Source organism: Nipponia nippon, unplaced genomic scaffold, assembly GCF_047370975.1.
Source record: "Nipponia nippon isolate SJK-2023a ecotype South Korea unplaced genomic scaffold, ASM4737097v1 scaffold_2, whole genome shotgun sequence".
Classification (NCBI taxonomy): domain Eukaryota; kingdom Metazoa; phylum Chordata; class Aves; order Pelecaniformes; family Threskiornithidae; genus Nipponia; species Nipponia nippon.
The window spans coordinates 32227637-32330167 of record NW_028262336.1 but is presented as its reverse complement, the minus strand read 5'-3'; the positions used below and the strand labels follow the sequence as shown (position 1 = coordinate 32330167).

Below are 102531 nucleotides of genomic sequence, written 5' to 3'. Positions count from 1 at the left end.
AAATTCCTAGAAGCTGAAGAAAGCAACAAAAATACCTCCCAAATTCCGCTACATGGCACAGTAATGATCCACACACACATCATCCGTTGGGAATATCTTAACCCCCATCACAGACCACTGCTACTTAAATTGCCTCAGAGGGATACAAGTTGTGGCCACGTGCCTGGGTCTCCCCTCAGAGGGAGTAAGCCCCGCGTTTTGCCCCAGGTGCCACAGGGGTAGTGGCTGTCAGCCCAGGCGCAGTGACCAGCGAGCTGTCCTCCCACCTCTGCTCTGCGGGCACCAGTATTCCCCTGAGAAGCCCCTTACCAACCCTTTTCCCTTTTCATTGCTTCTGCACCTTCACCCCGGAGTGTGGCTGGTGCAAAGAAAACACAGTTGTGACTTTGTGAAGGACCTCCTGTTGGCCAAAGGAAGCCTACAATTTTCAGTCTCACCATTTGTCCAAATTTGGAGTGGATTTTTCAAGTGGACAGAAGCAGCAGCCTCCTGACAATGAGAAGACTCACTGCCAAATTTCAAGCCTTTGCTCTCAAACTTGAACTGTTTAACTGATCTTGCTGAAATCTTCCAAAATGATTCAGTATGAGGTGGATACTCGGTAAAGAAAATTTGTAACTTGGATCAATCAAAAGAAATCAGTTCCTAGGAATGGTTCTAGTTAGGCCTGTAACTAGTAACATGACAGGAACAAATAATACAAGAGATGATAACTTGGTGACTCATGATCTTCCCCTCAAAGAGTTGGATTTGACTGCGATAAACTTCTTGTTTTATGTCTTAGGATAAAAGCGGTTAAAAGGTGAAGGGACGATCACAAGAAAGTAAGAGTAAAAATCAGTGTCAGATTTTGGCAAGCTGAATTGAAGAGATGAGCTTGGTATTTGGCTAGGGCATCTCTAATTGTTACAGCTAGTATCAGCTCGGTCCAGGCATTTAGAAACACTGATGGCCACATCTCTTTATTTTAGCCAACAGCCTCACTAGTCCACCAGAACATACATACCTCGCATCAGAGGTCACGGTCACGAAGGAGATACCCGACGCTGGCAAAAAGAGCTGCACTAAGAGTGTTGAACTGTCACTACAGAGACCATATTTGGACACCGCACGCACTGGGAGCCAGGGTGCTCCGGAGCGGTTTGTTTGTGATGATCTCTGTTGCTAGGCAGATGGGCAGCTACAGCTTGTACCAACGGGAGCTTTTTCTGGACATGAGACTTCAGTTCCTAGAAATGAGTAACTGAAGCACCTTTAAAAAAGTTTCCTAAGAATGATAAACACTTGATTGTGAAAGTGATGGCAGAAAAATCTACCTACGCGGAAGGCAACTATACTGTCTAGGCTAATATTTTTTTATTTCGAGTTCTCCCTTGTTGGGGTAAAAAATAAAAATGATAAAAATTCCCTCTTTACCTGCCCCACGGTAACTAATAACAGTAACTAGCTATATGAGGCATGGTGCTAATATTCAGTAATCAAAGTTAAATGCTCCCTTCTCTTTACACTGACCACTTTCATCCTCTCTTCTCTGAAACAAAGACTCTGCAGAATGTGGAATGACTTAGATGTCTCGCTTCTTTTCCCAAAACAAAAGATGCTCCCGATTATAGGAGCGCGCACTGTTTTTCGCCAAGCTTTCCGTAAGGACTTCAGCAGGAAGGGGGCACGGTGCTGCGGCGGTCTTCAGTACTGAAGTGTGAGGAGGAGTAGGACAGAACCATCTCCTCGGCTTCACGTAGCCGAGAGGACTGAATGCAGGCTGGGAGCGCTGCGGACCGCCTCAGGTAAGCTGCGAGGGCTTCCCTCCTGTCACTTCTGGAGCCCCTTCGTGCTGAGGAATGGTCCCTCTGCAACGCTGTCACTAGGGCATGGTACTCCCAGCGCTGATAGAGGCTGTATTTATTTTTTTTTAAACTATGTGAAGCTTAAGAAAATGTATCTTATATTTCTAAATACCAATCTTTAAAAAAGCAGTTATTTATACTACGCAATAAAATTAAAATACAGAGAACTTTAGAGTCCTTGGAAAGTTTATTAATTCTGTAATCTCTTCTAGACTCATTTCCGTTACCAGTTTTCACTGTGAACAGAAATAAAAATGCTAGGAGACCAGTCTTCAAGCTCCGGTCAAGAGAACCAGCTCTAGCAATCAGGCTTCAAAGATCCGTAATGCCACTAATGAACACCTCTCCCAGTGTCTGTCTTGGGCCACCAAAAGACTTCTTGGAAGACGGCACACTACAGACAGATTTGTCTTTACCCTTCAGCTCTGCGCTTTGTGCACATTTGTTACTGTAGAGCCAGCTGACAGCAGCTGCGTAGTCCATTTCCAGCTTTTCTTACTCAGGCTTTCAGTGGTTCTGTTGTTTTGATCGCTAGTACTCAAAAACCAGAAATCTGTCACAATCCCCTGCTCCCCCACCAAGCTATAGTTTAAGAGTGAATTAAAGAACTCCCGCTTTTTAAAATGAGGTAAGAATGGTGTTGCTACACTTTGAGGGTGGCCTGTGCTTCTAACATCTCCATGAAATGGCTGCCCTCACTTTTTAACACGGTAAGAATAATGACTTTGGAAAAGCATTAAAATTCCTAACTAGATTCATGCTTTATAGATTTCCTTTGGGACTTCAGGCAGCACTGATGGACAATTTCTGCTCCCACTGGAATCACAGGAATTATGTATCTGTGGTCCACATCTGCTAAGAGACTGAAGCATTTCTGAGTACTAAAACATGACCATTGCACATTAGTTGCTCATCCGCAACATTTTGTAGACCAGGTATTTCTTTGTTTCAGGTTTTTAAGACAGATTTTCTCACTGTACATTTTACAAGGCATTGCCTTCTTAAATTCACCAAACAAGTTGCAGACAACTTTGAGAACAGAGGCTGGAATGTATTTTGAAATTTAATATGCTGAATCATATGTGTAATTATAACAGAGACAAATTCAGTCCTCATAGATACAGGCTCTTGTGACTGTAAGGCGTACCTAAGAATAATCCCCTTCAATCTAGTCATAAGTACAAATGTAAAGACTGGGAAGCCTCTCCTTATCTCCCATTGTTACTGCACCAGGTTAGAACAAGGCTCCCAAGCGCTCTCACAGCAGAGGGGCGGAGAGGCCGCGCCCGCAGGGACCGAGAGCGAGGCGCCAGCCCGCAGGGCAGGGCGGGGCGGGCCGGAGGGGGCCGCAGCCGGACACGAACACCGCCGCCGTTACAGATACACCTGCCTAGGCCGCCCTCCCGCCGGCGGGGTGAGGCACCGGGCCCCCTCGCAGGGCCCCGAGAGGCGGACAGCCGCCCTCCGGCGGGCTCACCCGCCCCGCCCGCCAACGGACGGAGAGCGCGCGCCACTCCGCGCCAACGGCTACGCACGCGCAAGACCGTTTTCCCGCCCCGGGCTCGACCGTTACGGCTGAGCCGCCCTGCGCATGCTCCACCTACCAGTGGGCACCGCCTACAAGTCCCATCAGGCCATGCGGCGCCCCGCCCACGGCGGGCCCTGCCGGCCCTCAGGGCACGCCGGGAGCTGTAGTCCCCGGGGCGTGCGGCGTCACTAGCTCCGCGGCTCCACCCCCTCCGCCCCCGCGGCAGCGGAAAGGCGCGGACACGCCCGGCGGGAAGCTCCCCCCGCCCGTTGTTATGACTACCAGGAAGCGGGCGGAGCCGACCGGGAAGTGGAGTCACCGGCTGAGAAATGACGCCACCGCAGACCCGGATGTTCATGGAATAGAGCCTTCCCCCCCCCCCCCCCCCGCCCCGCCGCCGGCGGAAGCGGGTGGCGGGGGAAGGACGCCCCTCCCTGTGGGCCGGGTCACGTGACAGCGCGCCGCCACGTGACGGCGGGCGGCAACGGCGATGGCTACGGCGCTGGACATCAAGCTGAAGCGGGCCAACAAGGTGTACCGCTGCGGGGTGAGCGCGGCCCCCCGGGGCTCCCCCGCTCGGCCTGAGGCCGCGCCCTGCTCCCCGGCTTTCCGCCGGGGCTCCGCCGGCAGCCCGGGAACGGCCCGGCTGCTCTGCGGCAGCGGGCCGCTCCCCTGGAAGGCGGCGGGATAATTCGCCCCTTTCTGTCCCTCCCTCTGTAGCGGCGGCTCCCCGCTTCGCGCCGTGCTTTGCCGGGGCTGCGGCAGGGCCCGCGGGCGACCGCCGCCGTGGTGCCCGGGGAAGCTTTGCCTCTGCCCCGGCTCGGGGCTTTCCCTCCCCGCCCGCTCTGCCCTAGGCCCCTCCGGCGCGCCTTCGGGAGGAAGGCCTGCTTTCGGCCGCCTCTTGCCCCCCGCTGGCGCGGCGGTGCCGGGGGAGCGCCGGCAGCCAGTCTGTGGGGAGGGCGGCAGCGCTGAGGCGGGCAGGCAGGCAAGGGAGGGGGCCAGGCCCCGAGACCGGGCGGTTTGGGGTTCGCCTGGGGCAGGGTGTCGCTTCAGTTGTTTGTCCTTGCGTGTCACAGCGGGACTGACGCGTTGGTACAGCCCGCCGCTGCCGCCCGCTGCTCCTGCAGAGCCTCGTTCCCTTTCTGTGCTCTGCAAGAAACCCGAAGGTGTCTTAAGATGCTGCTTGTACCTGACAGAAAATCTCCTCTTAGATAAAGTACTTAAGCCGCAGCAGATCTAGTTGGGTCCGTCCCGTCGTCCCCGTCCCCCCCCACCCCCGGGCAGGAGTCTGATTTATCAACTTTTTTCACTGATGTAGCTGTTGATCGTGATAAAGTGATTGTGCGTATTTCAACTTTTGCAGCTACTTGAAAAAATGCTGTGCCTTTTGGCATTGTTGAAGATTTCAAGCACAGTTAGAGAAAAAAAAATAGAAATCACTTGGCTCATGTTTTTGAAATTTACTTTTACCACCCTTTTTCTAGAAATATTGTGTTGTTTAAGTAGAACTTTTCAGGTCTTTTTTTTCTTTGCTTTTTTTTTTTTTTGCTATCCAGCCACACACTTGTATTATAAAAATCCTTTTCACATACAGCTTTCCCATGTGTTAGTGGTTTGGCTGTTACAGTGTATCAGGCATGTTTCAATTTATTGAATGTTTTTAATGCTGAAAAACTGCTTTAAATGGATTTGAATGGAATGCAGCATCTGTTCTACAGTTGTCAAATCATGTAGAGAATGACTTTCATAAAGCGAAATTATCAGTTGGTGAACAACACATCCCTTTAGGTATGGCGTCATAGTGGTAAAGACTGCTTTCTGTATCTCACTTTCACATTGTTTTGCTAATGCATGTTGTTAGAAGGATCTTATTTATTTCAGTATCATAATGCCGTGCCCATTTTCAGTTTCTTCCCTTGGCTTGCTTTATATCACTTTAAATTGGACTTTTTTTTTAAATATAGGAAAGGGATATTTCTTCCACCTTTACACTGAAATTCAATAGTTAGTAAATCTGTCAGTATTGTTTGTTTAACTCCATGTGAAAACGTTTATAATTTTAGTTCATTAACTAGGCCTGAAATTTGGAGGTCTGAGCGATGTGAAAACACAGTGATGAAAGAGCTGTACACTAGCAGTACAACATGAATTTTTAATAGAAATTTTGTAGGGACAGAAAAGAATTACAAATCTCTCTTTAATTGAGCATGGAATGTATGCAGGTTTGGTGTTTGTGGTTTGTTTGGGTTTTTTTTAGAAATTTACTGATTGTTGTATACTTCAGTGACAGTAGCTATGCTAATAATAGCTTTGGTCTGTGGCAGCTTTCATCCCAAAATATGCTTGCATCAATGCTACTTGAAAATGAAGGGATTCCTTTACTAAAGATAATAGTTCATCCCAATGTATATGTCCAGCTGTTCATTTGAAGGTAATAGGGATACTGTAGCTAGACTTGATCTTTAGTTTTCTGAACTTATTTAAAGCTGCATTTGGATATGGAAGAAGGTCAAGTCTAAGTTATGCACTGGTATAATAGTCTTTTTGGTGTGCCTGTTACATCATAATAGCATACAAAATGGCTAAACATTACTGAGCTTTCTAAGTCATGATTTGCTCAAGACTGTGATTAATCCAACATAACTCCACAATGCCACTCGCCTCCCTAGCCATTTAATTTCTGCCACCTTTCATGTGCTGACAGTGTTGGCTATGCAGTAAACCAGTCGGGGAAAAGGATGGTATTTGATTGGCGCGGCACTCAAAAAAAGTAAGTAATAATAATTTTAAAATCCATCTGTTGAATCATGGACATCCTTTTTTGTTTTTCTTATGAATGTCTTCTCAAGTCGAGTAGAACAGAGAATGTTTAACAATCAGTATCAGAATGGTCTTGTGCTGGATGGCCTACAGAAGAGAGATCAGATATAGTGAAGTGGCTCCAACAGAGCAGGAAATTGGATGAACAAAATAAAGTGGCGTGGATGAAGAACAGTATGAAGGACCTCAGCCTGTGATTTTAGGTGATAATAAACCAAAGAATTGGTAATGGCAATGGCTGCTGATTCTTTCATTCAAGCTCTGGTTTTGTACCTCTTGGGAGTGCATAGTCCGGGTGCAATATTCAGGGATTCTTAGCAATCGGCATCTCTCAATCCATTGCGTATATGTCAACCAGCATCTTTACAGCTGTTGAATGTTTTTACTATACATCTTTATTCCCTCCAGGAGGGAAAGGATGAGGGGAAACAGGTATAGGAGAGACCCATATTTAACAAGTAACTGTTCTGAGAATCTCTTAATGGTAAATTCCATGCTGAATAAGGCCCTGAAGATGTGGGAGTTCTTAATACAAACTTCTAGGAAGAACTCTGAAAGTTAACAAACTTATCTTTAATTCTATTGCAGAACTGAATTTGAGTCTTGTTAGGGGAAAATATTGTTGAAAGCACATATGAGAAGGCTGGTGAGTGGAGAAGACGAGGGTGTGTCTAAAGCAAATAGCTGACCAGCAAAATTAAGGCTGAATAACTTCTTTTTTGTTTTTTTGTAAGGTCAGGGCGGTGCATCCGTTTCATTATGGGCTTTCCCCATCAGGCCAAGATCTTCAAAATTTCTCTTTGGTGCTGAAATATCATATAACAGAACCTTCAAATACTGTTCCCTGTTGTCTTGGGTTGGGTCAGACTACTTCTCATCCTGCTACGGTGACCTTGATTATACTAAATCCAGCTGAATTCAAGCATTTTTCATTGTTGCAAAGCAGCAACAGTGCTATGCCCAGTGGAAGTCACTTCACTTCCTAAAACTTTTTTTAGTTCTAGGTAGTTGAGTAGGCAACTATTTTGTTCTTTTTAGTTGTTCTTTGCTTCTGCATTGACTGTTCTTTTTTAAGTGGGAGAAATTAGACACAAAATTTGTAAAATAGTCGTGCATCATGCAAGCCTGATATTGTGCTCCTGCTTTTAAAGAGGAAGTTGGTTAAAATAGCATGCTGTGATAAACAGTAAGCAACTTCTGTATTCATTAGTTATAATCATCAGAAACTGGAGGAACTAAGCCAACAAAGACCTTTATTTTATCCAGACTTCAATTTGAGAAAAGCTGGCTTAAACAGATTACTTTAAATTGTGAGTAAAAAACATGTTTGCCACTTTGTGGACTAAAAGAGTAATAGCATTGTTTAAATCCCCTATCACTTTTTTTTTTTTAAAGAACAAAAAGACAATAAAATGGATCCTAATAGCATGTCCTATGATAGCAAAACAAGGTATATTGCAGCAAAACTGTGTTTAAGTTCCTAGGAACAGAAGATCTGTGTTCAGGAGACTTTCTTTTAATTGGATGGATAATTCTTGAGCCATTGAGGCTCATTTAATAAACTGGAATGCTAGAAGAATGAAGGGACAGGCACAACTAATGATGCATTTTATTTAGAAAACCTAAACAGAATCACTGGAGTAACTGTGGCAGTTAGTCTGAGATTGATAATTAAAAGAATTCTAGGCTGAAAGGCCTGAAAAATGCATTGTACAATGAAAGGTGCTGTAGTTAACATCAGCTGAGACTTTTAATGACAAGTGAGTCCAAAATATATTGGTCAGAATTTGCCCATAAGGAAGCCTTTTACTTTTTCTAAAAAAGCAAACTAATTAGTAAATCTAGGCATTGATTTTTAAAGCAGCTAATGACTAGTTAGTTGGGTCTAGCAGACTTTTTCTATTGAGTGTGGTCAGTTTCTTTCTAAGTAATCAGAAGAATATGTAGTTAAGGTTTGCAGGTGGCTTGCCTAGAGGAACAGAGGTGGAAGAAAATGATCAGGAATATTTACTAAACGTGACTTAGGTGAACTTAATGTGAATTTTTAAATTGCCAAATGTTTGCCCTTTGTCACCTTTTGTAAAGGCGAATGCATGTGATGTGGAAAGTGGAATCCAAAATCAATCTAAGGTCTCTTGTTGGTAACCAACTGACCATGGACTTCCATTCTACCAAAATAATGAAAAGCTTAATCCATACATGTGTAATGGATATCAAATGGAACTAGAGAAATGTTAGCCATTTCTGTATGGCATTAGGTATGATGTCCTCTGCTGTTGTCACCACCTCAAAAACTGTGACGACAGATTTCAAGTGGTCTTGAAAACCTGCCTTGTGGTTTGTTTGTTACTTTTTCAAAGCTATCTTGCATTTGGAAAAAAAAAAAAAAAAAGATTAGGCTGATTTTCTTATCAGGGATTATGTCAAGTGATTAGATACAATCTGAAAATACATACTATCTAGCTAAAATTATTTTTCTAGCTCCTCAGTGTAGCAAACAGACCTGACAGTGTAAACAGTCAGGTTGGAATTAGTATATATTTTAACATGAGAAGTAATTTTCCCAACAATTTATGGGACAGTATAGTGTCCACTTTGATCCTTCCAGCCTTTACATAAAGTTTATAGATACTGAATAGCTGTCTAGTTCAGTCAGAAGCCTAGATGTGACTGAGGACTCTCGAGATGAGATTCTGTGATGCGCGTTATGCACCGTTTCATGTCCTTGATTGAAGATCATTCCAAATTGTCCTCAGCCAGACTTGGGTAACTTTGCTCTGCCACAAGAGAAACAAGGGATTGTGCTGCTGGATCAGGTGAAGCAGGTGTTCGTCTTAGTCATGACCTTGAAAGTGACTGAAACTTTGGAAGTGTCAGTCTTCCTGGCAGTTTCATGTGCATATCTGAATGGTAAGGAACTGACAACAGAAAGCTAAAAAGCTTGCTTGGGATCATTGACGCAGGACAGTCTTCTCACGAGAATGTTTTGTTTGCAGTTTAGGATATCTGCCTCACTTCTCTGCTTCACATAACACACTAGCCTTCCTGTGGATGGATACTCTGTTTAGATGAATAATTCTGCGTAGAACCGTGTTAGCTTAGTTCCATCTTGCAAAGTTCTGTCATCACACGGTGAAGCCATGAGGAGTTCCTAGTAAGGGAGGAGGTGAAAAGTGTGTAAGAGCAACTGATTGTAAGTTACTATATTGTAGTACATGGGGATTAGTTCCAGTGGTGACTTTCTTTATGCCTTTAATTTTGTGATGTTAAAGGTAAATGAACCCTCTTTGATATGGACTGAAAACAGTACTTGTTTAGTGTTAAGTGATGCTACGTAACTTTTACAAATCGTACATGTTTGCAAATGTTTTGCAAAAGTAAAGTTTTCTCATAAATTGTGTGCTAACTCTAAGTATTTGAATGTCTTGGTAAGCTTATGTTTCTTGATTTCTACTTTTTGGAAGGACGAGTGTACTGACAGCTTTGTATTTACAGGGCACCCTGGTTTTACACAAAAAAGGACAAAGTGACTCTTTTCCAGAAAAGACATAGCTGACTTCCCCCCCACATCAAACAGAAATAAAAAGTGATTCCATATAAACAGTTTAAGTAAATATTACAGCATCTTTTTCATGATACTTCCCTCTCCCCCACACTAGTGACCTTTGAAAGGTTTTGTTAGAAAGTGGTTTTGAGGTGTTTTTTTCATTTCTTAAGAGACATTGAATGTTATAAGAAAAATTCATATTTAACTTCAAGTCATTCTTCTCCTTTCTGCCCCAAATACAGACACCCTTATCGTGTGAAAGTATGTAGGCAATAGCTCTGGAATACGTTGTTGCTGTGTGGTGCGCGACCGTTCTCATTTATTAAAGCAGTTTATATGTTTAGGACTGTCCTTGCTTCTTATAGTTCAGCTGTACTCGTTTTTCAAAGCAATAACCTAATTGCTTGTACTAATTAAAGCCTGTTAGTAAAGCGGTACAGTATTTAGGTCAGCTTTTCTTCACTGTCCTTTTGAGCTTGTGCCTCCTGTTCCTGGCATTTCCCAGTTGCTGCAGGTCCTCTTTTCAGACTTGCAGCGTATCAGCCTTCCTTGCGATGCTTGATGTTCTACTGCTGTCCTGTTCAGCTTTAAGCCGCCTGACCCATTTTCTATATTGTCATCCTATACCACTAGTAAAGGCTGGCAAAATTCAAATAGCGTCTGCCAGAGATGTACATAACTAGACTGGTTTTAACTGGTCGAGTGTAGAGTGGGCAGTCTGAATTATCCTTTGGTTGGAGTGATCTGTAGTTCGGTGTCTAGTTTGCAAGCCTGGTGAAGGTGCAGAGAGCATTACCATCGAGCAGAAGAGAAGGTTAGCCCCAAGAAACTTTCTTCAGGTTCTCAAATCACTTGCTGCTGTTTCCAGATGTGTATGAATGTTTGGCGTGGAACTCCAGATTGGAGTGGATTCTCTCGTAGGAGAGGGGAAGGATAAACTATGGGGTATGTAAAATGAACTGCGCGTTGCTCTCCTGCAGTTAATCTTTTTTTCAGTGTTAGAACTTCTAAGTTGATACTTCCAAGGTGCAGTGTTCTTGTGCAAATACAATTTTGTAGACGAAAAATTCTTAATGGGTTAAGTGACGCATCTCTTGAGTCATACAACTTGCGCCTTCAATTCAGGTACACTTTTAAACTATTTCCCATGTAGCATGGAATTTGCTTGTGTAGCAGAACAACTATTTATTTATTCATTTATTTATTTTAGAACTGTTCCGCTCCACTCTTGAGGTGAGTCTTATCCTCAGCTTGGCCATCACTTTTACAGTTATGCCTTCTCTTCCATCCCCCATGGCTGACCGTCCCATTCTTCATATAAAAATTCCTCCTGGGATTTCATTCTAACATGTAAAATGGAACTTGTCTGTTACCAGCGGACCTGATAGTTGATTATGAGGATATTTTTATCTTCCTGGAGAGGAAAATCTTGAAACTTTGAAAAGACATTGAAGCTCAGATTAGTACTTCTGCAAGGAGGAGGAAAATATTTCTAAAGAAAACAAACTAGAAGTACAGAGGTCTCTTCCTCACATTGCTTTCATTATCAGTATTTGTCTTTTCTGGCAAGGTTAGACTGTTCTCTGGGAACAGTTTTCTTGAGTTTGAAAATCAGTTAGCATGGTCTCTGAGTAACAGCTATAGAATAAATTTATTTAAACAATTTTTTCCATGTTGTCTTTCCTCCTGTTAGGAAGTTCTTTCTGGAGTCGTGGTCATAACAAGTAAGGACACAGTCCAGCACCAAGGTATCTCGTTAACAATGGAAGGATCAGTAAATCTGCAGCTTAGTGCCAAAAGTGTGGGTGTGTTCGAAGCTTTCTATAATTCTGTCAAGGTAAGACCTGTGCAGGTTAATATTTTTAGCACAAAACCTTTGTCTCTCTTCTCAAATCACATCTTTCCTTAATGGCTCTCAGGTAGTTATAGCGCTTCATGGTATGTAAATGATAGAAAGCAGAGAAATGCTCAGTATTATCTGGTGATATGTGATGACATTTTGGGGGAAGAACATGCACTGATTGGAGAGCTTTCTTTAGGGCTGAAATACAGTAACATAAATAGTATGGTTACTGAATGATGCATTGAAGGACCATGATTTAAAGAAAAATAATAAAGTGTGTGAATTTTTTTTTTTAAGTCACTGGGTTTAATTGGACTTTTGTGCCAGATCAGTCATTATGACAATGGTTTCTGCCGAGGCCATAGAGGTTGTGTGTTACTAGGCATGACACAGGACCTGCACAGATTCTTCTGTGGAATATGAGGCTGTGCACAGGCTGTTTGACTGTGGAGCTCCTGGAAGGCCTCTGCTGCTCTCCAGGTTTGGAAGTGTGGGGTTTGGAATCTAGCAGGGCAAGTTATCTCAGGGTCCACACAAACATGGCTGTACTGACTGAAGCAAGGCTGGCTCTTACTAGAGGCAGTATAGCTACATTTGCAAAACAGTTAAGTTAGGATAGCCTCGGTGCAGGGCCTTTTAGGGTCGTCTTTTGTATCATAGTTGATTTGTTTTCAGTATGAATAATCTGCCCATGAATGACTGAAAACCAGAAAAAACAGTAGAAGCAATAGATTTTCTTATTCCTATCTAGTAGAGGGAAAATAATAATAAAACTCCAGAGAGAAAAGAAGTGTAATCTTCAAGCAGGCTGGCCCAGTCAAATCATAGTTAACCATTATTCCAGTGAGAGACTAGCCCTAAATATAGATCTTCAAGGCGGGAAAGGGCCGGGGAGAAGGTAGGAGCGAATGGCTAACTGCTCAACTGGCACATGTACCTGTTGATTCCTGCTGCTGCTATTAAGGGTAATAATTTAGAAAATGGAACTCTGCTTTCCAAAGCACTTGAAAGTCTGCTGTTTAGCTCTCTAAATGTGTTTGGTCCTTAGTATGATACAACCATAAAATAGATCACAAATTGTTTTCTTGAGGAAAGCATTCATGATATTTCTTTTCATTGTAAGACTGGAGAGCTGTTTATCGTGAAGAAATACCCGAGTTTCTGGAAATTCAGGAAGTCTGTTAGAGTTTAGTGGATGTTGTTGGTTCTTGAAATGATGGGCCTGTCACTCTGCTTCAACCTAAACCTCTTAATATTTATCTTTGCAGCCTATTCAAATTATTAACAGCACTATTGACATGGTAAAACCAGGGAAACTTCCCAGTGGCAAGACAGAAATTCCATTTGAATTTCCATTGCATATGAAGGGGAACAAAGTTCTGTATGAGACGTATCATGGTGTCTTTGTTAATATTCAGGTAAGACATTCGTATCTGTAAAGAAAATCTGAACTTTCATCTGCGGAATGTATTCTAAAGCATCTCTTATGCCATGGAAGCAGAGGATAAAGTTTTGTGATAAAGTTTTCTTTTCTCAATTTGAAGAATGAGCAAAAAGTTAAAGATCCTTTGAAGTAAGTAGCTTTTAAGCTTCCCTTTATTAATATAGCATTATACTGGTGTGTACTGTATTTTCTACATATAACTTAAGATTAAAAATCAAGATACATGTTAGCCTTTTAAGTACTAGTTTGCAGGTAGTTTCTAGTTGCCTTTTTCAGTTCCAGTTTCTAGGAGTCAGCACTTTCCACAGGGAGTAACACTTCTTAAATGTGGCAAAGGAACCATCCTGAGATCTCAAAAATCCCATCAATATTATATTACTTTTAAAAAAATCGTTGTGATGTCTGTTCTCTTTTCTTTTCCAGCAAGTTTAAGCTTTTTGTTAGAAATAGTTGATGGTAATGAAACTGATCAGATGTAACATGGGATGTACAAGAGAGAATTAAAAGCATACTGGAAAGAGGGGCTTCGGTTTGGAAAAGGATAAAATGTATTTTCCACACTTGTTAAACCTTGTACAGTTCTCTTACAGGGTAGTGCTTTCATCTAGTTTTGATTTTATTGTGAAAGAAGTTGCATTTACCACTTTGTAGATAATCTATATAGTAGTACATACCCAGGTATGAGTGTGTGTACTGCTAACCTAGTACCAGTGAGACTTTGTTAGCACAGTAGGCAACCAATTACTGCTAATAATAATTAAATATTAAAAATGAAGTGTACTGACTTACCAGATCCATTTTAAGACACAGGGATAAATCCTACAGGAGCAAAGCTGTTCAGAGTCTGCTTTCCTGCATTCATTTGAGAGAAGCATCCTGTAACTAGAGGAAGTCTTTCTATCACTTATTGTTTCAGGCCTTCCATATGGAGTAAATCTTTAAAGAATGATGGCATAAACAGAACATTAACAAGATGTCTTGCCTGAAATACCTTGTCGGAACTACTGTAACATATATCTGATCCCTCCTGATGTTGTAGACAGCTACATCCATTCCTTTCATGAAAAAAGACTGCACCACATTGTCCGTTTGTTCGAAACAAATGTGGCTGTGTAATTTCATAATGAAGACTCAAACCAAAGTGTTGAGAGCTTGTAGTATCTTCAAAAACCACTAATTGTTTGCTTTCTTGTGGAGATGAGTAATAACATTTCCTGCCCAAATCTGTGTGTACTACGTGCTTGCAACAGAATCTTGTGGAAACACAATTTTGAAATCTGGCCTTTTTTGGTTAAAAATTGTCTCAGCATAGGTGGGTTTGTTTGTTTGGGGTTGTTTTTTTTGAGGGAAAGTCTTTCTTCAGCCATCTCTTGAATGTAAATATTGTGTTAGACAATGCTTTTTCTTACTGAGGAGTGTTTTTTTGGTTTTGGGTGTTTTTGGGGTTTTTTTCTGTCTTGAAGGAAGAAGTTGAAGGAGCCACTAAATGCAAAAATTTTCTGACTAGTGCTGATGAAGAATTACTGGGTTGTAAAATTTTTTTTCCCCCACTTGTAGCTCATTGATGAGAGTATTGGATTTGATGACAAAGTATAAAACTGTTAGCTATTTAGCTGAACAGGAAGTCTTATATGACAGTCTGGGATTTAAAAAAACCCAAACAAACCAAAAACCCACAAAAAAACCCCCACCTACTAGCCTATCAGAAGTAACTAAAAGAAAAATTCCCTTGTTTTTTGTCTACATTCAGATGTTTTTTTAAGTACTTCCCATATTTTTTTTTTTCAGTCTTGGCTTTCTTCCTAATGTAACATCTGTTGTTTGTGGTAGTATGTAAAAAATGGTGCAAAACTGGTTGAGTTGCTTTCCATAATCCAGATAACTTGCCTACGATCAATATCATTTGTTTTAAGGTATACTTTAATAGTGAATATTTGTTTTGTTTTGTCATTCCCTCTCTTACCCACATAGCTTCTCTTTACAAGCTGGGGATAAAATGTAATTAAAAGGTTAATCATTAGATTTCAGCCAACCTTTGAGAGTCCTGCTCTCCTGAAGAAGAAAATGTAGTCTCTCCCAGGGTTATTTAAGGTGCACTGATACCTGATAAAACAGATACATAGATATAAACTGGGGAGTGTTAAGTCTGTTCCTAGAAAGTCAGGCTTGAACCGCTTAAAAATACTTTGCTAGTTTTAAATAAATCAAAGGAAAGAGTTCATTTGCTTCTAACATGTTTATATTTGTTCTCTGTCCAAGTCAAGAAATGGAAAAGTAGACGACAAACAGCATACCATCTACTAATTTTTTCCTTTGAGCAGCTAAAGGCGCTGTTTAAGAAACACTTCCTAGACCTCTGTCCAAGTCCTGTGCAGTTTAAAAACAAGCCTCTATTTCTTGAACTAGGTATTAGTATGTTAGCTGGGGGTTCAGTATCAAGATTCAAGTCTCTCTTCTCATGCAGAGACCTTCTAATTAGACCCTGATGGGGAGGCTGTGGGCCAGATTGCAAGGCCTGCATGGTCCTGCTGTCTCATTGCACTGTGTTCCCTGGTCTGAGTGAAGTGTAGTACAGTAATAGAAGGTTTGATCAACAGTCATCAGCTTCAGTGGAAACCATAGTCTGTGATGGGGAGAGAGATATGCTCCCTGGTCTTATTCTTGCACGCATATTCAGGTTATGTGCAGAGAGACACCATCATCTAGAAGTTATGAAGCTGACTCCCTAGTCTTAGTGCACCTGTTTTTGCTGATTCCTCATCTGTAGAGAAGGAACTAAAAACAAAACAACAAAAAACCCACCCCAACAATTTCCCTATCTTGTAAGGACATTGAAAGACTATGTTATAGGTGCTGAAGTGTATGATTACTGTGATAACCAAGGTCATGCTATTTTTCAGTCATTGGTTTATGGCTCCCTTTTCAGGGGAGAAAGGGAAGGAAATGGCTCACGGCTTGGATAAGTGCGCTTACGCTGTGTTAAAATCTGGCTGGACAGCCGAGCCAAGAGAGTGGTGGTGAATGGAGTCAAATCCAGTTGGCAGCCAGTCACACGTGGTGTTCCCCAGGGCTCAGTACTGGGGCCGGTCTGTTCAATATCTCCATTGATGGTCTGGATGAGGGGATTGAGTGCACCCTCAGTAAGTTTGCAGACGACACCAAGTTGGGTGGAAGTGTCGATCTGCTGGAGGGCAGGAAGGCCCTACAGAGGGATCTGGACAGGCTGGATTGCTGGGCCGGGGCCAACTGTATGAGGTTCAACAAGGCCAAGTGCCGGGTCCTGCACTTCAGTCACAACAACCCCATGCAACACTACAGGCTGGGGGAGGAGTGGCTGGAGAGCTGCCTGGTGGAAAAGGACCTGGGGGTGTTGGTTGACAGCCAGCTGAACATGAGCCAGCAGTGTGCTTAGGTGGCCAAGAGGGCCAATAGCATCCTGGCTTGGATCAGGAATAGCATGGCCAGCAGGACCAGGGAGGTGATAGTGCCCCTGTATTCAGCACTGGTGAGGCCGCACCTTGAATACTGTGTTCAGTTTTGGGCCCCTCGCTACAAGAAGGACATCGAGGTGCTGGAGTGTGTCCAGAGAAGGGCAACAAAGCTGGTGAAGGGTCTAGAGCAGAAGTCTTATGAGGAGTGGCTGAGGGAGCTGGGGCTGTTTAGTTTGGAGAAGAGGAGGCTCAAGGGAGACCTTATTGCTCTCTACAACTACCTGAAAGGAGGTTGTAGCGAGGTGGGGGTCGGTCTCTTCTTCAAAGTAACAAGTGATAGGATGAGAGGAAATGGCCTGAAGCTGCGCCAGGGGAGGTTTAGATTGGATATTAGGAAAAACTTCTTCACCGAAAGGGTAGCCAGGCACTGGAACAGGCTGCCCAGGGAAGTGGTTGAGTCTCCATCCCTGAAGGTATTTAAAAGATAGATGGGTAGAGGTGGTGCTTGAGGACATGGTTTAGTGGTGGACTTGGCAGTGAAAGATTAACGGTTGGACTCGATGATCTTAAGGGTCTTTTCCAACCTTAACGATTCCATGATTCTATGAAATCAGCAGTAAGTTTTTGAACAGCGAACAGCAAAATTAACCTTGTTGCCTGACTTTACTGCACGAGGCTGCTTTTAAGTTCAGCTATATGGTTAAAGACAGTTCCCCATTAATTATGCATGCAACTGTTACCACTGTTGAATTCAGTCTTACAATAAATTTAAAATTAGAGGGGCTGTGAATATGTCTTATTGATAATCACTTATCCAAAGTATCATGAAAAGCAATACCGTAATCACTTCTAACTGAATGTAATTTGAGTGTGGAAGCCATACAAGAACACTACTATGTGTCAGTGAAGTAGTCCCTCAATCTCATAGGTTTTTACGTAACACAGAAGATAGGGAAAGCATTTGCAAATGGCGATGAGACTGTAAACACAAAGAAAAATCAGCTTTCATTTGGGAGCATCTAAAATCATTGTATACCTCTTATCTCCTTCCCCTCTCCTCATCACTGGTATGTATGTTGCCTACTTATCTGTTCTAAACAATGCCTTAAATATTAAAACCAGTAACGTTCTGCACATATGCAATAAAAAGATGAAAAGTTAAGAGAGGCAGAGGAAATCTTAACTAAGGCTCTCTTCTTTTTCTCTGCCATCCTCTTCTTGCCAGTATACCCTACGGTGTGATATGCGACGTTCTCTGCTGGCAAAAGACCTAACTAAGACTTGTGAATTCATTGTCCACTCACTGGTAAGTGTGGTTTGTATTAACTATCCAAAGTGAGATTTCCCCCACACACACACACTTTAAGTGAAGTTTGCCTGCAAGGTTAGAAAAGCAAGTAAAACCATGTAATTTGTAATAGCAACAGACGGGATATGTATGAGTAAAGAAAGCTAGCCTCAAAACAGAAACATACAGAAGAGCTAGTTGCTTCTGATTAGAATAACAGATCTCTCTCTTCATTTAAAGAAAATAGTACAAAGAGGATTTGGATTATAAGATGTTTTTATACTGCACTGAGTTTATTCTCTTATTCATCCCTTCAGTTCTGAAACAACGGTGTGGTTAGATAAATATTATGGTGTTCTTCTAAACAGTGTTTCAGGTTGGTTGAGCATTTCTTAGCCAAAGGTTCCAGGCACCCGCAATGCCTGTCCTAGAAATGGGAGTTTGTTGGTGAAGAGAAAATACCTGATTTCTGTTCTTTAGATGACTAATTATGATTTAGAGCCCTGACTCAAAGTATCAAAGCTGGGACTGCATCAAGTTGGAAATAAGAAGCTTGTCAGTTTAATCACCTTTGCTATTAAGTAAGCCCATGGATGGCAATATGCTAAGACAATTAGGTTAACAAATATCCACATCCTGTGGCTGGCAACATGGAGGCAGCCTTTCTCCTGTGGCAATATTGTGGGATGAGATTTGACTGTCTCACAAAAAATGCTTTGCTGCTTGTTATCTGAAGTTCCTGTATCAGACTGGGTTTTAGTTTATATTAACTGTACGCGTGTCCAGAGCATCTGATGTAAGTACAGACTGTGCAGACCTAATTAAGTATCTTATTTTCCACCCGCAACTTGCTAGAACGTACTGTTTGTATCAGTCCTTTGAACTCTAACAGGACAGTAAAGTATTAGACTCTTTTGTCTTACTTATGAATAATGGTGGAAATGTGTTATTTTAGTTCTATAGTACCTTTTTTAAAGATTTAGTACCTTTCTTAAAGATTTAGCTAGGTGCTAAAAGAAGTTTCCTGTTGGTAAGATTTCATTATTTTCTAAAATACGTTATGCTACATTTTATTGGTCCATTATTACATTATAAGTAAGCCACACTTGTCAAAATAGTGAACAAATTACATATTATGCAGTTTCCTGGTTTTCTTTCTTGTTCCCACTACAGCACTTCTTAGATCACAAGTCAGTAAATCATGAATCTCTCAGTCAGGGTGAATTAATGAGGTTTTACTGAACATATAATTCTCACTGTCAGTGCTCAATGTACCATTTCCCTTAACCTGATTCTTTGCCAGAATTTGTCATTTATGGGAAAATACAGTCAATCTTTTGCTAATATTTTCCGTCTTGCAACTGGGCAGCAGAAGCTATTTTGAATTCTTAAGTAGTGAGGGTAGATCCTAACTAAGAATTTAAGTTAAGCTCGGTGGTGTGCTCTGCCAACTCCCAGTTACATACAGTTGGGTCTCTCATAATTGATGCTGCGCTGGCCACTTATTCTAAATATGTAGGGAAAAGACAGTGCACCTCACTGAGATAAGGATGGAGAGGGAGGTTGGTGAATGGTAAGCGAAGCTTGCCTTCCTGATGCAGAGCACAGACTGCCATCTCGGCAGAGCTCAGGGCCCATTCAGCCACTTACGGAAGGACTTAACTTATTGGGTTTGTGATAAATGGTGTAAATAGATACTGAAGAACTATAATAATGTGCCCCCAGTATTGCTTCTCCAGTGTGGAAAGCTAACCTGGACCAAGTTTTGCTTATTTTACAGTTAAAGAAGCTGGAATGCTAAGGCCATTAAATCAGTGCTACGCTAGATTCCATCAGCTGAGGATCTCCTAGTAATATGACGAAGGCAGCAGAAAGAGTTCAAAATGCTCAGAGATAACAAGAGGGAGGGAGGGTTTATGAAACATGTTTGAAGCAATGGAGCAAGTTCATTTATAATCTCCCTTTCTTTCCCCTGCCCAAATTTACTAAATATTAAAAATGAAAGGAAATGTTGCAAGTGACACATATAATGTAATTATTTGTAAATACAGAAATGTGAAATTTAACTTTTTTTCTATAGCATACCATATGCTTCAGATAGGTAATATTTTTCTTCTTTTCCAGGTGGTTTAGAGCAGTCAACCACATGTTTTGGTTTTGTTTTCCTTTTTTTTCAGTGTAGCTAGAGCTTATGCCAAAAACTTGCAGATGGAAAGCTTGTTTACTGCAATGGCAAACACAAAGTAACCAACAATTGACACAGTTCTGTTTCTACAATTCAGATTTGTGATGCGTTGTGACTTGTATTTAGACAATATCATAATGTTATTTAATAACATAGTCAGGAAGTCTCAGGTTTTTTATTACATAGATGCATACTTTCAGTATGAAGACAATCCTGAAAACTAACATGTCCAACAGCTGCTTGACTTTATTGTCTTTTTCTAGTATTCTCTGTGTGTGTTTTGTAAATCATAGTTTACAGCTTAACTCTTTCATTACATGTAGTCACAGAAAGGGAAACTCATGCCAAGCCCAGTAGACTTCACAATTACTCCTGAAACTTTGCAAAATGTTAAAGAGGTAAGGGTTTTCTTATTTCATTTTAAATGTCATGCTTGTATGATTCTGTGTGAGAACAAGAGAGGAATTATTAAATACTGCCCTGCAGATAATCACGTTTTTTTTCTTCCTTTTCTCCTTTTTTACTTTTGTAAGCAATAAAGTGATCTCTTGTGATAGTGGTGACTAATATAAGGTGGAAATTTGTTTGGTAACGGTTAAACATTTTTATCATTTTTCTGAGCGAAAGATGGCAGTGAAGCAAGGGAAAACATTCTATACCACGTGTAGACAAAATCCTTTAAAAAGGTATATTTTGATTCTTGGTTATGCCTTTTTTTACAGCCCCATGTGGCTTTGGGAAGCCTGTATGAACAATAGTAGCTGTCTTGGTCATTTAGCTTTCTGAACACTCGTTTCGATTTGTCCACTGAAATCTGTTTTTCCAGATTTTCCTGTTGTGCTCCTTTTGTTTATAAGACTCCTTTCCTGCTTTAGGTCTCCCTTCTGCATCCCAAATTTGTCTTCCATTGCTCTTAGTCCCAGACTTCTGAATTTAGACCTCTTCTTCCACCTGTTTCTCAAAACAGACCTCTTAATCAGCTGTTTGGTTGTTTCATGCTATTGTCGACCTTATTCTACATATTCACAGAATTATTGTGGTTGGAAGGAGCCTCTGGAGGTTGGTTCATCCAGCCCCTGTGCTCAGAGCAGAGTCATCTAGAGCAGGTTGCTCAGGGCCATGTATAGTCAAGCCTTCAATATCTCAAAGGATGGAGACTTGCAACCACTTGACAATGTTACAGTGTTTGACCACCCTCACAGGATTAAGAAATGAATAAATAAAAAATTTAAAAGTTATTTCGTTTATTTTGATTTGTTCCCATAGCCTCTTGTCCTTTCACTACATACCACTGAGAGGAGTATGACTCCATCTTCTTTTCTCCCTCCCGTCATGTATTTATACGTATTGATAAGATCCCCCTGAGCCTTCTGTTCTGCAGGGTGAACAATCCCAGCTCTCAGCCTCCTCTTGTACGTCATGTGCTCTTAACCATCTTCATGGCCAAACCCAGCAAATGCTGACCTTGCTCCAGTAAGTCTGTGTCTCACGTACCGCGAAGTCCTGAATTGGAGAGACTGTCCCCAGTTTTGTCTCCCCAGTGCTGGAAAGGCGGGGAGAATCACCTCCCTCAGCCTGTTGGCAACACTTTCTAATGCAGCGCAGGATGCTGTGAGGCCATTTGTGCAGCCTGTTGAGGCCCCTGTGAAGGGTAGTGCAATGATCTGGTTCACCAGCCACTCCTTCCAGTCTTGTATTATCTGCAGACTTGCTGAGGACACACTCTGTCCCATCATCCAAGCCATCATCAAGATGTGAAGTAATACTGTCTCCAATGTTGACCCCAGACACTGGTGTACACCACTAGTGACTGGCTTTCCGCTGGACTTTGTGCTAGTGATCACAAACCTTTGAGTCCAGCAGTTCAGGCTGTTCTCAGTCCACCTTGGTGTCTAATCTGTACATCTGTTCTGTACTCCATCAGTTTGTCAGTGAGGTTCTTAGGAGAAACAGTATCAAAACCAGTGCTGAAACCAGCATAAACAGTATCCACTGCTCTCCGCTTGTCCACCAAGTTAGTAATTTCATCGTAGAAGGCTATCAGGTTGGTTAAGCATGATTTCATTTCCATAAATGCATGCTGACTGCTTCCAGTCACTTTCTTGTCCTTTGTATGTTTGGAAATGGCTTCTGGCGTTACTTGCTCCATTGCTTTCCCAGGGATTGAAGCAAGGCTGACGAGCCTATAGTTCCTTGGATCTTCCCAACTGAAGATAAGAGTGACGTTTACTGTTGTCCATTTCTCAGGAATGTTCTTTGTTCATGACAGCCTTTCAAAGATAATCAAGATGGGCCTCACAGTGACATGGGTCAGCTTCCTCAGCACTTGTGGGTGCGTCCTATCAGATCCCATAGACTTGTGTACATCCAGTCTGTTTAAATGTTCTGTAACCTGCTCCTGCTCTACCAAGGATAACTCTTCCTTGCTCCAGACTTTCCCTGTGGTTGCAGGGGCCTGGGATTCCTGAAGGCAAATCTTATCAGTAGAGTCCGAGGCAGAGAAGACATTAGTACCTCTGTCTTTTTCGTGTCTTTTGTCACTAGGTCATGTAGTAGCAGGCTGACATTTACCCTCATCTTCCTTTTGCAGCTGATAGACTGGTAGATGCCCCTTTCTGTTGCCCTTCATGTCTCTTGATTTAACTCCAGGTGGGCTTTGGCTTTCCTAAAACCATCCCTGCACACTTGGATAGTGTTTTTATGTTCCTCCTGGGTCACCTGACCCTACTTCCATCTTTTGTATACTTCCTGTTTATGATTTTATCAGTAGCATCTTGTTCATCCATGCAGGTCTCTTCCTACCTTTGCTTGACTTTCTGCAGGTTGGAGTAGACCATTCTTGAGCACGGAGGAGGTGATTCTAGAAAACCAACCAGCTGTCATGGCTGAACTCTAAATCCAGCTGAGTTAGAGGATGAGCAGGTTGTGTCCAGCAGCCTCTCATGTCTCTCGAGACTGCTGTACACTGAAAGCATATGTTTTGCCAAATATAAAGATATAATAACTGTTCTTGGTGGTAAAATTACTTTTGAAACTACTGCTAAATACTAAGCTCTCAGCAGTCTGCTACTCCTGTAAACCATGTTTCCGTATAAATTATTTTCTCTTTCTTCTTTCTCTTCTGTGTCTTGATACTCTAGTCATTGGCTTAGCAAAGACTCAGTGGTGTACGTCATGAGAAAGTCCTGTCCATTAAAAGCTCTTTAAATTTAATAGCAGACTCTGCGCCTTTCTCTTTCAAGTACATAACCACAAAAGTGGGTTGTAAAACTTCTGACATCTCTGATCCTGCGTATCTTGGTATTTAATTGTGGAGCTGTCTCAAGAATGGTATTGAATGTGTATGGTAGCACAAGCAGTGGCTTTTTTTTTTTTTTTTTTTAATATTCCTCTCCCTGTCTCAGAAAAATGTATGGGTCTGAAGGGACTACCTGGTGGACAGGTAGAAAAAGTCACTGTTTTGGTATATTTAAAATACTAAAATTTCAATTCTCTGCTTGTCTGGAGATTGTGATTGAACTATAATTTCTGGTAGACTACTAGAAAACTGATTAGGAGGTTTGCAGTAGCCAAGAAAAGCACAGAGAGGTTAGATGAAAAACCAGAATAGATTTGCTTGTATGTTCTTGATTCTTTTTTTTGGGAGATTATGAAATAGAGTGTAAATGATAGGTCCTATGAGAGTAGACGTAGCTAGGGTTAAAATATGGAGAGTACTGACAAGAGTAGTAAGGCTCTAGGGGAAATATACCTTTAAAAAAACACATCTCGTAGACTAGGATTGAGGAAAATGGCCTCGAGTTCTTGTTCCATAAGTTCTCTGTCTCTTAGACTCCTGATGACTATACTTAAGGGGAGATAGCTATGTGATGTCCCTGTGAAGCAGGGGAGCAACTCTGTGTTTCCTAATAGTGGTGATGAGAAGAACCTGCAAGGGATCATACAATAAAAAAAGCATTTTAATAATACCTTATTAGGACTCAGTATTTCATAGGGTGGTTTTGTCAGGGATGTAACTTCTGTTATTTAAGTTAGGAGAAAACACCCACGTGAGGTCATGTTTACTAAACACGTGAAAATTCCTCTCTCTTTATTTCCCCCAAAGATTTGTTTTGAGTGGAACAGCTAAATTCTGCAGAGGTGTTGGGTATCTGAGCGAAACAGTCTAAACAATAGCTGAGGAGAACTTTTCTGCCATTGCTACTGGCAGCCAGCACTAAGAAGCGAAACAAACAGATTGGGAGGAAAAAAAGTTTGCGACAAGAGAGTTGGTTTGGAAGAAGGGAAAATCAGTTACATGGGCAAGGAAATCCGACGCCACAAGCAAGCATGAGCAGATGATTGGAAGGTAGGGGCTAACATCAAAGATGTCAGTAACAAAAAATTAAGGAGGGAGAGAAGAAAAAGGCTTTTGAAGGAAGGGGAAGGTTAGAGCGGGATGCTCAAGGAGTTTGAAGAAAGCTGGATGATGAAGATAGGAGCTGAAGATATGGGTAAACTTAACTGTTTCAGTATGCCTCCTGCCAGAACTTGAAATGTAACTGGAGCTGCTGGCATATGAGTTTCTCTGCTGGCAGTGGGTATCCGTGATGCCGGCTGGCCTGAGAAAGGGGAGGGCAGGGGGAGCAAAACCCCTGCTCTGGTCTTTTATGGAAAGTGATTTATAGACTGTCCTCCTCGATCAGCTATTCTTACTGCTCCTCTTTTAAAAAGTAGGAAATGTGCTTGCTGTTAAGAAAGTTTTAAAAGTGTGATCCTGTATTCAAAGTAAGCTCTTCATTAATTGTCCTTAACTGGTGTCTTGGTACATAAGCAGTATGCTACATTTTGCATTAAATGAAGATTTTTAAATGCCTGTCTTCCCTCCCAATAGCGACCATGAGATGTAAAAAAGGTGGGAAAATCACTGATATGATAGGCTACATTGTAATCCATAACAAAATGGGACGAGAACACAGTTCTCTAGAGCACCGCCAGCTGATTTAACTGGACCATCCTGTTAGTTGCTGCCAGCCTGCCTCCTTCACCATGTGGTTCCTGACTTCTGGATTAATTGTAATAGCCGAGTTTGGCCAGTTCATCCCAGGAAAAGTGCTCCTGTGGATGGAATGAGGAGGGGGGAGGGTAGTAAAAGTTACCGTAATGCATCTGCGTAAGGATGCATATTTAGAGAGTTATATTATTTAAGTTACTTGAGGCATTTCTGACCTTTTGAGTTAACTTTGCAACTTTGGGGGATTTCCTATCTACTTTGAGAACTGTCTTTCTGTAAAGTATTTTTTTCTTAGTCTGCTCTTACAGTTGTGTCTTTTTGTTTGGGTTGTTTTTTTTTCCCCCCCTCCCATCCTTTCAGAGAGCTTCACTTCCAAAATTTCTCATCAGAGGTCATCTCAGTTCTACAAACTGTATCATTACACAGCCACTAACAGGGGAGCTGGTAGTGGAGAACGCAGAGGCTGCAGTCAAAAGCATTGAGCTGCAGTTAGTACGCGTGGAAACCTGTGGTAAGGTTCTCTGTAAATGGAATGCGTAGTAATTACCACTTGCACTCTTTCACCTTAAATATGGAAGACTGTCAAAAAGCCATACAATTAAAAAGACTTGCAAAAAATCGTTTTGCACTTTAGGTGGAACAATCTAAACATTAATTTAAATAATCTCTGCAATCCTTAACTCGGAGTCCTAATGTGAAAACTTGCAGGTCAAAGGGCAAAATATTTTGCCCACACATACGCCCCCCCCCCCCCCCCCCAGTTTGTTTCAAATTTTGGCTGCTGCTTTTTCTTCTCTCCTTCTTCTCTCCTTCTTCTCTCCTTCTTCTCTCCTTCTTCTCTCCTTCTTCTCTCCTTCTTCTCTCCTTCTTCTCTCCTTCTTCTCTCCTTCTTCTCTCCTTCTTCTCTCCTTCTTCTCTCCTTCTTCTCTCCTTCTTCTCTCCTTCTTCTCTCCTTCTTCTCTCCTTCTTCTCTCCTTCTTCTCTCCTTCTTCTCTCCTTCTTCTCTCCTTCTTCTCTCCTTCTTCTCTCCTTCTGAATTTTCTGCTTTCCCCAGGGTGTGCGGAAGGTTATGCCAGAGATGCCACAGAGGTACAGAATATTCAGATCGCTGATGGAGATGTCTGCCGGGGCCTACCGATTCCTATCTACATGGTGTTTCCCAGGTTGTTCACCTGCCCTACCCTGGAAACAACAAACTTCAAAGTTGGTAAGTGCGTAGGACTTTATGCTGTGTTGGCGCCTTTCATCCGAGATACGTTTCTAGTTTCACTTTAGCTTCTGGCAGGTAACGGGATAAATCACTGTTGGCACTGCAAGAAGAACCAAGGACGCACATCTGTTTCCCTGTAGAGGTTTCCTGAACAGGATTGCAGTCTGCTGTATTTCATGTAGATTGAGAGAATACAGCCCCAATACTTCTAACTAAAAACAGTTGTGCAACTATTAAGCTACTTCTGACTAATAGAATTATATGGTAAAGGGACAGGAGAAGCAGTGCCAAAAATTCTTCTGCCAAAAAAATTACATGTGATTAAACACTTGAGTAATAGCCCAAGAATAAAATGCCAAGATGACCCCTTCCTTCTTTTCGTCACCACCAAGAACCCCTCTTTCCATTCCCCCTCCTTCTTGTTTCCCCTTCTCCTGCTGCACAGACTCAGAAGCAGAAAAAGTCAGGTTTGGCTGTATGTGACTTTGCTTTTCTTCATCTACACCAGCTGCTTCTTCCTGCTTATTATTGCCAAAATCCAACATTATCATTCACAAACACCTGAAATTTAGGGTTTTCCTCACTTGTTCAAATAATTACTGCAAAAATGCTCTTTGCTAGCTTGTTTTTCTTCCCTTCATCTTGCTGGAATCTGTTGGTTGTTCTTTTTTTTATTGTATCAGATTGAAGCTACAAGTCCCAGCCTTTAGGATCCTTCCCAACTGAAGCCCTTCCTACTTTTCTGCTGTGTATCTGGGGCAAATGTGCACAACTGATTTTTCAGCTTTGCCTACCTGTTTATCTGTTCCCCCAAGAGCATTTTTGCACCTGATGTGTACAGCGATTTTCCCCAAAATAATATTCTTCTCTACTTTTTGCCATTTCTAGCTATTGAATAGTAATTTACAGTGACAAATGGCTACTGTTAGTATCTACTTTTATTTATGAGAACAGTCTTAATATAGTTACGAAGATTCTAAAAAAGGACAATTGTTTTCAGTTTATGTTGATCTCTGCTTCCCTCCATTTATTAACTGTACCCGACTTTGTAATCTGTCTTCGTTTAGGATTGATGATAGATCTGATACTGATTTTGGTTTTGAATGACACAATATAATATCGAAAGAGTAGATTTTTCTTTTGAAAAATGTTTTCCGTAGTTTGCGGGTGTATTGTATTTTGGTGTTTAACTTCCGAAGGCCACAGGTAATGGAGGATTCTAAGGCCGTGTCACGTGCCGACAGCAGGGCAGGAGTCTGTTCCCTGACTCTCCCACTTAGGTGCTTCCGAACACTGCGTATTGGTGTGAGGCGTCTTTCCCAAAACATTTTGATCTCTGATGTCTGAACTCTGCCTGTTGTCCAGAAGACTGCATGTTGTAGTTTTTCAGTGATAGGGAAATCAATCCAGAGGAATCCCAAAGATGAGAATAAGCCACGGTTCTCTAGGAATGGTCCAAGGTCTTGGGATGCCTGTGGTGAGGTTCTGCCTGGTTCTTCCCTGCCACAGGGAAACCCAGGGTATTGAGATGGCTGGGAAGAGCCCTGTGAAGTGCTGTGTCTGAGAGCAGGAACCGCCTCCCTCTCCAATTGCTACAATTCAGATTAATATGGAACTCCTTGGCTTGTTTTTTTTTTTTTCCAGAGTTTGAGGTTAACATTGTTGTCCTTCTGCAAGATGATCATCTCATCACAGAGAACTTCCCACTGAAGCTCTGCAGGATGTAAATAGTCAGAGGAGAATCACTTCAGGATTTACTGAAAAAGGACAAAATTCTTCAGAGGCAAAGAAGTGAGATTTTATCCATGTCTTACTTTGACTGAAAACACATCACTTCCTTCTCCCTGCTGGCAGTTCTTGTGCTTTCAGTTCTCTATAAATCTTGTTAAGACAGCCTGCGTGGATGTATCTCTCCAGGCAGCCTTGTCGGGTATCTTTCTGACTTCAGCAACCATCGTTTTTCCCCATTTTTTTCTCAGACAAATCCTGAAGGAATGATTCTGTATATTTCTACAAGTTTCTCTCCTTGTTAAATTTTGTAATACTTGTTCCCAAGTCAGTCCTTTAAAGACCTCTTAAATCGAGTAAGTCCTGTTATACATGCTGTGTAGATACTGGGGGAGGGGGGCATGGGACTTGTAATATAATACTGAATAGCATCTTTGAAGGTGTAATAAATGGTGCTACAACAATGCAAGGTGGTGGTGTGGGATGAATATCGCAAGATGGATGTGAAATAACACCAAGGGTATTCTGCTCAAATTGGGACTCTGAGGCTGTGTCGGAGGGCTGCTTAGAACTGAAGCTGTTGTTTTGCGTGTGGTTTTTCCCTGGGCTCTCCTCTGGGGTAGAAAAACAACGCCCTTACTTTTGTCTTTGCAATCTCTGTAAAATAGCACAGAAAAAAGATCAGGCAAAAGTTTTTAGTTTGAGAACGATTCTATGGTAATGCAAAGAATATATTAAGGTTGGAAAAAACCCTTAAGATCTTAACTAAGATAGTTAACGTAGCACTGCTAAGTCCACCACTACACCATGTCCCTAAGCACCACGTCTACCCGTCTTTTAAATACCTCCAGGGATGGAGACTCAACCACTTCCCTGGGCAGCCTGTTCCAGTGCCTGACTGCCCTTTTGGTGAAGAAATTGTTCCTAATATCCAACCTAAACCTGTCCTGGTGCCATCTTCCCTTTTCTAAGACTTCTACAGCTTGGTTTTGATGGGGAAAAAAGTGTGCTGTGACAAACAGCACCCCTGAATTGCTGCAGACCAGCCTGTGCTGAGGGTGGAAAAATTGCCATTAAAAACTTATACGCTGTGGCACCTTGTGCCGTTAGGAGATGACTTGTCATTATATGAATAACCGTGCCAAGGGAGACAGTCACTCTTTCTAATTAGGTGGGTTAATATTGTCACTTGTTCAACTTAAAGGATAACTGTAAATGCCAGGAATGGAATAAGTTAAGGTACATACATTAAAGGAACAATAGAGGAAAATGATTTCAGCAAGAAATAACCTTCCCAACACAAACAGGCTGTAGATTTTGATGTTGTTTTAAGTTAACAGACCAGCCACACTTTCATTCTAATTGTGAATTTTCCATACACTATTTTGTGGGGTAGAGGCAGGCTCAGTGTATAAGTAAGTGTAAAGACAACAACCTGAAAAGACAGAATTAAGAAAACTGCCAAAAATAACTATCTTTATCCAGCAGCGTTACCAAGCAGGAACATGTAATTCTAGGTTTGGTCCTGGTTCTGTACCATCTGGATGTTAGGAATAAACATTGAAATAAGAATATCCAATGTCTTACAAGGGTCTTGTGGGGAAATAAAAGCAGCTATTTACTAGAACTTAACACTTCCCTAAGATCAGGAACAGAGACAGGATGATTTTTTCAGAAAACAAAAGCCACTCTATCTGGTTTGCAGGATGTTATAGGAGTGCCACCTGCTGCTCAAAGTGGCACCGTCCCCTCCCACCTTCAAACCTTACTTCAAAAGTGCAGAACTGCCCCTCGCCCTGCACAGTAACAGGCCTGGGGCTGTCGCTCCAAGGCTTCCTTTTTAAAGGTGTGAATGAACTCCCTGGAAAGCACTAAAATCCTTCCAGCTTATGGGAGTCAGGGAAAAGAAAAGTAACCACCCCGCTTCTTTGGGAACCTGGGCTCCTGGCTGTGCTGTGGGTATAGGAAAGGTAAGATTGGCTGATACCACGCAAGCGTATGTAAATACCAGGTCAGTGCTCAGAGCACACGCTGTTTCCACAGCCAGCTTACCCTTGTCACCTCCAGGCACGCTGGCCCCTACAGCACGTGTGGGACTGCTTTGGTGCTGCTTAGCAGGTCAAGGATAGCCCTGTGCTGGAAAAGCGTCTGGAGGGGCAAGGACTTGTGCTGCTTTTGTGAAAAGCTCAGATGATGTAGATGTATCCCCCACCCCAAGAAAATAACGGAAGCTGAAAAGGATGCAAGTGCTGTAACGCTGAGCAGGGCAGTACCGGATTCTTCAGGCAGCAAGGTGCCTTGGCTCTCTAGCATATAGTAGATTATCACCAATAACTCAGAAAAAAGTATTACACAAAAACCCCACATCAGCTGCAGTAGTAACTTTATTTTTGATCCAAGTGCCAGTTATACTGATTAATCACAGAATAGTTTAAAGCTTTATCTGGAGGATACATACTTGGGGGAACAAATGATCCCTAGAATTAGCTAACTTGAATCTCATATAATCAATGTAATACTGCTTGTATCCAAACAACAGACATACTCTATTTTCGGAGTGGTTAAGCTGTACACTCTGTAGTCCTCAGCTTTTGGCTATTTGAGACAAATTATACAGTGGTGAAGGTACTCTGGCAAGCTCCAGCTTTTAAAGCAGTAGGATAACCAGTCTTTCAGCCGTTTGTATTCTGTACCTCGCACTGTTGATGAACATTGATGCACAGAATACCGATGCGGCGTTGCTTCATCAAAAGTACAAATCCTGTAATTCTGATTTAAACAAATCAGCTCTTCAATGATGAGGGAAATTCAAACCAGATTTCGAGATTAATGAATTGAGCCACAGTATCCAACTCAATGATACACAAACAGAAAGAATCGCATGAATACTTAAAAATTCTTGCTTCAAAATATTACTAAAAGACAGTGTTTAAATAATTTGGATTATTAGCTATGGATTTATGCAGAGAAAGGAGCTGCAATTATATGAACTCCATTCACAGTGATCACAAGCAGCCTGATTTGAATCCTGCAGTTACATTGTCATTGTTTATGCCAGAGGAAGGTAATGTCTTGGCTGTTCCAAATTCCGCTAGCCTGTCATTCAGGTCACCTGCTTGTTTGATATCAGAATTTATTTTCAGTGTGGTGTAAGCTCTGAAGGAAAGCCCCCTCTTTACAGCAATTATGCACCATCCTTTGAGAAAAGTAGATACAAGTAGTTTAAATATCCCTTAGCCAAAACAACTCTACTGGTCTTGTGTGCTGCTGGCCTCTGAGCTACATCGGCTTCACACATTTAGGCAGCAGACAGGAAAAGTGCCGGATCTTGGAGTGTGCTGACTTGATTCTGCAGGTGCCGTGGCAGTACCAGCACCTTACGGCTTAATGCTAAGTGTTAAATACTGAATCAGTCCGAGTTCTACTGCCATTTTCAATAAAACCAGGGTTCTGTCTCTTTCTAGGCATCACGTTTCTGTTGCTTATCACGGTGGTTATTCTGCAGCCACTTTGCATCTTCTTATAACTTTTTCAAATGAAAGAAGGTTTAGGTATATTTGTTCCGTGCAGGAAGCTCAGGAAAGTCTTCAGGTAAGAGAGCATGAACGCGGCAGATAGGGCAGGTACTTGAATGTTGCTTGAGCCATGTTCTAATGCACTGCAAGAATAGGAAGATGTTGAGGAAACAAAGTCCGCTATAAAGAGTTCAGCTTAAGTATGTTCGTAATTGTCACTAATAGGTAAGCACTTTTCCAGCACGTTCTATGTTACTAAAATTTGCAGTTAGAAAACTGTTCTTCAGTTCTGACGCTGTGCTGATCAATTTACATTTGCACCTCTTCTGCAGTAACAAATCGGCAGTAAACAAATAAGGTAATGGGGAAAAAGCCACAGACAGAAATATCAAGTGATTCTAACATAATCCTGACTTTCTTACTACATGAAGTTACACGTGCGACTGCTATCAGGTGGCAAATGCAGGGTTTATAATGATAGCCCATTCTGTAAGTATGCTGCAAACAAATCTGTGACTTGACTACCAAAGTTATTCTCTGAAGAATAAGCTTAAATTCACTCTGACTAATTACCATTGTAGTTAAAAATCTAAATCTGGAAACTTTCTGACACAGTAAGACCGTATATATAGCAAGTCTTGGTGTACAAAGTATGTAAAAGAAAATTGTGCACTCCTCTTCTTTAAGCACTGAAAGGGTGGGGAGGGAGGGCTGCTTTTGGGAAGTGGAACAACGGCGTAAGTGAACAAAAGTTCGTAAACATTTACATCTAAGTGATAAGAACAAAAATCCTTACTTCTCTGTGAAAATGATGCCCACATTCTAGTTCACACGAGTCTCTGCTTAGCTCATCGTGACATATTGTGCAAGGATCATCACTGGAGGCCTGTACATAAAATGTTAAGTTACTTGAAAGCTAGCAACAATTAATCAGCAAATTCTAATAAGTTAATGACGTTACTAGTTTTAACCAGGTATATTTAAGCTTTTGTACACAAAACTAACAAGTCAATTATTTTTTCCAGCAATACTTTGATTATTTCATGTCTTATAAGTAGTACATGGCAATCACTTCACATTCATCGAAACAGCGGAGAACTTACTGTATAGTTTAGTTTTTTCCATTTAGATTTAGGTGTGGCTCCAACATTTCCCCAGGGCTGGAGATTTGGCTGAGACGGATTTTTACTCGAGGCGTTTTTCTGCGCAGGTCTTGCCTTGGGTGGGCTGAGTACGTTTTCTTCTGCAGGTATTTCCCGACCCCGAGTTCCAGCCTGTGCTGGTGAAGCAGAGGATACCGACTTCACAGGTCTCCCTGTTGAAGCTGGTGCCTAGACAGGTAGTGGGAAAGAATTTGGAGCGAGTTCATATTTCAGAGCTTGACAACAAAGGCAAGTTTGCATTCTTGTCTGGACCGCGCTACACTGTTTCCTCGGTCAGAGACGCACAGTAGAAAAGGCAGCAACTACATACACCACAGTACCTTATTTTGCTGGTCCAGAATGAGTTCAGTCACTCTGCTTAGAATTTCATCGAAGCTCAAACCTGGCAACGTATTCCCATTTCTTCTTTGTACATCTTTTATGAAGCTAATAAAGTGTGACCTGAAGGGCCAAGAGAGACGTAATTACTGATTGGCAATACTGTGGCTGTCAGCAGCATAGTCACAGTATTACAGAACACTGTAGCTTCCACGTTTGGTTCGCAGCAGCAGAGCCTTTCAAAGATACTAACTTCTCAAACGAACTGTAGCAAGTACCTGCTTCCAATACCTCTCAATAACTAGGATCTACCTTAGTCATAAAAAACTCCAAACAGTAAAATACTAATACTTTTATTTGTTAGTGGTTCTAATTGGGGAAAAAAACAAAACACATAAGCCAACACCATAGGTCTGTTCCCTTAAGGAACGTCTCACTGAACGGGAGGGGAGGGAAGGGAACGACTAACATTACTGGTCTCGTGAAATAGAAGCCATCGACTAAGAAGTCAATTTTTCTTTTATCATTGGATGTTCAGAACTTCTGTTACTTAATATAACGTGACACTCAGTAAAACAAATACCTGCTATAGTTTGGGAATATACTCTGTAGATGCGCAATAATATTTTCAAATGCTTTTGGAAGCATTTTGTTGTTTGGAAGTCCAGAAGGCCTCACTTGTGTAGCTGAGTCATCCTGGTGGTTCTGGTTTGGCTGGACATTCTGAGTGTTGCTTCCAGACACCCGTGACAGGCAGGTTGCCGAAACTTTATCAGAATAGGATCCTTCCAGAGGTTTGGAGTATGTTTTCACTGATCCGCCACTTGCGGAACACGCCTTCGAATTTGCATATGCTGGCTTAACTCTGGCCTGTGCATTAAATGAGGCATGTGTTGGACCTTCATCTTCAGAACTTGAAAATACAGAACGTAAATTGGGATGTGCAGATGCAGAGGGACACACGACAATGACTGGATCACTGGCTGGAGGTCTGCCTTGTTTTGTCTAGGAAATAAACAGATTTCACAGGAAAAATAGCCATTAAAATAAACCGAGCAGAACTCTCGAGCGTTTGCAGCACGAACTATATCACATTTGGTCATGCTAAGGAACTGGAAGGTCACATCAATTTATCTTAACTTGCTTTACCTAGGTAAAAATATTGCACAAAGGTGCTCTTTGGTAGGTACTACATAGAGACAACCTGTCTGAAACAGGGTGGAATAGGACAGCACATATGCAAACTGTTCATTTAACTTATTCTTGCTTTGCTAGAGAATGCATGGCTGTTGGACAGCTGCAAGTTGTACAGAAGTATAGCTTGAAGGTGATGGTAGAAACAGAACTGCTTTACAGAGGTGCCATCAATTTGAAAATACAAAATTCACTGCTTTTCATGGATTACATAATCTATATATAATCCAGTGTAATTTTTTCTAACAGACACACATCGGCTACAGTCATCGTCTTGAAAATCTTGGAGCTGACACGATCCAGGAAGACTTCTTTTTGCACTAATGACTCTCTTCCATAAATGGAAAGAACTCCTTAAAATAAGTTTAGTTGTTTGACCCCGTGACTGATATCTGTTTCAGAACTTGACTGCTCTAGGAAGGTGGCTTTCTAACACACACAACTAAAATTCTACATTTCTTCACAGTCAAACCTGCTGGTTCTTGTTCTGTGTTCTTTAGTTTACTACCTTTCTGAAGCGATATTTTACCTTCTCTGTAAAGGTGTTTAGTTAACAGAATTAATTAAACAGGGAGAAAAAGGGTTTTCATCAAGTCTTTTTCATTCGGTATTTGCCTATTAAAAGTCCTCTCAAAGCTGAAAGAATTACAGATCTCTCTTCTAAAAGGTTAGACCTGTATTCCTGCAGTAAAAATAGATACCAAATGCAGAACAGGAGGCTCAAAAGTTGCTCTCTCCCAACCTGTGAATCGATGGTAACCTAAGGATGGTAACTAAGTTATCTACATATTCTTAAGAGTTCGGTGCCAATAAGTAGAAAGGAGATACCTAGAAATAAGTGGGGAAGAAAAGGTATGCAGGAGAGCATAAATGTAACTACTTCTTGTATAAGTTCAGAAAAACTGTCGTAACAATCAAACATACAGTCTTAGAACAGAGCCTTGAATCTAAATTATACCAAAAACAAACAAAAGAAAACAACATGACTTTCTGCAGAGAACATATATTAAAAAGTTGGATGACATCTTCGATGAATTCAGGGATTTCATATGTGCGTGCACTATGAATGCACGTTACGTATTGAGTCAATTATCTCCCCTATTTTGAGACATGACTGAACCGTTTTTTCCTTGGCTGTAACTATTTTATCACTGTCATGTGTCTCACCACCACCACGCTGATGATGATGTTCAAGGAGTACGGCCTTACACTGACTTGGTCCTTGCACCAGGAACAATCACAGCGTTCGGAAGTAACTGACGTGATTTGAGCAAAGCATTTGTGGAACCGTTGGCCCATGAGAAAATGTTTTTAAATAGTATGTATCTGGGGTGTAGTCATTACAGATGCACTTCCATAAATGGCTATACTCCATCTAGTTCGTAACAGACATGACTGGAAGTAGATTTTCGTATTCGTAATCAGTTACACATGTTGGTGTAACAGGCCTTGTCCCTATGGATTTTGGTGCTACAGGAAAGTCACGATATGCAAAAATATTAGTCCCAATTCAGACAGAACACGAAGCATTGTAAAGTTGACTTTAAACAGCTTAAGGCTCTCAAAGGACTTGAGACTGTGCTTCTCACTGGACTTCATAATGATAATCTGCAGTCACCTTTTCCTTTTGAACATTACCTGGAGGTATGGAAAGACAGATTACTTTGTACTCAAGGCTATATATTCAATTTCTTTACGTACATGTCCTATAACAGGTAGCCATGCCAATGGAAACTTAAAGAACTTCTTAACAAACCGCTATCAAATGTAAGATACATACTAAGATGCTGGGAGGAGAAGAAAGCTCCACAGTTTCCATTTTAGTGAGGCAGTTCCGTACACCATTTTTCACCATCTGCATTTTTTCTTCACACTCAGCCTGCAGAAGGAAAACAAATTATCCTCCACATTAGCATTAACTAAAGTTCGCTCTTTATTTACAGTGGCATTAACGCAACTACTTTTTTGCAAAACACCAAAGATACCGGGCCTTTCAAATGGAGACGTAAGGCTACTATTTGCTATAGTAACGTAAATTTGTATTTAAGTACTTGCATTGATGCTTGAGAGGGTTTGAGAAACCCTTTCTAGTTCTTAAAGCTCGGCCTAGACATTTTACATCTTACCTTTTCATAGAGAGTTTTCTGTTGCTTTTAAAGAAGTTGCATGAATTTCTAAAGTTCAAAAAATACAAAAGAACCCCAGACTTGTTAATGTGGGATCCAATTTTGAAGCAAGTGTATAAAGGACAGATTTTTGCCTTTATAAAATCGAACATATTCATTGTAACTTAGCTATACTTAAATAATCTGGACTTAAAACTGGATCCTTCTTTTGTAATTAAAAAAATGCAGTTCAGTATTTGGAGGACAAGCTACTGGTGTTTTAAAAAAGGAATGCAAAATTATTTAAGGTATTTCTTCTGTTTTCATTTCCAAAGTTCAACTTAAAGCTTGTTAAGAGAAATTAAGGCTTACCTCTACTTTTTCCAGTTGTTTCTTTACATTCGAAATAAATATTTCCCAAGAATCAATCTGTGACTTCAACTTAGGTGCTGCTGAAGCTGAGCTGCTGAAGTATTCAAGATTTTCAGTTAAACTCCAACATTACCATTATTTTTGTTTAAGACCAATGGTTTTAGTACAACAGTTTCTTCCCCTACCAACTAAATCACGGATAAAGACTTCAAGCAATTTTAAGTTAAAATCAGTTAAATTACCGGTACTTAGATCCTATTCAATCTTAGAAGTGGGCCCCTCAAATGTAAATTAGTATTTTGTGCCAACATAAAGACAGGGAAAGGGAACGTGGCATAAGTTTTAAAAAAGGTAACACCAAGGGCTAAATTAGTTCCTTGTAAGGAAGAAAACAATGTTGTTGCGCGCCCAGCAGTTTTGTTTGCACTCTTTTCTATTTACATTGCAGCCTTTTTGCAGTGATACTGTGCAGGAATAACTGGAATGTTCCCAGTAGCCTGATCTTCCGTGGCTAAGAAAGAATAACACAAGAAGCTTGCTCCTGCTTAAGTATCACACATCTTGGTAATTTAAGACAAAGAAGAAATTCAAATTCAGGAAAGCTGCATTTAACTATTACGTTTCTACGCACCTTTCAGGCCAGCATCCCTTTGTGAGCAAAACTGACTTGTCTAGTTAAATAATAGTGATTAAACATTCAGTAGTTACTTGTACTTAGCAACCAGGAGTACTGAAATTTCTGGTGTAAACTCTCCATACCTGCTGAAGGACTTCAACACCTTGAGATTTGCTTCTGCATTGGCAGCTATGCCATTTAGCTTGTATACTTCAGTTTCCTTCCAGTTCTTGAGTACTGATATCTGTAACAAAACATAACTGTGTAAAAAAAAAAAGACAGTGCAGTAAAAACACTGCTGTAACACAAGAATAAAACCTCAAAATAGATTTTAATAAGCATCTGAAACAATAGTCTGATGATACAGAGTACAACACACACACACAGTTCCTACGGTGACAAATTTCAAGTGGAATTAACAGCCCTGGCAGGCCTTTGGGAGGGTAAAAAGGCTACATTCACTGCAACTGATAGTAAAAAGCTTCCGTAAGTGTTCCATTTGTAACTTATCCTATATATATATATATATACACACACATGTAAATACACACACACATGTAAATACACACACACACACTTAAAGTGATTAAGGCAGCCTTTTAAATGCTGCATGGTTGAAGACTAATGTGGACCAACAATCTAATCTTTTCATAAAATCCTACTGCAGGTAAGACAGCCTTCAAGCCCTTCTTAAGAAGGAAGAATTGCTCATGATATTCAAAGCATTTCCAGTATAAAATATACTGTTTTAGAAAAAATCTTGATATTTATCAGTACTCTCCTCCTTTCAGTGAAACACAGAAGTTGGTTGTTGCATTCTGATTCTACCTAATAAAGAAGAAGCTATATGTTCACTAGCCAAGACTTACTTTTAACAAGGAATTTTTTATGTTCCTATGGTTAATTCTTACTAATGAAATCTATTCATAGCAAGGATAAGCACAAAGCTGAATTACTAGTTGAATTTTCTTTGGGGCAATACTATATGCCCCAAATTCTGTGCACTTTTAATACTGGTCAATAATAACGACGTGCATTGATGATCTGCAAAGTTTTGTAGGATAACACCACGAACAGCACTTATCAATATTTGATTAACACTGTTGATATACACTTAAGTTTTAGATGCTATTTGAAAAGTACATTGTTAGACAAGACTTCACCAGTTATCTTCCCCACCTACTATGAGCACAAATGATCCAAGCTCTAGCAAAAGTGTTTTAAGATTTTTTGTTTGTACCTCTGCTTTAACAGCTCTTTTCACACACTCTTGCCAGTCATCTTGACTCTTTTTTATAAGCTCTTCCAATTTTACTTTCTCATTAGCAAGTTTATTACTGTGAAATAAAAAGAAGTTAAATATTTGAGTAACATTTACAACAGAGTAGTATTTAAAATTTATGGCATTTTAGAGGTTTTCTACAGCTACTTCTCTCTTCTTCAGAACCACGCATCTCGATTTACATTGTACAGCTTGTGCTTTCAGGTACAGTATCATGCTTGTGTAGCCATACTGCTGGCTCCACGGACACAACTTTGGGATTTCTTAACCACATTTCACTGTGCAACCTAAAAAGCTTATAGGAGTTTGACTACTGCAGTCATGCAAGCATTATTGTTCCGAGCCTGATCACATATATGAAGAATGTATCTATAAATGAAACCTTGGCTTTATACTATGTGCAAATGAGTAACTTTTACAAAAAGTTTAGATAACCTTATATACATTTAGGACTATAAGTGTGTGAGGATCCAACGCTACATACAACAGTTGAGTACGTCTGTACCACGCCCTTCTAACGTGTGTTCTAGAACACAATATCATATAATCAAGGGAAATATACGAGAGTATTTTGAAAACCCAGACTTTTATTATTCTAAATATCTAAAAGAAAATAATATTTACTTATGATGGGTAAAGGTAAACTAACTGAGAATAAGAGATATAGGTTAAAGTGCTTATTTTTTCTAAGCCTTCATGCAGAGTGAAGCAGACAACTCCAATAACGACAAGTCAGTAGAAAAACGTAAATATTGCTGAAAGGTACAAGAGTTTTACCTGGTCTCAAGATATGTATTTAAATATACGTTATACTGCTTTTCCTTCTCATCAATGGTCTTCGAATACCTAGAGTAATCAAACATTTATTAAGCTTGTTCTGAAAAATGTTCACAAGCAAATACATGACCATAGCGACAATTACACAGCAGTGACAAGCTGTGTTTTATGTGCTGTTTAATACTATTATATTATATACTATTAAATAATATTATTTAATACTATGAGTGCATTTAAATGTACTCCTAATTAAGCAGTAACTAATATAAAAGAATTTTTCAAGATTTTTCAAGAGAGATTTGGTCCAAACTACTCAGACTAAAGATAATACAACAGCAGTCAAGGACTGAAGTCTTCTCAGGTCTGTAAACTGAGAGAGAACATTAAAAATACAGTAGGAATTGTCAAATCTGAAGAGCAAAATTATTGCTAAGTCAGTCAGTTTCATCAGTTATCTAGAAGCTATTTTAAATGTTTACCTGTAACTTGCAAAAAAAATGAAAATACAAAAGCAGACATACGTATTTCAGCCTATTACTGTGACAAAACATCTAGGTGGTTACACAGCCAATGATTAGGTTACTTAAAGATTTCTGAAGAGTTTAGAACGTTTGGGGAAAAGCTAATGATAATACTTCATCAAATAACACACGATTTAATTTTCAGCACGTCAGCGACGTGATCTCATGGATGCTTGTTGACTATGGCAGAAGTTAACTGAAGTTGATTCTTGTTCCTCTATAGCCAGGAGAGCTCATTGCCAGGGGAACAGCTGGGCTTGCTGCACACAGGGTCATGATGGGATTCATACATTGATATTATTGATTTAAGTTCGACGGAAAGCCCTGTAGATTTCTGGTTTAGGGTGAAGGATGGGTAAAAAATCCCCACGATAGATACATGCAGTTATGTGGTTCTTGCAGTTTTACTTGAATCTGAGAAATGAGTGACAGGACTAGAAAAGAAGGAAACATGCATCCTTGGATGACCCTCAGACAGGCTATATGGCAGAACAGACAAAAAGCGCATAAGAAAAATAGACGCGGACCAGAGTTCCGCTGGGTTGACTGCACAATAGAAGAAGGAAGAATGAAAATGGAAATTAAAATTTAAGGCGAATCATAATGCAGTAGAGGAGCACGCTGAGGAAGCAATGGTAAGTCATGAAGGAGAAAAGTGAAAAAGCAGTGCAGATCTAAAGGATTCTGGAAAGCGTGTGAAGATCTTAAATAGTGAAGGAGTGGAGTAGTATTTATTAATTAGGTTAAATAATGTTGTACATAGGTCCTATTAACAGCAGCTCTAATCCAAGAATTGCATTTAACTCCTTCAGAATGACATAATTAGGGCAACAAGTTTGAGTTTTCGCTCTGCATACATCATGGAATCAGTAGATACTGAAACTTATCATAGTCTATCAGAAATAACTATACTTACTGCTGCTTTAAAAAAAAAAAAGTCAAGCAAAGAGAAAGCAATGTTAATCTGTATATAAAATGAGTACCTATCATTGGTATCTGTATCCTTTTTAGCTGTGTTTCTTAGTGCTTTTAAGGTCTCTTGATTTTCTTTTTTCTCCTGTTGCCATTTTTTCACTTTTATTTCTAAGTCTTGATGAAGCCAATCCAGTTCATTCTTCGATACCTAAAAGCAGAAAATAAGAAAACATTGTTTCTGAAAATACTATTTTATTCAAATTTTATTTTTATTCAATAATTTATTCAAAGTTAGAGCAGAAGCTAAGCCAGTGAAAACTGCAGTAACAGAGTTGTGCTAGTGCTTCATTTACTGTTAGTTCAGGTGTTCAGTGTGGGCAACATACTCATAAATGCTTTCCTGCAATGATCTGTACACCTCATTTACATGGCTTCAGAATACTTGCAACCCTGTTCTGCAGTCAGATAAAAGAAGAAACCCAGTTCCACAGTGTCACGTACAAATACATACTGAAATCCAACTCAAAATCCAGCTCAAAATCAGTACTGATACTGTTGTTTCAGTACTAACAACTGGGAAGTTACAAGTCATAACAGAGCAAGACAGCAGTGAATCTTATGGCTGCCATAACAGCTTAAAAAACCAAAGTAGCACTAATGCAACATTGGGAAATATTAAAAAAAAATTTTTTTTTAAAAAAAGCGCCTACAATGTCCATGGACAAGTTCATCCACCCTGCATACAGCCATGCTTTCAGCTCAAAACTTTCTGAGCTCACATTTTTACCAAATATTCATAGAGAAAAACAGATGTGAGACTCCATCATCCCTCACATTAAAGTTTGCCAGGCTACTCGCAGCCAATGGTAAAGCTAGAACTCAGGAGCTCCCAAGCTGCAGTATATGAGTTTACTGTAACACATCACTGAAAGGAAAAAAAAAAAAAAATATTAAACTGAGATTGAATGACAGGCCCCATTTTACTAAAGATTAAAGAGAGGGCATGGAGACAGATGGCTTTGGTCTCACCTGAATTAGTTTTTTTTTAAATGGAAAAATTCCTTTTCATGTAGACAAATGGGTAGCCTGCAGTATCTACAGCTTTAACTATAAATGTAATCAAATCAAAGTGATAATAGGCTGATAGTGTCGTCTGGGGACTATTCCTCTTGCTCCCAGATATTTTCATGGAAATAAAGCCTGTTACCAAACCCAACAAATCAAGAAGGAAAGAGTCAACAGTGTCGTGCTTTTTTGTTCCTGGGTTGAACCAAAACCAATACCTATCCACTAGATGGAGGCAACCAATATTCTATGTGTTTAAGTGTGTGTGAATGAAGATGACACACAAAGATCGTGACGTTTCCTGAGTTAGATTTCACGGCAATGAGGACTAACATTCAAGTTTCAGAAATACTGTTCATCAATTACAACCAATCTTGTGAGCCACTGCAGTTTGTCCCACTGTTGCATGGATAAAAACACTACCTCAGTCTCTTCAACACTTTTTTTTAGGAGCTCTTTTAAAGCAGTGATTTCCTCCAAGCTTCGGCTTTGTAACTGTTCATATTTTTCCTGTGCTTCTTTAAGTTGTTCTTTTAATACCTGATGCTCTTTTTCCATACGTAGAATATCTCCCTGAAAATAAATCAGTTATAAAAAACAATCTAGTATCTGTTACCGCAGAACAGTAAACGTTCATGACATCTAAAAGGAACAGTCTGCTGTCAGTTGAGATTCAAAATCTTGGGTGTGGTTGGGGTGAGGGTTTTTTTTGTTTGTTTGTTGGTTTGGGAGTGGTGTTTAAGAGAAAGCTGTATAACATTTTCAATCCAGCTCAGGAAATGAACATTCATGTCTGACTATGAATGGCATATGATGAGTTCAAACACCATGTTTTCTCACTTTTATTGCCTTGTACAGACAAAAGACTACCATTAACCTCAGTCTCAGCTGTCTATATGCCCAAATGGAGTATTTAAATCAAACCTCAAGATTTTTGGAGAGGAAATACTAAATTTCCCTAAACAAACTCCAACATCTGAACAGCTACAGAACAAAGCTCCAAAACCTCCTTGTTGTGGGCCTATGTGAAGTTTCCAAGATCATCACAGAATACAGCCCAACATGGGGAGGGTGGGGGGGAGAACCCCCCAACCTCCCCTCCCCAAAAAACAAAAACCAAACCACACACACACCCCCCACAAACCAAAATAAAAAATACGTGTTAGAACATGTCATTTTCAGAGAACCTTTATCTTTTCACTGCTAAATTTTTGGGCATTCCCTTAACCTTCTTCATGACAAATATAAACAAATATGCCGGTAACTTACTTGTTGCATTTCAAATGGATGAAAAGGCAAGGTATTAGTTTCCCTATCAGCTACTTCACGATTTACCTAGAATACAAAGAATCATTAGTAGATTAAAAAGCTTTCCAGTTTACACATGGAGCTAGTAAGTCAGCTCTGTTTTGGAGCTTTTGTACCTAACCTAAAATTTTACAAATCCAACTACATTATGAAGTAGGTCTATCTACAACGTAAAAAGAAATTATGCAAGTGTTTCTGAAATGGACTTCAATCTTTAATGAAAGCACTTTTTTTTTTTTGTCACGATCTTTTCCTTGTTTAATTTACCATGAAGCATTTATATTAAGAACAGTTCTCAAGAGTCTTTAAACACAGCTGTGCTCTAAATATCTGAAAACTTAAGACTTGCAAAAACAGTGTCTGACAGCTCGCTGAGGAGCTGGGTTTTGTGGTCCTCCGAAACTCAAGATCTACTACATAAGTGCCTCTACTTAGAAGGGACTAGACTTAATGACCTTCAGAGTCCTTGCTTGTTTTCCTCCGATTCCATCCCATCAAGGACTTACTGAAAGAACTAAATCTAATCATGCAACATATTAAAGATCCAGTTGATGATGTTGCCGTTCTAATAGGCTATTAAAAATCATGGTCAGATAATGTTAAATGCCTTGCTCTACCACACTGTTGCAAACAGAAACATATCTGTTGCCTAGCACTCTTTTGATCTCTGCTAACCAGAATTCACTAAATTGAGAACTGTTGCCTCTTCTCTTATCTCTTTGTTGCGTGTGTTCAAGAACCAAACAGAAATCCCATTTTAGAAGCCCAGTCAGCCAACTGATGAAATTCATCTGCCAAGGCTGATGGGAAACTAACTTTCAGCAACTGCTCAGAAAAGATTTAAAGTGAAGAAAAGTTTTGCACACAAAACAAGTTTGAAAAAAACATGTTAACATTTTCCTAATTTAGAAAGCAATAATAACAAGACACCTATTTATCATACAGATATAAATGGCTATTTCTCCCTTAATGACAAGAAACAAATGAAGATGAGGAACTCCTCCCCAGCAGTCCCTGTAGCATGTTGGATTATCTCTCATAAATGGATGTGTGAAACTGCCATATCCACAACTCTGAAAACCTGGCATCTCAATCCAAAATGTTTTCTGTAACAAATCTGGATGTCACCATTGTCTCCCTCTGTTACTTGAAGTGTGTTTTCACGAGTGGTGTATGCTAATCTAGCTCTGGGGTACCATTAAAGAGTGAATGCCTCGGCCCCTCTTCTGTTCAGCTGCATGCCCTGCCCCTTTCTGAGCGGTCAGCAATGCTTTCTGTGACTGTAGAACCAAACTTTTGGGGTTTTTTTACTTCGGAAGGGAAAAGGAAATGTGAGGCAGTTTGTCCCCTGAACTTACCCTACAGCTGGGCTGCCACTGTAAGACCATGAGGGAAGCATCAGCCAGCAACTGGTAGAATGTACAAACTATCTAAATCCTCAAATATTGTGAAAGTTAAAACAAATCACTGAACTAATTACAAGAAGAAAAATAATGACACAGAAGGACTTTCCTTAATCTCTAAAGCAAAGTTTAAACTGATGTGCACCAGTTCCCTCCTTTGATCCTGGGTCAAAAGATCTGCGAAAATTTCAGGCAGAACAAAATTCAGTGACCATCTCTTTAAAGAGCTACAAATGAAAAACGAGCAGTTGTAGAATGTGTCAGCAACTTAAACTGCAAGTTCTAAGGAAGTTCCCAGTCTGATGAACACCTCAGTATCTTCCAACCCATGGCATTCTTTTGGGAGATAAGTACTAGAGAATGCTAAATACTACTTTTAAGATCCCTTACAGTTGGGCGGCTGGAAGTATTACTTGAATATTTGCTCTTGAAACTCTATACAACATTTGACCCTTTGGGAAGTCATAAAGAAATCATTCAAAAAGGAGTTACACTTTCCAGTGCTCAACACTGTCATTCATCACCTAAAAGCTCTCAAATAACTGTTCCATTTTAATTTCTTACCTGAACAGCTATCATCTTTGTATGAGGATTGTTTTTCATTAGAGGTATACCTCTGCTTTCTTTTTCCATCTTAATAACCTGTGTATCACATTCAGCTTCACTTGTACTATTTGCAACAGCAAAATTGTCTTCATAAAATGTCTTATCTGAGTTCTGAAGTTGGCACTGAGGGTCTTCATACGTTTGTATTTCAGCTGGTATAAAACTGCTGAAGACGTATCTTCTGTCTGAAATTGCTGATTCGTCACTATCCTGATGAGCTACATGATCAGCAAAAATAGGTTGCTCGGCAACGTTTGAAATGAGAGGCATTTGAGAAGGCACTGGCAATATTCTTCCATATGGATAACCCCAGGAAGTGTGGGGCAAAAATATACCAGGATTTTTAGAATCAAAGCATTTTAATAAAATGTCTGAAAATGACGACTCATTTTCTATGGTATCAATATTCTGACTATGCAAAGAATGGACCAATTTACATGAAGTAGGAAAAGACCAGGGCAAATATTGTGGAGTCTCATAACTTGCTACTGTTAAGTCAGTAGATGTTGATATATGGGGCTGCTTAGGATAAGACAGTGGTTTGAATTCCTTAGCAGCTGGATTTAATTGTAGCTTGTTCTGGGAAGAACTTTCTTGCACATCCCAGACTATACCGTTTTCTTCTTCATTATCTCCAGTCTCATTTCTGTTTGTATTTTCTTTAATAAGAACTGTATGCTTTCTTAAGCCAATAAGATTATCCACCATAATGAAACGAAGGGATTTCAGAAGAAAAGATTTCAGACCACCTTCATCTTCTACAATCTTCCGAGCTTCTTCAGGGAAATGTTCATATTCTCCAACTAGTAATTTATTATTAATTTCCATAGGGCCATGTTCTTCCAAGATTTGAGAGAAATATCTTAAAAAAAAAAAAAAAGTTGTCATTATTAATCAAAGTTTTTTCATGGAATTCTAAAATCGTATTTCACACGTTATATTTTCATAATAATACTTAAAAGCAAAGAACCTCTAGAACTACTGAAGAACAATCATTTGGAAGATGGTGTTCTAGCTAAGCATAAAAATTTTCTGTAATACTCTTGCTTGTCCACATCTTACTAAAAACATTCAATTACTGCAAAGCATATGTATATACCTGTATATACCAGACCACCAGGACTCCAATTCTGGACTTAATATAATATGTTATAAAAATTATGAAGTAATATGAAACCCTTTAAACTGCTAAGCATAGAAATGTATACATACTCATATAAGCTCTCACAGGTTTGATCTGCGTTATTATCCAAAAGTCTCTGATAACTGTTACTATTTGAAATGTCACAGAGCGCTTCAAATTCCTCTAGTTGCCCCCGAAGATATTCTGGGATTACAAATGGTTCATAAGAATTTGTAAAATCTCTGTAGCGTTGAGAGAGAGAGAGAGAGAGAGAGAGAGAGAAGTAAGAAATAAATAGTGCATATGAACAATAACTCTTGTCTCTGAAAATAATTGTGTTTTTCACATATACTGAAAACACTATGCTGTATGGTAACTACATAGTGCTAAAAATATACCCAATAGCAAACTTTTTTCTAACAAGCAGAAAAAACACTATCCCCAAAATACTTTAACAGTTAAACTATAAACTGACCTGCCACTAGCTAGTAATAATAAGACCTAGCTCTTGCCTAGCAGCTTTCACATCTATAAGCTAAAGCAAAACTGGGCTCAGAATACAAGAGTTTGACTCCTGATTAACATACGAATTCTGAGCAATGCACTACAGATTATCTCAATTCAACATCACAATCTGCTTGATGTGGCATGGATGGCAAAGTTCAGTTGTGACTGATGGAGTCCGTACAAATTTATCAAATAATTTCTTGCTACATTAAAATGGAACACGAAGCAAGTAAGATCTTACTTGAAAGCACAGCTTTTGGCCTAGAAGCTATATTGGGCTGCAGCCTGGCAACCATTCGGTTACTTCCTACATCGTTGAGATCTTTAAAATTCTAATACCCCTTACATCTGTCCTGGAAGCAGAGAAGTAATGGCTCTACACAAGCTCTTATCAGAAACACTCAGATGTTAACCCAGACTTGGTGTTTCTAAGACTCTGTCTTCTCCGGTACCTGCAAAGCACTTTGGAGTATGGGCAATAAAAGCAAAGGTGCATGATGGTACTTACAAAGTATTTTCTTCTATAAATATCTTATCTTCTTCTCGTGGTGCTGTACTAACTCCACTGGATAATACTAAAATAGACTAATTAAAAACAGATTATTATTGTTTTATCTCACAAAAGTATCAGCAAAATGATCCACTGTAAAGACTATGAGTAACTTATTTACATCGAACATTGTTCTGTAACTTTATCATGTTCAGATACCATATGATGAACTGCAAAACTTTTAACTATAGTTATCAGTACTAAGCCATATCAAGAAAGTTCTTAATTTAAAATAATTATTTCTTCTTCAGAACTTCTTTTGGAAAAAGAAATTGGGATATTCAGCCCAACCTCCCTCTTTTTTTTACCAATTTCATCAAAATCCTAGATGTGCCTGATTTTTCACTGAGTTTGGATTAAAAAAACCAAACACTACAGCTTCACTTCATTATGACTTTTGCCTAACTTCCTTCCACTGATTTTCTAGGAATCTCTTCCTTTACATTTGAGAGCCTTAAAGCTTTCCTAGTTCCACATGGTTTTAATATGACAGGTGTTATTCGTATGTTCAGCATTACAAATGTTTTAGTTGTCTTTTAATTTTTATTATGTAGCAACTTTAGAAATACACAGACTTGTATAAATGCATCCAAGTCAGAAAAACGTGGCTGATGAGAGTAGGAAAAATCTTAAGTTTAGTCTTGAAATTCTAGTGGAATTATAAAAAGGTGGGGGCATGGAGGAAACAAAGATGATTGTATCTGAAGCTTTCAATAAAGCAAAATCCTAGAAAAGCAGGACAAAAGACAGTTTAAGTTTCAGGTAGGATATTATTCCTAGCAAAATTTATAAAATACTGAACAACTAATAACATTTTTCTGACCAATAAATGGAACACTTGCATCTTCAGTCACTGACATGCCCATAAAAATTATCAAAAAAGACAGTTAAAGATATAATTTCAGATCTATTTCATGAGGTGTAAGGCCACATTTTTCTTTCTCAAAATGACGGGTAAAGTGTCCTTCTCCAACTTTGCTATTTGTCAGTGCAAATGGAAATGGAGCATAAAGTATTAAATACATAGTGCAGTCAGTGCACTGTATTCACAGGTGTTTTTTTCATTTTCCTGTATGGGAAATTAAGATCAAAACAGTCATTCAGAATGAAGACAGTGGATAGACTGAACGTACTGCTATCCAGTCAGAGCCAAAGTTATTCATAAATAACCTTTTTTTTCAAGTTTAGAAATACACTTTATACTGAGAAATTCATATTTTAACAAAACAAAACTGTATTAATTGAGTCTTAACAGCATTATTTTACTTCAGGAAGAACTACTTCAAGAATGAGTCTCCACAAGGTATTGAGGAAAACAGCCTCTGTACATCTGAATGCCAGTAATTCTAAAAAACGTATTTGTAGCATGCAGCTAAAAAGTTACTGACCCTCGAGTCTTTTGAATTCTTCTTCCTGTTTTTGTTTTTAACTTTGATACCATTAGTCTGAAACAGAAAAATAAAGTCACTGTTTTTTTATTAGAATAAAATTATGATGCATTTCCAAAACCAGTAGGTAAATTTTAAAAAGTTTCATATTAGAATTCTCATTCTGGTTTGACCAACAAGATTTACAAGGTTAAGTATGCAATCTTCCCCCTCTCCACTCCATCCCCAGCTAGAAAACACAAAAAGAAACAGAGCTTTTCAAGATTTTATCCATTTTGTTCTTTTTCATCATTTTCCTCTTTAAATGCATAGAACATTTATTTTTAAAAACAGTATGTTCTATCATTTTGGTATTTCAGACGCTTACTCATTACTTATAGCTGAAATTACATATTTAAGCAGCTGTGACATACCACGCAACACAGTTTTGTTTGGGGAACAAGAAGCAAACAGAACTGTCAAATGTTCTGGTCACTTCAATTTTCTAAGATATGCAATGACGAAGGAACTAAAATGCATCTTCACTTTTTAATAGGACTGTGATTATAGAGTAACATAACTCTACTAACAGTTACTTACTAACAGTTTATTTTAGGATATGAGTAACACTGAAATAGAAGTAGTTTTATTGTAATGGCTTTCATTTCATTCATTTCATTTATTTCATTCTTGGATTCATGAAATGAAAAAGCAAAGGATTTCACATCTTATTAAGATGTATATTAATTAATTCTAAAGATTTATTCTGTATCAAAAGTAAATCTTGGTTTTGTACAGATAAATTTATCTGCAGGCTAGAATAATTTTAAATGAGAGTGTCTCACACACATAATTAACTGAAATACGTAATATACTTCTGCCAATTAGAATGGATTTTAATTAAGATACTAATCAAAGTTATTCAGAATGATGTATAGTTTAAGAATTATGAGTTGAATCTGAAAAGCATCTATAAATTGTAATGAACAAATGCAAAATATCTCTGACTTCAAATTTACTTTTCTAATTAGCAGAACAAACGTCAAATTCCTAGCCTTACAATTTAACGACATCTGAAGGTAAAGCTGGGTTACACTACCTTCCCATTTGTTGCTTTGGACTGTAAAATATACAGTACAATTAGTGACCAAGATTGTGCAGATTCAAGTTAAGCACACTCAAGCGAGAATCACACTTCAAGTTCAGTTGTCATGGTAAATACGAACTCTTGTTCTACTCAGATTATGAAATGCATAAGCAGGAGTTTATGTACGATTATATGGCTGATATTCAGAGGAATTTTTAAAATAGGTTTTAGTGGCAAATGGAAAGCTCTTCCAGATGTCATGAATTTCTATAGGTTGATCTTTTATCAGAAAAAAAAGTAATTCTAGCTTTCATAGTTCTTTTTAAAGTCATGGTAAATATGCAGATACGACAGTTCGTAAAAGCCTCTCTGTTTGTAAATCGGATGCTTTTTTTTTCTTTTTTCCTTTTTAAATTCCCCAATGAGACTTTTTTTAAACTGCTGTTATCAAGTAGTACGTAAATGCTATTCCCACGCACCTTATTTGCCTTATTTTCCCTATCCAAAGGAGGTGATACGGCACATCACTGTATCCTCATCTGCTTTCACTACAACTTCCTGATCTGCATATCCTTGAAATGCTCATAATCTAAAAGATATCTTGTTGGTTTGTGTTTTAACTAAAGAGAAAACCCTAAACAACTATTTTACTGATGGAAGTTTAAGGAAAATGATATGCAGTCTTCAAATGCTTTAAGAAAAGAGGGGTGGGGGGAGAAGATAAAACAAAAGACTAAATCTCCAATCAGGTCTGAAGGAAGATGATGTAAAATAAACCAAGAGATGCATGTCTCTATTCACTTTTGCACGTTTTTAAAACACCACACTCATACTTGTTTCTGAGCTTATACCAAATAGACGTTAAGTTCACTTACCGATATATTTTCATTTCCCTGCTTCTTTAATACAATGGTAGGGTCATCTATTGAAAGGATAACAAAGTCACATTCGTAAACAAAAGTATTACTATTTCATGTAACTTATAATTCTGAGGTACAAAATTATGGTAATAACTATTATAATCATTTATCAAACACCACCAAAGCATCTCAAAATAAATACTTATTTTGGTTGGACAACATACATGCATAAAGGTAAACTCATGTGCTGGTTGTGGCACATGAAACAAAACAGCAGAATGTAACCTAAAAAAAAGGGTGGCTTGCCTTTCGAGGCCATACTGCCTTTTAAAGCACTGAACACAGAAGATTCCATATAATGAGGCGGTTAACAGTTTGCTGACGTTTCGGCCTTTTACAAAGCCCATAAAATATGGTGTAAAAACAGACAAAATTCAAGGCTTGTAAGAATGATGACCTTTGCATACTTACCCATTTTATCAAAGAATTCATCTAAAGCTTGATGCAGAAATGGAAAATTTTCTCTGTTGTCTTCTAACAGCCATATAAAACAACGGGTTTTCTCTAAGGGTGGTTTTAAGAAATAATCACGAATTTCTTTGTCTTCAGAACTAGTTGTCACATAGTCAAATTTACTACCATACTTCTCATTCCAGAGTGTGGTTAAAATAGAGAGGTCAAGCTCTTTTAAAAATTGTCCATACTGAAGGAGAAAGTTCTTTGTAGCTGTCAGACCTAAAAGAGATGAAAAAAAAAAAAACATTTCATTCCAGCTTCAGAGTTTTAGAGCTTACAGTGTGATATTCCTCTTCAAAGAGGAACAGTTTGTTCTAGAAATTAAATATACAGCAGCTGAAACAGATTTTGAAAATGCAAACAAAAATGATAAACAGAGTTTATATAAATTTTACTCTAGGTAAACACCAAATTATTATTTGTATAACAAATCTATATAAATTCCTTGAAGAACATGGATGCATCAGAATAGAATTAAGACCACAAATCTTGTCCAAGGCTTTGGCATCTTATTATTTATACAAATATTATCATTTAAGCCTACTGTAGAATTTAAAAACATTAAAAAAATAAATCTGTTCAGTTTTCTCTTTACTACACAGACAAAGCCCTGCCCACATTAGAATGCTTTACTTGCAGAGACAAGAGAGGTTGTTCCTGTGTTACCAACAGTCATACTTTCTTCTCTAGAAATCCTGGTTAAGGATCAAGTAAATGAAAAAGAGGAAAGCTTTACTTTACCATTTGAAGTTAAGAAAGCAAGACTGGAAAACAGGGAGGTTATCTTTTCATCTGTGAACCGAACAATTATGACAGGGTAAGGTCTTCTGCTATTACATAAACATATAGCCTACCCAAGTTGTTAAGATGTTTCAGCCACTTGTGTAATTTGGGATCCACTTCTTCCAGCTCACTCAGCACATGGATAAAACCTCTTGTTTTTACTCTGTTTTTTTCCTGAATTAAGTAACTCATGAGCTGCTCCATCACTTCATGTGACATGCTGCTAGTTTTGGAATATGATGTGTAATCCTCCTCACTGATTACAAACCATGAAAGTAATTCCTTTAATAGTTTGGAAGCATCACGAACAGCTGTTTTTATTCGCTCAGCATTTCGACTAATATGCTGCAGGACTCGATCGCCAGCATACAAATCCTGAACATAACCTATAACAGGATTAAAAAAAACCAAACAAAACAAGATTTCATGTCTGTTTAACACAATTAAAAACATCAACTTTAAAGTACAGATAATTTGGACTAAGTGGTGTTTTTAATTATTTGCTTTATCACAACACTGAAAAATACAGAATATGTAACTTTCCATATAAACTAGCCTTAGCATTATTAATTTGACACAACGTTGTTTTAAATTTGGTTTATGCAAAGAAACAATCCTTAGCACCTTAACTAGATTTCAGAAAGAAAAAAAAAATTACCTGCCAGTAATAGTAGCTTCAAGCAATTGTCTGTACAGATTTACCTGTGTGGGCTGCATGCCAGCCCTGACACAGAGACAGAACTCTCCCAAGCACCAGTTCCCAGAGCAAAGGCACGCTTCTGAACACTCGAGCATACACCTAGTAGCAAACCTTTGCCCTGACACTGCCACTGGTTCTTTGTAGAAAAAGAGTGAAAAAGATTACTGGCTCATATCAGCCTTCACCTTTCATTATTCTTCCAGACCACACATTTATAGAATGCCACTTTCAGAGCTTAACTGACAGTAACTATAGTTAAAAGATGTAGATCTGAAAATAATTTTTTAAAAACAAAGCACTACATATTACACGTGGAATAATTACGCATTGTAACACAAAACAGTTCCAAGCATACCAACAGATTCAATGAACTCTACAAGTTTACATCATGTCTGAGTTTATCCTGCAGGAGTCTGCATTAAAAACCTCTGTATCTTACAAATGTGCATACAAACAAGTGTTCCTCTCACTTGCACTCCTCTCCAATTTACAATCAGATTTTTTCTTATTTAAAGGTAGCTATGGCTGCTAAAAACAAAAGAAAAAGCCCCTCTGTGATCTAGCCCTCCCCTGAAATTGGCGTCTCAACCCCTCAGATAGCTTGGGAGATTAAATTAGATGTTTTTGTGAAAGATTTCGTCACGAAATTTCCCGAAGTGAAAAAGCAGGGTAACAGATAGCTTGTCTCCAAAGACATGCAAGACTTCAATTTTTTTATGGAATTAACTCAGGAGAAATTAAAAAGTTGGCCAACACCAATGCACAGATTTTTGCAGAACTGCATTGCTTGGTGTTGACATATTCCTGCATCAGTGTCCCAACTTTATCCACAGTACTTCAGTGTGAGCGTTTTTGTCACATCAAAGGCATTTTTAGTTCTTAGAAGTTTCAAGGGCATTTAGGACACTCAAGTCACATACGTATAACTGAGTGACCTGCAGTGGATGCAAGGACCAGAACTAAAGATAAGCCATAGGAAAGGAGATAGCCGAGACTTTAAAATAAAAACAAACCACAAAGTCAATTGAACGTGATTTTAGAAAACCACATGGAAGCAAAAATAGTAATCTGCGGGGCTAATGGAAAGGACTGCTCTCAAACAAAATGGTTACCAAAAAAAAACTTGAAAAGATTAGCACCTAAGAGCTTTTTAAAGAGAAAGTGCCAGGATATGCCACTGAACAGGCAACAGGGTTCTGGAGAACTCCAAGTATGGCATATATGGGATGAAAAAGCACCCTCCAAGTATTTAATATGAAATTCTACAAGGAAATTAACATGAGGACTGTTTTAAAGTTAATAATATAGACAAAAATTTTAAAAAAAAAAAATCACCCATTTTTCTTTGCACTGTAGCTTGCCCTAATACAAAATGCAGTGGAAGTTCACACCTCTGAAATACAGAACACTGCAGACCAATGTAACTGGAACACCAAAGCTGAAGCATTAACTGACTATATACTTACAGGTTGAAGTATTTTATTTTCCCCAATCCTCTGAAATACACTTTTCAAGTCACTGCAGTTTCTGCAGTCAGGATATTGTTCTTTCTTTATCTGAGATGCAGTTTTTATTTTTTTCTGTAGCAGTGTCCCAACTTGTTGGGCATAAAGCTTTTTCTTTTAACCACTTTTAAATAGATTAACTTGGAATTTGAGCCTGTGCCCTCTTCATGCTGCTTCTTCATAACAATGAAGCAAGAATAAAAGTTTTCTACAAGGAACTTAACTATAGACTAACATCTTACAGTTATTTAAAAATTAAAACCAGAACTGAAATAAAAGTAATCATAAGTAAAAATGCAAGTCCTTAAGGGGGGGATTATGTTCAATATTAGTATTCTGCTATAATTTGACTCAGGACATTCAGAATGCTCATTATGTTACCTCCTGATAACTTAGAACAATTATCTAGACTTCCACATACCACAGTGATGACTGTATTGAGATGGTTCGTTTCCCATCTGGTTTTCTTCTATTTTCTTTTTAGCAGAATTCTGTGCCTCTTCTCGTGCACGTTTTCTTCTTAATTTTTTTTCTTGTTTCATTTTTAACTTCCTAAGACTGAAAAAAGCAATTAAGCAGTGAGCCTAACATTAGTTGAGATCAGTTGCCAAAGGAGTTAGGCACATCGCAGTTATTTTTCATGTCTTACAATAGCTATAAGCCCCATTCTACTATAAAATATTATGCTGAAAAGCACAAATATAATAAAGCTAGTTTTAATTTAGAAGAGACCACAAAATTTCATAAAAGTTTCACAAAGATCAAATATGTAAGTGTAAGAATATCCTCAAGAAGAAATACTTTTTACTCCCATTAATGACATCTGAATTAGGATGAACTTAAATACTAACGGTTTTTTTCTTAATTTATAACTCAGCATTTTGAACCAAATATTAACATTTGATTCCTTTAACCTTTAAAAACCAATTTTGTTCATCCTCTCAGCATGATTCCTCATTATTTATCACACTTTTTTTGTCAAGTAAGGTTAACTCAGTTATCTCAAAGGTATGTGCATCAACAACAGAAGTAGCATCGTTATATACAGTTTTTATTTACACTTTCTAAACATTCATACAAAGTCGGTTAGATAGCAAATGCTGTGGAACAGTGGTGTTGAACTTATGCCACGCAATGATACCTCTCCCATCCAGCTAAAAATCTTGCTGAGTTTCTTCCCTCTAGCAACTGGGAGGAATAGAATGACACTTGCGATCTCAGACTGAAAATAGAGGTGGCATTCTAATCTAGATACACATGCAACGGAAGTCCAGGGTAATTAAGACACTCAATCCATTAAGAAGACCAACAGACACCCATTCTTTTAGCACAAATGAAAGACATGTACAGACACATGTACGGAGAGCAAAAGTAAAGAAAGAGTCCTCAAGTCCTGCACACAGCCGCCAAATCACAGTTTCCCAGATGCTACATCCCTGTCCACAGATTTCACAATAAAATCAGGTTTTAGGTATAAAGACTTAAAGATGACTGCAGCAATTTATATTAAAAAACTATTGGTTCAAATTGCCAGGAAGTCAATGGCACAATGGACAATTTATCCCTCAATACAGAGGTGTGGGAAATCGGATTTGCATCAACCCATATCCTGTATATCTGAAAACAGTTTCCTGTGGCCAAACTGAAAATGTTGTTTTTAAAGAACTGTACGACCACTAGAGAGCTACCAATAATTTATCCAGCAATACCAGTTAATGCCCTCCTGTGCTCATTATAAATCTGCAGCTCTGTATCTTATTTTACAAGTTAATTTAAACACTTTTATAATGGGATCGTAACATATTTTATCAGAGTTTTTAGTTTGTCAGAGGCAAAGGGCAAGAATAGCTTTCCAAAGTATTCGTGGTATTTTAGCAACTCTTAAAAAGGCATGAAAACCAATCCTAGAGAAAACTGTTTTGTTCTCAAATTGATTCAACTTACTTTTAAAGAGCAGAGAGCTTACCTTGAACATTTCTGTTTAATACTGGGCCTTGGGGGTTCCTTGGTTTTTGTGATTTTTTGTTCAAACTACCAAAATAAGCAACATCATATTAATTAAATTTGGGTTACAATGCAACATTGCTGTGCTCAAAACCCAGGAACATTTGATGCTTTGGAAAGCAGTAAAAGTAATACTACAAAAGAGATAATGCAGCCTACATAAGCCTCATGAAGGTCTACCTAAAATTATCTTCTACTGCTACAACCTGGTAGCACTACTTCTTTATAAGCAGAAAAAACAGGTTGAAAGGTAACACAAAGTCAGGAAGAACTGGAGGCTGTTTTGCTTTACTAGCGGGCAGGAAGCAAACTTTACAATTTTTTTTTTTCTTTTTTTTTTTTTTTCCTTCTTCTCACAGACCAATACTGCTCTGGGAAGAAGTATCCATCTTCCTACAACTCTGTGGAGGGTAAGAGCACTCTTCCAATACAATTATTTCATTTAGCAAGATTAGCTCTGAGTTAAACTAACAGATCCTTTCATGTTGCACAAGCTAAATATAAAATGAAGCTCCAGTTCCCACCCATGACAATTCTAACCAATACCATAAGGTAATGCCTGCTCCATCAGAAGAGGCGGCAAGAAGAACAGGTAATTAATATTCCTAAATAATGCTCAGATTCTGTAGTTAAGATAGCATATTACTTATGTGTTTGCAGTTACATTCTCATCTTCACTTTATCTCCTTTACCAGAGTAAATATTTTAAGGCTTATTTTCATATTTTGTATGAACATTTACTTACTTCACATTTTACCAGTCCAGAAGACCTGAAAATAACTATTTTTGAAATAAGGCCTGTACAATCAGGAGTGAAACACAATTCTTGAAGAAAATCCTGTAGGAGAAGATGATACACACAACAGACATTTAAATTCATACAAAATCTATGTTCTTATATAGATTAGTTTCTTAACTTAAGGTGGCCAAGGTAATTAAAGCTAGCACATTCCTAAACTCTTACTGGATGAGGAAAGCAAGCGACAGCTGACTTGGCAAGGTCTGCAAATCAAAAGGATCCTAGATCTGTTACCTGTCCACATCATACACCTGTTATTCCCAAAGCTATAGCAGAGCCCCTCCTCCTCCACCTTCACGTTCAAGAGTCAACTTTAAAAATATGATAATGTATTTTGTAAAATTCCTTTAGGTATACTAATGTTGAACTGTTACTTCAAGAACAAGACTGTAGAAGGAATAAAACTTCCATGTGGGAGGACATAAATGATGCAAGATAAACAGGCTAAGCGTACTAAGCCTTCACACAGACAGGCCTTTCTTCTGTAGACAACAGCAAGCTTTACCCACACTTGCACATCAGAAAATTTAGCAAGAGACTCCTCTTTCCTGTGTCGTCTCCTGCCACTGTCATGCAGGTGGAACATCAGGCTGTAGCACTGCACTTATCAGAAACTAAAGGAATGCTATAATCTTGACTAAAGAAAAAAATAAAGTGCTTATTGTCTGACACAGCTCTTACCTTATCATTTTTATCACTGTAGTTTGTCGTTTTCAACTTTTTCCAACAGCTGATATGAAACTCCACTCTACATTGCTGACAGCAAGTAATACGTATAAAACCCTAACATTGAGAAATAATATGAATTTAACATCTTTAAAAAAAACAGAAAACAGCACACAACTTAACAGTAGTTGGGATAAGATGGTGTGTTCCAGATAGCTCTTTAATATGAAAGGGGGCAGAAAACATGTAAACTTGAAGCTTTATTTCCCAAATGCTTTTAAACTAAAAATTTACCTTAAAGTCTGGATCTGTAAAATATATTTGGATTTTAGAGTGGCCATGGCATTGCTGATATCGACAAATTGCATCTGGTTCTGGAGGGAACTTGCATTCCTCAATACAATTCTTTAAAATCAACTGAGAAACACAAAATTATGTAAGACAAATTGCACAGAAACCAGGAAAAGATTCAATATCTACTTACAAACTTCTAGGGAACTCTGCAGTGAAACACACATCTCTTGCTGAACAGCAGATAACTAATACCAAAAGAACAACTCTTTTCTAGTGAAAGCTGTGGAATATTGTCCTTTTATGACAAAATATTCAAAAGCTCATTTGAACTGCTATCAGCTAAGAACTCATAGCTTTCCTGCATACAGGTTTTTCTTGGACCAATGTTTTACACGCTGACCAATTCCAAATGCGTGAGAATATAGTAAGTTTTCAGGAGTGCCTCACCTGGGATCTGCATTACAGGATCAAGTACATTCCCAGGGACAGCTCAGACCTGGCCCTGCACTGGAGTTAGTGAGATCTCCCAGAATAGCATCTGAGGTAAAGACATTTCAGTGGCTTTATGTGAAGTCAGTTCAAGTCCCAAAGGGTTTGCACTGAGCCCAGATTAATAAAACATTAGTAGAAACAAACAGACCACCAGTTACAGCCTTTCAGATATTTGCATTATGCTCTCCAGAAGTCCCAGACCACTGATGATTTACTGTGGTGTCAGGTGGGGGGGTCCATGAGAAATCTTTAGGTCAGTTTTTGTTTAGGAAACAACAGTACTGCTGCTTCTACCAGAAACAAAACAGGTCAGCATAGTATAGCCAAGTTCATACACTGAATAACCTAGCACGTTCTACCATGTCAAACTGCCTCCATGCAGAGGAGCTCATGTGTCTTGCCTCTCGTGGCATGGTTTATCCAGAAACCCTTCACAAATAACAGTGACTCAATTATAATTTAAAAACAATAGTAATAGTAATAATAATTTTTTTTTAAAAAAAAAGCTGTTCAGTGTGAGAAAGCAATTTGTAGTGTCAGAACCACAAGTTAAGATTTTTCAGGTCAAACGGGGAATTTTACCATACAAGTCCAACTGCATCGACCAAGAACTATACGGTCAAACTCTCCTATTTGGTTTTAAATATAGCACCACTGCTAAGATTTTCAAGTTCACATTTTTGCTAATTCAAATTTTTAACCGTCTCTCTCTAGCATTATGTTGTGTATAGTATTCACATCTACTTAAAGTTTGGTAACACGCAACTAAGAAGTTAACACATTATGAAACACTTGGAGCAGATTAGAACCGTATTATTACATAAAAATACTCAATCATAGAGCCTGACACAGAGCCCCTGCCCTTGTGCTGTAAACAGGATGCTTCCCAGGTGTTCAAATTTGTCATCACAAGAAGAGTTCTGCTCTACCAAGGCCAGGCCTTCAGGCTGACAACACTCTAGACAATGAGCAGCAGCAGTTACACTGACTGCTCCAGGCTGAACCCTCCCTTTCACCCACCATCCTCCTTTGGCCTTGACAATGGGGAGGCAGGGTGGAGGATGACAACCTTTTTGGAAAGGCCATTTGACAGAACATGTTTTTATGCCTTTTTTTTTTTAAACATACCTGTAAATTCTCTGTTCGTGTCTCTTCAATGACCTGAGATGTTGTGGGCCAAGTTAATACCCCAGGTACAATCTTGTGATTAACCATTGTTTGTGATTTCAAGAACTGATCGAGCGCATCTGAAAATCTGAAGTTTGAAACAGGTACGACATGTTCAGATCATATGTGAATAACTTCTGCATGGCCTGTAATACTTTTACGATTCATTTTACGATCCAAGAGGAAAAAAAAAAAAAAGTAAAAAACTGTAAGAGTATGTGGAATGGAAGAGCACCTGGTTCATTAAGTTATCTGTTTAAGGAGTCTTCAGTATAAAAGACTCAAGGTGTGAGCGATTTTAGTTTTCTACTTCGTTTCCCACCATCCAACTCTATTTTAACAGGCAATAAATTAAATTATTTTTCCTCAAGTTGAGCCTGTTTTGCCTATGACTGTAATTAGCAAGTTATCTCCCTGTCTCTATCTCAACCCCTGGGCTTTTTCATCTTATTTTCTCCTCCTCTCCCACTGAGGAGGCGGAGTGGGAGCACAGCCGGGTGAGGGTCTGGCAGCCAGCCAAGATCAACCCACCACAGGCCTTACAGGGGATTTTGATTAAGTAGAGCAATACAGTGATATACTGAAATCACAACACAAGCGTAACATAGCAATTGCAACACACAGTTGAATCAATACAAACACTGATTCCCATTAGCAGTCTCTATATGCTTACCGTCAGGACGCTGGGAAGAAATACCACCAGGAATACATGGGTTGAAGCCAGCTCAAGCCCTTTGCTCTCAAGTTTATGAGTTGTCCAGTGTCTGCACTTTATGTTCGGCTGAGCCACATATATACACTCCCCCTCTCTCCCCATGCTGGTCTGGCTAGCTCAGGAAGACATTACTCTTTATCTGTCTCGGGGAACCCAATGACTCACTTGTGCAGCTGCCTTATCTAAAACCAAGGTCACCGTCCAGTCTCCCTGGTGTTGAGATAAGTTAAGCTTTCTTTACGATACATTTTTCCCTGAGATCATCGTTTTTTTGCCCTTCTGTGAGCTCTCCTCCACCACAGGGGTATGCTGGCTGGTCATATCCCCATGCCCTGCAGTCCGCTCGATTCAGCGGCTTCCATTCCGTCCTTAGCAGTAACAAAGTTGTAATAAATCAGTCTGATGTATGAATTTAGTGATTAACAAGGACTAATTAAAAAAAACCCCACACTTGGTTTCTCAAATGAAAATATTTTTTGTATCAAATATTGAAGCTTTATATTATACCAACCTGTTTTGTCTGAGGTACACTTTTCCAATTCCATAGTACGCCAAACAACCAAATCTTTCTTCCTGGTACTGTTCAATTATTTTCTTAAACTGGTCTTCAGCCTTTGCCAATGCCTTCAAAATAAATTTAAGACAAAAATATGTGACGCTGCCAGCAGCTTTTCACTTTTCCTCTGCTTGTTTTGCTCCAGTAGAGTGGGTCAGTATGCCCTATTTTTTGATCAGTCTTATGAACAGTGAAAGGAATTAAGCAACCTTATGGTCACACACAAAGGCTTCCCTTTTTTTTAAAACAGAAACTTATTCTGTAAACTTGGGCTCCCTCTGAAATATTGAAATTAAATGATTGAACTCACTGAGCTACAAACACCCAGACATTTTAAAATTCATTGTAAGACACTAAATATTTTTAAACACTTTATTTTAAAAAACAAACAAACAAAACAAAACAAACCCCCCAAAAACGAAAACAACCCACATGTCTGTTTTGGTGTTTTCCAGAACCAAAAGCCTTCTCTTTCTCTTGTCTTAGTAGCAGAATGTTTGTTAGAAAGACTAGTGCATAACCACATTACAATGAAGTAGAAGAAAAATAGTTGACTATACTCCATTAATACTTAAGAATTTAATTCGAAAGCTTAAAAAGAAATTTTATTTGGTAGCTTAATTTATCCCAAACCATTAAAGATCTAGTCTCAGATATTAAACCTCTAGTCTCAGATATGAGATTTTCTAAAATGTGACAAAAGCTTTCCTTCCCCACTCATTTTATGTCTGTTAAGAAGAGACAGAAATGGATGACCAACTAGCTGAACTAGAATTTTGAATAAAAGCAATATAGTGGCTTAATATCATACCTCAGGCTGTCCTATTCCAAGAAGAGCAGTGGCATGTCCATAGATGATTACAACATAATTAATAATACGAAGTTTCAGTTGCTGCAAATAGAGTCAAATTACAGTAGTAGCACGCACAAAAACGCTTTGCTGTTAACTAGAACATTATTGTCTACTGTGAACTGAAGACCTTCACTACAACAGAGATAGGAAACTCTTTTCTCATCCTTCTTATTATAGCCTCTACCCAGATCTATGTTACAATTAGCATAAAAAGTGGAGGTTAACTACACCTTTACTGCTGGTCATTTGGCAGCCCTATACATTTCAAAGTCATACATCCTGAAACATCTGCTTTTAGAAAGGCTGTAACTACAGGCCTTACTATGTTGACTTCATGAAGTGCAGTGTGTCTTTGCTATATTTTATGTTCAGAATTGAACAGATTTTTTTTCTTTTTTTTTTTAAATAAAGAATTTTTTCTTCCTAATAAACTAGGTCACAATTACAGATGGATTGGTGCATTACTTGCTTAGACACACTTCTTGTTGGCACTGCAACAGCCCTTACTAAGATGGGAGCTTGAAACACAGCAACGCAGGTGCACACACATTGTCACATAAAACTTAACACTACAGTACAATAATTTAAAGAAATCCAGGATGACAAATGGGTCAGTGGCTGGTTGGCTAGATACACATACACAAAATTTCACAGTACTTGCCAAAGAGTTATCTGACCTGAAGAATATAAATTCTTTTTACCCTACATTATTATGAATAGAGGTTCAGCTGACAACAGGCAGTAGTTTCTTATCAAATAAGATATTTGATAAGAGTATCTTACGCTTCTAAGAATGTAAATGTTTTTTTAGATTGCATCTAGAAATGCACGTATATGCTCAACATTACCAAAATACATCCTACGTTACTATCCTGTTATCATCTGTAAGCTCCTTGGCATACACACCAGTGAAACACTTGGCACTGTAGTCAACATCACAGGCAACAATTCAATAAAATGACTATTTTGGTGGAAGGAAAGAATGAAACACAATAGTGAAAGCATAAGCTTCAATTACCCTAATAAACTAAGTTATTCATCACAGTTTACCTTTAATTCTGAAGGATTTAGAATGCTCAACAGCTGTGAAAAGGCTTGTTCAGCACTGTGACACCGCTGGTCCATCAAGGCTGTATAACCATCATGAACAAGGGATTTAACCGCTTCTGGCAACATAGTTAAATCCACCTGAAATAGTTAGGAAAACAGTAAGTCCAGAAGAAAACCATCTTTTCTTCTTTTTATTTCTTTTTTAAAAAGCAAGGAAGCTATTTGGTAAAATACTTAGCCAACAGACGGCTGTTAAAATGCTGTACTTCCTACAGTTTTATCACAATTCCACTTTTAAAGCAGCAAATCAGGTACATTTTTATAAACCTCCGTTTTAAATTCAACTTCTAAAAACTTAGGATTTTCATGGACCTACTGCTGCTAATCTCTTAAAAATCTAGGTTTTGTTCTAAGTTTAGATCCTTTTTTCTCCAGAAAGTTTAAAGTTTAGTTCAAGCATCATTTAAATCTTTAGTGGATATAAAAAAAAACAAAAACAAAACTTATGCTTTTCCCCACTTGTACACTCCATTTTATGTACAAACATTTTTGAAAAACCCGAGAACTATTTCATTCTGCCCACACTATCTCTCCATCTAGGTTAACAGTTAACGCTAGAAGGTTTCAGAACACATTATGTTATAGGCCTTTCACTACAGATACTTCCTGAAGTCTCCGGGAATTTCCAGCAGTGAGACTGTAAATCAAGGCAGACAGTTGCAGAATTAGGAACTTCTATTCTCTTGATCTGTTGAAACACTAAAATGAAACTAGCTTTGGGAAGCAGATCATTGTGCCAGGGTAGAAGTAATTCAACTCCTTAAAAAGCTCTTCCAACACCTACTCCTGCAATCACAAGCAAAAACCAAAGAACAAGGAGGCCCACCTGTGTATTTTAGGCCACTACCTCATTTCACCATGAATTAATCTTCGGTATGAAGTAATTCTGCTTTGCAAGTTTTTCATTAACTGCCCTTTCCCTTCCCTCCCCCCGCCCCATGTTAAAATTTGAGCCTGGGATTCTGAAGACAGGGTCATGGGCAGGGAGAAATGGAAAGAATGGGAAGATTTGGGAAGAATGGAACCTAATGCTTTTGAGTTTCCTGATTTTTTTTTTAACATTATTCTAACGGTGTACTTAATTGTATTCCTGTGAACTGAATTAGGCTTTTACATACTAAATTTAATGCATGTCCTGAATGTACTTTCCTGAGCATCTATCAATTTTGATCTTACTTTGTTTTCATCCTGTCAACTGACCAAAAAGGACAAGCATAAGAAAATACCCATGACCTAATGACAGTTACCAAAAAAAAAAAAGTGTCAGAGACAGTGGAAGCTACAAATAGATACAGAAAAAACCAAAATGCAGAAATGAGTTAATGAAAAATTATTAAGACATATTTTAATTCCTAGAACTACTGATACGAGGTAATGCTGACAGAGCATATAGTTATAGAACAGAACGAATTGTATTAATTTAATGTTAAGCTACTTGACATATGGAGCTGATTAAGCCAACTAAAAACAGTACTTTCAACACTAATTATGCCAAAAACAGGTATTTTAAAGGAATTAAGGGGTCTTAGTGCAGGCAGAATCTGCACCTTCTCCTCAATCCAGTTTTCTCTTATGAGGTAATTAACCAGAATAGAGATTTCTGGTATTTACTAAATCAACAGAGAGGAAATTACTAATTGTGTATGTCCCCATGATTTCATTCAAGAACTTTGGGATGCTCATCATTCATTACTGATAAGACCTGAGAAGGAGAACTCTCAATTTATGAATTTTATAGCATTTTAAACAGCCATTCAACAAAATGTTGTATGACTTTCCAAACGTATGTATCAAACACAGGAAAACACATTTAGTCAGAACTTTGGGAAGGGCATTATAAATCTCCGAATGATTCCCAGCAATTTTTGCAGTTTTTCTTACAAATTAAGATACAAGGGAGCTGTATTACTAACTCATGTTTCTAGCTAAGTTATTCTATGACTACACAGAGTTTTGTTACACTAATTTCCAGTGTGAGGTCTTAGAGGAGGGGAAGGAGGAGAAGCAAATAGAAGACTAACAGCAACAAGACAGTATAAACCTGTGTAACCACATAATCTTTGTCTCCTGATAAAAGTCAGGCTAAGCATGAAGTTGTAAATTTTTGAATAAATCAAGATTTTTGGACAGTGTTACTAAAAGGTGACAAATCATTTACGCTTAAGGCCGTATGCTAATCAATTCCCAGTTACCTGTTGCATAGTACAGAAGAGTTTATCTTGGATGGCTTTAGCTTCTATCTTCAAATCAAGGTGATCTCTACAAATAACAGGACAATGGCATCATGAGTTCGTACGTGTACTTTATATGTAATCTTATTTTCAAGAAACAGAAATTTCTGTGCTTTTATCAACCATATCACATTTGCCAACATGCTAGAGATTATTATGGCACACTTTCACAATTGTGATAACAAGTACTGTAACAGTATCACGGATTATGATACTATTCATATAATCCATATACTTCTGGCTCGAGAATCACTAAGGCTTCAGGAAAGTAGGAGTCTTCGCCATCATTTTATTTGTTTTCTTTTATCTTCTCCACCTTATCCTCAGCTGACTTAATCTTATGAAGGGGTGGGATAGGTGACTAGAGAATTTCCCTACACCAAAGGCAGTAGTATAAGAAGGTGCTTAGGCCTCTTCCCCCTTCTCTACTTTTCCTAAGTAGAAGATCCTTTATCCTAGCATAACAACTGCTTAAAATCAAATACATGGAGCAGCTATGCATGGTGGAGGCAGGGACAGCAGAGAAGAGAGTTACAGAATTGTTCTTCCCAGCTTTTCCTTTCCACTACTGCACCAGAAATGCCATGCACAACTAGAGAATGGAGAAATTATAATGAAGAGGCGAAGTATTGCTTGATGCTCTAACCTAAATCCTCGAGGCTAAGATTGCTACTCAATCCTTAATGCTACTATATTGCCTGTTGCTAATGTATATTCAGTTCTGGCCCACATTCGAAGGCATCAAACACTCATCATCTGAGATAAAATTCTTCACTGTGTAAGAGGATTCCCTAGATTTTTGGAAGCAAAGCAACTTGCTAATTACAGAAATGGAGATAAGATTGTAACTGACCATGGACCTCACTTGGTGAGAAATACTGTATTTTTTTTACAGGTCTAATAAACTTCCTTGTGAGAGAAGCAATTTTGCAGATGGTTCACTTACTTTAAAGACAATTTGTTCCCCTAGTGAATTCTAATGTTTTCCCCCACCTTAAAGTGAAAGGAGGAAGAAGTCAGTGCCAACCCAGTTAAATAACATAAATGACCTCTCCTGTGACAAAGTTTCAATTGTCCTAGCTACAGTGGTATTCAAAAAGAGTTATGGAAAAACAAAAGGATTATACTGTAATAAATATAGATTAAAAGATGGTAGGCTTTATGGTCACACTTCGATTAGGACTGGGGATAGTCAGGTTCAGCTCCCAGGTTTCCTAAAGGCTTGGACTCTTCTACATGAAAAATTTGCCTTTAAAAATTATCACTTTTCTATTTCAATATTAACAGCTTATTTTGCTGTGCTCCTCATCCGTTTTCATTAATCCTAAACACAACTGAAAAACACTAGCTGAAGAAGCATAGAAGCAAGAAAGTACAGTCAGCTTAATTTGTCTAATTTCACAGCTCAGGTTAAACCACTGAAAGCTTCCATTCTGCTTGGCCTTAAGCAGTAAGTCGTCATTTGCCTCGGTCATCTTAGAAATAAGTCAGCAGTAACAGTTCTTTACTCCTTAACTATCGATTAGACGAGGAAATACATTGGCAAATGGAATCACCTATAAAGGCGGCAATTTCCTCAAACCTGTTTGGAGCACACTGGCCCTAGTATCACTGGAAATAATTATTACTTTTATTAAACCTTGTTTTAAATGTTGTAACAGATGGAAGCATAAATTTTGTCCATAAAGTGTATAGTGCTTTTTACCTCAACGAATTTAACTTTGGCCCCAAACCATCAAACATACTCACTTACGTTAAGCATGTTCTACCAGGAGTATTCTTGTACTTAGAATTAGACATTTATATGCTTTAAGCAAAGATTCAAGTCTACAAACAACTAAAGGACTCTAAGTAAAAGTTCTTCTCTAGTATTCAATTCTGAGACTGACTTACAATGCTTTCCTCACAGTCAAATCTCTTTTTCTTAGTAAGCACATGAAGTGTCAGAGAAGTTTTAAAAATTATTTGGTCTCAGAGTAGCACTAGTACAGGGAGGCCTTGAAAAATAAGATAGAGCTTGAGTTATGTTGTGGTGCAAGTTTGAGCATAACAATTGGAACAAGATTCCTATTATCTTTTGCTGTAAAGGAAGCACATTTTTTATTATGGCTATATTGTGTGACTTGCTTTTGGGCAACAGTGTTTAAACAGCAGTTATTAAAATTATGCCTTCATTTACTAAAATTCAACTGAGTTTTGGAAAATATTTAGTTTCCAAGTAATAACTCAGGCTCTTCATGAAAACTGGAATTTTGTGAACTTTAATCAGCTATCTTGACATGAACTATACCCTGAAGAGTATGTACACAATGTAAACAAAGCAATTAGCAATGAGCAAGCAGCAAGTCAAAGTTGCATTAACTCCTTTTTAAGTGCTACATAAAGTAACGCAAAATAGTAATAAATTAAAAAATAAATACAGTTTCTTACCCTGTCTTTTCAGGGTCACCAGGTTTGGGTTTTGGCCTTCCTTTGTTTTGATGAATTTGGCCTGTAATGAGAAAAAGTATTTCAAACAAAATGATCATCACCTAAAACAAAGGAAAAAAATGCACTTGGAACTCACATTTTGCTTTATACATAATAGACCTTAAACATTTACAGTAACGAAAACTAACACAACCAAGAATTTTTTCGAAAAGCCACTTCTGAGTGTTACAGCATGAATTTGATATTATTTTTATTAAGTAGTATAGGATTTTATTAATCCTATAAAGGGGAAAAGATACTTCAAATAAACAGAAGAATCTTAAAATTCTGTATGATCTGACTCTACAATATCGCAACAACTATTAAAGTGGACTTCAAGCTAAACAAATCAGTATGTTATGCAAAACCACAGTTGATATTATTCACTATTAGTTGATAACTAGAATTTTTAAAGAGAATAATAGATCACCGTGGATGTTTCAGTTTGACTACAGGAATTATACAGAAAGAGTCTGCTACTTCAAAAATACATTGCTAAAGGAGTTAAGTTCAACTCATGTTAATCTTAGAAATGTAAACATAGGAGTCAGATTGAAATAAATGTCCCTGATTACAAAATAAAAATGTTTGACGATGTGGAAATACTGGATCACAAAGACAAGAAAGAACCTGTCATGTGATAATGATTCATTTCTAACTCTGAAACTTAATGTCAAAGACTTAACACAGAACTTTACCAATACACTTCACAACTTCAGAGATCTAACACACTTGTTGATTAGTTACAGGGCTCTACAAGCTGAGTAAACAATTCATTAGTAACAAGGAAGAAGAAAACATATTTTAATACTTTATTGTAATTCGTCAAACCCAGGAAGCCATGCCATTAACTGCAAAATAATCTCTCAACTGTTTTCTGTGGAATTAAAACGTAACATTGGGCATCTGAATGTGCACATGCATACTCGCGATTAAGTCAAGAAGTTTTTAATTTTCAAGAATTTTAAGTTAGAACTTTACAAGGCATTAATGACTCAACAGCAACAGTGACAAAATCCACTTAAGGGAGAGCTGCCTTCTAGTAACCGGACGATTAGATAAGCAAGGCAAAAAATAGCATTTCTGGACTGGTAAGGGACCAACATGCAGCTGATGAATTCAGTTGCAGAACTGCTGAGCATCACAGGTTGCAGGTGTTCCTTATTACACATGGTAAGTTGACAGGCTGCAGAGCAGCAGATTATTTTGCTAGTTAAACCTAATGAATTTTACAAGGCATACAGGAATGCCTTCTGCTTCAGCTACCTGTTCCAAGAGGGGATAGTTCCAGCTATAATCTTTCAGAAGGTGTTTAGGAGGCAACTGTGGCTTCCTAATATTGGACACAATCACACAGACAACATACAGTCCAGCACATGGATTCAAGCTATTTGAGCACTGGAACCCAAACATAAGGTGCAGCTACCTAAATCATTAAATATTGCTTGATTTATTATATCTAAAGTTTCGGTAACTATGCTTAAAAATGTTTATTTCATGATACTCAGAGAAGTATTTTATATGATTAGACACAAAATACTGGAAGACACTGATGGTGGACAAATACTCATCCAAATGGAATATACCCATTTGAGTAATCTCACTCAAGCCAGTGGGATGTCTCATGTACTCATTTCTCAAGTTAAATCGTATGCATACACACTTCATGCTTTGTGCCACAAGTAATCTTTCATTAAAAACAACTTAATGACATAAAATTTAAATTAATCAGAACAAAAATCAAGCATCATGAAGACCAAACATGTTCAGAATTATTTTCTTGAAACTGTCACACAGGAGTCTGAATAGGTGTCTGTTGAAACAGTTCATATGCATTAAAAACTCCAAAGCTACACTAACAATCATCACAAATTCCTCATAATAGAGACAGTTAAATGATGGAAAACACTAATCCTTTTGAAAGCCAGAAAACATTTCAAGCATATCATCATTTAACCATTTAGATATAGAGATATATTACCTTTTCTTCATTATATAGGTCCTTCCCCTTAAGGAACCGATCTATCATTCAAAACTAAATCTTAATGAAGGTAAAGGAATACAAGCCTTCCCTCTCACCATCAAAAGAAAGAATTAATCAGCACTATTTTTTCATTGAATGATCTAATTTTAAAAGCCATTCAACAAAATGATTTCAGAAAAATTTCCTGCAGAAACTATTGCTCCCATATACCATTCAACTTAAAAAGATACTACTTTCAGATTTTTAAAACATACTTTTAAATAAAAGTAACAAGCAAATCCTGCTGAATTATAGTTAAAATACTTAAGGAGATATATTAATCGAACAGCAAACATGATTCACTTACCCCACAAACATTTTAAAATATTAGTAGTATTGCTTTTGCTAGACATTCCCATTAGAAGCAAACAAAGATATTTAACAGAAATGTACACATGCTCAAAAAAATAGCACATGCAGACAAAAAATGGAATTAAAAAGGACAGTAACTTTAAGACAAGATACAGTGGCATAAAGTTCCTTTACATTAAATCTCCTGCAAGTCTTACGCCTTTAAGTGAACAAAGGCTAAGAAAAAGAAAGCTGTTCCTCCCCACCCACAGTGAGTTTGCATCAGCTAGTCATTCAGAGCGAAACTCCTCCTTTCAAACCAAAGCCAAATCGAATATTTTCTTCTACATCAGTACTGACATAAGAAGTATGAGGGGGAGAGGAGAAGGAGGAAGGAAGAACAGGAAAAAAACCACACATGGAATCAGCAGAGCGTTTTTTTTAAAATTACTACGCAACATTTCATTGTCCTATGATCTCTTTAGCCTAGAAGAGTTTTCAGTTCTCTCCCAACATTCAGCCTTTCACTATCCCTCTTCCCTCCTCAACCTCTCTAAAAATCAGCTATCCTTCTGACACCCTGCCCCTTCACCAATATCAGCAGCGTAGACAGACTGCAGACACCCTGCCCTTGACCCGTATGGGCAGCACAGACAGACTGCCGACACCCTGCCCCCTGACCAACATCAGCAGCAGGACGCTGCCCACATTATTCACGTAAAGTACGATTCTCTCAAATTGCACTGCTGTTGGTGGAGCCAAGGGGCAGTGCAACTCTTACCTGCATTCAAATGGCATTTGCATGATTTGGTCTTGCTGCTTGGTGACCTGGACACCAAGTGTCCCTGGCAGTCCACTGGAGCCAGGGTGTCACTTACAATCCTGCGTTTGCTGTCGGTGACTGGGCGGGTCACCGTATGGGTGTGTAGTCGCTGATCTTTTCCACTGCCTCAATAAAGCTTTGTTTTATCATGTGTGGTCAGACTCCATTACTCTTCGGACCACACCTTCTGCATTCACTTAGTTGTCACTTGCTTCAAACGCATTCAAAATTCCTTATGTCTTCCATGCGTTTCTTATTTTGGCCCTTCATACCATCTACATATAGTTCCTCAAAACTGATTTCTCTTCCAGAGCTTGACTTCCCCTTTCTAAAACCCTTCCCTCATTTAAGGTTTCTGCAATAAGTTCCTTCAGCACTTTAGTTTCTTCTTTTCTTTTTTTACTACCTACCACATGACAACTTTTCAACAAATTCATCTTGACTCTTCTTTTGCAACCTTTCCCACATTTTCTATCTCCCAATACATCCTCTAATTCTTCAAGATGTTCGCATATGTCCAAAGTCCACAAGAGCAAGATCACTTCTCCTGCTGCTCATTTTAAAATAACATTTTGTAATATATCTTCACTGGCTTCCTAAAGTCAAATTTTGAAGTGCTCTGCATTTTGGTACCTATTCAGCTAGGTATTTAATTACGCGAAGTCCAAAGAACAGTACGGCTGCGCATCAAGGACTTCAGATCATTGCATGGTCAGGACTAGAAGGACCCACCACCTCAGAGGTCACAACTTTAGAATACAGCGAGAGCGTGCAGCCGGTCCAGATCCAGTAGCAATATTCCATACAAACATTATTAATAAGAACAATTTCTGAATGTCAGGGAAATATCTTATGCTTTCTTGGTTACAGCAGGTTTAGCAGGTGATAAAAAAACCAAGCAAAATTCAGGAAAGGACTTCACTTTGAGAATCAGAACTGCTTGCACTTCACTTTCACCACAGAAAAGTAGCTCTGGCACTGTGGGAGTTTTGGGGGATGGGAGTTCTCTCTATAAAAGGGTTGGGGTTTTTTTAAATGAATAAAAAAATCATCATGAACAATACATCACACCAACTTATACCTCTTAAAGTTTGTAGCTAAAGACCCACTCCGACAAATATTTTGTGGCCTCCTTTCTCTCTAACTGCATAAATATTTACTTAAGGATCTATACGGAGCTTTTCGTAATCACAAATGAATTATGAATATTGAAACTACCTACACACTTCTCTTAAATTTATATCCTTTTAGATCCTATACCTGTCTCAGAAGGAGCGAAAGCATTTCTAGCCTGTGACACAGCATCCTGCTTTTTAGTTTCACTTTCAATTCTGAATTCATCCATGCAAAGCAGATTCAAACTACAAAAGCATGAAAGAAATAAGACAGAAATACAGAAGAGAAGAAGTATCTAAGTAACTGCACGCTAACAGGAAAAGAAGTGAAACATGACAGCTTACTGTTGTGAAAATAACACTAGACACACTTTTGCTTATTAATAACGGCAACAGCAAGGGAAGAACCGACTCGGACTTGATAAACAGCAAAAACGAACTCACTTGGAAACTCCAGAGACCAGCCTTTGCTTTCCGTTCTTTGGATGTCAGTCACCTAATGACAAATACATTAGCTTGGTTTTACACAGATAACAAAAAACAAATAGATATTACTCACTAACTTTAAACAAAGAAAAAATTTAAAACAGTAAAATTTAAACAAAGAAATCACAGCAATAATATGGTATATTATGTCCCCAATCAAGAGGTAAAGAAAAATAATTTCATTAATCAAAGTGTATTTGTACACTTACATGTTTTTCCCCTCAAATTCATATCAATTTATATTATCTACTACTCTGACAAATACTAGCCTTTTTTGCAGTAATATTCATCCTAAAGGAAGATAAATTTACACAGACCTACATGATGAAGATTTTCATAGCATAAAAGCAGACGAAAGTTTTCGTAAGACAGTCAAAAATCCCTAAGCGCTTCTTGTGTGTTCTTGTGTGTTGATCCCTTTCTTTTTCAACAAGTTCTATTTCCTTCCCTTTGCCCTTGTACATTGGTTTCATTTTCCCCGCTATTGAGTCACTTTTTTGCTGCCCCGCCCTCCTGCGAAACCTGAAAGGGTTTTTTCACATGTGCAGGCTACATTGTTTTGACCTTGCTAGCAGATTCACATTATTTATCATCTTGGTTTTTATGTTACATAGCCGATCTATAACACACTTTATAGGCTAAATTATAACAAACTATTTATTAATTAGTTTACAATAATGCTGGTAAAGACGATCAGAAAGAGGTACAAACATTTCTTTCAAATTAGTAATTAGTGCGAAAGAGAAGAACTGTCTGTAAGCAAACTGGAGCTTGATTATTACATTTTTAATTCCATGCTGTTACAGCAGGATTGTCACAGTCTGCATGCATCTAGCAAAGCAAACCATTCAGGAAACGTTACGCACAGGAATGGTTTACAGGCTCCCCATGATACTGGACATGAGACAGACACTAAGACAGCAACACCTGGGAAATTCCACTGACATCTACTAGCGAAATCCACCTAAAACAACGTAACTACCAAAAAAATCCCCCAACTTTCCACTTTTTTTTGGGTGTGTGTTTGTTTTTTAAGGAATAAAAACGTATGTACTGGTTTTAGCTGGGATAAAGTTAATTTTCCTCATAGCAGCTCGTATGGTGCTGTGTTTTAATTTGTGCTGAAAACAGCACGATAACACAGGGATGTTTTAGCTACTGCTGAGCAGTGCTTGCACAGCATCAAGGCCTTTTCTGTTTCACATGCTGCCCCGGCCAGCAAGTAGGCTGGGGATGCTCGAGAAGTTGGGAGGGGACACAGCTGGGACAGCTGACCCCAGTGGACCAAAGGGATATCCCAGACCATATGACCTCATGCGCAGCAATATAAGGCGGGGGAAGGAGGAGAAAGGGGGGAAGTTCTGAGTTACGCCATCTGTCTTCCCAAGTAACCACTATGTGTGATGAAGCTCTGTTTTCATGGAAATGCCTGAACACCTGCCTGGAAGTAGTGAATGAATTCCTTATTTTGCTTTGCTTCTGCATGCAGCTTTTGCTTTGCCTGCTAAACTGTCTTTATCTCAACCCATGCATTTTCTCACTTTTACCCTTATGATTTTCTCCCCCAGCCTGCTGGGGGGAGTAAGCAAGCAGCTGCATGGGGCTGAGCTGCCTACTAGGGTTAAACCATGGCAGCATAGTATGCCATTGCACTTCAACAGTTAAATAACCTTCTAAAAGGCAGAATTAGAGGCTTTTGTTGATGGATTTCTTTGGTCACTCTTCACTAACACATATCCTTAGTTTAATTATTTTTCAGGAACAAAAGTCAACCATGAACCGAGAACAAAGTTTACTCTATTAAGCTTCTGTGATGGATGGACTCAACTCCTTGACCAAACTAGCAGTAGTTTGGTTGAGGCTCCAAAGGAGATAAAGGTCTAGGCCACAACCAGGCCATGAACTTCTCTAGTTCCAACCTGTTCTTTGAAAACCCACACAGGGACAGGGTGACACGGTGAGCTTTGATGTATATGAGCTTGGAAACTGGAACATCGATCATGCAATTAACACATGTAGCAGATGGTTCTTCCAAAACTGATTTAGTCAAGGAACAAAGGAAGTTATAGAATCATGAATTGTTTAGGTTGGAAAAGACCCTTAAGATCATCAACCGTTAACCTAGCACTGCCAAGTCCATCACTAAACTACGTCCCTAAGCACTACATCTACCTGTCTTTTAAATACCTCCAGGGATGGAGACCAAACCGCTTCCCTGGGCAGCCTGTTCCAGTGCCTGACTGCCCTCAGTTGTCAGTATAAGGAGTCTCATGCTTACCTTTTCCATTGCACATAATTTGACTATGAGCCAACCACACTATTCCATAAATGTGACAGCCTGAGTGAGCTTTTTTTTTTTGAGCTCTCCCTCTTAAGTAGCTGGTAGCACAGTGGTGAACTCGCCTTAAGTTGGGACACCTCTCAAGGTTACTCCTCAAGCTTGAGAGACCCCTTACCAACTGTGTATCTTTGGTAAATGACCAATATCACACATAACCTTGTATCACAGGGCATTAAGATCTTGTATTGGTAACTTTGAATTATCATACCCTCTGTGCAGTAGAGCAATAGATTGAACCTTGCCATCGGACCATGTTAAGCCTCACTTTTACAACATCTTACTTCAACAAAACCACTTTTGCTGCTACCTTTGGCAGTGGTTCTTTAAGCAGTCTAAATCTCCCCCACAACAGCTTCACTTTCTCTTTTAAGCCTTCCTCACCAAAAAAGTTAACAGAAGTCACCTAGTAGAATGTTTACGCTTGTAAACTGTCTTTTAAACTGCAAGGATGAATCTAAACAATTACAAAGGGCTACTAAAATAACACGAATCCATCTTGCATTTTAGCACTATACTACACTCATTTTAAACATAAGCCAAACAGATATTTGAGAACCACAAAACCCTAGTTTTAAATACAATCCAGTTAAGCATACTATTTAACCAACGTTTTTCCCTTATGAAAGAAATCTGTTTACAGAGCATGAAAATAATTGCGAATAACCATAATTGCAAGTAACCAATAACCATGCAAATACCTTAACGTCACAATATCAGTGCAACATGATGCTCCAGTCTAGCAAAAGCCCTGTATACGAATTAACGTTGGCTAAAGCATCTTCCATTGAACTCCATTACATCAGTATGCATTAACTGAATCCTCTCCTAAAGCCAAAGGGAAGCCCACATCTGAATGCACATTGACAGGCAGGACTGGACAGTGGATTAAATCAGACATGACATCAGTCCCACTTTCAGTAAGCCTGAAGAGACCCCTCTCCTTCTCACCACATACAGCCTCCACCTTCTCATTCAAGCAGCCACCTCCTTTCAAATCCAAAGTTCTGAACACAGATTTGGTAGCTAAATATTACAGGAAAAGTGCACTTTGCTGAGAAAGTACACAATTATTAAAACACAGTGGCTGCAAAACTTCAGCCACACCATTAAATAACACATTCCAGGACGATGAAAATCAACACACTGTTAGTCTTGTAATGATAGCTGCAGCATAACTTACCCCGGTATCATGTTTTTGATGACAATGATGATCTTTAGGATCAGATTGGGTTCTCTTTCTGTCTTTTTCTATTTCTTTTTGTTCTTGAGAGATTATTAAATGAGATTCTGAAGAACTGCAGTCTCTGATATGTAAAAAGAGAGAACCCTAGTTCTTCCAATGTTGATGTCTTTTCCCCGTACACATACCATACATGTATCATGAAAAAAACAAAGACGAATACAAGAAGTCTACCCCTCATAGAATTGTAACAGCGTAAGCATATTTAAAGGATTTGATCAAACAGCCATTTTTTATACCTTGAAATTGCACAGTCCAAGGCTGTGCAAAAATATAACAACAAACAAAAGCACCATTTTCTATAAAAGGGACAAGAATTACTGAATTACCGCATCTTTTTTTTAATAGATAATCATGGTAATTAATTTAAAAAAAAAAAAAAAAAATCAATCTTGCCCAAGGCCGCATTTTACTTGTGCAATACAGAAGGGAAACAAATTCAGTTCCTCCAGAATTTACAGATTTACAAAAAGCTGTTTAGTAGTTTACTTCCTGTACTGTTTTAGAACGATAGACAGCACATCACTACAAGCAGACGAATAAAAATCAAAAAGATCTTTCAGAAAAATGTTTAATACAAAAGTTAGAGCATATATTGTAACTTAGCTGAATCTGTGAACACCGAATCTCTCTTACTCTTTCTGGGCAAGGCAAAAGCACAGAATAGATGTGGCAAAACCAAGTTCCTACAACTGAGGATACACATTCATTTTTACCATTGCCAAAATGCATTTGCTAGCATTCAGTTCTTCAAATCAGATTAATCTCCTAGCGAACTTTATATAGCAAAGTTAACACAAAAAAGTAGGTCTGACTGCACTGACATTTTCAGGCACTAAATTTCCTCAACAGCAAAGTACTTCAAGTTGGGAGGACAAAAAACATTAACATGTAACTGTTTCCTGTTACTTCCAACATTGGTAAAACTTAATGCTGAAGGAAACTGCTTGGAAGTGGAACATATCTCAAGATAGCATATTGAGTTCCTAAAAGTCGTCTGTACTCCTAGGCTGCACTCTGGTTGTAGTTCTGGTAAGTTTATTCCTTCCATCTTTATTTACTGATAGATAACAAAGTTTAAGCAATATCTATGCTATGTATTACTTAAATCTTATACTAAGAATTGCTAATTTAAAAAAAAAGCAAACTTGACACTTGCTTACTTTTTCTCAAGAATTGACTTCTTTGGTTTCTGTTTATGTTGTTTAATACCTATAGAAAATTATATAGGAAAGGGAAAACAAAAAGAAGGAATTAGCTAGTTTCAAAGGAAAGTTACCAATGAAGGAATTTTCCTATGTTGAACATAGGTAGATCTTGAAATCAGAAAAGGTTACCATTGATTTCTTCTAATGTCTTCTTTAACTTGTCATTTTGTTGAATAAGATCCTTAAGTCCATCAAGAATATTCTTGCATAGTTCCTGAGCTCTCTCATTAGCTTTCAAAGCCAGTTCATGTTCCCCCAGTAATGACAGCGCCTTACAGAAGTGGTAGTGACCCTACATGGACATAAGTTTGAATTTCAAGCATTCATTCACACAAATAAGAAAAAAATTTATATCCAAAACAGCTGCGGTAGACAATACAAAGTAAAATTTAACATACTCAAAAGTTATCTGCTCCACCTGTTCCAGGTCAAATGATGAATAATCAAAGGTTTCAACTACTCAGCACACTGAAACAGAAAGATAATTCACCGGGAGCAGCATTTAGCCTCTGGCTTTGGAAAAGAAGAAATTAGCTGTTTCCCCTAATCTCAACTACTACTTTGCAATTTTGTAATTATCCCTTATTTCTTCTTCTTTAGACCAAGAATATTGGGAAATACATGTTGGTCATTAATCAGGATTTTTTTTATTGCAAGGACTATGTATATGCTTTTTAAAGCATTGTGATAACATAGCACAACAACGTAATAAATGTTTTATTTTGTCTTTATACATGCAGAACACCATGTAACAACACTTACAGACATGTCAAAATAACATTTTTAATATAAAAATACAAGCAAACTATGTACTTGGCTGACTGAAGCACAATTCTTGGTCTACAGGGTACTGCGTTCATTCTACTCTCATTACTGCTAAATGCAGATGAGAACATGTCACATCTACCTGGGTCAAACCTGTAATTAAGACTCTGGGTTCTTATGTTGGTTTACAGTACCAACAAAAGGCAATTTTGAAAAGTATATGAAACTAACCTTTGGCCAATTAGGCTTCAAAATAGTGGCTCTTTTTCCATCAGCAAGGGCTCTCCTTAGAGAAGCAAGGGAAAAAGAACAGGTATTTATTATTTATACTTCAGAAAAATCTACAGACCAGATGTACAAGCCACTATAAAAATACAAAGTAAATAAAAGAATAGTTCATTCACCTGTGTAAAGGCATGGTCAGATAACACTTCTTAGCTGAACCTTACCTGCATTAAAATGTTGCAGTCTCAACTATTTCACCCATCAGATATTTATTGCCTCCCCCTACCTACTAGGTTTTCCAGCATTTCTGCATATGTACCTACCCCTTAACTGGGTTCTAACGAAATGTTCCTTTAAAAAGCAAAGCCTTAATAAAAAAGCCTGAATACCAAACCTAAATATCATGACAGAAAATTATATTAGAGTAGTCACGTAACCATATCTAGAGATTTGAGAGTGCAAGTATTAACTGCTAAGCACTGAAAGACAGTAACCTCCAAAACTACCAACAACTGAAGCCTGAAGAACATGCCCAACTCTGACTTTTTACATACAAGGTGTTGTGGAATAACCAGAATTACAATTTTGGTCAGGTCAGAAGAGAAGCAGACTATCCCTACAGCTACAGGAGAGAACACAGAGCAGCAGCAATGGTCTCTGCTGAAAGCAATGTTGCCCAAAGCGGGCAGTTACACAGTTTATATACCTTTGGGATATACCACTCGTTCTTCACTGAACTACAGCTATGTGTCAGGATGTAGTAAATTACAACCAAGAGTGGCCACATATGGATTACTTCAGATGATGAAGCTTACAGATAACTTATTCCTTTGATAGCTGGGTCATACTGACTCACTGATGCCTTTAGAAAATGTCTGCAGCGAGAGCTAACTTCAGAGGCCTGCAAAGGCCTATGAGGTGTTAACTATTCTACCTCCACAAAGGGAAGGAATATGGAAAAAAAAAAAATCTTGTTTCACATGAAAGTGTTCATAAATTGTCTCGTCACTACCACTGTTTTTTGTAACCATTATAGCAGAAAAGCTTGTACAGAGGGATCTGAAGGACGAGAATGAAATGCTCTGTGGTAACGAAATCTGAATACTAAAGAAAAGCCTGAAAGGGACAATAATTTCAAGACAAGGAACATGTTTTATGCAACAAAATTCTTCAGAGATTTCAAGGAAGAATTAATTCAGTGAAATGAAAGCAAGTTAGAAAAAAAAAAATCCCCCCAAAACTAGAGAAACCCCAGGTAGTAATGGCAGAATTTAGAGATGTGGCAACACATTTAAAGAAATTTGTAATAAAAAAAACCCAAAATACAACAGAACTAGTGATTAGAATGGGAGAAATTGCACCAGATTCACATTGCAAAGGAAGCCAACACAAGTCAAAAATGCTTCAGGAAAAGACAGACAGTGGGGTACAGAACCTCAAGATACTAAGATATTACAAAAGCGCTTGAAAAGATTAGAAAAAACGAAGCACTTGTCTTGTTCTCTGGTGTGTGCTGTTAGGCTTTGTTTTCACCCGTGCAGTCCTGTCTCCGGTGCCACCTTTCGACAGCCTGGTGCAGTGCTAGGAAAGTTACAGCCGAGCACTGTCAAAACATCAGGACACAAGGTCGAGCTGCCCTGAAAGGTCCTGTCCCGCATCAAAGCCTGGGAGGGAATATGACCACTGCCTCTCATGAGCCTCTGAAAATGGGAGGAAGACATGCACCTTGGATAAAGCCACAAACTCTGGAGATGATCTGGAGAACGCAATGTAACTGCATAGTCCTGTAATTCAGTATTGCCACCGTCAGTAGCAGGCCATAAGCTCTGTACTGAGTGTGCAGAACCTCAGGACTGAGGCTTCTTGGTCTTGCTCAGCCTGAACTGCAGCTTCACCTGCCTGCAGTTTCCTTTTACTTGGTTTAACTGTGACATCAATTTCTCTAATTGACTGGGTGTCTATGGCTAATTTGTTCTACTTTTGTTTATCTTTGTATGGTACAACTATAGATTTAGATAGAATAAGGTATTTATGACTCCAAAAGGATGATGTCCTGTAAAGAAATACAAGCCTGATATGACGGCAGAGGCCTTGAGAAGTGGAGATGCAGGATGCAACATAAAGGAACAGAGGTACAAGAGACGGGGTACAATCTTAGCACTGGAGACCCCACGGGTATAAACAATTCACCAATGGTCAGTTAAACACATGCCAGACCTGGACAAATATAACTTTAAGAGTAACAAAGAAAAAGTAACATCCATTAGAAGTGCCATGTATCATAACCTCAGATGTAACATGGAGCTGCAGACCAACAAAGACAGAGCAAAGGTGCAACAGCAGGTTAGCAAACACAAAAGCGACCCCAGGTGGATCCTAGAGTGAGGAAGAAGAAACCATCAGCAGGAACATCACTGTCCTCCTCGAGAAAGACTCCGCACGCTGACAGTTCTCTAACCCCGCTGCTACAGCGATGGAACTGCCGACTTTAGTACCCAGAGGAATGGTGGAGGGGTGAGCATAACACCAGGAAAATGGGCAGAAACTAAGAATCATGTAGATAACAATTTTAACTACATTGTTATTATTTTTTTTTTATTTCAACAATTGGATCTGGACTAATAACAACTAGACCCTTAAGACTTCAATTATGCTAACAATAAATTCTTGGGTTGGCTTTACATAAAAGGTATACATCCACCCTGCCCATAAACAAGATTTTTAGCTTAACTCGATTAAGGGAACTAACCCACATACCCACACTGATCTGTTCTTCAAAGGGTTTAACAAAAAAATCACAATACTCACTGGTATTGAGTTTTTTTTTTTTCCTGTTGTATAACACACACACACAAATTTTCAATACTGCCAGCAGATACAGCTAATATTATTCATGGTTTTTCTTAATATCAGTTTTCTGAGGTAGTAACATCACAATTACTATATACTTAAGTTTTAAAAATACTATTTTCCTAAGTATATTGCCAATTTTTAACTGCAGATCACCACATTTCAGATTATAAACAAGGGGTCACTTACTTGTACTGCCTTGTGAGAATTAAACAAAGAGCTCGGTTTCCATACAGAAGATGGTTTGCAGGACTTAAAGAAAAAGTTATGAAAAGTTAGTAACATGTATTACTTTTGAAAATCTTAAGGAGGAAAAAAAAAGTGAGTTTTCACAATAATTGTCTGCAAGCACCAACAATTATATACAAGCTTCTTTGAATAGTCCCATTGATTTACAAGTTAAGTCACTGAGAATATTAGTTTTAATTATGTTATAATTTGTAAGATTTGGGCCCGCTAATGCAACTTCCAACCAATTCAAATCACTCTCAGCCTACTGAAAACAAAAAAAATAAAGGCGTGAAGCATGGAAAAGCTAGCTCAACTGAGCTACATCCCATTTTATTTTGTTCTGGAATTCTTAACTTTGAAGACGTAATTAAATCAAACATCTAATGAACACTTCTGGATCACCGGGTCTACAACTTTTTCATAACTCTCTGCCTGACTGGGCAGACTAAGCAGCAGTTCGAAAGAGCTAAAACATTGCCCTCGACATACCTAATGGAGAATGAGAGAGAGGGAATTGGTATATGTAATCCAGCAACCACTTGAAAGGAAGCCAAGGGAGGATGCAGCTAGTTAGGGAAGGAGTGTGATGATGAAGCAGATCAAAGGCAGCTCACACTGGGAGAAGGAGAAAGGGAACACGGTGCACAGAGCAGATGAAGAAGGATTCCCTAAGCTGCTAGACATCAGTGAGCTATCATTCACCTTCCAGCAGGGTCTTTAGGACAAAGAACAATTTCTAACGAATAGCTGTAACAACAACTCGGCTCTACAGCCCCTGGAAACCATGAGACTTCCTTTGCTCTTCCTAAGCCATGGGATTTCCTCTGCTCTTTCACTGAATTCTGCTCCTTCCTCACCCCTCATCAGCTACCCTGAGCAAAGCCTTCTTAGCCTGCTCAATCATCTCGGATACAGTCACTTGACCAAGGTCAGCCTGCCCAACTCTTCAGGGAGGCTGAAATCAGCTTGAATTTGGGATTGAAATGTATCCTACTACGTGACATAAAATCTGAAGCAAGACATCAGCAAAATGCTAATCCTTTCAACTGCACAATTATAAAGCCATAGACTTAAAAATGAAAAAAAAACAGTTTGCGCAATCAGTTTTTATGAAAAGTAGGACTTTATGAATTTCATCATATTTCATAGACACCAGAACTTGTAAAAGCAGCATTTGCACGACCACAACACAAGCAGCAATTACACCCAACCAGTGTTCTGTAGCTCATTGATGTTATGTGCGGACTACAGGAAGGGGGCAAATGTTCTATATGCACAGGGTATAAATTCTCATTTAATCTCTGTCTCCCTGCCGCTTTACAGAGCCCAGGAAAGTCTCCAAAGCCTTTCAGCAAATGACTTTTGGGAAGAAATGAAACAAAACTTACAAAAGGAAATTAAGCCTGTCACATACAGAGTTGCCAAGAGCAGATACTTAAAAAAAAATAATTGTTCTTGTTCACTAGTTCTGCGCTACAGCTGAGACGATAAATCTTCGCAACAGTTGGTCACACTGTTCTGCTGGAAGAATATTTAGGAGGGATGATACCACAAGTTGCTGTTGATGCCAAATAACTTATTTCCTTTTAGGTTTACTATATTTACTGTTAGTCATTTTAAATCAGCTTTAAACCCTAACAGGATCTTTGGGGCAGTAAAAGTGCAAACAACCACTAGTAACAAGAAATAAAATAAAACAAAAAGTGTGTTACGTAGCTTTTTTTTTTTTTAAATTATATATCATTTGGCCTTTAAGTAGAGTGCCTCATAGTGGCTCAAACTATACAAAATCAGGACAAATCTGAATAAACTGAATACATACGATATAACACAATCTAGTTAACCAGTTTAGTTCTTACCAAAACTCTATGGCTTTAGTATATGACATTATAGCATGATCAAAGTTTCCTTGGGAAAATTCCTCATTTCCTTTCTGTTTCATAGATTCACTGTTCTGTGAAATCAAGAAAAAACAATTCGGCAACCACTGTAATTAAACTCGGTTGCAATGAGAAGTAAAGAAAACATTTGACAAGAGGCAGCTAAGTTTTTATGCTTGTAAAAACAGAATGTTACGTATGCGCTATTAGTTCTAATCTAATACTTTTAATTCATTGCAATTAATAAGCTTACAAGTGTGCAAATGAAAGTATTATGCAGACAAGAATATAATGAACAATAATTAAAAAGCAAGCCTAACTCAGAAGCTCTCCTGGCTTCCATAATATAGTCATCATCAAAAGTGAGCATGTGTCAAATAGCAAAGCAGTCTGAGTACAGCACAGCTCAATCAGCTCCCTACTCAGGGCCTTTCAGCATAGCTCCTGAACTACGGAATTGTAGCAAGGAAGACACAGGAATTAAGGAGACTCCTACAGAAAAAAACCCAAACACCTACACTAAAGGAACACATGGCAAAGAATTTGAGAATTATTTCTCCATTATTTCTGTTTTAAAAGGATCAAGTTGAACAATCATCTATCAATATTAACTGCATTTCCTTGAATTTTTTTGGGGGGTGAGGAGGGGAACACTCTCCAATGTGCACTGGCAACATAAACAACTAATGTTCTGTTTATTAGGCCAGGATCTCTCAAGGTAACTATGTCAGGAGAATTACTCGCTCAAGCTTTTGAAACCTTTTTCTTTGATCATCTGGTCATTTTTATAATCTTCGATCACTAAAAAAAACCCAAAAAATAACAACAAAAAAAGAAAAGCACAAATACATTCTGATGTCTTCTCTCACCTTCCTACAGTTTTCACAGGTCACAGCTTTAAATTCTTCAACTAAATTACAATCTTCCAAAGCAACTTTAGTGATATAACGTTTGCCTGCAGACAAAATTCAGAAAAATACAGTGCGTGAAGAAGTTACCAAAGACAAGTAGCAGGGTTTACCTTCTGCTGCTAAGAATCAAGCTCTTTCTGAGTGGAAGCAAAATTTGACATACCAACTAAATAACAGAAACAAATTAAGCAACAGAAACATTCAAAAGAAAAGGAATTATTTATTATTAGGTAAGCCCAAAATAACTGGCTGCAGACTGTAAAACATTTAAGCACTTGCCCAATTTCAAGCAATCAATTGAAACTCAATTGTTTTTTAAAGAACTCACATTTTAAAGATCTGTAGAGATTTGTAATTTAAAGAACTTGTACTTTGAACTTCCATGTAAGGAGAAGAATCTTTTTATAGTTAGGTACCAATTTCTACCTCCGTTACTTACTGCAACAGCTGAATTTGAATGCGTACATGCAAAAAGTAAGACCAGAATACAAGTCATTTAACACACGTCAAAAACAGCAGGCCTGGGAACTTTCTGTCATTTCAGCAGCAGTTCTGCTGCTAATGTTAATATCTTATGGTAACTCCCATGAGCTACATAAGCTAATTTTTGAAATATGACTAGCATTTCAATATTTTGACAAAATCCTCTGCCAAACATTTAACAGAAAGACCCAAATAATATTTCAGGCAACTTTCAATTTAACCCTAAGTTAAAGGAATATAGGACACACATACAGCCCATAATGGACACCAAAGTGAAAAAAACGTTCTGAACTCCTGTTGGGAAAGAGCACATGCACTGTAAATATGACCCACACACAGAGATTCAAGGAGGAATAAGGTCGTTCAAATAAGCAAAATAAAACCAAGAAAAACCTCCACACCACCAGTATTTTTCCAGTCACTCTTCCAATCACTTCCAGACTAATAAAATGAATACAAACTTTAACTATGTCATAACTACAACACAGGTGACTTTCCACCGTTGTTTCTTCAAAAGTGTTCGTACTTACATTCAGCAAAGAAAATTTCAAGATAGATCCAACCAAAATCACCAAGTTTCTCCAGCCTCTGCAGAATACTGACATCACCTGTGTATCTGACCCAATCAAGTGCATCCCCAACATCAAAGACGCCCTATTTCAATTGAAGAAAACGAAAATAAAGAAAAAAAAATGGTAACTCTAATTCTATACAAAGCAAAGTCTTAAAACAAAAACAACAAACACCACACAAACCAACAGCTCACTGGTAATATAGTGGAAGCATTCCATGTAAATATAACAGATACTATTACTGTAGCACTTACGCTATGCACTTGTTCCTGTGAAATAGACAACAGCTCACCAATGTAAATATCTGGTTAACTCAAGCACAGCATAATACAGCATATTCACAAAATGAGAACAGTCATTCTTTCAACAGGAGACAGGGGAGCGATTCAAATTACAGAATTTGATTTAGAAACTTCTTTTTGATGACTGCACACAAAATGGTTTCAGTGTGAAGTGACAAGCCTGAATAGGAAAAGCAACTTTCTAGAGGCTGAGAGACATACAAAACATACTATATGTAGTAAAATCATATGTCATTTGAACCTGCAAACCAAGGAAAATAAAGAGCAGTGTATAAAAATGCATTACCAAACATAAAAAATGAACCTAAGCAGATCCTAGAATGAGGAAGAAGAAAAAGCATTAACAGCAGTCCTTGCAGCAAAAAAACTGCAGGCAGTGATGACTATACCCACCACCCCACACACTCAAACACCAGACAGAAGCCATTCACTTTAGGATCCCAAGGAGCAGTACAAAAGTGAGGACAACACCTGGAAAAGGGTCAGATACCAGGAAGAGTGTATATTACAGTTTTAACTGTATTATCATTAAAGAGTTTTTCTGTTTAGTCGTATTTGTTTCTTCGTTTTCTTTCTTCTTCTGCAATAATTAATTCTGGAAGATTTAAATTATACCAACAATAACTTCTTGTCTTTATATGTAAAGTGTGTTTGCCTTTTGCCCATACCTAGACTTTTAGTGTAACACACCAACACCAGCACAGAAGGAGAGGACAAAGCAAAACACGCCACCGAGACAGAACTGTGTGCTTATGGGAGGGAATCTAGGAATCTTCAAGACTGAAGGCAGAGAGCACCGAGACATCTCAAAGGAATAAGCCTTCAACAAGAAATGGCAAATCTGGAAGAAAGCAACAAGGAAAGCCACCAGCAGGTACCGAAGTGGATACCGGAGGGCTGACCTGGGCTCCAGCTGCACAACCTAAACCCACGCGACCACCCTGCAGTAGCAACCTCCAAGAGAAACCATTTATTTTCAGCATGTGAACTACCCCCAAAGTTCTCGCTGGTTTTGGTCTTCTTACACAGACAATATTTATTTCACAGTTCTTGTCACACACACGTTTTGTGGCTCAGAGTTCCAACAACTGGCAATTCCAGTCCTATATATTACCTATTCCAAAAACTACAGACTTAATTTATTTATGCAATCATTTTAAAGTTTTGGATATTTGTACAAATATTTTGTTTGTATTCACACATAAAGAAGCATTCCTATTAAAAACAATTCGAGAAACTTACATTTTCTATTCTGCTGCCAATTCTCAGTATGCCACCGATAAATGGTGGAACATTCTGGAAGAGGGATAGAAAACAAATAAAAACAAGTTACTAAGATCTGATAACTTTAGTTTCTATCTGCTCAGGTTCAACTCAATAACATTTTCTGTTCTGCTTGAATGCAGTATCATTTGGACAGTTGCTCTGGTCCATTTCAAAGTTGCAGGAAGTATTCTTGTATTCAGTAGCAAATCCCCTACCATTTTGTTGAAAAATAAATAAATGTTGATGTGGAAATAGAGAATGCATGGATACTGTGACATCTGGTTAGGAAAGTCAGTCACTTTAACCACTTCTGCAGTTATCTACATACCAAAGAACCAGCTGATACATCCAATGAAAACCATCCAAAACAACAGTACTTCCTCTCCTGAGATCTTCTGCTCCTCCAAATAAATTTTACTATCGGATATACAATCTTTTACATGGAGAAGGAGATATAGGCTGAGGAAGTAAGAAGAGGGAAGCAGAGGTAAACAGGGAAATGGGAATATACACAGATCCTCTCGTATAAAGATCGAATGGGAGACTACCAGAGAAGGAAACAGCACAAAGAACCCATCACATGAGACACAATGGAAAAACTGCAGGGACATCCTGAAGTACAAGGAGGTGAAAACAGAGCACTCAGCCTGAAGGAGGAAGCAGCAAAAAGAGCATAAGGAAGTATGAATCCGCAAGATGAATATAGTACATGAATACTTAATCATAGAAAGTCATGTAACAGTAAGGTGGACTGGAAAAGCGTAGCTTCGGGTTGAGCACGTCCTGGTTTCGGCTGGGATAGAGTTAATTTTCTTCCTAGTAGCTGGTATAGTGCTGTGTTTCGGATTTAGTATGAGAATAATGTTGATAACACGCTGCTGTTTTAGCTGTTGCTAAGCAGTGCTTACACTAAGTGAAGGACTTCTCAGCTTTTCGTGCTCTACTGACTGAGAAGGCTGGGGGTGCACAAGAAGCTGGGAAGGGGCACAGCCAGGGGGGCTGACCCAAACTGGCCAAAGGGCTATTCCATACCATGTGACATCATGTTCATATGTAAAGTAAGGGAAAGCTGGCCAGGGGGCTGCTGCTCAGGGACTGGCCAGGCATTGGTCAGCAGGTAGAGAGCAACTGCATTGTGCATCACTTGCTTTGTATATTCTATTATTATTACTATTTTGTCCTATTTTATTTCAATTATTAAACTGTTCTTATCTCAACCCACAAGGGTTTTTTTTTCCACTTTTACTCTTCTGATCCTCTCCCACATCCCACCAGGGTGGGGAGTGAGCAAGCAGCTGTATGGTGCTCAGTTGCCAGATGGGATTAAACCACGACAGCACAGAATTTCAACAAACAAATTTTTTAAAAACGTGTCATACCTAAACTAAAAAAAAAAAAATAAAATCTCTTCCCTTCAGCTGCTGAGAACATTTCTTATATCATTCTCTCCTCTGCCCTGTTATGTTTCTGTTTTAAGACAGCAACAATAGCAAATTTTAAATATCATCTGTTGAATGAGGAAAAAAAATAACTGAGTGGGAAAAAAAGAATTTAACTTGTTCATCCAGGAATGGTGCTGTTTTTCTCACTGATACAACTTACTTTCTTAGCAATTTACAAGGGCCCCAGTCAACTGTATTATTGACTCTGCAAATTTTTAATAAGTTATCCCATAAAGCCTATGACACACTTTCTTTCTAGGAAGCTGCAACTCAACTATCAGACAATTTATTCACTCCAGCAAAAGGAAACGTCTGATTTAAAATATAATCCCAAGCTGCATAAGGTACAGATTTAATTAACCTATTATACTTTAAAACTTACACAAAGTTAAAATATAGTACTTACAACAACTTTTTTAATTAAATCAACGAGGTCCTCCAAAACCTCTAAATCACAGAGTCTCTTCCAATTCCGGTCTAAAATCTGTGAACTGCTTAAAAACAGAACAAGTTATTATTTAGAAAAATAACAATGTGTTACATGGTCTTAATTAGTAATATTTATGGTAATTAGATCTAACCAAGAACATGGTTACAAACTCAAATCAAACCCCTCAGGGGCAGGGGGTGGAGCAGGAAGAGCTGCAAAGCTTTTGGTACTTTTGAAATAAAGGGCATCCATTTAAGTACTTAAATACACTCTTAGATTCCAAATTTCAGAAACCCATTCTTAGTATTTTCTTCTGTATAGTCAAGAACTATGCCTTCTGACCTTAACTAACTTAGCCCACTGGTAAAAACATTCCTGCAGACAGTTTAACCACTAATGAAAATATACAATGATCTTCACAGGTAATGAAAAAAAAATGTAAAGGCTGATGAAATCACTTTGAGAACTTGATTGCTTACCTCCAATCAGCTACCAAAGAATTACTTTCACTTTTGAAGAGAAGAGGCCAAAAGATGCGTATTTTAATAACGTTGCAATATTCTCTTAATATGTCAACTGGCTGACTGCACCACACTTCACAGGGATCAACATCTTCAAGAAAACAGTTAGGAATTAGACTACACAATTCAAGCATTACAAGTAATCAAAGTCCAAATAAACATTCAAAAATATCAGTTATTTCCGTACTGTATTCCTAAGTACTATCTAACCAAAACAAGAAAATTTGAACATTCTAAATACATCTGGCAACTTGAAGTTTTTTATAAATTGAAGATGGAGAGGGAATTTATATGGAGGTAAGAACAGGGACCTGCCGGGAGGCTTTACATTCCTTGCCCAAAGAATTGCCTGTGTTCTGAATTTTATTTATATAATACATTATAAATGAATAAACGCAGCCTGCTACTAAACGAGGAGCCTAACAAGGGCTGTGAGCTGTTCAATGGCTATAAGGGATGCTATTTTCAAGATAAAACATGAGCCTCTTCTAACTGTATCCATTTAATTATTTCCTACAATAAATCCAGAGTAGTGTGGCACATAGCAACATGGTACAAAAAGATCAGCAATGTTCCTTCTTCTCCAGAGGCCATTATGTGTGTGATGCACGGCTCTTTCAAAAATATAATCCATTTCCCACAGAGACTGTCCTTAAAAGGTAAAAATCCTTATTAGACTATTGAGGTGGCATCAAATACTCTCAGAGCAGAAGCAGTATTATCTCAGAGTCTGAATATATGCAAAGATTCATTTTACACAGCTGGCTGTGTTCATCTGAGTTTTCTATATATTACAGGTTACCATTTGTATAGCAAATACAGTTTTGAAGAACTTGACATACTCTTGAGCCACCTGCTTTTCTGCAACTAATAAAAAAATTTCTTTAAATATTATAACTGCAAAAGTTTACCTACAAAGATCAACTTGAAGGTGTCTTTAGACCTATATAGCTACAAAATAGCTATAATTAAAACACAGGTAATGAACACAAGCCTTAGATCTCCATCGTCATAACATTAATTGACTGCATATACATACATATTATTGACTATTCACACTGTTCTCACAAATGTATAGCAGTCTTCTGCACATTACATTAGGACAAAAAGATGAGAATTCTTCCAGTGTAAAAGAACATACCAATACTTCTTCCCAGAAATAATAATTTTCTACTTACTGAGACAAAATAAAGAAAAAAGTGAAATAGCAATCAAAAGATCCAAACACAACACAAAAAAGTGCATTAGAAAGTTAGGTAATATTGGTTTAGTTTACGTACCTGTTTTAGGCTTATGAGGCGATCGCTGTACAAACACTCCATGACCCTAAAGATAAGCATATTTTTTAACTTTACACGTCTTGCAAATGCATTACACTAACTATAAGCAATGACTGCTCAACTGTTTCTAAATATTAAACCAATATAAACTGTTTATATCAGGCGAAGGAAGGAATGGAAGTGATTTTTATGTTCTGTCACCAATTCCTTTTCTCAAGAAAAGGTAATTATTGAACATATTTAGACTACTACAAAAGATGGTTTATGGTTATACCTTCATAAGCAAGCAGCACGATCAAATAAGAAGCAAATCTATAACGCAATGTATTTGGTACTGAGCAGTCTACTTTCACATTATATGCTCTTCAAGGGGTTTTAGTTCAAACTAAAAGTAAAAAGATTGGTTCAAATCTAGTCGCATAGACAGAGCACCCATTCATGGTTGACACACATTACCTATACTCTTAAAAGCACCTTCTAGATTAGTTTCATCCCCAGCGAATCCCACTAGCACACTCCAAGACCACTTCACAACATAAGCCAAAACACGAAAGACAGAGACAATTGGGATATTTGCTTCAAAAGCATTCTCCTGATCCAAACTAAAATACTAATGCAGACACATTAATTAACAAAATAATTAATAATTAAATAAAGTTATTTAATTAACTATTATCAACTATAATTATTTAGTAATTAACTAAAATACTCATGCATACACCATGGACCTAGACAGGAAAATTATTTCTAGGTACCTATTCATTCTGAACAGAAGCTTTTTATAAAATGTTAATAATGCTCATTCAGTGCTCACCAGAATCTCATTATCTTCTAACATCAATCTGAGGTGGGTGAATACCCCATGCTTTTTCCCCCCATCCCATTTCCCCAAGAATGAAATATTATTGCTATTCCCTATTCTCCTACATGTTTCTGCACTTCTGCCAATGGCTTTCTGAGGAAAACAAGGAAACTTAAAGTTTGCAGTATTTTGCAGTACCAAATGACAAACCCCTTTGGATCCAATCTTTATAATTCACATTAAGTAGAGCCAACAAGCAAACAAAGCAAACAAAAACAAACAGGAAAAAAAGCATGTTTACTAAAGTTATTTAACACAATGTTTTAGTTGCTGTCTTATGAAAAAAAATGTTTACCTGAATATCCATTCAAAAGATGCCCATAGATTAATAGTTATGAATGGATCAGAAAACTTTCACTAGTTTAAACAATATTTTAAATCATACTACAATAGTATTCTAAAAATCAATAATTCAAAATCCGGTACTAGGCAGCAATATAATGTTCAAGAATACCTAAGGAAACATGTTTAAGAAGACAACACGGGTTTTCAAAAAATAATAATTAAGTTTTGACAGTCAGTGCATGTATATTTAAATAAATACATATATATCAAAATAAGTGGAGTGAGTGGCTGATTTACTACTTCATGGCAGTATACTGTATCAATACTTCAATGGGTTTAAAACATAGTACTCCATATGAGCCTCTCAAGCTGAAGAATAAAAGACTTCATCCTGTTTCACAGATCCCTACAAAGTCTGTTATTTTAACAAACATTATATATGTGTCATTTAATAAATACCACATATCATGTCTATGTATTGCTGCGTTATCATTTCAAAGAAATTCAAAGCTATTTCTGAATATGACTGGAGAACAGTATAAAAACAAACTAATTACCAAACACATTATTTCATAAAGTTTCTTTAACAGACCTTTATTCTTTTCAGTGGCAGACTTTCTGGAAATACTAGCATGCTGTGCAATGATGACTTACTAACTTGACCTAAGGAGATGACAACCAATCATGCGTTTCTGAACTATTACAACATTACATGTAAATCAAGGCTTACTCTCAAAAACCAGTTATTATAACATTGACATATTTAACAGACCAGGACACTCAATAACAAAGAGGAAAAACAATTAACTATTATTTCAAAATCAGTTAATCTTGAAAGATGACTCAAGGTCTCCTTCACTCCACAGGGTGGATTTTGCTACAATATTTAAAAACATAACAAACAACGTACCCCACACACATACATCCTCTATACATCAAGCCTAAGGTGGTATTCCCACCAAAGCAAACTTGAAAACCAAGGTTTAGCACTTGCACCGAATCAAGGGGTTTCTTTCCATAGGACAGCACACACATCACCTTAAGAGATAAGACGTCTAGTATCTTATGCTAACACAACTGTTAAAGTAATTTATATTGTCCACAAGACACACACAAAAAAAAAAATCTTTATTGATATAAACAATTTCCAATGAGACTCACTACTGGTAACAGCCCCTTGTAAAGATACAGCTTTACAAATAAGAAATTCAATTTACCTGTACTTTTTATTTCTGCATAGGAAGAAGAATAGTAGGCCAGCTAGTTTGTATTTCGCAGCAGGAACACTTAAGACAAATAACTCATAACTGAACTCTCCAAGTAGCAGAAAGACTAACTACCACAGTGTTTTCTAAGACTCCTTAAGCATAGCAAGAAGGAGAAAATAAGAGTCAAGGAAAGCATTCTTGGAAGTATTAAAACAGAAGAGCGCTACAATTCAATAAAAGAAACAACTAAATAAGCACAGACCTCATTGGGCACAAAGAACTAGAAAAAATTGTAAGAACAAAGAATGGGCAAACACTGCACTTAATTTGCAGACTTGAACTTACATGAACTAAGTTGCGATTGCTTTGCAACTAAAGGAACGGAATCTGTCACTCTGAGGTGTATCATCCCAAGCATGGCCTGGATACAGGGCCAACAGGTTGGTCAAGTTCTGCTGACAGGAACCATGCACCACTGTCTAGTTTTACATAGTTGTATATGCATTCAGTAAAACTTGCCTGATAAAGGATACACAGTCTCTGTGCTCCACCCCAGTTTACAGTGGCATAAGGTACCTTTGCATCAGTTTGAATTGATCAACACTACCAATTACTCTGTAGATCCGATCCGGGTATAAACACCACTGGAACATCTCGCAAGTTTTTCATCTAGTTTCAAACCTACTCACCAATTCACAGCAAGATTTATCACCAGCATAAAAAGCCAAGGCTGCAAACTCGGATTCGGATATAGGTTCACCCATGGTACATGATCCTGAAAGAAAAGGATTATGAGAAATAGACGAGGGGAAGGCAAGAGGCAAACAACATGTGTTTTGCAGGACTTTAAATGACCACAACATTAAATTACACTTTGCAAGAGTTTCATGGAAGACGTGTTCTTATTTTTACACAGCACCAGTTAAAAAGCTAGTTAGTCTTCTAAGTCCCCGACGCCTGACAGCACTCCTGCACGCCCGCTCACACCTGGCAGGCAGGCAGGCGAGGGAAGGGCCGTTTCTACCAGCCGGGTCAGGGGGCAGCACCTCAGAAATTGCTGCCACATCCCAGGAGAGCGGAGTTAAACACGCCGCCCGGGCAACCCCGGCTGGCAGAGCCAGCGGCCCAGCCCCCGCGGCCCTCTCCCGCCCCGACAGCTCCGCCAGAGGCGCGGCGGGGGCCGGCCGGGCTCCCCGCCGCCGTCAGACCCCGGAAGCCCCGAGGCTCGCCACTGCCATGTTTCCCGCCGGGACAGCTCTGCCCCTGCCCGCTCCTCCCCGCGGCAAGGAGCTCCAGCGACCCGGAGGGACTGCGCCGCGCCTCCCGTGGCCTGTCACAGCACCGGTCCCCACCCCAGGCGAACCGGACCGCGCCGGGCGTCACCCTGCCGGGGGCTCCAGAGAGACCGGCGTCACCCTCCCGCACCCAGCCCCACCGCCGAAGGGGGGTCACCAGCTCGGCGAGGCACGGGGCGGGAGGGCAGCGCCCGCCGCCGCCCCCTCACTCACCAGCCCCTGCCTCAGCCGCCCGCCGCTCCGCGCCGCGCCGCGCCCCGCTCCCCTCCGCCTCCGCAGGGCCGAGGCGGCTCCTCCCCGGCCAGCCCCGCCGCCACGCGCTACCGCCTGACGTCAAGAGACGGAGCTAACGCACGGGCAGCGGATGGCGGCCCCCGCCCGCCGCCAGCTCACGGGCTCCGCGCAGGCGCCGGCTGCCGGAGCGGGTGCGCGGAGCCGACGGGGCGGCCGCCGTTCACTGACCGCGCATGTGCGGGGCGCGGCCCGGCGGGGAGGCGGACGCGCGGTACCGGGGTGCAGGGAGCGCGGCTGGGCGCCTCCGCCTTCCTCCTCCCTCCTCCTGCTGCCGGGGGGGGGTCCTGGGTGCGCTATGCTCCCCTAGCCGGGCCGTGACCTCGAAAGGAAGGCGGCGGAGCGGCTTCGCCGGGCGGGACGGGGGGGCTGCGGGCAGGAGGGGCGGGCGGCGGCGGAGGCAGGGGGTCGGTAGCACCGCTGAGGGGCGGGTGAAGCCGCTCGGTGGGCGCATGCGCCTGTGTCGTGCCTCCCCCCACCCACCCACCCGGGGCTGAGGAGAGGGGAGTGTGTGCGTGGGGGGGGGGGGGGGCAAACCCGGCGGTCTCGCTTCCCGCTCCCACGCGTGGCGGGGTGTTCCGAGAGGAGCTTGCCGAGGAATCTCTAACAGTCTCTCACCGTGTTTCCCGCCCCGCCGAAGTTAAAGGGAAGCGACCGGTATGGTTGAAAACTCTCCAGCCCCGTTGCCAGAGAGGGCAATATATGGATTTGCCCTTTTTTTAGGATCGTGGTTTGGCTTTAGTAAGTATACCGGGGACTGAATACTTCACCGGACAGTGTTGCTTTGCTTACGAGACAAACGTAATTCCGATAAGACCAGCTGAAAAGGGTCAAAACTCTATTTCACCACCTGTTGTAAGGGTGCACGATGAAGGACGAAGTGAGCGTTGCTTGCCAGGCCTGTCAGTCGTTACAAAGATCTGCCATTGCCTTTTGTAATTCCCTCATGTTTTGCCTGTCTTTAACCTTATTATGGGGTCTTTGATAGTATTACGGAGTCAAATTATTTAAAAAATTCTATGCATTGTCTTTTCAGTAACTTTTTTACTTGAATCACATACATTGTCACTATTCGGTAACCATTGTAGATAGTAGTAGTGCAACCTTCCCCACCCAAATACTGAAAAAAAAAAAAAAAAAGAAAAAAATTAAGTCAATCTGCTCAACAGCAATGGAAAATGATTAGGGTTATACCAGCGTTTCTTTGCTGGCGTGACAGGTGCTTTAGCATTTCGCTGGGGATATCTGGCGTGCCCACACAGGACCGAGGCTTGAGAGAGTGAGAACACTTTTTCAACACAAGAAAGGGTGCTGCAAATATACTGTAGTAAAATAATGAACCAGGATCCTACTGCGAGTCTTTCTCACCCTTAGGAAGAAAGTAGAAATGCAAATAAGTTGGTTTCTGTTCACCTCACAGGAAGCCACTGCAGTTCGATAACTTGTGTCACTGGCTACTAACCTGTTCCCCTCAAGTTTCATTAAACCTTACTCTAGTTTTGTTGCTAGGGAGCAGAATTTCTCAGTATTGGGTTTGTTGATATGAAAATTATTAACTTACCAAGAATCAGAAAGTATTTCCAGTAACTTTTTCTGAACAGTTCCATCCAAGCACTGCAATTCTACCAACTTTTGTTTCAGTCAAATGACCCAGTGTGTGATCATTTTCTGCTTTAATATTTTCTGCATTCAGTGTCATTTGGCATCCTTTTGCTGAAGGTCTTTTTGTTCTGCAGTTCAACGTGTGAGAAGTTCTTGTCTGTCTACACAGGAAATCAGAAACTAAATGTTAAAGCAAATATAAAAATTATATCATATAACCAGCTACCAAACATTGCCCCCATATTGGGCAGGTTTTGTGTCTGAGAGGCATATTCTACAGTGTTTTGGCAGAGCTATTTTGGTTTAAATACTGTAAAAGCAAAATATTATCTCAGCATGAATCAGTAGGGAAGTGTTGCTCTAAAACTTAAAAGAAGTCTAAAACAATATCAGTTGTACTATTATGACCTTTTAATTCTTTTGTGCAGTGTTGTATCTTATCTGGGCATATGTTCCCGAGACTTGGCTGTTCTCTTTGGGACTAACATACTGGCCTCAAAAGTAAGTTCAGCCAGTTAAACTCTTTAGCCTGAATATGTGTGAGTATAGGACACCCTTAACTATTTTCAAATAACAAAACTTTTTTTTAAGTAGTGGTCTTCTATTTAATCCAGTTTTTTCCTGATGATAAAGGACTGTAATCTTTGTGAAGTATTATTTTATGTAGATAAGTAGCTATGATGAAAATATTTCATTGTGTTATGAAAGAAATAGTATTTGAATGTTTTATAATAAATTTGACATTTTGTTGCCAGGAAGTTTGTTGATGAAAATACAGTAAACTTTAAACTGTAATTAAAAAAATAAAAACCATTTGTAAGGAATCTATTTGATGGTTTATACCAAACTAGCTACAGTGACTCTGCAGTCAGTAACCTTCTTGGGAGGGACCAGGGTCCATATTCAGAGGTGCTGTTTCTTTTCCTCCTGGCTAAGTTTGTGCTGGATTAAAACTGTTATGTCATTAGGCATTTGCTATTATGATATGTAAATTTTAAATTTTTTTTCCTCAGGTACTGGGCAGTTGCTTTGCCAGTGTACCTACTAGTTGCTGTAGGAATTGGTTATATATTACTCTTTGGTATTAACATGATGAGTACAGCTCCACTGAACTCCACACATACCATTACAGGTAATTTTATCGGTGGTTTTTTTAAGATTTTGATACCTAACTGGTAATTTCTGTAAATGTATGTATGTAGCCATATATAATAGAACTCAAATTTTAAGCATTTAAATATCTTGATCTAGAAAAGGAGTTCTTGGAAGTACTGAAGTACTAGAGTGAAAAGATAGCCACGAGCCTGACTCTTTCCTCTTTGCTATCTTATAGCAGTGGCTTCCAACTAGTAAAGTGTACTTTGTTAGTAAAACAGAGAACATTAGAGGAATGGGGGTAAAGCTCTCCCAGGCGTGTACCTTGCGTTACAAACCAGTGAAGAGTGTCCTGGGAAGAAGGGCCTGAGTATCTGCCTGGCAGTGGCAGAAGTGGGAAGGCACACAGAGTCAAGGAGGATGCTGCAATATTGATACCTGACCGGACACGTTAGTAATTCCCTGTCTAAAAAGGCTGTTACTCAGTTTTTCCTCTCAACTTTTGCATAGCCTTTACTCCTGCCAAGGAGGCCTGTTCTAGGCATTCACAATATTCTTCAGGCAGCTGCATCTTCCTTCACTTGAGGAATTCCACCACTATTTGTGGGTGGCCGTTTTTGTTAGAAAAAATGCAGACTGTAAAATTTGGCAAGAAAGTTGCCTATTGCTAAGACTGCTGAAGTTGCACCGTTTTAACAAACTATGTACGTAGTATTACATTACACTGAACTGCTTAGGGAAAAAATCAGTCAAGGCTGTAATTCAAATGCATTACTCCAACGCGTCTGTAAAGAACTGCCATTTAGTCATCCCTGTGTTCCTGGCCACTCATTCACACTCTCATGTCACCCTCTCATTTGGTGTCAACCCATGGCTGTATGGCAGGTGGGATGGGGGACCTACTCTGTTTGAAAATCAGCTGTATTTGAAAATTTTCTTTTTCAGATGGAGGAGTTTCATAATTGTGTTCAAAATGCACCTGTAAAAACGTTTATGCTGTTATAGGAATGGGTGCTGTGTAGTGATGGGAACAAGCAGCCAAGATAAAGGGAGGGTAGACAGCATCTCTCAGTGGAAATCCTAGTACAAAATGTTCAAACCACAGACCGAGCTATTCGCTGTGGGGGGTTTTGTTTGTTCTTTTTATCTTTGGATAGTTATGGTTTAATGTCATACAGCATCTTAAACCAAGCAAAGTCACAGATAGCGATTTCAGCAGGAGGGTAGGGTTGATTTCTTCAAGGGTTCTGCTAATATCTGTTGATGTAAAGCATTTCTGGTGACCATCTTATTATATCTCAGCAAGATGGGGTTTTCAGCATCACTTACAGTACCTAAATTTATAGTGTGTTGCATTATATAACACTTCTTGAAAGAAAAGAATCTTTATATGTGGAATGTTCTCATTGTCTCCTGTAGATAACTATGCCAAAAAGCAGCAACAGAAGAAATTTCAAGAAGAAGCAATTCCAGCCTTGAGGGATATTCCCATCAGTGAAGTAAACAGAATGTTTTTCCTTCCTGAAAAAGGAGTCTGCAATAGCAGATAGTTGTTATTAAGGTCTGTTTGAATAAAGGATCAGTAGAAGTGTTACATAAGGAAAATCAAAACCTCTCCAAGCTAGGAAAAAAATCTCGTTCTGCCTGTAGAACAAAACTTTTTTTTTTCTGAATTTCTAACTAAATTGATGTTAATGCAGTTCACTGAGATGGTTTGATTTTATGATTACGCATGCGCCTTAATAACCTGCATTGGTATGAGAATTATGCCACATTAATTTATCTAACCATTCTTGGGAATTTAAAATAGTGTTCTGTTACTTGTAGATTTCTGCTTGTAATTTCCGTCTGACAGTGAAAGAAATGCTTTTGGACGTAGCTTACTTCTATTTCGCTTTGAATTCAGGGAGACAAATTGTGTTCTGCTAGTCAAATGCTTGAGGATCTTTTTTTTTTTTTACAAGTTACGTTAATTTGAAGTGTTTACATTGTAAATATACAGTTTTCATTTGTAAATATTAATAAAATGTAGCTAATTTTTACTTGTTTAAAGTTAGCTGTTTCTCTGTGGTTCTGTGATATTTGTCCTGGGTAAAGGTGTATAGTGCTCCATTTTTCTTTATACAATTCTTTATTCAGCAAACTATGTTGGTGTTTTGTTTCCCCAGATTGGTGGGCTTATTAAAATACCAAGATTACCAGAAATAAGAAGGTGGGTTGTGAAGATTTTCTGAAACAAGTCTTGAAATAACATTTTTTTTAGCCGTTCTTAAGAATACTGAAAACTAGGCTCGAGGAAGTTTCTGGAAATACAGGAACCAGCAGGTCCATCTTATAGTCTAGGTTGTAGCGCAAAGCACAGTTACTTGCTATGGCGAGGGTTCAGATGTTTCTTAAACAGTGAATTTTTTCATGTATGTATTACTGAGCAGAGACACATTTTTTTATTTCCTTTCTTCCAAAGGTCACAAACCCAGTTATTACTGGTTTTAATCCATTTATCTTCAGTAGTCAAGATTATTTAGTTTGGTTATAAAGACCAGTGAACAGGGCCTCATTACTGCTTGTTAGGTCTGTAAGTCAACTTCTGACCAGCAGAGATGGTTTTAGTTAAAAACATCAGTATTTCATTAAAAGATAAGAAGAAATTTTTGAAAATTTGTGTGATGGATCTTATGCCAGTTCTTTAGAAATCGGTCTAAACAACCATCAGTTGCTGTGGGAAGTCTTAAAACATGGTAACAATCAATCTGGTACAAATATGAGGTTTGTAGTTGCTTGGTGCTCTAGTAGTTTGCTATTTTTTCCCCTGCATTTGAAGAACAAAAACATGCTAGGTATTATGGGTAGGAGAAAAATACTTTCTTAATGAAATGTTATTCAACATTTCACTCTGAAAAAGTAGATTCTAGGTATATCGTTGTTTGGGGGCATTTCATAAGGATGAGTAGTTGTACCTAAGCCTAATGACTGTAAATTGGTACAACGTCTATTTGTTTGATAGTTGTAGACTTCTTTGTGAAGTTTTGCTTTTTAGTTTGCCCCCAGTTGCTATTATTTCCCCCTCCCACCATGATTTTGCCCTTCTATTAATTGTAATTTACATGCTCAAACACTCATATATAGGGTGAATTCAGGATTTTATAATCAACAGACATGAAGATGCATTTACTCTTTTGTCAGTTCTCTAATCAGATTGTAGACACTGAAGTATTGACTGTAATCTTTTTTTCTGTGTAATTTCTGCCTGTGTTCTATGTTCCTTTTGCTTTCTGAGAAAGCAATTTCGGTTTTAATTCTACATTGACAACAAGTGAAGGCCACATTTCTGGTATCATTTGATGTAAGGATTAATTTAGTCCCCTGTTAAGGATACCCAAATCCCTTCAGGATAAAGAAAAGCTACTGGAAAATGCCCTCAAGCCCTGAAAGCACACAAATTAAAGGACTGTAAACCTTGGACAAAGATTGTATCAGTGATGAATCTGTCATTTCATTTAACTGCAGACCTCACAATTATGGGAAAACTAACAGAGGCATCTAAGTGAGCGGGCAAACTGGGGCCATTTGTTTAAGTAAAACTTGCAGGCATGAAACTCAATCTTTGCTTTTCTGTCACTACTGTGTAGCGGTGCTTCAAAGACACTGTAGTGACCTTTTCTTCAACTTAGGGGTGATGTTTGACACTTCAGAAATTGCCTCTGTGATCAAAATAAAAGCAGGTAACACAGTGTATATGGGCTAATAAATGTAGGGAATTGCAGGTGTTTGGGATCTGTCATTTCAGAGTCTTGCCTATGGCTGTGATTAAGAAAAAGAGATGCAAACCTGCCAGCAAAGAGGAGAGATTCTGCCTTTTATAAATATATAGCACGCTTATAGCTATAGTTTAGTGGGATTTATATAGATTTTTCCTTAGATATTACTCAGAAAAAAAAAACTGAAATGATTGAACTGTGTTGCTAGTAGTGCCTTTCTTTACAAAACATACCTGTTCAAAGACTGGATATCAGGTATCCATTCTTCTCAGAGACCGAGGAAAAACTAAATAAATAAAGGCAAAAACCTAAATTTGCCCCCATTTTCACCCTTCTGACTTGATGGTGTATTGTTATCGCACAACCAGTAGTAACCAGTAGAGTTAGACCAACTGCATTGTCTCTGCTGAAATAAACCAAATGATGAAACTTCAGCCTTGCTTTTTAATGCATCTTCTAGGATTCTTCTGCAGTTTTTATCATATTGGAGACTGAGGGTATTTTACACATCTTGCTATAAATGTAATCTTTTAAGACAGGTTCCCCCCAAATGGTATTTGAATGAGTGTGTGTGTAAACTTGTCATAAAAAAAAAAAACAAAGTTGCACTGTTTCAAATGAACAGGTTGCATGCCAAAGGGAATAACATAGCCGTGGCTGCCGAATTTGCGTAAAGGTGGTACAGTATGTCTTGCTTCTTTCCATCTTAGCTGTAAAGGGAAGGGTAGTAACAACACAGATTGTGTTCAAGTTGAGAAGTATTGAAAGAAAAACTTGGGAATAGACACTTAAGCAAATGATTAAAAAAGGAAGCTATCTTGGATTTTGGTCTTTTGCATTGCACTGTATTGAATGCCATAAGCTTGGAGGCTTCAGCACAAATACCGAACTTATGCATATGAAGTAGCAGAAGAGCTAAATCCTTTGTGTATCCACATAATTTCATTTTTATTGTAAGCATTAATAGAAGTGTTTTGCCACTTCAGTTGAGATCAATAAGGAGCTATAGTAAAAGCGGTAAATGCTCTGTTGTGAAGTTCAAAGGTATAAAGCATGTGGAGTAAAATATGCAAGCACATAATCAGTAAAATGCACAATTTTGTGTGTGTTTGTGTTCACTGTTCCTACAGATAGGATGACTGGAATAACAAAAGGAAAGTAAAAGAAACACGACATCTCAAATATTATTTCAGTTTGTAGGCATGAAAGTGATGTCCTTGCAGGAAGTAATGCTGAAGGAAGAAACTTGTTTCAGCAGTAGTAAAATGGAGTTGTCTTTCTCTTTGAGATATGCAGGTATGCTTTCACTGTTACCTAACGCACTCTGAAGTGTACAGGCCATCTTAAAAATATTTTGAGAATACTATGGAATGCTGTCAACTTGATTTGATGATCTTTAAAATAACCATTGTTTGTGATTGGGGCTGGAGAATGGGCTAAAAGGTGAGTAACAAATTATATTAGTCTAGATTTTTTTATGGCAAAAGTTCAGGTATCAGTAAGTACAATCAAAGATCCTCTTACATAAATCAGCTGTAATATTAAATTTTTATACTGTTGCTGCAGGCAGCATTTCTATAAATTTAGAATTTGGCCCAAATCGGAAGGGCTCATACTGCTTGCAATGCAGGTAGTGTGCCTGAAGCTTTTCTGAGAGTAGGAGCAGGGAAAATGTATGTATGTTTTACTTTCATAGTGTAGATCTCTTTCTGGTAGTCTGTCTGTTCATTGCTACACCTCTGTGCTATGTGGTCTATAAACATTAAAAACGTGACTCTGCCACCAAGGGCAAGTAAAGTGTATACAAGGCAAGATGGTGGTAAACTAATAGTAAGGTTTTGTTCTTTTTAGCGGGTCTTAAGATGCTGTAAATTAAATCAAAGTTAGGCCGAAAATGAAGAGATCATATAACTGTAGAAACAGTGAACTTACTATCTCTGACTAAAATTAAATATGAGAATGGAGGTAATGGTGAGATAGTCTAAATAGCGTTCGAGCATTCTTCCTCCTCTCCCCTGCTCCAGCTTTCTGTCCCACAAGAGTGTAACAAATCAATGTCTTGGCTCTATCTG

General features: G+C 38.7%; 3 protein-coding genes across 19 annotated transcripts; 2 read left to right on the top strand and 1 right to left on the bottom strand.

Moving 5' to 3' along the window:
- The first annotated feature begins 3764 nt into the window (after positions 1-3764).
- On the top strand, positions 3765-28029 carry VPS26C (VPS26 endosomal protein sorting factor C). 7 transcript variants are annotated; one of them, XM_087757148.1, is made up of 8 exons: positions 3765-3922; positions 11436-11579; positions 12854-13003; positions 17686-17766; positions 20257-20331; positions 25287-25437; positions 25981-26133; positions 27781-28029. In XM_087757148.1, the coding sequence occupies exons 1-8, from the start codon at positions 3866-3868 to the stop codon at positions 27861-27863; spliced, it is 894 nt and encodes a 297-aa protein (XP_087613274.1). In that variant the 5' UTR covers positions 3765-3865; the 3' UTR covers positions 27864-28029. The 7 variants fall into 7 exon arrangements, with proteins under 7 accessions (XP_087613274.1, XP_087613275.1, XP_087613278.1 ...); XM_087757150.1 differs by lacking the exon at positions 3765-3922 and adding an exon at positions 8885-10687; XM_087757149.1 differs by lacking the exon at positions 20257-20331.
- A 2201-nt stretch (positions 28030-30230) lies between these two features.
- Positions 30231-94088, bottom strand: TTC3 (tetratricopeptide repeat domain 3). Of its 7 annotated transcripts, none has more exons than XM_087756295.1 (46): positions 94069-94088; positions 93108-93193; positions 90064-90109; positions 88742-88874; positions 88239-88326; positions 86367-86420; positions 84781-84904; positions 83726-83811; positions 82836-82930; positions 80935-80997; positions 77902-77956; positions 77035-77197; positions 76861-76909; positions 75638-75761; positions 72075-72126; positions 67340-67400; positions 64871-64937; positions 62619-62756; positions 61527-61607; positions 60671-60783; positions 59406-59532; positions 57786-57908; positions 57507-57608; positions 56772-56864; positions 55989-56053; positions 54444-54580; positions 51889-52203; positions 50990-51253; positions 50534-50580; positions 48593-48649; positions 47163-47239; positions 46237-46389; positions 44983-45886; positions 42977-43042; positions 42131-42280; positions 40711-40850; positions 39207-39275; positions 38388-38484; positions 37291-37391; positions 36532-36625; positions 35835-35933; positions 33444-33865; positions 32863-32983; positions 32483-32710; positions 32176-32265; positions 30231-31522 (listed from the first exon to the last, which is right to left on the bottom strand). In XM_087756295.1, the coding sequence occupies exons 2-46, from the start codon at positions 93180-93182 to the stop codon at positions 31412-31414; spliced, it is 5919 nt and encodes a 1972-aa protein (XP_087612421.1). In that variant the 5' UTR covers positions 93183-93193; positions 94069-94088; the 3' UTR covers positions 30231-31411. The 7 variants fall into 7 exon arrangements, with proteins under 7 accessions (XP_087612421.1, XP_087612420.1, XP_087612423.1 ...); XM_087756294.1 differs by lacking the exon at positions 94069-94088 and adding an exon at positions 93927-94056; XM_087756297.1 differs by lacking the exon at positions 94069-94088 and adding an exon at positions 93927-94056 and having other exon boundaries at positions 36532-36622.
- A 31-nt stretch (positions 94089-94119) lies between these two features.
- Positions 94120-101633, top strand: PIGP (phosphatidylinositol glycan anchor biosynthesis class P). 5 transcript variants are annotated; one of them, XR_015704559.1, is made up of 6 exons: positions 94503-94745; positions 96035-96107; positions 96620-96738; positions 98121-98262; positions 98870-98913; positions 101590-101633. XR_015704559.1 is itself a non-coding variant. In XM_087756306.1 (5 exons), the coding sequence occupies exons 2-5, from the start codon at positions 94664-94666 to the stop codon at positions 98249-98251; spliced, it is 405 nt and encodes a 134-aa protein (XP_087612432.1). In that variant the 5' UTR covers positions 94120-94138; positions 94645-94663; the 3' UTR covers positions 98252-98827. The 5 variants fall into 5 exon arrangements, 4 of the variants coding, with proteins under 4 accessions (XP_087612432.1, XP_087612430.1, XP_087612429.1 ...); XM_087756306.1 differs by lacking the exons at positions 98870-98913; positions 101590-101633 and adding an exon at positions 94120-94138 and having other exon boundaries at positions 94645-94745; positions 98121-98827; XM_087756304.1 differs by lacking the exons at positions 98870-98913; positions 101590-101633 and adding an exon at positions 94134-94218 and having other exon boundaries at positions 94645-94745; positions 98121-98827.
- The last annotated feature ends 898 nt before the right edge of the window (positions 101634-102531 follow it).

Bases quoted from the DNA above. Each gene is read 5' to 3' on its own strand.
- VPS26C (XM_087757148.1), top strand. From the start codon at position 3,866: ATGGCTACGGCGCTGGACATCAAGCTGAAGCGGGCCAACAAGGTGTAC. The intron at 3,923-11,435 runs GTGAGCGCGGCC...TCCTCCTGTTAG, and splicing joins ACAAGGTGTACCGCTGCGGG to GAAGTTCTTTCTGGAGTCGT. The intron at 20,332-25,286 runs GTAAGGGTTTTC...CCATCCTTTCAG, and splicing joins CTTTGCAAAATGTTAAAGAG to AGAGCTTCACTTCCAAAATT.
- TTC3 (XM_087756295.1), bottom strand. From the start codon at position 93,182: ATGGGTGAACCTATATCCGAATCCGAGTTTGCAGCCTTGGCTTTTTAT. The intron at 82,931-83,725 runs GTGAGAGAAGAC...TTGATTTCACAG, and splicing joins CCTGTGAAAACTGTAGGAAG to AACAGTGAATCTATGAAACA. The intron at 32,266-32,482 runs GTAAGTTCTCCG...TTTTATGTACAG, and splicing joins GGAAAAAACTAAACTATACA to GCCTCCAGTGATGATCCTTG.
- PIGP (XM_087756305.1), top strand. From the start codon at position 94,664: ATGGTTGAAAACTCTCCAGCCCCGTTGCCAGAGAGGGCAATATATGGA. The intron at 94,746-96,034 runs GTAAGTATACCG...TCTTTTGTGCAG, and splicing joins AGGATCGTGGTTTGGCTTTA to TGTTGTATCTTATCTGGGCA. The intron at 96,108-96,619 runs GTAAGTTCAGCC...TTTTTTCCTCAG, and splicing joins CTAACATACTGGCCTCAAAA to GTACTGGGCAGTTGCTTTGC.